Consider the following 144,179-nt stretch of genomic DNA (forward strand, 5'->3'; position numbering starts at 1 on the left):
AGTTCTTTTAATAAAGAGAGAGTTTAGTTTTAGAAACACGTTTTTACCCAGCATGCGGTACTTGAAACAGTAATTAACCCAAAGCCAAGCATTATAAACCTGGGGAAATTCAGAGTTAAGATTACACTTAGAAGACATTCCAAAATGTTAAGGTAAAAAATCCACAATTATGGCACAACCTTAATGTTGCCCAGTGGTGATGCCACAAGGAAAAAAATAGGAGAATATCTTTAATTTTTTTAAACTAATCTGGGTTCACAAATTAAAATGCCTTAAATGCTGTAGGCTATTGTATGCTGTCACTATACAGCAAAGTTAGGATTGTTTGGGTGTCTTGGTATATAGGACTATGATCTAGTGGTTAAGGACATGCTCTTGGGGGAGGAGGCAGTTTTATGAAGAAGCTCTAGAAATTCACAAAGGTTAAGTTCCATCATATTGAGACATACTTGAGCTGGATGGAAAACAGAAATCCCTTCCTGCAAAAAAAAATTACATTTTTGAAAAAAATAATTGTCCTGAAATTTTTCCCACAAGGAGATTTCCAGAAAAATTCCATGTCAGGAGAAGGGAAGCTAAATGTTTTAGCTTCCTAGATGCATGCTGTGATGATTTGGGGAATCTATCTGTACAATTTATGAATTTTGTGTAAATCAGTAACTATGTCTTTTACCAGGCTGCAAACTCCATTTTGAATGTGCAGGTTGTTTGTCTTCTCTGTGGTCTTGTTACTACCACGTTGGTCTGAAATTCCTATGGGGTAGTAGGAAAGGCCTGACGATAGAACGTTGTTACACTTTGACAAGCAGCCATCATTGAGAGGTCTTCTCCCCACTGCAAACCAGTTTTTCAAGTCTAAACTCACCTGACATAGGGGGCTGAACGTTATAAAAAGGGCAGGAGCTGCTTTCCTCGGGGGAAATCACGTGCCTGCCTCGTTACATAAACACAGATGGTCTCCCAAGGGTGAACTAGTAAGGGCCATATTGTAGTTAGCATGGTGGCAGTTTTCTAAATGTATGTCTCCACTTGGAGCTAGGGGTGTAATTACCAACTGGCATAGACATACTTGTGTTAGCTCTCACTGAAGTAGTGAGCTAAAAATAGTAGTGTAGCCAGGCTAGCACAGGTGGGAGCAAGGAGTGGCACTGGCTAGCTATGCTGAGTATGTATGCAAGGGGTTCAGGCAGCTCTGTATTTGGCACAGCTAGCCCATGCTGCTGCTTGCTGCTGCCCAGGCTATCCTGGCTACACTAGTATTTTTAGCGCACTAGCAACATTAGAGCTAGCATAAGTGTGTCCACACAAGCAGGGAATCACACCCCGAGCGCTATGTGTGGCTCTCTTGTGCCTTATTTGTTAAATAAAAGTTAGAATCCTGTGCAAAGTATGTGTGTGTGTGTGTGTTATATGCTACACTTACACTGTGCCTTGAGAGAGTTAAAGTGTAACCCCAAATGCTCAAACCTTTGGTGGGATTCTGGGAGAGGGTGTGTTTAAGCTGCAGGGGAATCTACAAAGTCAGCACTGGTTCTGGGGTCTGGGCAGAGGACCACAAGGTCACAGCTCTCAGAAAGGAGGGTGCAGGCTAATACTGACAGTGTGCCTGGGGACCCCCAGACTGCAACAGTGCTAGGCTCTGTTCAGACTCTGGAGGCTTAAAACACCCAGATCCCTTCACAGCAGTCCAGCGAGTGGGCATGAAGGGTCGCTCAACCAAATTTGTGACAAAGTTTTTGTCAGTTTCTCCAGGGAGAAAGTGATATTAACAAGAGCCTTCCAGGTGGGCATCTGGGGAGCCGTCATTTGGATGTTCCTGATGGATTTTTTTTTGGGGGGGGACGGGGACGGGTAAATTTGAAAAAAAACATTTTTGCAAAAAGGGCATTTCCCATCAGAAAATCATTCTCATGGAAAATTCCCAACCAGCTCTAATACTTACATACTGAGACTCTCACTTGGCTGGGGTAGGAAAGTCTTTCTTACAGTCACTAGTTGAGGCAATTTGGCCCAAACCAAAGAAGAAAAGTCTCCCACTACAACTGGGAAGTCTACCTCACATTCCTATCATACATTTAAAGGAACAACTGAATGGGGGAATCAATTTAAGCTATTCCAGACTGACTCCTGGGCCCAGATCCATAAAAAGAGTGCCATTTACATGCATGTAAGCCAATGCAGGCAGACTATGAACGATACATCTGGAGACAAATTTATTTATTGCAATAAATAAGACATGTACAGATGTTTACAAAACCTAGAAATACCCTGACAAGACAAACAGTTTATGCAACATAAAAAATAGAGTTAAACATCTACAAAGATTGTGATTTATAAGTAATGGAGAAAGAGGAAGAGTGGATGTGGAAGGTGGAACGCCCATGTGTAGGACAGTGGTCTGTACATTAATTCAGATATTTTTAAAGATCTATTTTAATCTAAATAATTACATGTCTGTATTTGTTTGTTTTGGCCTACATATCTCAATTATATTTGAAGGATTATTCCTGTCTCAGAGGGATCCATTCTCTTCTCACGGTGCATGTCCATCAGTATTAACAGTAGTTATGCACAGGTATCAAGAAGGACCACATGGAGCTTCCCTTCCTTATGCAACTGGTCACATAATTAAGGAGGGTAGACTTTTTCCCACAGAGCATAGAACCCTAAGATATCAATAAATCAACAAAGAAATTAATAACCAGATGGATAATTCCTTTTAAACTTAACCAGATTTTAGGATTTTCCTTTAAAAGTCCATGGGGTGGGGGGAGGGAGGAAAAAAATCTAAAACCAGACTGCTAAAACACAGGCACTAGAGTCAGTCACTCTCTTGTTGCACTTAAATGAAAATCAAATAGGTTGAACAAGCATTATTAGTATGTAAATATTTGTCTGAAAATTTTTCCATATCTTTTAAACTAATTAATAATATGTGTATAATGAGTCTGAGGTAGCTTGTGTTTTGGACAATTTTTTTAAAAACCCCATAAAGGCAATATAGTGCTTGCACTAAAATAGTATTTCTTACTGAAAGAGAGCTCAGTGCCCTGCTTTGGAATCTGACATTTTGCCCTTTTATGTTTTATTTTTGTAACTGGCATTTACAATCTTTCCTTCATGCTTTGTGTTTACAATATTTATTTGTATAATAAACACATATAATACAAAGAATACTTTTGTTCTCTATGAGATCTCTCATGATCTAATGTTCCTTATCCTCTTTTTCCACTTCTTTCAAGTATCAGCCAGCTCTGTTGAGATTCCCTGGCACTTGCTGACCAATGTGTAGGTGGGGCCATTGCCAGTTCTTAATGAGCCCACAAGGGGATTCTACAATAGCCATGTCACTGTCCCCAGAAATTTCTTATGTAAGTTCTCTTGGTTCAGTGCTCTGGTTTGAAATGCAACTCACAGGTTTGAGTCACAGTTTGAAGGGTTAGCATGAATGTCCTGCCTGTTCAATAGCCTCTTCTTTGAGCTAAACTCTTGGTATGGAGGGGCAAAACCATGGAGTTAATTCCCTGGAGTTGCAGGTTTGTAGCTTCCACTATTAGCTTTAATGTAAAATACATAATGTGAAGCTACAATAGGAAATTTTGACTACTGAGCCAGATTTCTGTTCTCATTTACGCTGGTTTAAATCCAGAGTAGCTGTTTATTTCAATGAAGTTACTCTGGACTTACACCACTGTAACAGAGAGCAGAATCAGGCCTGCTGACACCAAACACTAACCTGCTAGAATTCTGTGGTGTTTATCTCCTGCATCTCACAACACAGCCTCAAATTTACTGTTACAACCACCTTTTAGGTATCAGAAAATTTAGAGTATGAAACTCTGTTCTCAATTACCCTGATGAAAATCCAGAGTAACTCCAGTGATCCAGTTAGTTTGGCTTTACACTAGGGTGATTAGGGCTCTGATTCTGCAATAAGTTTTGTACAGACAGATTTCACTGCTGGGGGGGGGGGGGAAGAGAGAGACTAGGAACAAAATTTGGCCCACAATAGACACTATTTAAAAGCAATACTTACACTAATTTAATATTTATAATGCACCTATACTTCCTCAAAGTGAATGGGTAAAGCTCCCAGATATCACAATAATGGGGAACATATAAGAACATAAGTAGGCAGATTAGACTAGCTAGAAGGCTGACTGGAAGGAAACAAATATCTACAGCAGTGCAGTTAGTTACCCCTGAAGAATTCAGATTGATCAAAGCATTGTGAACTTTCTGACATTTTACTTAAAAGTTTAAGGGCAGTTTCTTTGAGAGGAAAAAAAAAAAGAGGGTTCTTTTAAGTAGCAAAAGAGTTATACTAGCTTAAACTGCAAGGCACTGTCATTCTAGGTCTATTTTCAGTGGTTTACAGCTTACCTAAATATTTTCCTAGACTGCCACTCCCCACATCAAGTTCAGGGGGGCATCTAAGATGTGGCTGGATTCCACTGATGCCAGTGGCAACTGAGAGTGTTTAGCACCTTGCAGGAGGCACTCAGCACCTTGTTAGATCAGGCACTTAATTGAGAAAAGGTTCTGGGAGGCGATGCTTCTCCCACTTACATCAGTTCTGCCCTTTATTTCAATGGAGGGAGAAGCAGGCCCCAATATAACCATGTGATTCACACTATAGAAACTGCAGTCAATTAAAAACTCAGGTTCAGCATTGCAGGATTCTGACAGAAAACCTGCAGATGTACATAACGATCCTGGGACCCAGTGTCATTTTAACAGAGAATACCAAAAACTACAGTGCACTTTGGAACTGAAGTCTCAGAAAAGAAGCTTGGTTTAAACGTTTTCACATTGACTGGGGTTTCTAAAGGTCAGCGAACAGAAAAATGAAAAGTTTGGGCCTTGATCACATGTTTCTTTGTCTTTCTGGAATGCAGGAACCCCATGGAAGTGTCTTTTTCCTTGGAGATGCTACAGTGTTTCAGGTGAAGAAGGGTGTGAATTCTGTGCAGCTTGGACTCCTGTAACACAGAGTGAACTATCCTAGTTCCAGTACCTTTGAGGCCTTCTGAAGGCTGCAACATTTGGCCCATTAAATGTTTCTAATGAGAAGGTAGTATGCTGTACCATACTGAACATTGTACAGTATATACCTACATCTTCATTGCCTAAACAGAAGATTTTTTTAACCTATATTAATCTCACTTCTTTTAATCACACTTCACTTATTAGACACGGATGAGGGTAAGTTCCCTCACAGTTTCCTCTGCATCTTCCCACCAAGCAGAGTGATTTGTTGCAGGTCAAACAAAATTTGTTGTTTGACCTGCAGGCCAAACCAGAGTCTGCAGGTTTGGCCTGCAGACTCTGCAGATCACAAGGCTCCACAGTGAGGGCCCAGTCTTGCAAACATGCATGTAAATCCCTGACTATTCATGCAACTAAAGTTTCTCATGTGTGTCCATATTTGCAAGATTGGGACCTCACTGGAAATTGCCTAAAAAGGGGTGAGGAAGATGTATGGACCCACCCAGCTTATATTACTGCCTGGGTGCGCCAGGTGAGCAAGCTGCAATCTCCTAAGGAATGGCATGGCAAGAGCACATACTCCTTGCAAGCTGGGAACAATCCTTCCCCCTTAGGTATGCAGTTCTGTATTGCTCCCAGCTTAGGGTTAAATGACACAAGTGTAAATATCAGAATACTTAATACCATACATTATCAACAATATTCTAATATTAAAACAAGCTTTTTTTAAAAAAAGACCATGAACTGCTGCTCTGTTTCAAACAATGTAAAGAAAGTGGATTTTAAATGAACTTCTCTTGCTCTAAATTTATTATTATTTTGTTTAGAAACATGTGAGCCTACAGTGATGTCAATGGAGTTTCACTGATGCAAAACTGGTGTAAAGTAGTTATTTTTTGGTAGTATGTGCAATGACTGTGTGTGAGAGAGACACAATAGGCACACTTACATGCTAAAAAGGTATGTGTATGAAGTCTGACACTAACACCAGACCTGACTCTATTATGGATTCCTTATTATATTCATTTTAAATGGAGCTTCTGTTTACATTTTTATTTTAAAATTTATACTAAGTTGTGCCTCTTTGACTAGGATTTAAGCATCAACACGTACAATTCAGGAAATAAATTATTAATTTTTATTAATTCATGTACAATTTTACAGTGTAGTGTATATTTCACTGAAAAACTGTTTAAGATTAATATTATTTAAATTATAACTTGAAGGGGCTTTCTATTTAATAGGTACTAAACATACCCCATCCTAAATGGGCTTCAAGGCTGAAATAGTAGTTAACAGAAAGCACCCTCAAATTATCATAAAACTTCAGTGTGCTCTTCATATTGATAAACTGTCCCTAGTTAGGGTGGACTGTCCTATGTAATATAGCAAAATATTGATTGTTTTCCCACTCTGCTCCACTTCTCCAAAATGCTCTGTCAATATATTTCATTGGAATTAAAAAATTGGTGTTTTTTTTCCTCCCAAATGTCCCTATTTCTGGTGGGACTAAATTTGGAATAAGGACTTTGATGTTATGTTCCCTGAGAGAGGTCCTATAACATCTTGTCTTTAACAATGACTATGTTGTTTTAATTTTACAGTAGTGTAGTGCTCACTCCGTGATATGTCTATGTATTCAAATTAATAAAGCATTCGTTTATAAAGGGTCTACCAGGAACATTTTATAGATTTATTTTTTAAATATTCAAGTCTTTGAGTTTTAGGTTCCCCCCTTTTTAATACACAGTATTAAGTAGTAGTAGTAAATAGTACACAAAGGTTTGTTATTTTTTTCCCAGCAGACCATTTGTTGCTACAACCAGGTGGCCTGTTTTTCAAAGCAATCCTTAAGGAAAGACGCATCAAAAATGTGATTTTCTGGAGTTTTGTATTTTCAGGAAGTCTTGATAAATATCTGGAAAAAAAAGGGGGGGGGAGGAATAAAATATGATAAATTTACAAAAATCGTATCAAACGTTAGAATAAGTTATTTATTTTCCCCTTTCAGATACAGTGATGGATTTCCTCCAAATTCTTTCAGTGAAATCGTTTGAGATTCCCCCCCCCCCCCCATGAGATGAGACTATTGAGTCTATAAACAGTCAGACACAAGCAGTTATAAAATTACACTATTGTCTGAAGATGTTTGCCTGCTCTTGCTACAAACAACACCTGAGATTGCTACTACTGAAAGAGAAGATAGAAAAGAATAAAAGTAAACAAATGAATCATGGAGAAAATTGTGTACATCATGGTGCAAATTCTACTAGCTTTACTTACTCCAAGTAGTATTTACTGATAGGCTTTTTCTCATTGAAGTAAAGAGGATTACTCAGGTAAGTGATACTCAACATAGGCAAGGTTGGAAAATCAGTCCTTGTCCATTTTCAGTACTTTTTGTGCAGTTTCATGTTTTCCCTGTATAGTTTTTCCCCCCCAGTCTGCATGGGGCTTTCACAATTCCCGCCCCCCCCCCCCCCCAAAGTTAGGAAAAAGGGATCGTAAAGCCATAAATATTGGCAGGTGGACTCAGGGGCGGGAATGGGAGCTGAAACTGCTTTTAACAATAGACGTATTAATATGCTTCCCATATGCTTACCTCACTCAGTAACGCCCACACAGGAGAATCAGAATGGATAGATAAACGAATAGCCTGTATTTTCCCTACTGATGGACTGATGATGCCTTCTGCTATTCCATTATCAAATGTACCTATGTATAAACAAAACCAATCAGCACTAGTATGAGCTATAATGAAATGCATTTTTCTAGTGGACTTAGCACAGACAGTTTTAATGTCAATAATAAATATTACCTAAGGCCCAGATTCACAAAAGTACTTAGGCACCTACGCCGGAGGTTTAGATGCCAAGTCCCATTTTTAGGGGCCACTGTGATCCTCAAAACCCCCATTTAGCTGCTGCCTAATCCTGTAGGTCCCCAAACTCACTCTGAACCTAAATTTTTGCAGTAAATGTTCCCTAGGGCCTAGGTGACTATGTTTCTGCCTCTGGGCAAGAACACTGCTACCTCTACATGCCTGCACACTAATCTCCTGCCTAAGCCCCAGAGAGATCCTCAGACCAGGGGAAAGTAGGTGGGTAGACACCTATCTTGCCTGCGGGGCCCAATCCGTATGTGTGCTCAAAGCCCACACACAATGTCCAGAGGAGGAAGACCTCCCTTATAACTTAGACCAGTGGTTAGGGTACTCACCTGAGAGGTGGCAGATCCTTGTTCACATCCTTTCTCCTCATCAGGCTGAGGAGGGACTTGAATCAGGGGATCTTGCACATCCCAGTACCCTAACCATTGGGATAAAGATTACAAGGGTCATCCTCCCTCATATAGCTGTTTTCTGTGAAGTTAGGCAGCCTCTGAACATTATTGAAAACATTCTTTTGGTATCCTAGGGGTTTGCGATGTTGACAGTACATCAGTGTATTACTAACAGAAAATACTGTTTAATATATTTTTATCATGTTAAGATGTACAAGCTCTTTTTAAAAATAGCATATTCTGATGAAACATTCACCTTTGTTGCTGGCTGAACCACAAGTTAATGATGTCAAAATCAATTAGCTCGAGCTGCAAAACTCAAGTCACAGTCAATTATCCTACTGAAGAGCTTGAAATGATTGGGTTTTTTCTTTAATTTAAAACCTTCACTATCCCCTTTACTAAAGTCTGTTTTCATTACTCTGCCCTATTGAATTCTAAGTAACCAAGCCACATACTGCAACATGCAGAAGTTCAAAATGTATTCTTTGATTACTAGTTGACTTTGAAATTCTGAGTTTCTTATAGAACTAATGGCGCTTTCAAGTGTATAGTTTGTTTGTTTTTTTAAATAGTGTTTATATACAAGCAAACTGTTTGTCTTTGAAATGATAAGTAGTTTACCTATCTTTAAATATCCATCTTTGGTTGTTTGGTAGTTAACTTTGCCTCCATGTCCTACTGCATCTTTTAATAATTCTGTTTCCTGTAACAAAACAAAAGAGTAGAAGTCCCAACCAGGTTTTATAAACTATATTTTTTCCAACCTTCATTCATAAAATGAGTAGTACTGGGTATTGCAGTGGGAAATGAGACACTTACAGCAGCAGGCCAAACTTCTACAGTAGTATTAAACAGTTTATCACCAGGGTGTTCCATGTTTCCACTTCTAAAGAGGTACCTGCCAATGAGAACTATATTATTTCTATATATTTTTGTACTGTAGAAAATTTTAGATGAATAGTTCTCAAGAATCATTTCTGAAGTAAAACTTTAAATATACGTTCTCTATTGCAAATAGCATGTCAGTGAAGCCAGAGACATACATTAACATTTACAGCCAGTTGGCCAAACGGTATTAAAACCTTTAAATTTCAAACAATATATCCCCAAAAGACAACCTGTTCTGGAAACAGTGAAAGGGGAAAGCAACAACCATGCCGAATTGTCACTAACCTTTCTCCCTTTCTGTGCTCAAATCCCAATCAATCTAACCCATTCCAAGCTTCACCAGCCCTTACACACAGACCCCAATGGTCCCATATCATTCCAAAGCCTAGCTGAGGCCTGCAGCACCCATGCAGGCAGCTGCATAAGGATCATCCCCAAGTCTTGCTATAAGAGTGTGGACCTCCTTGCGAATCAAGCATTTTTAGGTACAGAAAGTGGGCTGTCTCCTAATTCTTATGAAACTTCCTTGATGACAGGGTGTCCAACTAGCACCTCTTATTGTGGGACCCATATGCCAATGGCAGCCCTCAGTTATGCATGGAGGGCTATTGATCAAGTCAAGTGTTTCTAAGAAGCTCCAATATTGGCCAATGAGTGACAGTATTGCCAACTTCAAGCATTCAAAAATCACGAGTTAGGCCCCAAAAAACCTCATGAGATCTTAAATACTTTTTGGATTCTTTTCATTTGCCTTCTGGCATTGGAGCCTGCTTATAATCCTTTCTTTGCAACCATTCAGGCTCATAAAAGATTTTTTTTTAAATGAAACCTGAGATTCTCACTTTCACGTGAATCCTGCAGCTGAGGCATTAAGAAAAACTTCAAATATAAGGTTGACAATAAAAATCTCAACAGTTAGCAGTACTAGAGTAGTGGGGCATCAGCTAGAAAAGGCAATGTTGTGTAGAAGCCACCTTCTTCCTGTTTAGACCCCACATTGGGGAAAATGGAAGATATGGACTATTTAAGTTTATTAACATGTAAGCTATTGAATTATGAACATAGTGAGTCATAGCAGTTTCTATTTATGCTGCAATATTTGTTACAATATTGTTATGGTGGGGTCACCTGATGGGGATATTACACATGATCTTGTAAATTCTTTTTCTGAGTGTGTAAACAGTGTAAAAACTTTGAATAAATGTTTGGATTGTTATTAGTTTTGTGATGCTGCAAAGCAGTTTCCTCCCTGCCATATTCTCCCTAACTTGAGTCTGTTCTTGAGGCAGAGGTACTCCCTAGGAGTGTGGCATGGGGGTTTTGGTGAAGATCCCTGAAAGATGAGATGGGCAAACAATATTCAGGCTGCCTCTCTTCAAGTATGGTGTATATAGTGCAAAATACCCAAGCTGCACTAAGAAAATATCCAGCTCTGGCACCCAGGTTACCAATTTCTCATCCAGCGTGGAACTGACCCACAAGACACCAGAGGGGCAACAGTATTTTTTCATTACATTAATTTGTTGTAAAATACATTTTACAAATCTAGTGGTTTAAATGATTTCATGTACATTTTTTGTGATGGAGAATGCATTTCACAATGTATTTTTGCAGAGTGTCTTTTTCTGGGAAGCCAAGAGAGAAAACATTATTTGTCAAAGGAGACAGGATGGACATATGCAAAATAATTAACGATATAGAGAACGGAAGTTAGGAACTTCTGTTTACCCCTTCTCATAATACACAAACAAGAGTACATTTAACTAAATTGAAAGACAACATATTTAAGCATGATAAAACAAAATAATTTACATAACACAGTTAACCTGTGGAGCTCACTGTCTTTTTTTTATTTTTGGAGATATACCTATCTCATAGAACTGGAAGGGACCCTGAAAGGTCATTGAGTCCAGCCCCCTGCCTTCACTAGCAGGACCAAGTACTGATTTTGCCCCAGATCCCTAAGTGGCCCCCTCAAGGACTGAACTCACAACCCTGGGTTTAGCAGGCCAATGTTCAAACCACTGAGCTATCCCTCCCCCGTCAAAAGATATCAATGCCAAGAACTTACTAGGATTAGAAAAATTTTACATTTATATGGATAATGAGAACATCCACAATTACATTAAACCAATTAAAAAGTTTAGGTGTATAAATCCTCTTGTTTTAGGGCATAAGCCAACTACTAATTTAAGGGGCTAGGAAGAATCTCTCCCTGTAAATAGGTTATTCCATAGTTGTCTGCTATGGGCTTTCTTGCACCTTCCTCTAAAGATGCATCTGGAAATGGCCACACTCCGGAATAGCATATTGGATTAGAGGGACCGCTGGTCTGATCTGCTATGACAATTCCTGTTTCATCGTTGAAAGGGCAGGACTGCAGCTCAGCTAATTAAGCAATTCAACAAGGATCTAATTGTAAGTGGGAACCCACTCCTAGAGCATGTCTCCAGGATCTCCTGAATCTTTGGAAGATCATTTCCTAATATCTGCAAAAGAAGAACTTCCCACCTGCACATAGGAGACACACAGCACAGGAACACCTGTCCTGGCCCTCCTGCAGAGTTAGAAAAATCCCTTGCCCACTGCTCTGTTCTCCAACCAACACCTCCTCAGTCCAATTAAAAAATGGTGCAAGCTGCCACAAGGTGACTAGTAGAATGGTATAAGTTAAAGCAGACCTTGTCCAATTTTAATTTATATTCACATCGCTGTAGGCATTCCTGGCAACACAGGAAAGCCCCGCCAATGCACTCCAGTGTTGGGAGAAACTATGATCTTAGGCCAAACTGCATTTCACCACTAAAACTCTGTTTTAAAAGTTATAAAATTGGTACTTTAAGAAACTTAAATATGTGGTATGTATTGGAAATGCACAACCATATATTGTAAAATATGAGTATGTAGCATAAAATATATTAGAAATGTTTACAAGTCAGACAAAATACAAGAGGCTTGATTCTGATCTCACACTAGTGTTATGTTGTTGCAGCTACATTTAATTCAACGATTTACACCAATGTAAATTCAGAAGCAGACAAGGTCCTTGCCCAGGCTCTCACCCCCCTCCTCTAAGTGCTTCCCTAAAACATTTCTTCCTTAAGGCATATGAATTCTAGCCTTCCTCACAAAGAAGTATAAACTAAATAATAGGGGGAAGCGTTAAACAAAGCAACAAAAATTAATACAAAAACTTTAGAAATGCCAAGATGTGTTGTAGTAGTAGGATTTTGTGTTTGTATTCTATATAATTTAGAATAAAAGATAAAGAATAATAATGTAGCATGCATTAAATGTATTGATGTATGATTTGACCATATCCTGCCAGCCACCCTTTCTGAAAGCAGAAAGGAATGGCCTAATGGGCCATTGGTAAAGATGCATCAGCCAGAATCTTGTGTCTGAAGCTGATTTCAAGTCTGTAACAGACCTTTAGGGTCACCACTTTGTTGTAGGTTTAGCATTTTGAAATAAGTAAAAGAATGCAATGATTGTTTTCTCCTGTATTTCAATTTGATGTTCCTGTTCAAACTTTGGGTTTGTCCTGCCAAGACTTCCCCGTAGCATCATGGCATGACTGATAGAACCTGGCTCCTCTCTACCCGTGATCAACCTAGCTGGCCACTAGATTGATCCGGACTCTGGACTGGTAACTATAACATCGACTGGCAGGAGAGTGTGTGTAAATGCATATGCTAATTGTTGTATCGCCAATAAATGCGGCGTATTGCCTTTTCCCCTGAAAAAAAATCCTGTATGCTTCTATAAGCATAACAGTGTCACCACTCAATCAGTTGCTTTTCATTGTTTTCACCATAGGGTTTACACTGATTTTTTCTTTCTTTGTTAAGTATTTAATTTTCATGCCTGTGAGGAGAAGTCTAGAATTCAAAAGCTTTTAAGGAAGAAGTGTGTTTCAGGGAAAGCGTTAAAAAAAGAGGAAAGGGGATTAGCAGACTTATTACACTTATTTAAATTGGTAGTTTGTGGATATTCAAACAATAGAGAATTGGTAATCTTGACAGGATTCAAAACTGGGTATAAGTATCCTACCATATCATTTAGCACTCACCCTTCTACTTTCAATGGCTGTAAAAAAGTGAATAAGATATAATCTCCAGCCACTGGAGAAAAAGCCCAAAAACAGTCCATTCCTTCGTAAGCCTTTTCCAAAGTATAATGCTGGAATATTCTTAGGCTAGTAGTCACTTTTGCAGGGGGGTTAACATGTGCTTTATGTAGCATGTTTTTGCCAAAATCTTTATCCTGTTAGACACAAAGAGATACAATACCACATATAAAGACTCATAATTCAGTGTTCAAATATCTTGGATCACAGAGGGCTGTTACAGAAAATGAAGAGTCATTATCTGAACTATTTTCATATAAAATTATATATATAGATTTTAAATGTTGCATCCCATATTTATGGGAGCTCCTTCAGTGAAACCACTAAAACTCAACAATAAGTTGTGTAACTATGAACTTTATCGATCATTTCCTAAATGATGTAGAAGCTTTTCTGATGGGCAGGCTTGCCCATTACACCCTCTTCTGTAACATCTGGTATAGGCCACTGTCAGAGACAAGTGGACTACATGAACCATTAGTCTGATCCAATATGGTGATTTTTATGTAAGAATACAGCACTAACTGAACTCCTGAAGTCTTGTACTTAAGTGCTCTTATGTGGTGAGGACAACTGCTTTTTGGGAGGAGGTATGCCACAGGCAATACAGACCTGTGCTGCATTACTAATAGAGGGGAGTATAAGGAAAGGACCTTATCTAAGGAGGAAAGGCTACCAGAAGGAATCTCTCCATTTCCTCAAGAGAATCTTGTGAGTAGACTAGAAATCAAGCCCTATGCTAGTTCGTATTATTTACATTGTTTATGTAGCCCTCCCAGAGTCTCTTGAGACGGTATTCGCATCTGACTACTGTGGATCTGAGATGATCTAAACCTAATAAATGAGGCCTCCTTGGGAAGGTGTTTCCCCCACAGTTTAAGCAGAGGAGCCTCTGTTTACAGTAGGACACTGTAATTGAAAAACCCACTCTTGACCTCAGGTGCCTCTCCAAATCTCTCATCTCCCTTTCATCTCCAAGCTCATTAAATCATAAATGCAATGTATGCAATTACTGTCAGGAGTTCCTCTTCCCAAATTCCACCCTAGACCCTCTCTATTTCAGCTTCCACCCATTGCACTCTTCTGAAACAGGTCTCACTAAAGTCTCTTATGACCTCTTCCTAGCCGAAGCTCAGGACCAGTACTCCATCCTCACTTTCCTTGACCTTTCAGCTGCCTTCAGCACAAATGACCATGCTCTTCTTGAAATATTGTCCTCCCTTGGCTTTCATGACTCTGTCCTCTCCTTGTTCTCCTACCTCTCTAATCACTTCTTGTGTCCTTTGGAAGACCTGCTATGTTCCCCCTCCAACTTTCTGTGGGGGCTCCAGAGGGGGTCCTTGGTACCCTTCTCTTCTCCCTTTACACCTTATCTCTAGGTAGTCTCATCTGCAAACACAAATTCAACTGCCATCTCTACGCTGATGACTCTCAGGTCTACCTCTCTACTCCAGACCCATCTCCTCCTGTCCAAACTAAAATCTCAGCTTGTCTCACTGACATCTCCTCATGGATGTCTAGACATCAGCTCAAGTTCAACGTAGCTAAAACAGAAACTCTTCTCTCCCTTCCCCATCTCCTACCAAGCCTACCACTCTACCTCCTTTCTCGATCATTGTGGACAACACCACCATTCTGCCCGCCACTCAGTCCAGTAAGCTGGGAGTTATCTTTGACTTGGACTTCTCTCTAGGTCATCGTATCCAGGCTATGTCTAAATCTTGCAGATTCTTTCAGCATAACATCTCTAAGATACGTTTTTTTCTTATTCATCCACAGAGTGAAAATTCTCACTAGGCTCTCATCTCCCTTCCTGATTACTGCAACATTCTTCCCTTGGTAAATGCAACCTTACCCCACTCATATCCATTCAAAATGCTACTGTAATGATAATTTTCCTATCCTGCCACTTTGACCACATCACCCTTATCTTTGAACCCCGCCACTATATTTTATGTGATAAAAGGGGAGAGAAACTACATTGTTGGGGTATATAAGGGTTAAGTAAAGACCTGGGTAACCGCTAGCCTGGTAATAGGGAGTAGGCGCAGGTACGCACTGTCTCTTTGCTTGATAGATAAAGTTGCTACCCTTTCCCCTCTCCTTCTGCTTGTTAAGGATTGATAAGCATTGCAGCTGCTTATGGGGATGTGGGGATCTAAAGAATACTTTTTGTGTAAAGCAGTGTTATCTCCCCCTCCCTTCCATTCCCAGCTACAATAAACGAGCTTGGGGCCATGGCCCCTTCCTCCCTTCCCTGCAAACTGCTGATTAAGGGAATTCATGGCTGCAATTATTGCAAAGAAATGTCTCTTCAAAGTAAAAATGTCTGTAGAATATGCTTAATGCTGTAAACAGTAAATGGGCGAGGACAATTATATTCAGTATATAGCTATTAATATTCGTTGTATGGGCGTTCATATTACTCTATGAAGGTTTTGGGGGTGTTGTAGTAAATGTAGGTATTCACATACTAACTTTGATAAAAAGAGTGTGCTGTAACTAATTCAGTGCTTACTCGACAATTGGTCAAGGGGAACAAGTACGGCAATAAAGAAGCCCATCTACTCAATCTGCCTCTGGGTTCTCCTGCTCTCTCTCTAACATACATGTCTTCACTTTCAATGCCCTTCATGGTCAGTCTCCACCTATCTCATTCACTATTGAGATGTTGACTCCAGCCTCTGCTCAGCTCCTAAGGCCAATCTCCATCTCCCACTTGTAAAAGTTTCAAACAAAAACTTTTGTACTTTCTCCCATGCCACCTGTCACAGTTAGGAGGCACTCCTCAAACATCTGCAAAGCTACCTCATTATCCTCTTTCACATCCCTCCTCAAAACTTTCCTTTGCTGTGATGCCTACAAAAAAAATGGACAACAGTTAAGCTGCTGGTGTGCTGAAACCACTGCTGATCCTGCTGACCAATATTGTCTCACTGTTTCCTTATACTTCCCCATATGTCTGTATCCTTCTGTTGTCTCTTGTTTTATATTTAGATTGTAAGCACTTTGGGGCAGGAACTATCTTTTTGGTGTGTCTGTACATTGCTTAGTACAATGGGGCCCTAGTCCATGCTAGGGACCCTGGGCGCTATGATGGTACCACTACTACTAATTAATTGAAGGCCCAGACTCAGGGAAGATATCCTTATATGTCCTGTGAGTGTATTTCCCCCACTCAGTTCAGATTACAAATTAATATGTTCCTCTCATCTCTCTCTTCTGGTACATGAAATTTATCACCAAATACACAATGTTTTTCAGTTCAAAAAGCAAACAAGTCAGAATTCAAACAAATAATTTAGAAATATGGTGGCAAATTTTGTAAGAGTCTTACTTTTAAATTCTGTATTTTCCCAGCCAAAGATGAATGAATTCCCACATGCTGAAAGAGAGATGGCTTAGAACGGATACGCAAATAGGCCTTTTGCCCTTCACAATGTTTCTGGAAAGGAAATAAAAAAAGGTCATGTGTATGAATTTCCCCCCCTCAACAACAAAGGGATTTGTCCTACCATCAGTAATTCAATTTCATTACATAGCTATAGCTACAGCTTGTCCTGCAATCCATATTCACAAAAGTAATCCTTTGGGGAGTATCCCAATGACTTCAGTGAGACTCCGTAAGGACCATTCACATAAGGCAGAATTGGAACTCTTCACTTAAGCCTCTATTCTCTCGGAACGTTTGACTGTTATTAGGTTTTGTTTGGGGGTTTTTTGGTCAAAGAAATAACAATAAGAGAAATCAACTAAAGACCACTTTCCTATCTATATTTTCTGTCTAAAGTGTGGAGGAATGTAATCCTAGCACAAGTTTAGCTGTATCTTATTGCAGGTTCTCCCTGAAAAATTTCAGTTCAGTTTTTGAGCTCATCACATTACTTTTACCAAACTGCTCTGACCATAATCTGCATTGACCTCCTTGTTGTAGATCCTGGTCACTTCTCCACTCCTGGCTCTTTCTGTTGTTTGATACAGGAAATTGTCACAACATTATGCTGGATCATCCTGAGAATGATGTGGAGCTCTCAAGCACTGGATTTAAATCTTACTGTTCTAATTTAGGTACAACTTTGGACAATTGACAAACTGGGAAATGCAAGTAACTGCCTTTCAGTAAGAATTTCTGCGATGTCTTGTTCCATCCGTCCGTTTTCTCAGATATGAGAATATTCCCCTAAAAGTGATTTGTGCTCTGGATGTAAACAGCAGTGCAGTTTGAGACACTAAGTATAATAGGTCATAATGATAAATATAAGGAACATCATGACCTAAATAGAATAAAGCACAAGACTACAGGCAGAAGCCCTGGGTTCTACTCTCAGGTCATCACTGAAACACTGTGCAACCTTGGTAAATCACTTTATCTCCCTGTATCCCAGTTTCCACATCTTTAAAATGGGCATGATAATATTTAACCAACTGTGTAAAGTGTTTTGAGCGCTATAGATGAAAGGTTTTATATAAGTTCTATCAGTACTAGTTAAAGTGAGAAGGGATGGAAAAGCTGCATCTAATGAGCTCAAATGCAAAATCTCAAATGGGATTTATGGCTCTTATTGAAGTACTAATTAGATACTCAAAGATAGCTGAGGGCATATAAATAGAATAAAGTGTTTTTATATGTGCGTCTAAAGCAGATGTTCAGTAAAACAATGCCAGAAAAAGGGAGTGAATGCAAATCAGTGCACCGGCAGCTGTTTCTTTAGAAAAGGGTGGTACACTTTTGAAACAAAAAGATACAATTGTGACACGTTATTGTCCCAGCTGGTGGAATCAGTATTTTACCATAATCACAGTAACTACAAAATACTACACCAGAACCTTGGTCCCTAATAAGTCCCTTTTTATGCCACTGCAGCAATGCAAAAGGGACTTAGCCACCTTAAAACAACTTATGAGGATACTGCAATCATAGAGAAATCCTCAGTAGGCGTAGGGTCCCAGCCTAGGGGGTGTGGTGTGCAAAGTTCGAGCATGATACACTACAGCAGGGGTTCTCAACCTTTTCCTTTCAGACGCCCCACAACATGCTATAAAAATTCAGGGCCAGAGTGTGTGTGTTGGGGGAAGAGGACTTGGGGCTCTGGCCACTGGGTGGGGGTGGGGCCTTTGGGCATAGGCATAGTTTGACTTCTATTTGGGGATTGGGGGCGGGGGGACAGGGCCTGGCAGGACTCAGGCCAGCTCCACATGCTAGGGCCCAGGGAGGGAATACCACCTCCACCGCCTGAGACCTCAGCAGGCCACCCAGCCTGTCTGGGTTGTGGGGGCAGGGGTACAACCAAAATTATAACTCAAAGAGGAGGACTCAGCTTAAAAAGTTTGAAAACCACTCAGGGTGCAGGCAGGGGGTAGCTAGGAGCTATATGCAAGCAGAGGGTAATTCAGGATTCACATAGCGGGGGTAGCTAGAAGCCGTGTGTTTTAGCCCCACGGGGGACACCGGGGCTCCAGGCTTCAGCTCTGCAGCTCCTGACATCAGCCCTGCAGGGGGCACCAGGGCTTAGGGCTTCAGCCATGGGGCCTCCCCCCTCCCCCCCCCAAAAATGGCTCACAGACCTCCAGGAGATGACAGACTCCCAGTTGAGAACCACTGCATTATAGGAATGGTGAGTCTACTTTAACTTGTACCGAAGTCTAGTTAAGATCATTGCAACCCTCAGGATCCTTAATTTATATATGCCTCAGTGACATTTAAATATCAATTTGATTAGATATCCAATTTACCTGAGATTTTTTTCCGGAGGACTGCAGAGTGATTTGGGCTGTTTTTTGTTGTTGTTGTTCTTGTTTTTAAATGTCAGCTCCCATTAGTCTCCCTCCACTCCAGTGAGTTTACTTATTGCTATCCTTACACTGAGGGCATATCATCTGTGATGAGACAGGCTTTGTGTCTTCTCCTCAGTGCGACATGCATCCTTTATGTTGCTATGATGCTTTTGGCATCTACTTTATCAACAAATTTCATGTTGCTGCAGCCAGCTTCCTCTTTTCCATAATAACCTGAGTTATAATGGTAAGAGGAAAGTTCACAACATGATGCTCCATTCCCTGGCTCCATCTGTCTAGAAGATTCAGAAGTGTACACAAACACACACCTTTAGATAATTCTTCTACTTTTGGGTGGGAATTTGGAGAGCTGCTGACTCATCCTCAAAGGACCCGAACTTCCATAAAATTATATGAACCTATCCATTCACTTTTAAAGGCAGATCTGATGAAGTTCCTGAAGTGCCCATGGACCTGATGGCTGCACCCATTTGCCAACTATACTCCTCCAACATTTAGTGAAAAGATATGGTTGCTTCTACAAAGGCTTTAAAAACACTGCCAGGAATGGAAACATGTACTTAACCTATTGGCCAGATGATTAAACATACCAACCAGAGGTGGACAGGCTGGGGCAACACACTAGTGAGAATTCCAGTTGCTTGGAAAGGGAAGGTGTTAGAGTTACTTTCCATCTTTCATATCAGCTTATTAACTGCTGCTGGGGGAAAAGGCTGTCTGTCCTATTGTACGCCTCCTCCAGTTCCTGTTTTTGGCATTCTTGTAAATAGCTGCCTCTGCTGCTGCTCATTCCTCTTGCAACAGCAGCATGCAATTGACTTGACTTGACAGTTTCACTGCTACCCACAGAATTTTGAATAGCAGATGTGAAACTCACTAGAAACTTCTTGTCAGTCTACTTTTGCCAAGTTGAAGCAAACACAAAAGCAGAGACACGTGCTGTTTTATCTTCCTGGTTTATGTATGATTCACAACCTTAAGGGCTACCAACTTTTTTTTTTAAATGGAAAAAAAAAAAAAAAAAAAAAAGGGCTCAGTACTTAGGAGCTGAGCTCAGCACATCTGAGGAATATGGAGGGGGAAGAGGTGACATTATAACATCTTGCCATCACCCACTGTTTGTGCACCAGAGGCAGATGGGGGCCACTTCAGTCCCCGGATAAATTAGAGCTGCAGGGTTGCCAGCCCAGGATTACTGGAGTGAGATCCTCGTTCCTCCTATGCTTAAGTGCGGAGTGTGAAATGCCATGCTGGGGAAATCCTCAGCTGCCTCCTTAAGGCAGTTTTAAGTCCTCTTTGTACTGGTGGAGCTTAAAACAAGCCACCTTCTGCCATCCCCAAAGGTCATCTTCCCTACAGCAGGTCATCATAATGAGTCTTTTTAAGCCCACTTGCTCAACTCTTTTCACTCAGCTGTTTACACATCCCATATCTTTCTTGCATGAAGTCATTTTCCACCCATACCAACAAAAAATAATACACACGCAAAACACTTAAAAAGAACACAGAGTGAGAACTGTCACTATCCTATCCTCAAGTAAAGCCATCTGCACTCTAAAAACTAGGAGGGAGGGAAACCTCTTGTTGCCCCTGTAGTGTAGTCAGCAGTCCATTTCATGAGCGCTTAGCCCAGCCTAAGATCTAAGAAGGCCATGGTTGGTGACAAAAGGCACCACAGGCTGTGTAAGTGTGGGAGTTAGAGACACTCAAGTGAAAAAAGAGTGTAAACATAGAACTATTTTAAAGATAATCACATAGTTAAAATGCTATTGGAAACATTTGGAACTCCAGAAATGGCACCTTTCCCAATATAACCTGGAACTGTTTATTTCAGTTAAAACAGGTAGGTTAGGTTGGTTTTGCTCTAAACACCTTCCTGCATTATTTGCAAACAAATACTACAGCCTTTTCTAACTCATGAGACCAGACAGTGAAACAGACTAGAAACAAACCAGTCTTCCACTCCTAAACAGAGGGAAATATAAAAGGTAAATAGCATGAACAGTTTCAAACAAATTAGATTTTAAAACTGGTTGTTTTAATAAACTAAGGTGTTGATTAGTAATGTATAAATTTTACCTTAAGTATCCTAGCAGTCTGAAAATACCATGAAATCAAATGCTAAGTCTCAATATAATATGCTACATAAGGCTCTAATTCTGCAATTGACAACACAAGCAAACTCCTGAACCCATAAGAAGCCCCATTAAAATCAGTGGAGCTTCATGTAAATGCAGAAGTCTGCCCACACAAGCCATCTGTATGTACTAGAACCTAAATTCTCATTTTTCCTCATTAGGTTTCTTAGAAGGAGCTATTTCATATTTGATGTTTACTTTTAATCTTTGTTCTTGCCATTTTAATTCCTATGTCGCCATAGCATATATTAAGCAGCAAGCATTGCTTTTACTGGTTAATAATATAGTTGTGTATGCTTACTTCATTATGGAGTGAAATCAAACAATTAACACAAGATGTCCAAGCTAGTAGTTCAGTTAAATTATACTTTGAATCACATTACAGTACAATCTCCTACAACTGTTTAAAAATCCCTAAAACACATTTATGGAATGTGTACTTTTCTATTTTTGGAACTGAATCATGCATTAACTGTGATTTATAATATAATTTATTTTGTAGTAATAAAATACAGAAACACTTACTGGATCCTTTTCTGGACTGCATACTTTAACCCAGAGTAAGTGGTCTAGAAGCCAGTCTATGGGCTTATCTTTGTAGAACATTAAAAAGAATTCTACTATGAGTGGTAAATCTTTAGTTCTAAACAACTTTCCTGAAAACAAATAGAAGAAGAAATCACACATTTCAGTCATATTTAGTCCTGTATGCATATCACTGAAGCCCATGTTTTCTTCCTGCACCCAAACACATAGGGTAGAACCCAGACCCTACTGAATTTAACAGAAGTTTTTCCATTAGAATCACAGAATCAAAGGATTAGAAGGGACCGCAAAGGTCATGTAGTTTAACCCCCTGCCAAGATGCAGAATTTGTTGTGTCTAAACCATCCAAGACAGATGGCTATCCAGCCTCCCTTTGAAAATCTCCAGTGATCTCCCTCAAGATGTTCATTGGAACCTCTGATGGTGAGGGAACCTTCCATCAGTGGGATCAGGCTTTCAATTTTGTCTAAACAAGGAAAGAGCATGATTTAAACAAAAACAAACAAAAACCCCAAACCAATTCATCTCCTGTTTACTAATCCCATATGAAACATCTGTTAGCATCTACTGCAGGTGCAGTTAAGCACCTTTAAAACTGTTAAGTGTTGGGGTTTATGCTAGATGGGAATACAGCACTTGCAGGATTAGGCCTGGTCTACATGTTCCAGCCTTGTCATTGCTGGCAGCAGCATGTGGTGTATGTGTAGCTACAATCCACTGGGAAAAGCAGGCTGCATCCACACTGCCGTATGTAGCTGCATGCCACAGTAAAAGGCTCTGGGGCAGCAGGGAAAGACTCCGGCAGCTCCCCACTGCTGGAACCATTACCTGCTGCAGGTTGCTGCTGGAGCCTCTCCCTGCTGCCTACCCCATGCTGGGCATGGAAAGTCTCTGGCAATGGAAGGCACTGCTTGGGAGTGTATTGAACAGTGTTGAGTACGTACCCTGAGGTTCAGGCATGTCTTAACTCTCTTCACCTAAGCAGTGCCTCACTATCTATGCTGCCATCTATACCCGTGCTAGGGGAGTGTGCAGTGTATGTCGCTATAAGTATAGACATAGCCAAAGTTGAACCAGTTTAGCTAAAGATGTAATCTTAAATTGATTTAGTTAAAACTGGTGCAACTGTGTGTTTGAAGACTCATATCCATTTAACCTACACCACCTTCACTCCTAACCCCAGGCAATGTCTCATTTCCCTGCTTTGCAGGATAGCTGAAGGCAGCTAAATGGAACAGGGAAGCATCCTGCATAGACATTTCCCTCCTGTATGGCCGCACCATAGATTTGTCTACAAGTTTGCTTCCTCTGCACAACATTCAGGAGCAGGGTGCAGTTCAATATGTTTGTTGCAACAAAATCAGTTTTGAATTACCCATTGTTCGTATTTCTAGACTGTTAAACTTGAGAATGTTGTTTGCTCATAATATGTATATTTTGTGATTAGTCACCATGTTGTCAGATAGTTCAGTCATACTAACAGTCATTAAAGCAAAACAAACATCTCCTAGTTTATGATGACTTAGCTGACTTAATGCACAAACTTAAAGGGCACTAACAACGAATGGGCTAAGTTTTACCTTTGGATGAGTCTGCATAGCTCCCACTGACTGAGTCAAAGTCCACTGACTTGAAATCAATTAGAGCCAAAGGCAGAATATGACCCATTGACATTTTGGCAATCTAACCCACTTAAAATTACTTCTAGAGCATCATTCTTGTTGTGCCATAACAAGGATACACAGCTTCCAAAAATTTTATGAAAAATTTAAAATCGATTTGCAAAGGGGCTGCATTTTATTTTTAATCTAGAATTTTTAGGAATTGCTATGCGATCAACTGGCATATAGAAACCTTTTGCATGTTGAAGTATACATGTGTAAAAGGGGAACACTCACCACCAGTGCTGCATAGGGCTCAGGCAGGGGTGCAGCAGGTGGTCACCTCTTTTCAGTTATAGTCATGTCCTTCAGCTTCCCCAAAGGCTTTTGTCTTAATATGGGGAATTTGGGGATTTGAGCCCTTGAACAGTCAGGGTCTTCCCCAGATGGACTCTCTGTCAAGGTAAAGCCTTCTGTTGATCTCCTGGATTTTGGGAATGGGTTAGGTATCTAGGCCCACCTTCTCCACCAAGCTCCGATCTAGGGCCCGATGATGGGCAACTATGTTCTGCACCTTGGGGTGCTATGCAGCTGCACCCCCACAACCCCTAGGACCACTTCCTACCCACGTTTCCCAGCTCTCAACTGAGTAAGTTACATAATTGCAAATAAAGGCTCTAACCATCCCAATAAGCATCTTTGGAAGCCTGCCACACCTCAAATTATTGTGCAAATTGTCAGGCTTGGAGGGAGGGGCTAACTCCTGGGTCCAGTTAAGTGTGTAGACCGTTAAATAGGCGCTGGGAACATGGTAGGACCTCTTGTTCCCTGTGGGAATGAATACAATGTGACTGGATCTTGGGTTGATAGGATCCTGCACTATAAGGATAGTGCCATACAGCATGGACAGTGAGAGACTCTGAACATAGATTGGGAGTCTGACGTGGTTGTAGCATTTCCTAGAGAATCAGGGATTTTGGGGATTAGCCTTTCCAGGAGTTGAAACACAATTCCATGTAAAATGTACATTAGTAGTGCACCTCTGAGTTTGAGCTGACCACTAGTGATCCTGCTGGAGCTGCAACACTTACCAATAAATCCAAGCTGAGAGAATTCAAGAATCATCCACTCATCAGAGGGCTGTTCAAGAGCAAAGTTTTTTATTTTCTGAATGTACTGAGGTTTTGCCACAATATCATCTTCTAGCTGTAAAAAACAGTGAAACTGATGTTTTCATTGCTTACAGAGAGAAGGTTATCTTAATACGTATAAATTATATAATTTTGTCTTATTGCTGTCAAGTGTGTGACAGGGATGTGTCAGACTCTAGCACATGATAGTGATTTCTCTAGTCTTCTCAAAAGAGCCGCATCTCAGAATCACACAAATATTTGTTTTACAGTAGTACCCATAACATGCTAAGTACTTTCCAGATATTCAAGAAAGCATGAGTCCCTATCTTAAGAGATCTAAGGAAAATCTAAGGATAAATAGACAGACAGAGGTTAAGGTAAGGGAAACAATAACATTTTATATAAAAGTAATCTCCATTCATTGTAAGAAGCATGGTAGAAGTGACTCTTTAAGAGAGACTTCTAATGTGAATGGGGTAGAGCTTTGCAGATGAGCTCAGGGAGGTTGTACCATGTATGGGGCTGCATGGGAGAGGACATGGAGGCAATTGTGTGATAAGCTAACAAACAGCTGGACATGGCAGGGGAATACTAGTGGAGCAAGGGGATAGGTGTTGCAAAGCTCAATAAGGGGCAGAATCAGAGCTTTAAAATTAGTGCAAAGAAGCTTAAATTAGATGCAAGAGTGGATGGGTAGCCTCTTTACAGAAGCGAGTGGCATGATCAACTTGATGACAAGGAAAAGGACTTTAGCAGCTGCAATTTGTATGATTTGATGGGAACAAAGTGTGCATTTGGAAGGCCAGAGAGAGGCTATTGCAGTTGTTAAGGCAGAATATAATGAAGACCAGAATGAGAAATTTGGCTGTAGTGATGCAAATAAAACAATGGAATTTGAATTGTTGGGGAGGAAGAATTAGCAGGACTTATATAGGGACTGGATTTGTGGGACAAGGAAAGGGGAAGGGAAAATAACCCTGAGATGACAGAAATCAAGGTGTGTCAACAGTGAAAGAAGGTAGGTGGTTTGGAATGGAAGATTAGGAGTCTCCTTTGACCACGTCATCAGCTTCAACTGATTACGAGACATCCAAGAGGAGATGCCAGAGATAAAATGAGATGCAGGGGTCAATCTAAGGAGACAGTTATTCAGTGGAGAAATAGATTTTTAAGAGATCACACCTGAAACCGTATGAGCTAGTGAGATTATCTAGAGGCAGGACATTAAGTGAGAATGGCAAGGAGACAAGGACAGAGCATTGGGGAAACCTCAAGAGAGAGGAGAGGAGGAACCCACCAAGAGAGATATGGACAGAACTATCAAAAGGCGGGAAGAAGAGCAAGGGAGGACACTATCTCAAAAAACCAATCAGCATCAAATGTCAAGAAGAAGAAGAAGGCTGACAACATCAAAAAGCAGCAGAGCAGAGAAGATGAAGATGAGTAGAGGCCCTGAAATATGGCCAGAAAAAGATCATTAAAGACTTCAATGAGAGCAATTAAAGTAGCAGAGAAAGCAGAAGTCAGTTTGGAAGGGATCTAAGATGAAGTTTCATAGAATCTAAGGCCTGAAAGGACCGTTGGATCAGCTAGTCTGAACTCCTGTATATTCACAGGCAATTACATTTCACCCAGTTACTCTTGTATTGAGCCCTTAACTCGTATTTGTCTAAAACATAACTTCCAGACAGGCATCAAGTCTTCATCTGAAGATGTTGAGAGATAAAGAATCAACCACTTCCCTTGGTAGTTTGTTCCAGGGGGTTAATCACCCTCACTGTTAAAAATGTGTGTCTAACTTCTAATGAATGTGCCAGTTTCCAGCCATTGGTTCTTGTTACGCCTTTGTTATGATGTTGAGAGAAAGAAAGTCAATGCAATGGTTGTGCAGTGCTTGATCAGGAAGTTTAGCGATGAAGGGGAGGCGTGTGTGGAATTGTATAATCTAGTTGTCAGGACTGACATCTGAGAGCCTAGCAGAACACGAGATTATAGGCATATCTTCCTTTGTTCATCAGTACTTCATAGATTAAAAGAGGCACTTTCATATGAGTGAGGTTGGTATTAAAATTGGGTTTTCAACTAAGGAAACCAGAAAATGAGAAAATAAAAAAAAAGCAGCAAAATACAACGGAAAATGGCAGTTGTTCAGATTTCAGACATTTTAGTAAAGCATTATTTCCCTTTTTCAGACTATTTAAAAATATTTATTTGCATTTGTGACACATGGCCAGAAAGGGTTAAGCAGTTTGTGTTTTTGTGTGTTTACATATATATTGTTAGAGGTTAACAATGTAATCGAGCAGTCCCTGTCTATGCTGTATTTTGTTAATTCAGAGATCAAAAGGAAATATTAACATTTAAATGAACTGTAAACATAGTGATATCACTGTATTCATCTCTCTCTGAAATGTATAGCAAATAATCTGCGAATGGTGGAAGACAGGCAATTGCCTTATGTTAATCCCTGTAGCTAATTACCCATGATGCTTAGGAAATAGGTCTACTTCAAAGTCTCCATGATTGCCAATTGTTCGCCTAAAGACTCCGAGCTGTCAAAAGAAGGCCTGGAACTATATAAAGATGTCTTGGGTCCTGATCCTTTTTATCTCAGATCTGCTTGATGCTTCATGCAGGGGAAGCTTGAGTTGTAAAGCTGAGATCTCCAGTCCCCTCTGGATCACCCTGAATATGAACATTGAACTATAACCTATGGACTAATGCTGAAAGAACTCTTTGCAACTACAAAGCTCACCATCTCTACTATGAATCTGATCTCAGAACTGTACTCATGTCTGTATGTATACTGATCTTTTAACCAACATTCTCTCTTTTCTTTTTTAATAAATTTTAGTTTAGTTAATAAGAATTGGCTGTAGCGTGTATTTGGGTAAGATCTGGAATATTCATTAATCTGGGAAGTAATGTGTCCGATCCTTTGGGATTGGTAGAACTTTCTTATATGATGAATAAGATTTTCAGTAATCTTCATCATATTTGACTTGGGCGTCTGGGTAGAGGCCTAAGGCTGAGTTGCTTTAGGGAACTGTGTTGTTGGCTTCTGGGTAACCAGTGAGGTATTATAGAAACTGTTTTGTGCTGGCTTGGTAAATCTAAGTATTGGAATATCCACCAGCTTTGCAGATTGTTTGCCCCATTCTTTGCAGTTCACCCTAATTGGGTAACTCCAGTGTGGCTCTCTGGGACCCCGGCCACAGCATTTTAAACCACTATTCAGCAAATATGCAAACACTGTTTACTTGAAACTAGCATGCCCCAATGTGATCAGAACATTCAGTTATCTCATTCCAATAAGAGACTCCCTCCTTTTTTTAAAAAAAAAAGCATAAACAACAAGGAAAGCTGCAGGTTTAAAAAACACTTAAAGATAACACTAGTTAGGAGATCTTCCAAACAGAGGGCTTGACTCAAAGCCCACTGAAGGCAATGAAAAAAGTCCTATTGACTTCAATGGTCTTTGGGTCAGGATCCAAATAGCATTAAAAAAGCAACTTTAAAATCCCAGTCCACTCAAGTGCTTACTGACAATATAGTGAAAAATGTAACTCTTAAAATAATACAGAAAATACATTTTTTCCCTTAAGATCTGAACTGCCTTATTGTACACTTTTCTCCCAATTAATCTTAGTTTTATTATCTTTTGTAATTTGTCTACCCAAGATCTCTTTCAATTAACTGGGCTGAGATTAAGATCATCCCTACTGATTTCCACTAATATTAAGTCAAAATGGCACTATATGTGAAAGAAAGCATATAGTGTCAAATAAAGTAAAAATCTTAAATTAATCAAAACTGTACCATAGAATCTCTATGGATAGAAATTCCATGCTTGAATAATAAGAGTACAGCTGTAGGAATGTACTACCAATCACCTAACCAGGATGGTGATGGTGATTGTGAAATGCTCAGGGAGATTAGAGAGGTTACAAAACAGAAAACCCACTAATAAGGGAGGATTTATCACCTCAGAACATGTCACCTCAGGACAGGATGCACAATCAAATTTCTGGACACCATTTATGACCGCTTCTTGTAGCGGTTAGTCCTGGAACCCACAAGGGCAAAGGCAATTCTTGATTTAGTCCCAAATAGTGTACAGGATCTGGTCCAAGAGTTGAACTGCTTGATAATAGCAACCATAAAGTAATTAAATTTGACATGCAGTAGAAGGAAAATGCCAAAGAAACCCACCTCTAGTAGCATTTAATTTCAAAAAGGCAAGTTAGTTAAACAGAAATTAGAAGTAAGGGTCAAAAAAGTGAAATGGATGCAAGCAGCATGGAAACTTTTTAACAACACCAAAATAGAGGCTCAAACTAAATGCATATCTCAAATTATTTAAAAATAAATAAATAGTAAGACTACCAAGAAAATGCCACCATGGCTTAATAACAGAGTAAAAGGGGTGGTTAGAGGCAAAAGGACATAATTTAAAAATTGGAGGCCAAATCCTAGTGATGAAAATAGAAAAGAGCAGGAACTCTGACAAATCAAGTGTAAAAGTATAATTAGGGTGGCCAAAAAAGAATTTGAAGAACAACTCATAAAAGAGACAAAAATTAACAGCAAAATTTTTTAAAAGTAAATCAGAAGCACAAAGGCTGCCAAACAATCAGTCGGGCCACCAGACAATCAAGGTGCTAAAGTAGCACTTAAGGCTATTGCAGATAAGCTAAATTAATTCTTTGCATTGGTCTTCACTGCAAAGGATGTGAGGTAGATTTTTAGGTGACAGATGTGAGGAACCATCTCAGATTGAGGGGTCAATAGAGGAGGTTTTGGAACAAACTAATAATAAGTAATAGGTCACCAGGACCAGATCGTATTCACCCAAGAGTTGAAATCACATATCACAGTTTGTGGTTCTGCAACCTATCACTTAAATCAGCCGTTGTACCAGATTACTGGAGTGTAACAGTGCGAGACTCACCCCTGCGGTGCCTCCTGCTGGTTTCCTGGGAATTAGCTCTTTTTTCAGCTCCAGAACGCCCTCTGCAGGTCAGTGTCCCACTTGCCGCTGGGCCCGAGTCCCTCCTGGACCCAGGTGCCCCCTTTACCCAGGGGTTCTGCCCCTCTGCAGCAACCCCCAATCTGGGTTTCCCCACTCAGGGGAACCCCCAACCCCCTATCACCACCTCGCCTCAGTATCAGGCTACTGCCAGTCACCATCTAGCCCCCATTCACTGGGGCAGACTGCAGTGTACAAGCCACTCATCACAGGCAAGGGGGGTTTGGACCTGCTGCCTTGGCCTACCCCTGGGCTGCCCTCTGCAACCCCAGTACCCTTCTAGGCCTTTAACAAGGCCTGCAGCTTGGGGGGGTTTCTAGGTCGGAGCTCCCCAGCTCCTCTGGCCTTCCCCCAGCCCTGCTCCACTCTAGGTACTCTGTGAGCTCCTAAGCAGCCAGGCCCTTCCCTCTCTAGAGGCAGAGAGAGACTGTTTGCTCCTGGCCCACTGCCCTCTTATAAGGGCCAGCTGGGGCCTGATTGGGGCATGACCCCAGCTGAGGCTGCTTCCCCAATCAGCTGCTTGCCCCAGCCACAGCCCTCTCCCGGGCTGTTTTTAGCCACTCCGGGCAGGAGCAGGGTGACCACCCCACTACATGGAGGATAGCTAATATAACATCATTTTTTTAAAAAGCCTCCAGTGGCAATCCTGGCAATTATAGGCCAGTAGGCCTAACTTCAGTATCAGGCAAATTGGTAGAAATGATAGTAAAGAACAGAATTATCAGACACATAGATGAGCACAATATGTCGGGGAAGAGTCAACACAGCTTTTGTAAACAGAAATCTTGCCTCACCAATCTATTAGACTTCCTTGAGGGTATCAACAAACAAGTGGACAAGGCTGATCCAGTGGATGTAACGTATTTGGACTTTCAGAAAGCCCTTGACAAGATCCCCCATCAAAGTCCGTTAAGCAAAGTAAGCAGTCATCGGATAAGAGGAAAGGTCCTCTCACGGATTTCACAAAACTGGGTGACTGGGCAACAAAACAGCAGATGAAATTTATGTTGATAAATGCAAAGTAATGCACATTGGAAAACATAATCCCAAATATACATACAAAATGATGGGTTCTAAATTAGCTGTTAACACTCAAGAAAGATCTTGGAGTCGAGTAGATGGTTTCGGAGAACTATCCACAAAGTGCAGTGGCTGTCAAAAATATAACTGGGTTCATAGAAGAATTATACTAGTTCACAGAGGATAGAGCCCTCAATGACTATTAGGCAAGATGGTCAGGAACACAACCAGACACTCTGGGTGTCTCTAAGCCTCCACCTGCCAGAAGCTGGGAATGGATGACAGGGTATGGGCCACTCAATAAAATTGCCCTGTTATGTTCATTCTCTCTGAACCATCTGGCACTGGCCACTGTCAGAAGAGAGGATACTGGGTTAGATGGACTATTAGTTTGACCCAGTATGGCCATTCTTATTTCTTATTAAGTTAATTGCAGTCAATAAAAATATTGTGAGATGGCAGGGTTTGCTACAGATATTAGAGTGGAGAGGCACCTCAAAAAAGTAAGTCTGAGTATATAACAAATTCTGAATGAAGATGGTGAAAGCTGCTGTCATATTTAATGTTTTCATTTAAGTTCCCATGAGTATTGATAGAAAGCACTTCCCAACAACTGTAGTAATTGAGCTACTCAAAGATGCTTTCAGCTTTGGAAATATATAATTACCTCAGGATAAAACAACTCTAAATGGACACAAGAAAAAAACTACCTCTCCTCCTAGGTATGGAGAGATTTGATTGCCTGCTTTTATGGCTGACTTACAATCCTATTATCCTAGCTCTGGCATTAATACAAGTGTCTCAAGGGGCTCTAATGTACTGCAAAAAACTTGAGCAGTTACCGTGAAAATGACAATTGTTTCTAAACATCTCTCAATCTTTTACTGATTAAGAAAGACATTACCACGTATAAAGAGAGCAGAGCTGAAGATACAGTAGCTGATCACATACAAAAACTTAAAGAAGAGATGACTGAATAAGTGTTAGGTCTTATTATCTTTTTCCAAATATTTATTTGTGATCAGTGCACTTCACAAAGCAGCTCACCTAAACCCCAATTCAGCAAAGTACTTATATGCTTTGCTGAACTGGGGATTTAGTTGGCATGTGATAGTAAGTGTACTGTAGATACATAATTACATAACTTCATTATCTTTTCAACTTCAGACGTTCATATAAGTTATTTACCAAAATGATGCTATTTCTGAGAAATTAGTAAAATAAACTCTGTTTTAAGATTTCCCTAAAATACTAAACATACCCAACAAGTAAATCAAAAGCGTCAGAAAAAAATGTCACCAAACCTCAATTTTAATCTAAAATGTTTATATTACATTATGGTAAGTAATGGGCTGAGGAAAAGGATTTTTCAGCTTTTTTTTTATGTTGTTATGGAGCTTCCAAATAGTGGCCTAGAGCATTCCCATTAGATCCATGCATGTAGGGGGGCCTCAACTGCCACTGTAGCACCCATTTCATCCCCCTTGTCCCCTTGACTGAAGCCTCTCTGTACAGGTCAGGGTCTGTGCTGGGGAAAGGTACAGAGGCTGGGCAGACCAAGAGAAGGAGTGGCAGGCTGGGAAAGGGCCAAGAGGAAGGGCATTATTTCCCTTCTAGTCCTCCAGAAAAGTCTTAAAAGATAAGATTGCTATAGGTATCACCACAAGCAAGGGCTGGGTATATATGCCACAAGACAGCCCTTAAGATGTCTCGTATAATGTAAACAACGTGTAATTATTCTTAAAGGAAACTGGAAATTCATAATAATCATCCCTATGCAAGCACCAATATTTCTGATATTGTTACAATCTTCCCCAATCACACCAACAGAAATCATAGAATATTACAGTTGGAAGAGACCTCAGGAGGTCATCTAGTCCAACCCCCTGTGCAAAGCAGGACCAACCCCAACTAAATCATCCCAGCCAGGGCTTTGTCAAGATGGGCTTTAAAAACCTCTAAGGATGGAGATTCCACCACCTCCCTAGGTAACCCATTCCAGTGCTTCACCACTCTCCTAGTGAAATAGTTTTTCCTAATATCCAACCTAGACCTCCCCCATTGCAACTTGAGACCACTGCTCCTTGTTTTGTCATCTGCCACCACTGAGAACAGCCTAGCTCCATCCTCTTTGGAACCCCCCTTCAGGTAGTTGAATGCTGCTCTCAAATCCCCCCCTTCTCTTCTGCAGACTAAAGAAGCCCAGTTTCCTCAGCCTCTCCTTGTAAGTCATGTATCTCAGGCCCCTGATAATTTTCCCTCCACTGGACTCTCTCCAATTTGTCCACATCCTTTCTGTAGCAGAGGGCCCAAAACTGGACGCAATACTCCAGATGTGGCCTCACCAGTGCCGAATAGAGGGGAATAATTACTTCCTTTGATCTACTGGCAATGCTCCTACTAATGCAGCCCACACTGACTCATATCCAGCTTCTCGTCCACTGTAATCCCCAGGTCCTTTTCTGCAGAACTGCCGCTTAGCCAGTCGGTCCCCAGCCTGTAGCAGTGCATGGGTTCTTCCGTCCTAAGTGCAGGACTCTGCACTTGTCCTTGTTGAACCTCATCAGATTTCTTTTGGCCCAATCCTCCAATTTGTCTAGGTCACTCTGGACCCTGTCCCTACCCTCCAGCGTATCTATCTCTCCCCCCAGCTTAGTGTCATCCACTAAAAGTACAGAGCGTTTTGTTTGGAGGCATTTTTAACTTCTGGACAGCCATCCTCTCCCTGACTGTGTCTGAGGTGCATTAGAGACTTTGGTCTCTATGGGTAACATTTTCAGGAGTGTGCAAGTGACATAGGCGCCTCAGTCCCATTTTCAAACATGACTTAGTTGGTTAGGAGCCTATGTCTCATTAACTTTCACTGATACTTTAGCTCCTAAGCACATAGGTGCTGGAACTAGGGATGCTGTAGCACCCCCTGGCTTGAAATGGTTTCCATCATGTACAGGGTTTACAGTTTGGTTCGATGGCTCTCAGCACTCCCACTACATGAATGGTTCCAGCACCCCTGCCTAAGCAGGTCAATCATGTTGGAAGATTGGGCTTAGGCTCTTAAGTAGAACCGGTCAGAAATTTTCAGATGGAACGTTTTTCCACCAGAAAATGCTGCTTTATCAAAAATCAACATGTTCTCCAGGAATGTGTCTTTTTTGACAAAATTCTGATGGAAACCTGCCTACCAAGGATTACCAAAACGTGCCTGGTTTCCTGACAGCGCCCCTGTCTGGCTCCTCAGGAGCCCACCTGGTGTGCTAACATGGAGCCAGAAGCCTGGAACCTCTGGAAGCTCCTAACTCCTTAGCAGCCTGGGCTTCCTGGTTCCAGGGCAGCCTGCAAAGTGGGCTGCTGAAGAATCAGGGATTCCAGGCTCCCAAAGCTCCTCATTAGCTTGGGAGCTCTGGCTCTCAGGATCCCCAAGTTGTGCAGTTCCTCACCTGGCAGGTTGCTGGGGTTCTGGGCAGCCTTGGAAACATTTCTAAAAAGGTTGAAATGAAATGGCCAAGTTGGAATTCCCATTCTGTGGGCAATTTCTACATCTCATTTTTCATTCTGTTTCAGAACAATTTTTTTTTGAAGTTTCAGTATTTCCTGCAGAACAGGATTTTCCATCTCTGGCCAGTTCTACTCCTAAATCACTTTTAAAATTTTACCCTTATCCAGTAGCAGTTCCAGGAAAGACGAGAAGCAGCCCTTCTATGTGTCCTATCCTGCTGCTGACCACCTGGGAGAATCCTTCCATGCAGAATCCTAGGATCCATCATGGGATTGGGCAAGCCTCATTCCCATTCCAGTTCTCTTCCCACTTGAAGGAATAATTGCACATCATAGAATTTCTGGATGCTCTCCTCTCCAGTCAAACCCATGGTAAACATTAAATGAGGTAAAGATGCTTTCTACCTGGTATTCTTTCCTCGTTTCATATCTCTTCCCCCACACATCACCACCATTATTTTTAGCTAGTTAAGTTTATTGTTTCTCTCAGACAGCTGTTGTGAAATTTTCTAGATAGTTACAGTGCAGTGCATTCTTTTCATTGTAGACTGCTAATCAGCCATATGTCTTGATTTGTACTACAGTTAAGCCCAGATTTGGGGATCTTATGTGGATCCAACCTCCCACCCATTCTGGGGAAGTTGGGGATCTGGATTTTGCAGTTCAGTATACACACATCCCAGTTTGTTTTAATGAAATGAACTAGTTCATATTTTTCCCATTTGGAAAAATCCTTTGAGAGATTTTGGCTAGCTATGACCTGGGCTGTCACCTTGGTCTGTAACCACACTGTCTGTTTATACTACAAGCAAAAACTCATTAAAAACACAAAAAGAACAGGAGTACTTGTGGCACCTTGGAGACTAACAAATTTATTTGAGCATAAGCTTTCGTGGGCTAAAACCCACTTCATCTCCTGTTCTTTTTGCGGATACAGACTAACACGGCTGCTACTCTGAAACCTGTCATTAAAAACACAGATACCCCTAACCTGGCCAGAAAGTTGTTTGATGGTTCAGTTAGTTTGCAAGTCTATCATTCAGCCCTGCGAATGTCAGAAAGGTACAAATGAAACTACCATTTCAGATCAAATAATACATAGCTATAAGATGAATAACTATGAAAATATGGAGATTCATGCTTACAAATGATGTGAGCAAATATACCGAAAAACACAGGAGACTTGTCTTCACTGAGTAGTTTAACAGTTATTAAACTGCCAACACTAAAAATCAGCACATTTTATTTATTGATTTATAGCTGGTTATTGATAATGTGAACATACCTGTAAATAAAATGTTCCCTTAGGTTGTGCATATAGCATTAAAAAGCTATAATCCAAATTCTGTTTAGTTCTCCACCTAAATATAAGCAACACATTCTGTTAAACTTTTTCTGGATTTCTCAATGGAGTTATCAGCATAATACTGACATTAGAACTCTGTAGTTATGAAGTCTATACTTGAAACTACTCCCACTCACTGTTAACTGGATCAGAGGAAAGCTAGTAAAAAAAAAAAAGTGTCTGATTCAAAATAAACTCAGTTTTAGAATTTCCTCTATGCACAGCACATGAACCAATTTATACATGTCAAGAAGAGTGGTTTAGTTCACCTGTTTTGTTATAAACACAACAGTCAACACACAGTTATAATTTACTAAGATTTCACCATGCGGTAAAATAGAGTGCTTTTATGAGTCAACACAGAAGCAGGTCGACGAACTTATCTGTAATATTTAATAGTAAAATGTAAATTTTCCTCTACAAAGCAAATCATCTCATTTTACTATCAATAAAGTTGATATTTGTTAATCTGCAACAAGACTTTAAGGAAGCAGATTTATAAAAAGTTATATGCAAAAAGATGTCCAGAAATTAATTACTGTAGTACATTTGATAGGCTTATGACTTTAATTATCAAATTCCATGTACCTGATACATTTCTGAGCTAGGTATATTTTTACCTTTATTATCTGAGAGTATATATATTTTCATTTTTCAGTACCTCATAATTTTGTTCAGCAGTAGAGATCAAAAAGGTGATCATTTCATACTTGTCACCAAATCTTTTTCAGGCAGTCTTGCCCATATAGTTTCAGGGGGGGCAATAATGCTTATGTGAATAAAGAGGGTAGGATTTTGCCATTCATCTAGTACTTAAGACCTTGTAATTAATCTGTTCCTCATTCTAAACATTTTCTAAACATTCCTTCTGAGAAGTGAGAGTCCCTTAAAATCTATCATGCTCATCAGAAGATATTTGTAATTTTTTAAATTAACTAATCACCTGGGGCCAAAAATTAAAAGGAGCTCAAGGCCAAATTAGAAAGTGCTCAAGCACCCAACATGGGAAATTACAAAGTTCGTTTTCATCCCAAATTGGGACAAAAGTTAAAATATCAAAATCTGAGTGGAACACAATGCCTCAAAAGTGATTTAGAATGATCAAAAATGGGACTATTTAGACATTCCTGAATTGAAACATTTCAATTTGGTTTGTCAAACTGATTGCAATGTTTCATTCTGCATCAATTCGACACTGAAAAGTGTCGACCTGAGCTACCATGGTGCCTTATGAGAGTTGTAGTTTGAGCACGCCATGCCATCAGTCTCCTTTCTGGGACATGTCCCCCAGTTGAACTGCATCTCCCATGACTCACCACCACGGTTGAACCAGAGAAGAGACTAAACGTGGTTCATGGGAGATGCATCCAGCCAGAGAGGAGAACAGGAGCATGAGGCACCATGGCAGCTCAGGCAGACACAGATCAGAACTGAAATTAAACATTTTGATTTTTGACAAACCAAGGTATTTCGATTTGGGTCAATCCAACTTGAAATGAAATACTTAATTTGTTTCTGAATGAAAATTGAAAAAACTTTGGCAAAAAAATCAAAATCTCCCGTGAAAAATGTCAAATTTGTAGAAATTGCATTTTGATGAAAAATTCCCAACCAGCTCTATTGATATTAAATATTGTTTGTGCTTATTATTTTTGAAATTCCACAAAGCTTATTATAAAAAAAGAGTTCCTCCCTCGCCTTATCTATAAAGGTTTAAGGATAATTTCAAAATACAAATTATAGCTATGCAAGTCTAAGAATTTGGGCCTTGATGGGAGCAACTAGGAATATTCTACTCATATGTACCAAATATATTTGCTCTCTAGAAAGAATGGGATTTAATTTAAAAAAAAAAAAAGCAACCTGATTTGATTCATGTATGCAACATGCACTGCTGTTCTGCTGCTGTCATCTGTGTTGCTTCAGACTGGCAGCTCATTGCTCTTGAGCACATGAAAGTGAAACCATGAAAGTTGTTGGTGACAATCTAAACTTATTTTTGGTCTACAAAAAACTGATTGGCTTCTGTAAACCAACCAGTTTCAGGTTATAGTTTCCTGCTAATGAATTTGAAGCAAGTGGGCCAATGATACCACCAGGAGTTAGTAAAGATGATTAATTATATTATATAGAATAAAAAACAACAAAAGTTAGGCCATTTATCACCATACCATACTAATCTTTATAAATCATCATCTGGCACTATACATTCAGTTTTAAAAATAGTTGGATTTTTAGAAGCAGGACTACAGGGAGAATGTTTAGCTTTCACTCTGAAGTTGATGGACACAGACAACAGCATTGGTTTCCCCCATACTTACACTTGTATTAAATAAATTTTCATGACCTTCTGTTTAAACTTACAGTGCTTTATCTCTGAAATACACCAAAACTCATCAATTTAAATACAGTGGACTATTTAAAGAAGTTACTGTTGAACAAAATTATTGGAAAGTTTTTACATAGCCTATCTTACCTTACTCTTTCCTTTGAGTCTCCAAATGTTTCCTTGAGATTGGAGAGGTCTGGGTAATAGGAAGCAAGAGGGGAAATAACCTCAATAACACCCGACTGCACTTCGTTAGGGAAGCTGTAAAGAAAAGATTAATAACTACGGGCTAAATCAACAAAGGGACTTAGACATTGCAACTGCCAGCATTGCAATGCCTAACGTTTAGGCACCCTGATGCTCAGTGGAATCCTGAGCACCAAGTTATACAATGCATCGGGAAAGTCAGGCACCTAAGAATGGGATTCTCAGAAGCCAGAAAGGCCTAAGCTAGCCAGTAGGAAATACTGAGGAGAGGAGCAGGATACCCCATGCTTCAAATGTAGTTAGGTGCCTAAGTGCGGGTCACAGGGAGGTGATTATCTCCACTTGGAATTCATAGCCATGAATCCTTTCCTGAAGTCAGGTCAGCCCTGTCTCACAAAAATGACAGACAGACAGAGAGAAAGAGAGAGACCACTCCACCACAGCTAATAGCCCAGAGGTTACAGCACTCATCTACGATATGGGAAACCTGTTTTTCAAATACCTACTCAGCCCAGTTTTGAGCAGGGATTTGAACCTGGATCTCCCAAGTCAGTTCCCTAATCACTAGGCTGTTGGGTAACCTGGGATGGGTGTACAGACACACACATTCTCTCTCTCACTTGTTTCTTGATCTGCTTCCCCCGACTGTCTGGCATGCTCTGCGAATCCCTACGAGATCAGGCCCCACAGGTGAGACAGGCAGGGGAACAACTAGTTTGAGAATCCTGCTGGGTCTTAGACATCAGCTAGGATGCCGAGCAGCTCAGTGGAGTCAGGATCCAGATGGTTTTGTGCATGCCCACTGGCAAAAACTTAGGTGCCTAGGGAATTTAAGCACCTACAGGTTTAGGCGGTAACTGACTGGGCATTTTTAAGATCTCAGTGGTGCCTAAAGGGGCAGTTAGGTACTTAAGAGTTTGTCTACACAATAGGATAATGTACTCAAAGGGGATGTGATTTCTAAAGCACATTAATTGGTCCATGTAGACCCTGCTGGTGCGCGCTAAATGTTCCCTTATCTGCTTTGATATAGTGCTGTTTGAAACAGTACTATGTTAAAGCATACTAGGGAACCCTTAGACCTGCTGGTGCACACTACACAAGCCAATTAATACACACTTTAGTGTACTTTAGAAATCACTCTCCTGTACAGCTCATTATTCACCATGTAGACAAGCCCTAAAATTCCTTGTGGATCTAGCCCTCAGGTGTTAATCCTGGCATAGGGATCTGTGCAGGCAGTTCCTATCCCCATGTTCAATCCCAGACCATATCTACATGGGCAAAAAGATGTGTTTTTAAAAATCAAGCTAACTCAGTTGAATAAACTTAACTCAACTGAAAAGTATACTAAGGCTTGGTCTACACTTGGAAGTTTTACGGGAATAACCATTTTGGTTCAGACATTTTACTAAAATAGTTAAACTAGTAATAGCCCTAATGTGGATGCAATTATACTGGTATAAAAGTGACTTATACTGATATAGTTATTCCCCATCCTGTATGGGAATAGCTATGTGCTATAGAGTAGAGGTGTCACACTTCATGTACATTCTTCATGAAGCCTTTGGCTTTCCTATGACACACTTCCTGTTGTGGAGCAGAAACAAAGGAACGTAGAACAGGACAGTAGCAGGCTACAGTTGCAGAAAGTTCTACCACCCTATTTCTGTGCATAGTTTCCATTCTTAATAAAGGGTTATCTTCAAACTGGTCTGCTCGTTGGTAAAAAATGGTGATCTTCCTTTCTAAAACTGTTCTTTGAGATGTTTTTTACATGTTCAGTTCCACTGTAGGTGACTCAGAAGCAAAACACACATGTAGGTAGGTTCAGAATCTACCTGAACAGAGATTGTAAGACAACCCATTTGAAACTGGCATCATCTCTGGACTGATGCGCAATGGCATAATGAGAACCAAAACTGTGGACTAATGACCAAGTGGCTGCTTTACAAATATCTACAATTGGCACTGGCCCCAAGAAAGCTGCAGAAGCTGCCTGTCCGGTGATAGAATGCACAAACACTCCAGTCGGCAGAATAGTATTAGCCAGTTGGTAGCACAAACACGCATGAAGTGGGATCCAGTATGAGATTTTCTGAGTGGAAACCGGTTGGCCCTTAGCTCTGTCTGCAACCACTACAAACAACTGCATAGAGGATCTAAAAGATTTACTCCCATCCATGTAGAAAGCTAAAACCCTTCTCACATCCAATGAGTGAAGCTGTTCCTCATCCCTATGTGCATGGGGTTTTGGAAAGAACAATGGCACACAGATTGCTTGGTTAACATGAAAATCAGAGGCTGCTTTCATGAGAAATTTTGGGTGAGGACAGAGATAAACTTTATCTTTATGGAAAACTGTGTAGGGGGGTTCTGACAACTCGCCCACCCTTTTGGCTGAGGTAATTGCCACTAGAAATGATACCTTCATGGAAAGGTGAAGAAGAGAGCAAGTTACCAGGGGCTCAAAGGGAGGTCCCATCAATTTTGCTAGAACTAAGTTCAGATCCCCAGGAGGGATGGGGTTTCATACATATGGGCATAATCTGACCAAGCCCTTTAGGAATTGGGTGATGATAGGGTTTGAAAAAAGCACTTGTCCCTTTCAAGCAAAGACTCAGTTTTTCAAGTGTTACTAAACATCTACCAGAGAGTAGGATAAGAGCAAGCAATGTTACAGTGAAAACTCAGCCTCAACTGTATTTCTTCATAACAGTCACACTTGAATTCAGTCGTTCAAAGTCTTTTCAAAATTACTTCATATTGAATGGCAATACAGACAACTGAATTAGTGCATTTCACTGAAGCAGATTGCTGTCCAAAATCCATGGCCCTTAAAAAAAGAAGTAGAACTGCTACCCAGACTATCAAACAAAGACACTTAGAAAATGTCACAGATCTCAGCACAGATAACTATAGATTTTAGGGGACTGAGGTCAATGAGGACACACTGTATGAATACAAAGGTGCTTTTGATTGCACTATTAATTCCTTGGAAAGCAGTCTCACATTGAAGAAAATTAACGCAGGTCTCAAAGGTTAGAAATGCAACCTAAAATCACTGAATTACAAAATGTGAGTAATGGCACCATTTCATCAAGTTTTAATTTTGTAGTTCATTGTTGAAATGCTACAACTTTTCATGTAAAACTGAAAAGCAATTAGCCATACAATAGGTCCTGAGGGAGGACTTACCTGGTTCTAACACTTTCTGCAATACTGTTAACATACTCTGCATTCACCTAAAGAAGTAAAGAACAAAAAAGTATCTAACACACTCCTTTTTACCCAATTTAATATTTTCATTAACTTCCAGTCTAATTGATATACGTATATACACAAAACACTTCACTGCCTAATTTTTTTATTCTAGGCAAGAGTAATTATATCAGTGTTCCTATAACTAAATATTGTTGTGTTACCCAGGCATCTGAATGTATATTATAAATCATAGATGCTTCATTTGTGTGTAAATTATTTGTCTGTGGACTATATACAGGTTCTCATCACTTTAGTAAGAGAGAGAGAGCACAGATCTGTGGCAATCTGTCTACAGCCTCTAGTTGTGAGGACTAAATTAGTATGCCCTTCTGATCCTGTTCTCAGTAAAGAGGTCATTTAGATTAATCATCAAAAAATCACTAACCTTTATTAACCTGACCCGTTGTTGGTGAGAAAATTCACCTGTGCAAACTTTCCTTGCCTCGGGCTATCCATATCCAAAGTTTAAACAGGAGTTTGCTCCTCATTTAACTAACGGTGGCGTTTAGCCTGGAAATGTCAGATTTTGCTCATTGTTGCTGCCCCATACAACTAGCAGTTTTAGTATGGAAAATTCAGGTTTTATCTAAGGCCTTGGCTACACTGGCAATTCACAGCGCTGCAGTTGCTGAGCTCAGGGGTGTGAAAAAACACCCCCCCTGAGCGCAGCGAGTGCAGCGCTGTAAAGCGCCAGTGTAATCAGCGCCTGCAGCGCTGCAAGCTATTCCCCTCGGAGAGGTGGAGTACTTGCAGCGCTGCGAGAGCTGGCGGCTCGACTACACTCGCGCTTCACGGCGCTGCTGCGGCAGCGCTGTGAATCCGCGAGTGTAGCCAAGGCCTAAATGAAAATCTAACACTACTTAAAGATGTTGTCCCTTTGGAGATGTAGGGGTCATCCTGCCAGTTTAGGATTGGTTATTTTAAAAAGTTATAGCCAAGCTTCATCACAAGATATACATTAAAACAGCAATAAGTCAAGAATACATAACTGTTGAGGGTTGACAAGAGAAAGCTACTTCAACAATTGTGTTACCCACATACAGACAGGATACTACTTAGAGTTACCCAGGATGCAAGCATTTGTGAACCTGATCCCCAGAAGCTCCAAGAGCTAATAAAGCTACTGTGCCCTAAGCCACTTCACCCCTTTGAAATTGGGAAATTACACCAAGTTAGAAAGTGACCCTGAGGATTCCTGGGGAGGGATTCCACCCTTCCTACCCTACACTACTCTGGCCTGGCCCCCTATACACTGCTACAGTGGCATAAAGAGACAAGAAAAAAAATCTTTAGCTGGCTGGTGGGGAGCTCCTCTGGTGCAGGCACTACGCAAAGCTGCTGTAACAGCCTTACATAGGATCCCTCACAAGCTCCTACACTGGAAGTGTGCTGGGGGAGGGGCAGAGCTTAAAGCAACCTTAGCCTCCCACCCTCTGGGCTGTATCTGTGTGTGCTGCACCTCTTGGAGGTGCAGCACATAACTGCACACCTCTTAAATAACATGATGTTAAATGTAACTTATCACTCAGTGTAGGCAGGTATTGTTTTAATTAATACTGTGTCAATTGGTCATGGCTAACCCTAGCGTGAATCTAGTATTTCTGCCTCTGCCCTCATAGAGGTCCACCAAAGAGGCAACTTTAATTCCTACTGAGGAGCCATAGGAGCTCCACCAGCGGGAGTCACCATGGAGTAACTGAATTGGTATACTCCCCAGCTGTCCTGGCCACCTCTCCTTCACAGCAAGTATTACACTTTTACCTCAGGGATGGCCTATTACTGCCTACCCCTCATAAGTAGCTTCTTTATGCCACTGCAACAGAGACCCCTTGCAGAGCAAGGCCCTCTATCAGGACTTATCCCACTGTAAAAGAGTTTAATTTTTAAGATGAAATTGGTAAATTTAGCTAGACTAGAAACTAAGCCAGTAAATTGAAACTATCATCGTGATCTGGACCAGAAAGAGACATCAGGATCCTATTTAAGCTGATAAGGTGAAGTGTGATCTAGGTATTATTTATAGTTTGAACAGTTATAAATGTGATTAACTAAATGAGTAAACTTTCTTTTACATTTAATAATTACATTTAATAAATAAGTGGAAATTAGCAGTTAAAGAATGCATAAAGACAGATAGATTGTGAGAGCGGATGTGGGTCCCCAACCACCACCAGCTGTCTGCAAGGAGTTGTTGTTAAATAATGCACTTTTATTAGGTGTATTTCGTAGCTATAGTTCTTTTACCATAAGAACAAGAGATTCAGGGAGAGGAAAATTCCCACTTACCCGAAACAGCCTAATTTTTTCAAACAAGAGCTATTTATGTTTTGTAGATTTTATAACCACAGTATTTGCTTTTCTCCGAAAAGCAGTCACTTCACATGCAATCTGCTAGAGCGTCAGAGCACCTTGTAAAATACTCATAATCCTAAATAGCTGACAAATACCTCTATTTCTTTCAAATTAAGGTAATAAGCTCATATTTTGTCAGGTTCTATGGACTTTTGTGGATGACAGTTTTCTAATCCTTTCATTCTCAGAATAGAATACTTTGCGTTAAGAGACAAAAATGAATTCATATGATTTTATTTGAAGGAGATGTGACTGCAAGCAGAGCAAGAGTGCCTGTAAGTATAATGTGACAGTTGTTACCTGTACCATCTTTTTCCCCCACAGTTATTTTCTAGATAAGACGACCCAGGCACTGACCACTACACATGTCCTAATAGGCACAAAGTTTGGGAATTTTATGACTGCCAACATCATTCCAAAGGAATATAATATGTCAGCTTCTAGCATTTAATTAAATAGGATTCCATGCAAATTCCATCTCTTGACCGTGTTATTGGTCCTTTATTGAAAAATAGGGATATTTTCCCAAATTTGAATTGCATGGAGAAATCCTTCCAAAAGCAATGATGATCAGTAAATGGAAGTGATTCATACACTACTATACTCAGACATAGATTCCTATATTGTCTCTTTATTAACATAAATACACCTGTTCATACTAACTTACCTCTGCTACAAAGATAACCACTACACAATCATTCTTCTGCTCTGCAGACATCTCATAGAAGAGAGAGTTCAATGTGCCCAGCAGATAATTTTGTTTTCCCCTTTTCACAGTAGGAATACCCATCACCAGGGAGACTGCAAACAGAAATTAAAATAATTTAATCTCAAGTCAAATAGAAGCTATTTAGTGACTTTTTGCAATTTTGTATTATGAAAATAACACACAGAAAAGGGACCATCATAAATAGGAACTTCAATAGACTGATCAACTAGTTAATGTTTGTGTAGAGGTTTGACAGAGAATGAACTGCCATATGGCATGGGACATACTGTGTGTCCCGATCATAAATTAGGTTGGAGACATTTTCATTTGTACGCTATAGGCATTGGGTCTACATTACATAGCTGTAAGCAGTTTTGAGGACTCTGACCATGTTTACACAGGGATGTTACATTGATCTACTTTGTGCACTCTGAGTGCAACAATTTAAATATATCCAACCAAAGTGTGTCTACACCATTTTGTTTTCTTGGCTTAAGGTACTTTCCTTTATAATCATTGCATCCACACAGCTCCAAGCTTGTTTGAATGAATTGCTCAGCACTCTGATCTTTGATGGTTCTTTTGGTGCATTCTGGGATGACTACCAGAAACTACAGAAATTTTGGGTTTGGGGGGCTCAATCTAACAAATCTCCATTACTCCTCTCCTGACACCCTTTAATTTTGCCAGAGCCATTTTAGAACTGCTGTCAAGCAGCACGGAAGACAAACTGGTGAACATTGCAATCATAACAGTCATTACAACAATGTAGCAAACAGGATCAGGCACGTGCATTTGGAGTCTTGGGGGTGTCGATGCATTTGGCTCTGCTGTTTCATAGGGCTGTTGATGCTTGTCACGGTGCTCCTGGGGTGCAGCTTGGACTGTGGGACTGCTGAGCACTCTGTCCCACCAACCTGGGCTCTCTCTCACACTGTGATGCTGTTGGCAAGCTACAAACCTCTGGCAAGTACTGCACGTACAGAGACATCCATAGGCAGGGACACACCCAACTGAGTTACATGAATGCTTCTCCCAGCCACTCATGAACCAACAAGAGAGAGGCTTCAGCCAATTCCCCCCAGCTCCCCAGCCTTGCACCCCAGAGCTGTATGGTCTTGCCCTGTTAAAAGCTTGACCAGTGTAAGTTCATTACCCAGTCCATCCCTCCCTCGATGTGCAGAGGACACACGCTAGCCTTTGTAAACTGAGCTGAGATTTCCCAAGCACTTCAACCAAAACACACTGTTTTAGGTAAAATATTAACTACTGAAAGATTGATTTTAAGTGATTAAGGGCTTGTCTACACTACCGCTTAAATCGATGTAAATTACGTCACTCAGGGGTGTCCGCACCACACTATGTCGGCAGGAGAGCACTCTCCCATCTGCGTAGTACATCTTCATCAGACACGCTACAGCAAAGCAGCTGCATCGGTGCAACTGCGCCAATATAGCGTGGTAGTGTAGACTAGCCCTATAAGTAGTAAGTGTAGAGATCAAAGTTGGTTACCTAAGTAAATTTGCAATGTGAGTTCTATAAACTAAACAGGATTTGAATCAAGCAGGGCCGGCTCCAGGCACCAACGGAGGAAGCACGTGCCTGGGACGGCACATGCTAAGGGGCGGCATTCCGTCCATTCTTTAAAATGATACCTTACAAGGCATACTTTGTACAAAACATATCATAATTATATGACAGTGGTGAATATGGGGGTTTCAGGGTGTTGCTTTGAGGCACAGAGTGCCACAGTGCTGCAGCAATATAGCTAATAGTAATGAATGAGGAGGAAGCTGAGTAACTACTTCTGCAGAGCATTTCTCTTGAGCAGATTTACTCAGTGGAGCGCTGCTTCTGGACTTGGCCAACTAGCAGTTACTGGTGCAGAGGGCTACGATGCAGAACTGAGATGACCCACAGTGCCAGCAGAACATCAGAATGACAAAGGCAACTGTGAAGGAGCAGAGAAACTGCTGCCTTGCACAGCAGGAGTTCAAGAAAACCTGTGGGCTGAGCTAGCCCCGCCCCTCTATACCTGCAGCCAATGCCAGACCTGGAGGGGGAAGAAAAGAAGGGAGCCTGGCTCAGTTGGGGGCTGACTGGGGAGAAGGCAGGAGCTCTCTGTTTGGCTGCCTGAAGGGACAGATCAGTGACCTGCTAGCCAGTGCACCCACCAGAGGCAAGTAAGCCTTCCCCTACCAAGAGGAGACTGTAGCTAAGCGGGGAATTGAACTAGCGGGGCCACACCACAGACTAAAGAGACTTTAAAGGAAGTAGCCTAGGGAAATGCATCTTGAATTCTCTATCCTCACCCGGCCGGGAGGAAGACCCGTCTTCCCTGCTTAGGGGTTGGACTACACAGGGCCCTGGAGAGGGTCTGGTTCTCCCTCCAACCCCTCTGATCAACGATCTAGCCACTAGGCCGCCTAACCACTAAAGGTTCTATCACAGCATCTTTCCTAGGAATCTGCACAGAGCTCACTTTAGAACTGCAGTGGCAGAAGACCAACATGAGAGTCCCCTTGAGCATGAGGAATCATGTTGCCATCATCATCTGGAAGCTCATCACTCCTGATTGCTTCCAGTCAGCAGCTAGCCAGTTTGGTGTTGGTAGATCAGCCACTGGGGCTGTTGTCATAGAGATTTGTAATGCTACAAGGAGGGTGCTGCAGTGGCGTGTCATAAAACTTGGCATTGTACAGGAGGTTATTGATGACTTTGCACAGATGGGATTCTCAAACTGTCTGAAGGCTACTGATGGGTCACACGTGCCTATTCTCTACTCTACACACCAGGCCAAAGACTTCATCAACAGAAAGGGGTATTTTTCCATGGTGCTGCGAGGTCCAGTTGATCACTGTTGAAGATTCACCAATATTAATGCAAGGTGGCAAACTCAGGCCCGTTTAATGGATAAGCAATGGACTATTTGTTCTCCAGAACATTATGGACATTGATTTAAGATTTGTCTTGTCATTGTGGGAGATCCAGCTTACACTCTACTTCCCTGATTTCTGAAGCCTTTCACTGGATGCTTTGAAAAGAGAAAGGAGTGGTTTAACTTTACCCTGAGTAGTTGCAGAATGTCAGTGGAGTGTGCTTTTGGAAGACTGAAGTGTGAGTATCAATACATTATGAAAAGGCTGGATGTTTCTCATTATTATGTACCTTGTGTGATAAGTGCCTGCTGTATTTTGAACAAAAACTGTGAGAGCAAGGGAGAGATCTTGAAGGATAGATGGGAGCAGAATGTAGGGAGACTGTCTAAACATTAGGGACAGCCAGAGAGGATGCCTCTGCAAAATGCCCTAAGTGATCAAGGAAACAGAGTCAGGGATACATTGTGCTCCTACTTTGAAGCCATGGTATAACTGGGGGTAATAAACATGCTGTAACCAAGGCAATGTGTTTGTGTTTGATGTTAAGAATTGACAGTAGGGAGGAAGGGGATAATATGCCATTTATGGGTTGAGCTATACCTCAAAAAATGGTTACTTACTGTACAATAACTGCTGTTCTTTGAGATGTGTTGTCCACGTTATATTCTACTGTTGGTATACATGCACCCAATGCACTTGAGCCCAAGACTTTTTGTCAGCAGGACCCGTTGGAGTGGCACATGCGCCCGAGTATCCTCTTACCTCCAACTGAGGACATTGAGAGCAGGCCAGTCCAACTGCACCTTGGTTGCTTCACCGCTGGACTCCTGATGCTTCTGTAGTAGTGGGGATGGAGGACGGGTCATGGAATACATGTGTACAGTATCTTGAAAAAAATAGAGGTTCTGTTACTGGACGTTCTTTAAGATGAACGGTCCCTATCTGTATTCCAGACGTGGGTACATGTGTGTACTACCTGCCTCAGATCAGAGATTTCTAGCAAGTAATGTCTGTCAATCCACACCTGCGTAATCATTCTCTTCTTGCTCCAAACTGAGAGTATAAGGGGCAGTGTGGACTGATTCTGCTCCATTTCTTCTTCTTACCACAAATCCAGTCATAGTCTGAAGCACAGGGGAAGGAAGGCTGGCAGTGGAATACAGATAGGGATCACACATCTCCAAGAATTTCCAGTTACAGTAAGTAACCTCCATTCCATCTTCGAGTGCCGGTCCCTATGTGTATTCCACATATGAGTGATAGTCAAACAGGAGGAGGTGTGAGGATGTAGTTGGTATAGCAGTCTGTAATACTGCTGTCCCCACAATTGCTTGTGTAAGAAGAGGCCTGGACTAATGTATAATGTTTCATGAAATTATGGCTAGGGCTCCAGATACCTATACTGGACATCTGTAGGGTGGCTCTCTCTCAAAGAGATGCTGTAGAAGTTGCTTGTGCTTTAGCAGAATGGGTTCTCACCTCATCTACAGGAGAAATATGCACCAGTTGATAAAGAACAATGCAGACAGAGATCCACTTAGAGTGGGTCTGAGCAGATAATGCTTGCCCTTTAGATCACTTCACTAAAGAAGCAAATAGTCTAGGCATTTTCCTGATTCTTTTTGTCGTCTGCAGAAAGAATGCCAAAGACCCTCAAATGTAAAGAGAAGCATCGGAAGCATGAGGTTTTAGAAAGAATACTAGTAAGTGAATAGACTGATTCATATGAAACTCAGGAATTAACTTAGGGATGAATTTTGGATGGAGGCAAAGGGAAACCTTCTCCTTATGAAACGTGGTATGTGGCAGATCTGCCATAAGCACTCCCAGTTCACTCACTTTTCTGGCTGATGTGATGGCAATTAAGTGACTTTCATGGAGGTGCAGGACATGGAGCAAGTGGCTAGCGGTTCAAAGGGAGGTCTGGTAAGTACTGAAAGAACAAGATTAAGATCCCATTGTGGTGTTGGTTTCACCATCAGTGAGAAAGTTCTAATGAGGCCCTTCAGGAATCTGGTTGTTGTTGGATGAGTAAAAACAGCATTCTTAAGAATGGAAATTGATGACTGCTGCAAGGTGTACCCACAGTGCACTAATGGAAAGACCCAACATCTTGACAGTGAGTAGGTAATCTAAAATAAGAGTTCCCACAGATTGTGCAGATAATTGGTTCTGTTGTGACCATGTGGAGAAATGTCTCCATTTTGCCAGATAGCATTTTCTGGTGGATGCCCTTTTGCTTTGATTAAGAACAGATTGTTGTTCAGGCCTTTAAAAATGAATGCTCTAAATCTGATGCCCACCCAAATACCAGGCCATGAAAAAAGGGCCTGGGTTGCGATGTCTAGCCTTGCTGTTCTCTTGATTCAGATGATCTGGAAAGGATCAGATGCTTTTGGTTGAGATGGGTTGAGATCCCCTGAAGGTCTGAAAACCAAAATTGTCTGGGCCAGTTCTGCACAATGAGAGTGACCCAAGCTTTGTCATGGCAAATTTTTCTTAGAACTTCTGGTATCAGTGGAATGGGAGGAAAGGTATACCTGAGGTGATCTGTTCAAGGTTGCAGAAGGACCTTACCCTTGGAGTCCTGGCCCAGAGCTGGTGTGGATTTGACTTTTTTCTCTGTTTTTAATAGATCTTGTGTTTGTTTGAATTAAAACATTTGAATAATAGATTGTTTTGAGGTAAGATCACTGAGGTATATCTGGAAGGGAAGACAACCTCCTGACATCTGGTGAAGGAGAAAATGGTACTATGCAACCTCCTATGCATGCCACCCAGATACTATAGTCAGGAGGGATATGGGAAAAGTTGATGGAGGAGTGGCAGGAAATGGGAAGCAAAAGTACACTTTTAGTTAAGTTTTAAGAAAAGCAAGCTGTTGTCCTGCTTCCTCTAAGAAGGGTACTACAGAATAATGAGTCCCATAGGATTTTTATGATATAAGCATTAATATTCTAAGAGAATAACCTTCCTAGCCTAGTAAGAAAAATGTATGTTTGAAAATTTTTTGAGAGAACAATTTAAAAGTTTGTATAGTTACTTACGTAAATTAAGCCTTCATTACTTTTATCACCATGCTCACTCTGGACAATGTGATCATGCAACTTCAAATAATACACAACTAAAAACAATTTCTGCTGACAAATTGTAGATGTCAGGTATGAACTAAAATTACTGAAATTCCCTAAGAAAAGATAATGAACTATTTTCTTCATGTTTAGTTGTTGTTGTTGTTTTGGCGGGGGAGCGGATTTTCAACCACACCTCTAAGTTTCCCTTTACATTTTTTTGCAGGTGCAAAAAGAAGCAACTGTAAATTTGCACAGCTTAAATTTAAGGGCTCCTTAAATAAAAACACTGATTCTAAATTTAAATTAAAACCCTGAAAATAGTTAAGAACAATTTCCATGGTCACAGACAAATTATATTTAATAACTTGTATATTACTAGCAATACCTATAATAACCTCTGAGGTCTGAATACATATATTTCCCCAATGTTTTTTCTACCGAATACATGCACAGAGAAGTTTGCAACTGTACGGTTAGTTGCTAGGCTGTTAGAACTTATTTTCAGAAAAAACATATACTGAACTACTGTAAAGCATTAAGTGGTATTTTCAAACAGGTATAATAAAGATAAAAATTTATATATTAATAGGCCAAATTTTGAAACCACAAACCTTGTATGTCTCTTCAGAGCGAAAAGAAAAATGCCACCAAATATTAAATTTTAGCTCTTACCTCCAGTTCTCCCTTGTCCAATGACAACATTTGGGTAAAGGCTGTTTTCATGCTCCCGGAGGTGAGGTAGGTAGTAGTGTATGTTTGTAAGATGCAAAGGGAGTTTGCTGGTGAGATTTAACACTTTCCACTTCATAGCATCTTAAAAAACAAAAACAGAAGAGGACTGAGGTCATTATTCTGACAAATATTTTCCCTCAACTAAAAGTTTAGCATATTACAAATGCAAGCTTATTAAATCAGAGCCATTTTATCAGAGATTACTGTAGGTCAAATCAATTCTTCTTCATGGTGATGAATGATTAGATTCCCTGTTGATTGCAGAAGTTAAAGAGCAGATCCTTCAATCAAAAATAAGTTTCCCAAAGTCTCTGATGGACTGCAGGAACAGGCCCCAAATGAGATTATTATTATTATGATATGTTTGTATTACAGTTGGTCAGAAACATTTCCTCAGAACAATTTGCTGTCAGAAAATGCCATTTCAACAAAACCAAATTTTTTCATAAAATTATATGGATTTAAAAAAAAAAAATTAGTAAAAATTGCAAAAATTGTTTTGAAATTGTCAAAGTGTCCTGGTTTGATATTTTTGGAACAAAAAGTTTTGATTTCTCATTTTGACATTTAATTTTATATAAAAAATTAAATGTCAAAATTGAAACACTTCATGTGTATCAAAATGTTTTGTTTCAGCTGACCCAAAACATTTTTTTAAAATCATTTTTTTTTTTTTGCAGGATGGAAAATTAATTTTCTGACCAGCTCTAATTTGTATTACAGTAGCACCCAGAAGTCCCAATCAGATTGGGATCCTACTGTATTAGGATTTCTACCAAAAACATAGTAAGAGAGATTCCCTGACCAGAGATCTTACTGTTAAATGCCCCAGTCCTGCAGCTGCTTGCACATAGGCAGACTCCTGCATCCATACACAGGTCCACTGATTTCAGTGAGGCTCTGTAGGTGCCAGGGCCGGCTCTGACTTTTTTGCCGCCCCAGGCAAAAAAGCCTCCGCCGCCCCCCCCCCCCCCCCCCCGCGGGGGGGGGGGGGGAGCGGCGAGCCCCGGCGGGGGCTCCGCTCTCCCGCCGGGGGGAGCGGCGGCCGGAGCCCCGGGGCGAGGGTGGCGAGCCCCGGCGGGGGCTCCGCTCTCCCCCCGGCGGCCGGGGGGAGGGCGCCGGAGGGGAGGGCGGCCGGAGCCCTGGGAGGAGGGCGGTGAGCCCCGGCGGGGGCTCGGCTCTTCCCCCCCCCCGGCGGCCAGAGCGCCGGGGGCAGGGCGGCGAGCCCCGGCGGGGGCAGGGCGGCGAGCCCCGGCGGGGGCTCAGCTCTCCCCCCAGCGGCCAGAGCGCCGGGGGCAGGGCGGCGAGAGGGCGGCGAGCCCCGGCAGGGGCTCGCAGCTCTCCCCCCGGCAGCCGGGGGGAGGGCGCGGGGGGGGAGGGCGGCCAGAGCGCCGGGGGGAGGGCGGCGAGCCTGGCTGTGGCCCCGCTCTCCCCGGCGGCCCGAGCGCTGCGCCGCCCCCCTCCAGGTGCCGCCCCAAGCACCAGCTTGGTTGCCTGGTGCCTGGAGCCGGCCCTGGTAGGTGCTCTACTTATTCATAAGCAGTTGCAGGATTAGGCCTCATTTGAGAAAAGAGCCAACAAGTGGGTGTAACAAACAATTGGAGAGGATAATTTTTGTCAGTTGTAAATAAACAAGAAATATCATTAATATCAGTAATTCCTAATCCATAACTTTCAGTGTTTCCCAGCAGGCAAATGGTGAACCTTCTCTCTTAGAATGCAATACATGGAGTTTTTCACTGAGCGCATGAAGGGCCTGAATCGGATGTCCTTATACAGTTAAAACTCCCATTGTTTACAAGGACAATGGGACCATGACCTTTAAACAGATATTGAGCAAACAAAAGCTGCAGTAGTGAAGAGTAATATGTAGCACTTATTTACTCTTGAGTCATCAGAATTTAAAAAGGGGGGGGGGAGTGACATTTAATTAAAATACTTACCAATGTTGAAATAATCCAAATGTGAATTTATAAAAATAATCCAAAATTATCAAATACAATCAACTGAAGTCGATACTTGTCATCTGCTAACTTTAGCTGTCTAGATATAAATATTACATTTCTATGGGCTCCAGTTTTGTGAAACATTATTCAGAATAAATGCTAGGAAATTGCTAAAATATAGGATTAGAAAAGCTACTAAAAACCTATACAGCCTGTTCCTAAAATCATTCAGAGGTCAATTAAGGGGTGAAACAAAAATATTTTCCAGTTACCAGTAATTAATAGAAGGCACCCAATGTGCAAAAATGATGGATACCATTAGGTAAACTAATAAATATTTGATAGGACTAAATGAAAGACCTTACTCTTTGTTTTGTTTTAAGAAAGGAACATGAGCAGCAAAAGTTCTTTTTTACTCAAATGTGTACCTGCTAAGCAGCTAGCAAGAAATCATTATAAAACTTAACTTTACCAGGGCTTATTTCTGCTGTCTTGACACAGGTCGAACTCCTATGTACATTATATGAGAATTCTGCCTGTCATTCCCTCCCTGTCCCTGGGACTACCCATGCTCATGTAGGTATATATGAGAACAAGCACATATATAGGCCTGAAAGAGAGCAAAACTCCTCTGATTTGCCTGAGAAAGGACTGAGAAGACTTCAGGGGCCATATCCTCAGCTCTGCTTCTAGAGATTTTATACTTTTCAGTCTGTGCAAAACACCCAGAAAACTGGAGTTCTGATGGTACTGGGTAATCTCCAAGTTGCACAAACCCATCAGTGGCTACACACCCTCCCTGCATGCCCTCATATGGTGTGGTGTAGTGGAGCAGTGGCTCTGCCTCTGTTTCCATCCTGGCCTTGAGCAGAACAGCCCAGCTGCCAACAGCTTTCAGGTTAAGGTGACCTGGCCCTCCAGCTAGGTCAGATAAAAGTTCCATCCCTTCCAGAGTACCCAAAGTCCAAAATAAACACAACTCTTCCAAACCCTAAGGGGAGTGGGGGAGGGCTCTCATAGGTAACCATTCCTGAGTTCCTGGCCCCAGCCAACCTTCCCACCCACAGTGAGAGCCGAAAGTCTGCTCTCCCTCCCAGCCAGCCACTTTTTTAGCTCATGTTTCAAAGTCCAGCACCTGTTTCAGGTGTCACAGTGCTGGGCTGACTGAGCTCCCAGCAGTCCTTTAACTTGTTTAACCTTTAACAGGGTATATATACCCCGTCACACCATCATAGAGCCAGAATAGCCATATATATGCCATGTTGGAGAAGTGATAGATGGGGCTAGAGTTTGTTGTGTTTTGCAAAACCTTGCTGGTATGTCATAAATTAGTCACCTTTCTCTCCCCTACCTCCTGGAGCTCCACCAAGTCTGAGCTTGATGGAACTGAGCCCCAAGCCTTGGTCCAAGATTCTTTAGGTTTTTTGACAGGAGCATAAATGTTCCAAAACTTTTATTCTAATGTTTGAATATACCCTCCCTTTTGAAAGGTCTTTGGGTTAACTTTTAACCCATTTCAAATTTTCCTCTAAAAAAACCAAACAAATAAATTTGTTAGTCTCTAAGGTGCCACAAGTACTCCTGTTCTTTTTGCGGATACAGACTAACACGGCTGCTACTCTGAAACCTATCATTTGTTTTGATAGTCAAAGGGTTTCTGAGAAGGACATCTCCCTGCTACGAAGAAGCAGATTCAAAGTCAAACATATCAACAATGTGGCTTGATTAATCTTCAGAGGTTGTTTTACCTCTCTCTTTAGTGTTGACTTTCTAGGTAATTTAAGAAATAATAATAAAGAAAGGTAAGCTGTTAGAAAGGGAAGGAAAGAATGGCACAAAGTGAAAAGGGAAGCAAAACTATATGCCAGAAATAAAAATAGGAATGAGCAGACTCATGCCTAACACCTCTGGTCATAATGCAATAATATAAGCACTTGATGCCTGTAGTTCTTGAAAAGCAGTTATTACATGGTATGAATCCCATTGTGCTTCACAATGAGTTCCTTTCATTGCAGAATTTCATAAAATGGATACCTGAAACAAAAAATAATTGCTAGATACTTGTGAAAGCACATAGGCCATATTAAGATATTACAGTGGCTTACATGTACACATCACTTTTCATCCAAAAGGATTTCAAAATGCTTTCCAGCAATGGGTAAAGACAAATTCATACCCATAATTATCATGACTGACATACAAGTAAAATGTGCACTGGCCATTTCCCTCTGAAGTTAACCAATGTACACTCACAGTAATTACTACCACTGTGGGTATGTCTACACTACAAACTTAAGTCAACCTATATTAGGTCGATTTATAGCCACAGCAGTAATTACTGCGGTGGTGCATATCCACTCTACCCTCCTTGGATTGACAGTGTGTCCCCTCACCAGAACTGCTTTCACTGACCTAAGAGGGTCAGCATAGGGAGCTGACAGCCCGTCTCTCAGCTCTGCTGGCAGCTCTCTGACGGGAGCCTGGCTGCCCCACTGCCTCCTGGACTCCTGGCAGGCTGGCGCCCCCCCCACCTCCCGGGCTTTCTATTCCCCGCCAGGAGCCTGGGGAAGTCACCCACAGCTTCTCCCCTACCTGTTCCTTGCCAGAAACTGGGAGAAGCCACCCGGGGCTTCTCACCACTGGAAAGCAGGGTCCAGCTGCCCCTAGCTTCGCGGCCCCCTCTGCCTGCTCGTTCCTCACTGGGAGCCAGGCAGTCTTGTCAATTGCATGGCTCACTGGGCAGGGAGTGGGTGGGGGGCCACTCGGGCTTCTCACCCCAGTTTGCTATCCAGAGCAGGATACAGCTGCCCAGCTCTCCAGTGGAGCAGGGGTTTTCTTGTCAATTTCACAGCTCCTGCCGTGAAATTGACAAGACAGTCGATGTAAGGGATGCAGTGTCTACACAGACTCTGCATCACCCTAACTACACCAACATAAGCCTTAAGCCTCTTGTGGAGGTGGAGTTATTATGTCGGTGTAGTAGGGAACTGGCATTGGTGGGAGGAAGGCTGTAGTGTAGAGACTGACATAATTTAGGTTGACATAAGCTGCCTTATGTCGACCTAACTGTGTAGTGTAGACCAGCCCTGAAGTGCAGTCCACACTGAGGTAGGAAGACAGAAGGCATTCTACACCAGAGTTATACAGCAGTGAGTTCTATCCAACACAAACAATAATAGCCTTCCAAGCTGCATGAACCCTGAAAAGCCACAGCTCCACAGCTGTTAGCTCCATAACAGACTTATTGATTCAGAAATGGAAATGTTGTCCATCATCAGAAGGCAATCCCCGAAGCACCCTAAAACAAAGAAAAAATTATTACTAACCTTTCGTAACTGTTGTTCTTTGAGATGTGTTGCACATGTCCATTCCACTCCAGGTGTGTGCACACCCCGAGCACAGTTGCTGGAAATTTTTCCCTCAGTGGCACCTGTCGGGGCAGCTCAAGCGCCCTCTGGTGCTATGTGCTCATCGTGCTGGTATAAAGTGCCCAGCCGACCCCGTACTTCCTCCGTTCCTTCCAGGGCCGGCTCCAGGCACCAGCTTACCAAGCAGGTGCTTGGGGCGGCCACTTCGGAGAGGGGCGGCACGTCCAGCTGTTGGGCGGCAATTCGGCGGACGGACCCTCACTCCTGCTTGGAGCGAAGGACCTCCCGCCGAATTGCCGCCGCAGATCGCGATCGCGGCTTTTTTTGTTTGTTTGTTTGGCTGCTTGGGGCGGCCAAAACCCTGGAGCCGGCCCTGGTTCCTTCCTTCCAGAAGACTCCTATAGAGAGGGATAAGAGGACGGGCTGTGGAATGGACATGTCAAAGAACAACAGTTACAGAAAGTTAGTAACTGTTTTTTCTTCTTCAAGTGATTGTATATGCGCATTCCACTCCAGGTGACTCCCTAGCAGTTGAATAGGTGGAGGGATTGGAGTTCATGTACACAAGACTGCAGGAAGCTCGATCAAATTTGGCATCATCTCTGGACTGCTGTATGATGGTGTAATGGGAGGAGAGTGTATGCACCAATGACCAAGTCGCTGCTTTGCAAACATCCAGGACAGGGATCTGCCCGCCAAATGCTGCTGACAGTGCTTGTGACCTTGTGGAATGAGCCATTGGGATATTTGGAAGGTGGCACCCCTGCCCGATTGTAACTAGCGTGAATGCAAGGCTTAATCCAGGATGAGACTGTCTGCGAAGAGGTCAGGAGACCCTTCATCTTCTTTGCTACAAACAGTTGGGTGGACTTTCTGAATGGTTTAGTCCATTCTATGTAGAAAGTTTGGATGTTAGGCGAGCCCTATGAGTGAAGGTGCTGCTTCTCCCTCTTTGCATGCGACTTAGGGTAAAAGACCGGAACGTAGATTGCCTGATTGTTATAAAATTGCGATACCACCTTTGGTAGGAAACTGGGGTCAGGTAAGGAAAAAGTGGGTAACTGAACTTTGTCTTTAAAGAAGACTGTGTATAAAGGCTCTGATGTGAGGGCCCTGAGCTCCAAAACCTTACTGGCCAAAGTGATGGCCACTAAGAAAACCACTTTCCAGGAGAGGTACAATAAGGAGCACATTGCCAACGGTTCAAATGGAGGTCCCATAAGCTTTAATAAGACCAAGTTCAGGTCCCAGGGAGGAAATGGCTCTCTTATTTGAGGATATATCATCTCTAGTCCCTTCAAAAATTAGATGGACATGGCATGTGAAAACATGGACTGGTTATCCACCCGGGGGTGGAAAGCCACTATTGCTGCAAGGTGTACCTTGATAGAGGAGATAGCTAAATCATGCTTCTTCAGGTGTAATAGATACTCAAGTATTTCTTGTAAGGATGACTACGTGGGTGAGATCCCGCTTTGGAACACGCAGACCAAAAACTGCTTCCACTTGTAAAGGTAAGTAGCCCTAGTTGACGGCTTCCTACTCCCTAGTAGAACCTGACAAACTTCCACTGAGCAAGCCTGCTCTTTGAGGTTTAGCCATCAAGCTTCCAGGCTGTTAGGTGAAGGGAGCTTGGGTTCAGGTGGAGCAGTCAACCATGGTCCTGAGAGATCAGGTCCAGGTGTAACGGAAGTGGGATTGGAGTTACCACTGAGAGGCCTAGCAAAGTGGCAGAACCAGTGTTGGCAGGGCCATGCTGGGGCTATCAAAATGATCTGGTCCTGGTCCCGCTTGATCTTTAGAAGTACTCTGTGTACAAGCGGGACGGAGGGAAAAAGTGTAGTAAAGGTGTTCCATCCACAGTATCAGAAAGGCATGTGTGATAGACCCTGGACTGCGGCTTCACAGGGAGCAGAATTGGTGACACTTTGTTGTACTGGATTGCAAATAGGTCTATCTGGGGAGTCCCCCACTGCTGGAAAACATCCCTCACCACATTTGGGTGAAGGGACCATTCATGGTGACTCGAGAAAGTCCTGCTTAGGAGATCTGCCAGCTCGTTTTGGGCTCCTGGAAGGTAAGAGGCCTCTAGGTTGATTGAGTGGGCTATACAGAATTCCCATAGTTGAATCACTTCCTGACATAGGCTGGAAGAGTGAGCTCCTCTTTGCATGTTGATACAGAACATGGCAGCAGCATTGTCCATAAGAACAAACAAATCTCCGCCCATAATATGCAGCAAGAAAGCCTTGCAGGCCAGGTGAATTGCTCTGAGTTCTTGGACATTGATGTGGAGAGAAAGTTCTTCTGGAGACCAAAGACCTTGAGTTCTGAGGGACCCCAAATGAGCTCCCCATCCTAGTGCTGATGCATCTGAGATTGGGGTCACTGACGGTTGGGGCCATATAAAGGGAACCCATGCACAAATATTGAGCAGGTCCACCCACCAATTGAGGGAGACAAGAACATGAGGGGGCACCGTGAGTACAAAGTCCAGATGGTGGCAGTTTGGTGAGTACACTGAGGCTAGCCAAGTGTGGAGGGGCTTGAGGCGCAGCCTTGCATGCTGCACCACATATGTGCATGAAGCCATGTGGCCTAAAAGCCTCAGACAAGTTCTGGATGTTGCGATGGGATGGCCTTTGAGGTGTGCTATTAGGGATGTGGTTGTCTTAAAATGATCCTCTGGAATGTAGGCTCCGGCTTGAGAGCAGTTGAACACCGCTCCGATAAACTGTATCCTCTATACTGGAGTGAGGGTAGATTTCTACACATTTATCAAAAGGCCTAGGGCCTTGAAAATCGACTAGATGAGCCCAAATCTGGATACTACATGAGCCCTGGACCATCCCTTGATTAGCCAGTCGTCCGGATAAGGGTAAACCTGCACCCCTGCTCTCTTCGGAAGGCTGCCACTATCACCATACATTTTGTAAACACCCTCGGAGCTGCACACAGGCAGAACGGGAGTACCATGAAGTGGTAGTGTCTGTGGTTCACTACGAATCTGAGGAACCTTCTGTGACCATGGTATATCAATATATGAAAATAGGTGTCTCTTAAATCAAGGGCAGCGTACCAGTCCCAGGGATCCAGGGAGGGGATAATGGATGCCAAGGTGACCATGCAGAACTTTAATTTCTTGAGGTAGCTGTTGAGGTGGCGCAGGTCTAAAATGAGTTTGAGACTTTCCTTGGCTTTTGGGATTAGGCAATAATGGTAGTAGAACCCTTTCCCTCTTAAATGCTCCGGAACCTCTTTCACGGGTCCCATCCAAAGGAGGGATTGAACCTCCTGGGCCAGAAGTTCTTCATGAGAGAAGTTCCTGAAGTGAGATAGGGAGGGAGGACGGGACGAAGGTGTGGAAGTAAACTTGAGGGTGTATCACTTCCACCATTTTCAACACCGAACGGTCCATGGTGATACAGGACCATGCACTGAGAAAGTGGGAGATGAGGTTGTAAACAAAGGAGAAACAGGGTCTGGCATCATGGGAACTGGTATGGCACCCTCAAGTGTCCTGTCAAAAGGCCTGCTTAGAGCCCCCTGAATGTCTAGGTGGGCAAGCATGGACGTTGAGATAGCAAGGGGTGATGGCCTATGCCTAAAACCCTTGCTTCTTTTTCTCTGCAGATCCTGACAGATAGGCGGTGCAGAGTACAGAATGGGCTGTTGGGACATGTAGTACTTCCTTGAAGTCATTGGTATATACAAACCAAAGGGACTTAAGGCTTGCCCTAGAGTCCTTTAACCAATGAAGCTTCACATCAGTCTGTTCTGAAAAGATCGAAGCTCCTTCGAGGATAGATCCAGAAGGGTTTGCTGGACCTTCTGCAGGAGACTCAAAGACTGTAGCCATGAACTCCTATGCATGGCTACTGCTGTAGCCATGAACCTGGCCGCCGAATCAGCTGCATCCAAAACAGCTTGCAACGATGTCCTTCCTACTGATTTTCTCTTGTCCACCAACACGGAGAACTCTTGCCTGGCATCCTGAGGGAGCAAGTCCTTGAACTTCTGCATGAGTCCCACGTGTTGAAACCATATCTGCCTAACAACACCTGCTGGTTTGCAATCCTGAAGAATAAAATATTCTACCAAATAAATCCAGTTTCTTGGATTCCTTTGCTTTTGGGTTTTCACTAAAAACTGACTAAACTATTTACAACTATGGTCAGATATGCAAAAAGGAAAAAACTACATAGAGCTTGCCAAAGCAAGGATAGCAGTTCCAGTGACCATCATGGGCAGTAAGAAGGAACTAAGGGGCACCGGGTTGGCTGGGCACTTTATACTGGTGCTATGAGCGCACGGCACCTGAGGGTGCTCGAGCTGCCCTCACGGGTACCACTGAGGGAAAAATTTCTGGTGACTGTGCTTGGGGCCCACACATGTGGAGTGGAATGCACATGTGCAATCACTCGAAAAAGAAACCCCCAAAACCTACTCACTGGGTGCAAGTTAGCAGAAACAGGACTCTGATTTCCTGTTCTCCACAACTCCCTGTTACCGGCCTTTTCCATTCTTTACCCGGGACAGCATGGACAGTGGAATTTACAACATGGACAGTAGAGTTGGTCAAAATTTTTCAACTAGAAAATATTTCTGCTTAAAAATAGGATTTACGGGGAAAATGTGACTGACAAAAAAAATGCTACAAGAAATTTTGAAGGGAAAATTTCCATTTTGTTGTGAATTGAACCGCACATTTTAAATAGTTTTTTCTTTTTTCCCCACTGAATACAAAAGAATGAATGATGTCTACGGCTTTTTCTCCACATTCCCCTCTACACCTTTTTCCATTCCTCAACTTTTCAAAACTCCCTCAACTAGGGAAAAATGGGGAAAAGAGAGGAAAAAAGGAAGAAGTGAAAAAAATTGTGGATATTGTTAATTTTATTGCACCCAGTGACACAAAAGAGAAAAGGGGCAGAAATTGGGAAAATGAAAATTCAGTTTTTTCAAAAAAAAATTTAACAAAAAGCTTTTTTTAATGTTTGGTTTGAGCCCTGTGAAATGGAAACTTCAAAATTTTTCACAAAATTGTTTTTCAACCAGCTTTAATGGGCAGAATGCTATAGACACTCTGAACCATTGTGTTGTTTAGGTGGGAATTCTCCACTCAGCCATCACTGTTATTGAGGGGTGAAAAGCTGCTTCTTCAAAGATTGCCTTTCACCACACACAAAATCAGGTTCTGATCCTGCAAGGAGCTCCTTGCAGCCTCGGTGCCTAAAAATGTTGTGTATAAGGTGTGTTTTTGTTTTGTACGGGTAGAAAAAGTTGTTACTGCATATCTCCTTCTCTCCTCTCCCTACCTGGTTTCCTGTGTGGTACCACCAACCAGGTAGAGTTTCCTAAATTCTTCCCCAGCTGACCTTGATTTCTAAATATGGAAAGAGGACTGCCCCAAATTATTATTTAGATCTCAGTCACAATCAGGCCCTCACTGAGGTAGCCATGGGGCAAAAATCGTACAACGTGGCCTCTACTCCAGAGTTTATAATCCAAGGCCAGATCCTGTAAACACCTAAGCATTTGCTTAACTTTAAGCTTGTGAATAATCCCATTGAATCAATGTTGGACTGGGAACTAAAAAACAAAACACAAAACAAGTGAGGAAACAGGATAACACATACAGGCAAAGTGGTCAGGAAGACAATGATGCACATCTTAATTCCTCCTCCCTTTCAATTTTTAATAAAATACTTTAATTATAAAAACCCAAAGCTTTTTTCTATGTATATTTAACTCCATGTATTCTATTTGGAACTATCAGAAATAATTATTAAATATTTTGTGTTGAGGCCAGTGTCCCACATTTCAACTACAACATAAGATCCCTTAATCCATCTCCCCACAAGAAGGCAGCTCCTCTCATTCTCTCCATTCCCTCTTGACAACGGGATTAGCAGCAATGAGAACTGCTTTTGGAGAAAGCTGTGCTTACATCAACAGGGATGTGTGATGGCCAGCTCCTGCTCTGCTTTACTGCTCCTCCAGGGGACAGGGCTAACTACCTAATCCATCAGACTGCAACCACTAGAGTGGGGGGTAGATCATCCTGAGTATGTGCAGTAGCTGCTGAAGCAGTAGGGCCTAATGTGTTTTTGAAAGAGAAGTGAATAAAAGTTCTAATTAAATTACAGGGGAAAGTCAGGCCAACCGAATATGATTAACTGAATTGGAATTACTTCTAGTATTTGTTGTCCAACTCTAAAAATGTACCAAAGGTGCGTGAGAGTGCAAAGATGCCAGAGAAAGAGAGACTTTCGGTAATAAATGCATTCTAGTCTGCTTCTCATAAGCAAAGTAGGATGAGAAAGGGGGAAACATTTCATAGTTGTTTTTTTTTAAATGTCCCCTCTTTTGAAATTTGGGGGGAAAAGGTAAAGCATGAAGGACTCTTCACAAGACAAATAAAAGGAGAAAAGAATGATAAAAAAATGTTCTTAGAGTTCTCTCAGGTTCCAAGCAACCAATCCCATAAATTGTCATGCATTAGGTAAGTATTATTAGGACCTAATTAAAGAATGGTAAAAGTCTTCTCTCACCCTCTTTTTGAACATATAAGGGCCTGATCTGCCGTCATCAAAGTCAATAGATTTGTTCCCATTAACATTAGTGGAAGCAGAATTGGGCCCTGAGTATATAATAATTTAATCTCTTTAGGAAGAAAATTTTTTATGAGCACAAACCTGTATGATTTGCTGTAGAGTTCAGTCTCTCTGCTACTACCCGTTTAATTGCATCCAGGACAATGCTCAACTCACGGGATCTTTTTTTATTTTCTTTTTCGGCATATAACAATCTTTGATGAAGTTCCAAAAACTGGCTTTGGTACATGTCTAAGCCACTTCCTGAAATGAAAACGTAAATGGTTTCTTCAGGGAGGGATTAACCATATACTAGAATAAGGAGGGAGTTCAGGAATAGGGGACAGCATGGAAAGAGAATGAAGAGGAGAGTGAAAACAGAAAATAAAAGAGCTGATTCAAGGTTTATTGGTGGAGTGAAGAAGGGGACAGAATGCTAAGAAATAAAGACAGGATTTAGGAGAGCACAGTTATACAGAACCTTGAAAGTGGGGACAAGAAGTCTGAACACAATACTAAGGATGAGGAAGGCAGCAAAAGAAATTGAAGTGGGGGATGGCATAGTCCCAGTGACAGGCAAGGAGGATGATTTCTGGACAGATTAGAGGAACATGATAAGTAGGAGAGAAAGGTAAGGACATGCACATTAGCAATAGGGATAAAAAGTCACTTGGGTCAGAGTGTAGGTTTGATAGCTGCAAGCTAGGACAAGCATAACAGATCTACAATAGACTAATGCACGCTCTTCCTCCAGAAGTGAATTATAATGAAGAACTTCACAGTAATTGGATTAGTTTTTTTTCCATGAAACCCTTCCTTCCAGATTCTTAAAATATATTATACACCCTCCATTGACCACAATCTATGAGAGGAGTCAGTTCACTAACACCCCATCTCCCCTCCCCACAACTCCCCCACACACTGTTTTTCACTTGTGGTGTACCGCTGCACTTTCTGGTTTAATCCAAGGCCAGAAGTGAAAGTCCTGAAAGTGGAATTGAAAATCTTTCAAGGGAACCTGTTCCCATGAGACTCACAGCTTAGTTTTACAAATCCAAGGAGTCTGGAAAAGCATCCCTATTTTTGGGTGCTTATCTAAACTGGATCAAAAACCCTCCAGGTTTTTAAAGGCTCATCTATCACTAATAATCATCCAAATACAGAATTTCTTTGAGGCTATCCATGCTGATGGGTCAGATTTATGAAATAATTCAAGAATGGGTAAGAATGCTTTGCCTTCAGCTCCTGAATGTGGACCTCTTGAAGCAATATATTCATGCATGTCACACTCTCTAAACTAAACAGACCAATCACGAAACAAAAAAGGGAGCATTTATATTAACTTCTTAGAGATGCCTTACAAGTGCACTTCAGGCAGAGTATTAAGTCATTGATTGCTTTCAATCAGCAGTGAGTGATGATTATTTAAAACAACTTAAAAATTGTCCATTTAAACTAAAAATAGGAACCATGAAAGAGAAACAAAGCTATACAGACAATAAAGTACAGTGTAAGCAAATAAATCCATAAGTGGCTCAAAGGGAGATTCCTCAAAAACAAACAAAAAACCTTTAGAACTTTTTGTAACTGAAAAGCTAACCTTTAAAAGGAGCTAACAGTTGATAAAGTACAATGATAGACACTGCCCTCATTAAAAACAAACAAACAAAAAAATGTTCCACAAAGCAGTTCAGCTATAAAGATTATACTCCTCACTCCCATTTACATTTGTTCAATTTTTGATTGTTCTGCAATGTCTAATAAGCTTTCCTATACTACCAAAATTGAACTCTTCCTAATTGAACCATTGGTATTGCACTGGATTAAGCACAAATGATGCAGCCACACTAGCCATGTTGATTTGTGCTTGGAATGTCGTAGTAGCTTTGCATGTCCAATACTAGTGCTCTTCAATGCCCTCTGAATACTGGTCCCACAGTTCCTGACACAGCTCCCAGAAGCACTGGGTTCTAGGAGGCTTTGAAAAGACACCAGAGCACTATGGGACAGTAATTAAATTAATGCAGTCCAAAATGACACTAGCACAGAGTGGGCTGATATGGTTCAGACTAAACCATTATTTAATTCTACTGAAACAAATCTAAGCCAGACACAAGTAAACCATCTGAAGCACTTCATGCTGGCAATTCATGACGGCGGAAATGGGGGGGGGGGCACACTTTTCCTAGCATAGGCCTTGAACCAGTAAAGCATTTCAATACATGCATAATAGTCTCTGATTACTCACATGGTTAAAATAACACACAAAAATAAGCTCTTTATTGGATCAAGCTCATGGTAAATTTCTCTAGTGTACACAAGACTCAATAGACTTTAGACTGAAAACTTTTTTGAAAGAGGATCTCAGGTAAATTTGTCATTTATCATTAGTGTAAATAAAACTACAACAGTGTTTTTCACTTTCTAAATACATTATAGTTAATCCAGATTTTATCATTTACTTTCCCAACAGAAAAAAAATAAAAATGATGCAATACCAACCACAAGCTTCCTCATTGTCACATGGTGACAGAAAAAACTGATGATTGATGGCATTGGCATTGGCATCCATTATGTTTCTCTAAGGCGCATGATTATTGCCTTATGGAGAGCCAGTTAAACACTAAGCTTTTCAAGTGCAGCAAAGCATACCTGACCATTGTAGGCATGAATCTTGAAACCCAAGAATAGGAATCCATCCTTAAAGACTTATCTTTGATTGGGGTGGAGGGGGGAGTGTCATTATTTAACAATCTTAGAAGGATTCCAAGTTTGTGTATTTAATATCTGACAGAACACTGTGTGCCTGAACAACATGCCAATTTTCTGATGGGACTACCTCATAGATTTCAGTGGAGCGATTTTGCATTTATACCAATATAACAGAGCTGAATCTGGTCCAGTGATACTACATAACATATTCTGAGCCAGATTTTCAGTGGGACCAAGGAAGAGCTGGGACAGCATGGGGAGTGTGTGCAAAGGAGCCTTTTGCATCTCCTACGTTGGTTCTGTGACAGCCTGGCCTTCCAGCATAGTTTAGAATAGCTTCAGACCTGTTCTACCAGCTGCCATAAGTCTTCAGGTGCTCTTAAGGGAATGGAGGATTGCCACTGCATACCTATCTTTAGGGCCCTACCAAATTGACAGTCCATTTTGGTCAAATTCACTGTCATAGGATCTTTTAAATTGTAAATTTCATGATTTCAGCTATTTAAATCTGAAGTTTCACAGTGTTGTAGTTGTAGGGCTCAAGGAGTTGTGGGGTGGTCATAGGCAGTGAGTTATATGGGCCCGTAGTGCCCGTGCTCCACCAATATTCAGGAATGTGAACATAAGAACATAAGAACGGCTGTACCAGGTCAGACCAAAGGTCCATCTAGCCCAGTATCCTGTCTACTGACAGTGGCCAATGCCAGGTGCTCCAGAGGGAGTGGACCTAACAGGCAATGATCAAGTGATCTCTCTCCTTCCATCCATCTCCATCCTCTGACAAACAAAGGCTAGGGACACCAATCCTTACCCATCCTGGCTAATAGCCATTAATGGACTTAACCTCCATGAATTTATCCAGTTCTCTTTTAAACGCTGTTATAGTCCTAGCCTTCACAACCTCCTCAGGTAAGGAGTTCCACAAGTTGACTGTGCGCTGCGTGAAGAAGAACTTCCTTGTATTTGTTTTAAACCTGCTGCCTATTAATTTCATTGGTGACCCCTAGTTCTTGTATTATGGGAATAAGTAAATAACTTTTCCTTATCCAGTTTCTCCACATCACTCATGATTTTATATACCTCTATCATATCCTCCTCTTTTCCAAGCTGAAGAGTCCTAGCCTCTTTAATCTCTCCTCATATGGGACCCGTTCCAAACCCCTAATCAGTCTAGTTGCCCTTTTCTGAACCTTTTCTAGTGCCAGTATATGTGGGTCCAAAATTGTCCACTGAGCATCAACTTGAAGGGCACACAACCTTATTTTCATAGGGCATGAACTAGGGGGTGCAGGGGGTGCTGCAGCACCCTCACTTTTTACGCGGGATCCCGGCTGCCAGCCCCGTGCCTGGGGTCCCAGCCGGGATCTCGGCTGCCAGCTCCGTGCCAGGGGTCCCAGCTGCCGGCCAGGGCTCCAGTCCTGGCACTGCATCGAGTCCCGGCTGCTGCCCAAGCTCCCGCGCCCACCACCAGCTGTGGCCCCAGCCTCAGTCCCCTTACCCCTCTCTGGGTCCCCCCTCCTGGAGACATGGCCCTGCTCCCGGCCCCAGCTGAGCGGGGGTGGGGGAGACACGGGAAAGGATATATATCAGCTTACAAGGGAGGTGTGGGGAGTGGGACTTGGACCCGTCCTGGGAACCACCAAAAATTATACAAACCTGGTGCCCTGGGGTGATCACAAGGTTATTGTGGGGGGCGGGCTGTGGTACTGCTACCCTTACTTCTGTGCTGTTGGCAGCAGCCCTGCCTTCAGAACTGGTCAGCTGGAGTTGGCTGCTAGCCCAGCTCTGAAGGCAGAGCCTCCACCAGCAGCAGTGCAGAAGTAAGGATGGCATGGTATGGTATTGCCACTCTTACTTCTGTGCTGCTACTGGTGGGGCACTGCCTAAAATAACCTTGCGACCCCCCCTCCTCCCCTCACAACTCCCTTTTGGGTCAGGACACACAATTTGAGAAACACTGGTCTCCCCCAGGAAATCTGTATAGTATAGGGTAAAAGCACACAAAATACCAGATTTCACAGGGGGAGACCAGATTTCACAGTCCGTGACACGTTTTTCATGGCCGTGAATTTGATAGGGCCCTACCTATCTATAGTCTTCTTTCCCCTAAACATTGTCCTTATGCTAGGAGGATGGAGACACTGGACGATTCCTTTACATAGGACAATCCTCCATTTACCAGATCTGCAGGCTTAAAGATCAGTTTTGAGTTAGGCGACCATAGCAAAGCTGCCCTAACTGACTGAGAATCAGCCCATGTGTATCCTCAGTGCTTGAGAGTCTACTTTTTGTCTAATGTTCTAAGAAAAGTAGTTAAACTGTTGGTTTTGAATATGGTACAGGCCTAACAAAAACAAATACAAGACTCGTGCTTCGAAAAGTCAATAATAATATATATTATTCTTAAGAAAAAAATAGAAGATAGCGATTTAGATTGCCATGATTTCTTTGGGAGTATATGAGGCTGTGTTTTAAACGTCATCCGTTGGGAATAAAACTAATCTTGTCATTCCTGCAATTGCCTATAAATTTCCACTAATAGTAAAGCATATCCCTCAAAGATTAAATCTGAAGTGAACCAAAATATGAAAAGTTCCACTGTGCTATTCTGGGAACAAAGATTTAAATTGAAATTTATTTCAGTCCAAATTCTAAATGAAAATTCCATGATTACATTCCCATTAAATGTCAAATCGATATTGCTATTTAGTTAGCACTTTTCTATTCTTTTCTCCTAATTTTTCTCCCCTTTATGTTTTTTATTAAAAAAATTAAATTTCAAAAATATTTTTAAAGTAGTAGACCCTGTTACAGGGCCAAATCCTGCTCACCTCATTCATTAGAACTATTCATTCAACACTCCATGATTTAGCACAAAAGGCCAAAACCCACAAACACAAACACATTCTTACCTACCTGAGTAGTCCCACTGACTTCAATGAAACTATTCACATAAGATAAAACGTGATTTTTTTTAATTAAACAATTAATGCTAAAATAATTTTAGGCACACTCCTGTACACCTTTTCATACCCACCATGAATGTTTGGGTGTGCTAGGAGTGAAGGAACAGGCCCAAAGTTATGGGAATTTTGGGTGCAGAATGCAACAACATTATTAACTACTGTTATTGCAGCTCTGAACATAGTGTTTGTTACTTAAATTGCTGTGGCAGAGTCATTGAGAAAAAACAAAAAAAACCTTGCAATTTCTATGCTCTATAAAACAAAAATATTGTTTAAAAATAATTCACTGTGAAAGGAGTGCTACTTTTAAAGAAAAGAAAATAACCAGTTATATTTCAAATCCTGAATTCTTTCCCAACCAGATGACAACCTTTTAGCAAGAAATATAATACATTTACTATAGCTAATTAAACAACCAAAACTGACATTAATATCCAGTACCAGATGGACTGAGACATACAATGATTAACTGTGTGTATTGTTATCAGGTGCAGTTTAACATTTTTAGTTTTATAGTATATCAAGTAATATGGATGCACATCATTTTCAGTAGCAATTCCCAAGTACATACTGGAGAGTTGAGTATGAAAAGTCCTTTATGGTGCTAGAAGCAGAAAATGAAGTTGATGATTACTGTAGAATGATGGCATGAGGAGGATTTACATATTGATTTGATTTCAGATTGCAAGTGGATCATAATCAGAATATACAATCCACTGCCCATAAAATTTGGTTGTTTGCTTCCCTAACGTATGTCAGGTTTCGAAGCAGAAGGCAATTTACCAGTTAATTTTTCAGTTTTCAGAGAATGTGCAATAGAGATTCAAAGGCTAAGTAAGTATAAGCTTTTTAGAAATCAAGGAAACAGTGTTGATTACCCATATACTTTATGTATATAGTGTCAACATTACCAAAACAAAACAATAGGCAAAATGATGGTGTAAATTGCTGCTGAGTTCCCATCGCTATATAATAGACTTATCTTTGAAACCAGAAATTATTAGTAACTGGGCAGCCCCACAGGCAAGACAAAATATAGATTTTAGGAAAGCATTTTGGACTGAGACGATTATGGTCAGATTTTGTTAGTTATAATAGGTGAACAGCAAATGGCATAGTGAATACATAGTGAATATGCATATTTACATACTGTACTTGTTACAAACTGAAACTGTTCATTCCCGAGCACTGTACATCAGTGAACCAAATAGAATTTGGAGGTGAATTGTTTCATATTGTTGGCAAGTCTTAAATTTTGCTCTAAGACCTCTTGTTTCAGAGGACGGGACGGAACTGGAAATAACACTGAAAGTAAAATCCTTGAGTTGGTGATAGACAAGGAAAGTAAAATGTATGTTTTAACTAATAAAATAAGAGAACTATGTACCTTGAAAGCAATCTGAGATATTTATGAGACCTTTGGATTTCCAGTCACTGTAATATATCTAGTCTCAACAATGGATAGTAATTTATTAACTCAGAAATATGATGAACTTTTCCCATACATTTTAAAATTTTAAATTAGGTTTATGTCAGTGGTTAATTAATGGCTGGGTTTGATCTAGCAATGTGGGGCTGTGGGCAGAAAGGGAATAGTTCTGATGTTTAGCATTTAGGTAGCATGTGTAACTTGTACTGTCAGTAGGTCCTGGATAGAATGTAGTAATGTTACCATTCTACTATTGTTTGACGTGAGATTGCATAAGTGCATAATTTCCAATTTGGAAAGGCTTAGAAATTAAAAATTATCAAAGGAAAAAGTCTAACAGACTTATTATTTTATATCGTGGTCGAATGTAAAGGTCCTGTACAAATATATCACAACAAGACAGCTCCAGTCCCAAAAGCTTACAGTTAGTCAAAATAGAATATAGGTTTTTCATTCTTCCACAGAAATTGTTTTAAGGTTTTATCTAAGCAATTCCATCTGGCAAAGTTTAATTGTACTTTATGAGGTAAAGGTAAGAGGCTTCTGAAGTATAACATTGATGGACTAGTAGCAATCTCCACATTTACATATATAAATCCATACAATGACCATTTTAAATGAAAGTCTTTTGGTAGAAATTTTTTTGAAATTTGGCCCAGAAAGGTTGCTTCTGATTTTAATATACGAGTCCAGATAGATCACCCTACTGTTTGAGCAGATAATGAATTTGTAGAGGATGTTCTAGGTGATTTTATATCTATTAATAAGCCATTGGAAAATGTGTTATGTTCATGAGAACTAGGTTTAATTCCTGAAATATTAGGGTCTGTGCATATTGCTACTGTCAAAGACACAGTGGCCAATGCACACATGACAGGGGAAACCAAGCATACCTATTTAAGTCTTTTCTAGAGATTACACAATGCTGACTGTATACTATTGGCAGGAACACAAACAGAATAGCTGAATTCAGAAAATAAGTTGTGGACCAAAATTGAGAGCATTTAATATATAAAAAAGCATCCAGAGGGCTTGTCAAATGCTCTCTCTCAGTTTAAACTGAGGACTAGTAGGCTTTCGTAAATTATAACTTTCAGGCAGGTCAAAGCATGGGCCTGAAACTGTTAAATTAATAAGCCTCTCAACAAGAGAAGACCAAAAAATACGTATAGGCCACTAAGTTGAAGTACTATGACAGAATAAATGTTGATTCTTGGTAGATCATTATCAGGCTAATTCATAACTATACTCAAAATGAAATTGCTCTGTGATTGCCTCAATGCTGTGGTACTCATTACTGTGGCTTTTCCAAGAACTGTATTCTCATATGTGACTCACTAGAGAATACAAATGCACATCAATAAAAGCAGCAACTGTTATTATCTCTTGGTTTTTACTGAGAGCAAACCTTTATACCACCTATGTATAACATTGAAATGCAAAGATCTAAAACTCATCAGGTACTTGTAGTACTCAAAAAACTGGTGTTTGACCATTTAGAACAGATTATACAGTTAAACATGTTAAGATTTTTTTAGATATTATTATTATAGTAGGTGCTGCTAGTGCCCACTCTAATTTAACTTAATTTGATATACACCTCTACCCCGATATAACGCTGTCCTCGGGAGCCAAAAAATCTTACCGCGTTATAGGTGAAACCGCGTTATATCGGATTTGCTTTGATCCACCGGAGTGCGCAGCCCCCCCAACCCCCAGAGCACTGCTTTATCGCGTTATATCCGAATTCGTGTTATATCGGGTCGTGTTATATCGGGGTAGAGGTGTATTTATTTTAATTCTTCGACTATGGCTATTCCATTCTCCTGGTTCCCTAATATGATATAAAATACATACAAAAAGTTTCAAATTTAACTCCTATACAAGATATTCTTCACAATTTACTCCTCCCAGCAACGGAAAAAGAATCTTCCCTTTCAATCCACTCACACGCATCTTAACTACTCCTCCACAACAGCCTGGGAAAGTCGATACATTTGTTCATTTTCAGGACACACTGCAAAGCTTGGGATCAGTCAGAAATATAGGGGAAGTGAGTTCCAATAACTTCCTTGAGAACACCATGTCCATTAAAGCTTTGTCTAAACAGCAAAATGGTACATCAGGTATAACAAGTGTGTAAGCACTAAAGTAGGGGGCTCAGGACAGGTTTTATTGACATGGAGCTAAAAGCATATGAACCCTGTCTATACAAGTGCTTATATTATTACTGGAGAGCAGCTACAAATTTTAAAGTGTTGATGTAGACTTTAGTTAAAATTGCAACACAATTTCCATTTTACCCCCATTCTCCAGTGTTCATAATTATCTTTAACATTTGCTTTTGGGCCTAACACCAACTCTTTTCCATGGTTGTTTTCTGCCAGAATTTACCTCATCGATGATTTTTTAGTATTAAAAATATGAAAGGGAAAAATCTCTGTTATTACAGAATTCTTACGTCGACCTAATAATGTATGTGTCTACACTACCAAATCCCTTCCTTCGACCTAACTCGCCTGTAATATTGACTTAATTATTCCACCTTGGTGAGAGGCATAATGCTTAACTAAATGTTGATGAGTTGACAGAGAGGCAGTGTAGACGCAGTGTTGTGTAAGTCGACTGAATTGGCCTCCAGGAAGTGTCCCACAATGCTCTGCTGTGACTGCTCCAGAGATTGTTTTCAACTCTGCTGCACAGCAGCCAGGTATACAGGAAACAGCCCCTCCCCTGTTAAAGCCCCAGGAACTTTTGAATTCCCATTTCCTGTTTGGTCAGCATGGAGAGCTCTCCAGCACAGCTGATCTTGGTGACTCAATGTCCCAAATGCGCTCCAGCCTGGTGTACACAGGAGGTGGTGGATCTTATTGGTCTGTGGGGAGAAGAGTCTGTGCAGGCACAGCTGCGATCCAGCTGTAGAAATGTAGACATCTATGAGAAGATCATGCGGGGCGTGGGGGAGAAGGACTACAGCAGTGCTGCGTGAAAATTAAAGAACTGCAGCAGGCATACCAGAAAACAAGGGCTCCACACCACAGACATGCCGCTTTTACAATGAGCTGCCTGCGATTCTCAGCAGTGACCAAACACAGTGTGGACACCTCTCAGGAGTCTGAGTCCTGGGCCACCTCAGGCAACAATGAGGAGGACATTCTGGAGGAGGAGGAGGAGGAGAATGGGAGACAGGCGAGCAGTGGATTTTTAACCCCAGAGCCCAGCCAGTCGCAGGACAGCATGGTGGCCGAGTGAGATGCTCGGAAAGGCACCTCTGGTGAGTACCCAATTCCAATAAAACTGTAAGGGTTACATGCTATTATATTTTATGTTTAATCTTAACAAAAAAAGAAGTGCCTTGGGTAACTATTTCCCAGTGGCCGCTCCAGCTACACACAGGGTGCTCTCCAGAAAAAGACTCTTTATGTGCACAAAAGTGGCTCGGGAATCCTCCATGGAGATCTCTAGGAAACGTTCATGGAGGTAATCTGCAATCCTTTGCAGAAGGTTTTTGGGGGCTGTCTTATTTCTTCCACTATGGTAGGACACTTTCCCATGCCACTCCAGTATTAACTCTTCTGGCATCACTGCGGTGCCCAGCATAGCAGCATAAGGACCAGGTCTGTACCCAGATGCTTGCAGCATCTGCTCCCTTGCCACCCGTTACCCCTATGAGACTGATATCACAAAGGGTCACCTGGGGGAAAAACGGGAAGTTTTCATTACAAGTGCTAGGACTGCAAACAATGGCACATGTGATCCATCACCCATGGTGACTTCAGGGTCCCTCAACTGTGTTTTCCCTTACATGCCTGTGATTTGGTTGGCAGGGATCCGTGTGGACCTCGGATTCTGCAAGTCAAGGGCGACTACTACCAACAGCATTAAGAGAAGGGGGAGGAGAGAGCTTCCTGTGTTCTCTCATTGCTGCAAACCCCCCAACCCCGAAACCGCCACTAAGGGTATGTCTACACTACGAAATTAGGTCGATTTTATAGAAATTGATTTTTAGAAATCGACTTTATACAGTCGATTGTGTATGTCCACACTAAAGCACATTAAGTCGGCGGAGTGGCGTCCTCACTACCGTGGCTAGCATCAACTTACGGAGCTGTGCACTGTGGGTAGCTATCCCACATTTCCCACAGTCTCCGCCGCCCATTGGAATTCTGGGTTAAGCTCCCAATGCCTGATGGGGCAAAAACATTGCCCCGGGTGGTTTTGGGTACATGTCGTCAGTCGCCCCTCCCTCCGTGAAAGCAACGGCAGACAATCGTTTTCCCCCCCCCCCCTTTTCCTGGGTTACCCGTGCAGACGCCATATCATGGCAAGCATGGAGCCCGCTCAGCTCACCGTCACCGCTGCTGTTGTGGGCAAGTCTACTGTGGGGGCTGCTGTGATCCAAGTAGCCAATGCAATCATTGACATTCTGTTATCAAGGGTAGTGACTCTGGGAAATGTGCGGGCCTTTTTAGATTTTAGGTGCATCATATTCCTGTCCTTTGTCACTGGTGAAGAAGTCTTGCAGCTGTACATTCCAGTCTGGTCAGCGCTGTAACACCCCATAGCACTTCTGTGGTTGACACATGTAACAGCTCCAGGGCTTTTGCTCTTTTGCCTTGGCCCAGGTACCTTGCCCTACCTCCAAGCATTCGACACAGAAGCACCTGCAGCAGCTGGCATTGCTACACAGCAGCAGCTCTTTGCCTTCGCAGCAGACGGTGCAGTAGGACTGGTACCTGTCCTCGTCGGACATGTAGCTTGGCCGGGGCTTCTGGGAACGTCTTCCCTGCCTGGCTCCTAGCAACCTCCAGGGCATGGTGTACGGCTCCACTGCTTCTGCTGCAACTCTGCTCTCCTGCTCCCCAGCGACGAGCTCGGGGGAGTGGTTCTCGTCCTCCTGGGTGCTGCTGGCAGCAGACGGTGCAGTAGGACTGCTAACTGTCCTTGTCCACCACTTCTGTTGCAACTCTGCTCTCCTGCTCGGGGGATCCGTTCATGAAGCCTGGACAGTAGTAAGGAGCAGTTCAACTATAGGCTAAGCAAGTGCAGAATGGTGGTAGAATGTGCGTTGGACATTTAAAAGCACGCTGGTGCTGTTGGTCAGACCTCAGCGCAACCAACATTCCCATTGTTATTGCTGCTTGCTGTGTGCTCCATAATATCTGAGAGAGTAAGGGGGAGACATTTATGGCGGGGTGGGAGGTTGAGGCAAATCGCCTGGTGTCCGATTTTGAGCAGCCAGACACCAGGGCGATTAGAAGAGCACAGCAAGATCCGCTGCACATCAGAGAGGCTTTGAAAACCAGTTTCATGACTGGCCAGGCTTCGATGTGACAGTTGTGTGTGTTTCTCCTTGATGCAAACCCACCCCCTTTGTTGATTTTAATTCCCTGTAAGCCAACCACCTTCCCCCCTTCGAAATAAAGTAACTATTGTTTTGAAACCATGCATTCTTTCTTTATTAATTAAAAAAAAATGAGATAACGGACAAGGTAGCCTGGGTGGGGTGGGGGAGGAGGGAAGGACAAGGCCACATTGCTTATTGTAACCACACTAAAAATCAAACTGTTTGAACGACAGCCTTCTGTTGCTTGGGCCATCCTCTGCAGTGGAGTGGCTCGGTGCCTGGAGCCTCCCCACCCCGCGTTCTTGGGCATCTGGGTGAGGAGGCTATGGAACATGAGGAGGAGAGTAGGTGGTTATACAGTGGATGCAGTGGGGGTCTGTGCTCTTGTTGGCTTTCCTGCAGCTCCAACAGATGCTTCATCATGTCCGTTTGCTCCCCCATTAGCCTCAGCATCGCGTCCTGCCTCCGCTCTTCGCGCTCACTTAATTCTTTCCTGGCCTCTGCCACTGAATGCCTTCATGCATTAAGCTGTGCCCTATCAGTGCGGGAGGACGGAATGAGCTCAGAAAACATGTCATCGCGAGTGCATTTTTTCCGCCTTCTAATCTGCGATAACCTCAGGGACGGAGATGATAGGGGGAGCGTAGAAACATTCTACGCTCTACGATTCTGGGGGGACTGCATGGTCACCTGTGTTGCTGAGTTTGCCACACTGACCAAACAGGAAATGAAATTCAAAAGTTCCTGGGGCTTTTCCTGTGTACCTGGCTAGTGCATCGGAGTTCAAAGTGCTGTCCAGAGCGGTAACAGTGGAGCACTCTGGGACAGCTCCTGGAGGCCAATACCATCGATTTGCGTCCGCACTACGCCAAATTCAACCCAGCAAGGTCGATTTTAGCACTACTCCCCTCGTCGGGGAGGAGTACAGAAGTCGATTTTAAGAGCCCTTTAGGTCGACGGAACGGGGTTGGTTGTGTGGACGCAGTCATTTTTAAATCGACCTAACGCGGCTAAATTCGACCTAACCCCGTAGTGTAGACCAGGGCTAAGACATCAATTTTGAAGGTTTAACACAGGTCCCTGGTCTCAAAGCAATGTCCATGTTTCTAGGGGGAGGGAGCATTGTCTACCTGCCCACCTGTGCTCCCGACACAGGTTTGCCCCAAGTTGCAGGACAAGGCCTGTCTCTCATGCCGTGGGGCCATACTCACCATGGCTGGAACAGCAAATTGGTTCACTGAATAGCTAGGGATTCTGATTATGTTCTGGCTTGCACTTGGGTGTAATAAAGGGAATGTTTTTGAAATAGCAACCTTGCACTAGGCCCAGGGTATGCACTAACAATGGTTGCCTTTTGCTTTGCATGCCTTACAGTGGAAAGCTTGGCCTTCAGCAGTGAAGAGGCTTTTGCAGATTAGAAGGCAGAAAAAGAGGACACGTAATGACATGTTGAGTGAGAGAACGACCACCTCCAGGACAGCTGACACGGAGCTAGGAGCCTGGAGGATTTAATTGTCTGAAAAACTGGACCTGGAGAACATCCCAGGAGCATGAGCATGCCATGCAGGATGAGATACTGCAAATTATGAAGGACCAATCAGACATGTTGTGGCGTCTGGTTGAGTTTCAATAAAAACCAGCTTGAGGCTAGACTCCCTCTGCAGCCCCTGCAGAACAGCCAGCATGCTTCGCCCTGTTCCCAATCCCCCTCCGCAAAACATTCCGGGGGAGGAGGGGAATTCAGTTTTCCTTCAACTCAACACCGGGGGAGGGTAGTAGGAACAAGAGGCATAGATTCAAAGACCTTTGATGGTCAAGACTATTGTGCTTTCACAGACAATCGGACTTGGTTTCTCCCCTCCCAAATTCATCACACTATTTGTCCAAAGTTAAATTATTTTCCTGTTCTTTCACTGTCTGTGTGTGTACGCAATATAAATAAATATTTTGAGAAATAAATGCTCTTTATTTATTGCAATAGTGGTTGGGGGTGAGTGAGGTTTCAGGGAAACTGATGCAGTGGAGGGGATGGTATGGGCAGGCACAACACAGATAAGCAGCACACATTACTGTGGCTCATTACTGAAACTGGTTTTCAAAGCCTCCCGGAGACGCAGAGCTCCTCACTCAGCTATTCTTATTGCCCTGGTATTTGGCTGCTCAAAATTAGCTGCCAGCCTATCTGCCTCTAAGTCCCCTCAGCAGAAACTTTTCTCCTTTTGTCTCACAGTTATTATGGAACACACAGCATGCAGCGATAACAATGGGGATATTGCTTTCATTGAGGTCTAACCTTCTAAACAAACTGCACCAGTGACCCCTTATACAGCCAAAGACATTCAACCACCATTCTGCACTTGCTCGGCCTATTGTCGAACCACTCCTTACTGCTGTCCAGGTGGCTGGTGTACACCTTCATGAACCGTGGCAGCAAGGGGTAGACTGGGTTTCCCTGGATCACTATTGGCATTTCAACATCATCAATGGTTATTTTGTCACCTGGTTGCAGCTTTCTGAACAGACCTGTGTTCCTAAAGATGTGTTCATCATGTACCTTTCCTGACAATCCCATGTTGATGTTGGTGTAGAGTGACCTTATTTCCCAAAGGGCCCCAGCTGCTCACTCGAACCCTGCCAGCCCCCCTGTGCAAGGCTGTCACTGATCGCTCGAACCTGCCGGCCCCCATGCGCTGGAATCCTGCCTCCCTCCCCCAGCCCAACCTCGCCCTCTGCATGAGGCTGGCCTCTCCGCTCACCCCCTGCACATTCCTTTGACCTCACCGCACCCCACTTTTTTGGCAAAAGTAGGCATTTTCCCATTTCTCTTGCCAACTGATCAAGCTGGCAAGAGCAAATGGGACAATGGCCACTTTTGCCAAAAAAAGTCAGGATGGCTGGGACAGGGCTTAAAAAAGGGACTGTCCCTGTTTCCAAAGACCAGAACATCACCATATTCAGCTGATGCATCACTGTCAGCAGCAACTGGGAATTGTTTTGTTCTATGGCTTGCAGCAGTGCTGCTTGCATGACATCGCAATGTTCCACGTGGCGACTCCTGTCTCGGCTCTGGAAATACTGCAGGATAAGGCGCAAGGTGTTTGTAATGCTGACAAGAGTGCACAGCTGAGTGGGGTCCATGCTTCTTGGGCTATGACATACACACGGCTAAGCCAGGCTTTCAAAAACAGGTGTGAGAAAGTATGGGTTGTTTGCCATCGATATCAGGGGAAGGAGGGAGGAAACTGCATCATGGAAGGCCGAAGCCAGGTTCCCATTCCCTCCGCGACAATGTTTTGGTCCCATGAGGCATTACAAGCCCTTCCCAAAACCTCCTGCAGCTAGGTTCACTGTGGTATAGCTACCCATGGTGCACTGCTCTGTGCATTAATGCAAGCGCTGCTAGTGATGATGCACTCCACCGACAAAATGAGCGTAGTGTGGACACGCACGACCAACTTAATTACTTCGGCAGCTGGATGTCAACTTACATTAAGTCAACTTAACTTTGTAGTGTAGACACGCCCTAAGCAAAGATTAAAATAGTCAGTTAATGAGTAGGGAAGAAAGTGTGTATGTGTATATACGTATTAGGACTGGGTGAATCACTCTGAAGATCAAAAAAATAATTTTGGGTCAGTTCTTATTCCAAAGAACAATATTTTACACTGATAGTATCTTTCATTTTGAAGGATCCACAAGTACTTCACTAATGAAGACATATTACAACACTGAAATGCAGCCATTCCTGTGGTGGAAAACAGCAACAAGCACACTACATGCTACTTAACAGAGGAGGAAAGGAAAGTCTTAGCCAGGGACACTGGTGAAAAACCCCTCTTCTTATGAAAACTACCATAGGATCTAATGTCAATGCAAAGCAGACAGTCTTCAGTCCATACAGAAAGTGATAAAAAAAATGCAGTACAATTTTCGCATCCCACATACGAATGTCCAAATCACAGTGTTATCTGTAAGATGGGGATCATCTCTCTGCCTCACAGAGATGTTATGAGGATAGAACCAATGTTTGAGACATTTAATAGATTCATTTAAAGCCAGAAGGGACCATTAGATCATCTAGTCTGACCTCCTATATAACATAGGTGATAGAATTTCACCCAATTACCGCTGCATTGCACCCAATGACTTGTTCAACACTGTAGCAATGTATGCCAAAGAAAAACCTATAAACAAGAAAAAATAATTTCTTCAGATAAAAACACAACTCAGAATAATCATTTGCTACTCTGTAAAGCCTGAATGGGACTACTCGTGTGCGTTTGCAGGACTAGGGAGCAAATTAGCCATCTGGGAAATGTGCAAGGGTTTATTTTTCAGTAATTACATTATATTGGTCAGATCCCCATTAAAATCAATAGTGTAAATTACTTTAGCAGCAACTCAGGATCTGGTCCTTTGTAGCTGAAATATAGTATGGCCTTTTCTCTTTTGAAAAAACACTTACTGAGATTAAGAAATAATGGTATTTATTAATAAGGCTGCAATTTAGTCACAGAGGTCACGGAAGTCACAGAATCTGTGACTTCCAAAGACCTCCATGACTTCAGCCAGCACCAGCTAAGAGCTGCAGGGTCCCCTGTCGCCGGCAGAGACAGGGAGCTGTGGGGTCCCCCTGCCGCCTGCAGCTCCTGGCCACCACAGGTGGCGGGGCGACCCCCAGAGCTCCTGGCCACCCTGGGCAGCGGGGGGACCCTCACCGCTCGGAGCTACCAGTGGAGGGAGCCCCTGGAGCTCCCAGCCCACTCACAGGTGCCCAGGCTTCCCATTTTGTCATGGATATTTTAGTAAAAGTCAGGGACAGGTCACGGGCTTCCATGAATTTTTAATTATTGCCTATGACCTGTCCATGACTTTTACTAAAAATATCTGTGACAAATTCTTAGCCTTATTTATTAAATTATGCAGCTCTCATCTATACTTGGATATTAGCTCAAAAAAAAGAAAAAAAAAAGAAAAAAAAGACATGAAAGTTAGAAAATCTTTAAAAAAGTTAACAGATGTTAATGTAGATTGTAATTTAAGATTTAAACTCAATGTATTTAATCCTCTCAATAGCAACTGGATTTATGCTGTGTCTTGGAATTTTTTTGATTAAATATCCTGTAACCAAAGCCAGATTATAAACATATCACCCTGGCTAATGGTTCCTGAACATCTGACTTCTGTTTTACTCACCAATCACCTTTACCAGTTTCACAATCTCTCACAAAACATTAGTTCAAGATTATATTTGCAGCAGATCTATCTTCATAAGAAGCAAAGAAATAATAAAACAAGTATTGTATTTTGTTAATGTCCCATATATAGAACTTCTCAATTATCACAGATTATTTGTGAGGCTCATGGATTTGTCAGTTCCTTCACTGGCTCATTGCCAAACAGACAGGGATCATTAAACCTCTTGCTGAAAGTGATATCAGCACTTCCCTTCTGCCAATCATGTTTGCAGTAAGAAGACAGGAGGGGAAGAGAATGAGTGTGTGTGTGGGGGGGGGGGGGGAATGTTTGGCACCCTAAAGTTTTTGAACAGGAAGCAGGGAATTATTGTTTTTGGATACAGGAGATTAAAAGAAAACTGATATTGCTGAACCACAAAGTCTGCTGCAGGAAGTGCTAGACAGGGAGGATCATATCTTCACCTGTTATATATAAGCGCAGCTCCACTGAAGTCAATATAGCTATGCCAATTTACACTGCTGAGGATCTGACCAGGAAATTGGAGGCAGAGCAGAATGAGAAAAGAAGAGTTTAAGAAACCAGGAGGAAAGTCAGGATCAAGAAAATAAAGTATACAAATCAAAAACATCACCAGGGAATCAGAATTCAGAGTAATTAGCAGCATGTCATTCTACTCCATATTTTACAACATGACTGAGATGTCTACTGAAAATAATATGCAATTTTGTAGGAAGAGGTTATTACTCATTCTCATAAACCTCCTTCCCTCAAGAGACAGGCCAGTTCCAGTGGGTGTGAAAAGGATACAACTAGGGTGACCAGATCAGAGGAAGAAAATATCGGGACACCGGGGGGGGGGGGGGGGGGAGGGCCAACTGCTGCCGGCGGAGCGAAATATCAAGACAAATTGCGTCCCGACCAATTTTATCGGGACGTCTGGTCACCCTAGATACAACGGTTCATAGGAACCAGAAATTTGCTGCCTCAGTTCTGTCCACACCTGGCTGCAGTAGTGGAACCCATACGACAGCTTTCAAGGCAGGATGTTGAATGGGACTGGGCAAGTTCCCAACATCAAGCATGACACGCTGATCAATAATATAAGATGCACCTGTCCTGAAGTACTACCAGCCAGGAGAATCACTGACACTCCAGTGTGATGCACTGGAGAAAGGATTGGGTGTAGCTCTTCTGCAGGAGAGCCGATCGCTTGTGCCAGCAAAAGCCTGTTAGATACTGAACAGGGGTAACAGCCAGATAGAAAAAGAGCTTCTGGCTGTGGTATTTGAAGTGGAGCAATGTCATCAGTTTACCTATCGCCACCCAGTAATAGTGCAATCAGACCACAAACCCAGAAAACCTATCATGGCAAAGCCCCTTCTTAGTGTTACAAAGAGATTGCCACATATATTGATGCACCTCCACCTCTACCAGGTAAAGATCAGGTATTGTCCAGGACTACTGGTGGTAGCTGAGACCCTGAGCATGTAATATATATCCAGCATCAGCAAGTTTGGGGAAGGGATCAGGATACTGAATTCATTAACACGCTGCATTACGTCCCACTTTCAACAGGAAAGCTGATGGAAATCAGAGGCTACAGAAAAGGACATCCAATTCCAGGCAGTCAAGAGAACAAGAAGCCAGAAAATAAAATCCAAGTGCCAGTAAAAGCCAACCTATATTTTCAATTTAAAGATGATCTGAGAATGAAACATGGAATCATATTTCAAGGACAGAGTTGTTGTCCCTGCATCATTATGTAAGAACGTCATGTAGAAAATACATGCCTCACACATCGGCACTAATAGCTGTCTTAGACAAACTCAAGAGTGTGTTTACTGGCCAGGAATGACTACACACCTTCACTCTGTGACTGAAGGGTATGACACCTTCTGGTTGTGTAATAACAGTCTTCAGAAAGACTGTCACCACATGATCTGCCCACCTGACCAAGGGAAAAGCTGGGAGTGGACTTATTTACCTTTAATTTAAAGCAGTACTTGATTACAGTAGATTACTAACCAAATTTTTGGGAGGTCAAGTCCCTGCCGGATACAAGAAGAAAGTCAGTGATTGGTGAATTGAAGGCCCATTTTGTGAGCTATGGTATTCTGGACACTGTATTCATCCACAACATACCCCAATTTACCTCAGAAAAATTCAAGGAATTTGCTTGCCAGGGCCGGCTCCAGGCACCAGCGGAGCAAGCTCATGCTTGGGGCGGCATATTCCAAGGGGCGGCATTCCATCTAATCCTTTTCTTTTCTTTTTTTTCCCGCTTCACCGCTTTGGCCGCCCCTGCAGGTTTTTTCTTTTTGGTTTGCTGCTCCCGCTGCCCTGTAGGGGGCGGCGGTGTGGAGGACGGGAGCGCCCTGCAGCAAGCCCGGCAGGGCAGCCCACGTCCTTCCCTGCCTGCCGACCAGAGCACGGGGAGCCCTCCCGGCAGGCGGCGCCCGCGGAGGGGCCGCGTGGCGGTGCCCACGGAGGGGCCGCGTGGCGGCGCCCCGCTTAAGGAATCCCTGGGGGCCCCCCTTCTCTCTCTCCCCCGCTAGCTGGGGTGCACACTCCGCTGCCCGGGGTCTGCAGGTCCGGGAGTCCCCCTGCACCCACGGTCCCGCTGGTATTTGTTTTTTTCTTTCCTTCGCTGCTCCGGCCGGGGGCAGGTTTGTTCTCCCCCCCGCCCCCCTTCGCCGCTCCGGCCGGGGGCAGGTTTGTTCTTCCCCCCCGCCCCCTTTCGCCGCTCCGGCCGGGGGCAGGTTTGTTTTCCTCCTCCCCTCTCTCTCCCCCCCCCCCCCTTTGCTGCTCCGGCTGGCCCGGCGTTTTTTGCTTGGGGCGGCAAAAAAGCCAGAGCCGGCCCTGTTGCTTGCAAACAGAAATTTGACCACCACAACTCAACTCCTCCCTAGCATACCTACAGAGTAATGGTAAGATGAAATCATCTGTGCAAACAGCAAAGAGACTGTTACACAAGGCTGTTTCTTATGGTTCAGACCCCTTCTTAGCATTTTTGGCACACAGGAGTACCCCATCACACAGGTGCCAAAACAATCCAGTGCAGACACTGAAGGGGCAAACCCTGCTCTCAACAGAGGGAGATCTGTGGCAGCCAGAAGGATGGAGACACCGCTGAGACGAGATAGTCAACAATAAGAGGAAACAGGTACTAGAGTTCAACAGGTCAGTCAAGGAGCTACTGGCCCTGGAGGCAGGCACTCCTGTAGGGCTCCAGCCATTAGAGACATACCAGAAGGAGTGGACTAAAGGAGTCATGAGATGCAATTGCACCCACGTCATACGAGGGGACTACACATGAGGGACAAGTGATCTAGAGGAACAGGAGACACTTATGAGCCTGCACACACAAGACCCTGAGAGAGCCTACAGAGATCATTGCATAATGGTGAGACAGAGAACCATCCAGAGGTCAACCCCACAGGCAGGGAGGGGACTTCACAGAGAGATAGTTTGCTAGACTCAGAAACAGGTGACGGGGAGACAGAGATAGATCAATCCTGATGTAGTTGCCTGTTGAGGAGACTAAACTATCTCAAAAACCATGGAATCAGCTGAGTTTCTGGTAAAGACAAAACTCCAATTTGGCTATGTTCTAGCAACTTCTCACTGAAGGGATGGGGGTTGGAGTCTGGGCATCAGTTATGGATGGAGCAGTGCACAAAGTTTAATAAAGTTACACTTGTTTAAGTTAACCTGCATTCAGCTTCCTTCTTTGCTAATGAAAGAGGGTAGGAGAAAACAGACAGCCAATCAGCACAATGCAAAGAAAGTCCAGTCAAAACTCTATAAAGTTCTCTGAATATCCAGAGATCCCTGCTTTGGCTGCTTCTACTTTTACCTGCTGGAATCTTTGGTGGTTCCTCTGCAGTTTCCCCTCAAGGCCACATAGCAGGGGGAAGGGAGGCACCACCAGGGTCTTGACCCCAGATTTTGGGAGGTTTCCCATGCACAGTTTTGGGTCCTGAGGGGTGCTGGGACAGGGGATGGATCATCCTGGTTGGGCCCATTTTTCCCTTCTCCTCCCAGTGCAGAAGTCCCTACTTTGGCTGCTTCTGCTCCAATCATCTTGTAATGGAGAGGTTTTTTCCTAATTACATGTTTTGTAATGTGTTTCTGGGTACTGCTGTTTAACTTCTATTTTCCATGCTCTTATCACCAAACAAGATTTTTCTAAATTTAATACAAGTTTCCATCGTAAGATTGTATTTGATCATGGCCAGTGCAGTACATCAGGACTACATTAAAAAGTTAGTAAGGCAAGGAGGAATCAGTAATGAGATTGAAGGGAGGGGAACAGAAGACAAACAACAGAACACATGGTCTCTGTCTCTTGCTCTCTCACTCACTGTCTCCCTCCTTACATTTTTTTGAATGCTCCAATGTCAGATTGACCAAAAATGTCAACCATAAACTGGCATTTGGCAATCACATCAGAGTAAAGTAATTGTATATTTTATTTATTTGTTCTTTAAACTTAGAAAATAACACAAAGTGCCTGTGCCTGAACACCCTAGGTGCTTCTGACAAACACTTAAAAATACAATCAATCATAGAAAGAAACAACAACCCTATAACATACTACTAAGTAACCAGGCAGCACTAAAATAAAAATAATACCCCCTTTTTCCTCTAATCAACCCACACTGTATCTACTACTTCAACAGCCCCCTAAGACTATACAATTTGCAGTGCACCATGAAAATCAGCTGACATAAGCTATTTCAAACTTAGGTGGAAATGCATTCTAAAGGAAAGGCATCCTCACGGAGAACACCCTGCTGGAAGTCCCCTCTCTTTTATACCAAGGAGAGCCATTTCAAGAGCCTCTGATAAGCTCCAATATGGCAGTTAGTCACAAGAAGAAGGCAGTCACTTAGGCCTGGTCTACACTACGACTTTAATTCGGATTTAGCTGCCTTAATTCGAATTAACGCTTGACCCGTCCACACAACGAAGCCATTTAATTCGAATTAAAGGGCCCTTTAATTCGATTTCTGTACTCCACCCCGACGAGCGGAGTAGCGCCAAAATCGAATTTGTCAATTCGAATTAGCGTTAGTGTGGCCGCAATTCGATGTTATTGGCCTCCAGGAGCTATCCCACAGTGCACCATTGTGACCGCTCTGGCCAGCAATCTGAACTCGCATGCACTGGCCAGGTGGACAGGAAAAGCCCCGGGAACATTTGAATTTCATTTCCTGTTTGCACAGCGTGGAGAGCACAGGTGACCACAGAGAGCTCATCAGCACAGGTAACCATGCAGGCTGATAATCGAAAAAGAGCACCAGCATGGACCGTACAGGAGGTACTGGATTTGATCTCTATATGGGGAGAGGATTCAGTGCTAGCTGAACTGCGTTCGAAAAGACGAAATGCCAAAACTTATGAAAAAATTTCCAAGGGCATGATGGAGAGAGGCCACAATAGGGACACAGATCAGTGCCGCGTGAAAGTCAAGGAGCTGAGACAAGCCTATCAAAAAGCAAAGGAGGCAAACGGTCGCTCTGGGTCAGAGCCGCGGACATGCCGCTTCTACGCTGAGCTAAATGCATTTCTAGGGGGGGCCGCCACCACTACCCCACCTCTGACTGTGGATTCCGAGCTGGGGATAATCTCATCAGGTACACCTGATGATTCCGTGGAAGGGGAAGAGGAGGAGGAGGAGGACGAGCTGGCAGAGAGCACCCAGCTCTCCGTTCTCCCCAACAGCCAGGAACTGTTTCTCACCCTGACTGAAGTACCCTCCCAAGCCTCCCAAGCCAGCACCCAAGACCATGACCCCATGGAAGGGACCTCAGGTGAGTTTACCTTTTAAAATATAAAACATGGTTTAAAAGCAAGCATTTTTAATGATTAATTTGCCCTGAGCACTTGGGATGCATTCGCAGCCAGTACAGCTACTGGAAAAGTCTGTTAACATGTCTGGGGATGGAGCGGAAATCCTCCAGGGACATCTCCATGAAGCTCTCCTGGAGGTACTCCAAAAGCCTTGCCACAAGGTTTCTGGGCAGTGCAGCCTTATTCCGTCCTCCATGGTAGGACACTTGACCACGCCATGCTAGTAGCAAGTAATCTGGTATCATTGCCTGACAGAGCCTGGCAGCGTATGGTCCCGGTGTTTGCTGGCATTCAAGCAACATCCGTTCTTTATCTTGCTGTGTAATCCTCAGGAGAGTGATATCGCTTAGGGTAACCTGGTTGAAATAAGGGAATTTAATTAAGGGGACTGAGGTGGCCGTTCCTACTGGGCTGTTTGCCTGTGGCTGAAAAGAAATCCTTCCCTGCATTTAGCCAAGTGCAAAGGGGGGGGGAGGATTGGCCCAGAGCTTTTCGCGTTTTGCTAGCAGGGATCTTCCCTGATACCAGCCAGGCGGTGGGGGGAGGGAGAAAGCACTCATCCCAGAGAATTCATGGCGGGTGGGGGGTGGTGGTGTTAGTTTGGTTCCTGCAGGGATCTTCCCTGATACCAGCCAGGCGGTGGGGGGAGGGAGAAAGCACTCATCCCAGAGAATTCATGGCGGGTGGGGGGTGGTGGTGTTAGTTTGGTTCCTGCAGGGATCTTCCCTGATACCAGCCACGCGGTGGGGGGAGGGAGAAAGCACTCATCCCAGAGAATTGGATGGGGGGGGGGTGTTAACCTTCAGCAGCAGAAAACAAGCTAACAGGAAAACTGCAGCACAACGGGCTTTGCTTGGTATGTGGGAAAGCAGGGCGCAGAAGCCTAAAGACAGTGGCTTACCATGGCAGCATGCAAGGTGAATTCTGTTGCCCCGACCTGCGTCTGTGATCTCTAGCAGCAAAGCCACAGGCACTCAATATTAAGAGGCAAAATGCGACCTTGCACAGAAATCACATGTGCTATGTAATGTGAATAGTATACACCGTGAAAGAGTATAAGCATTGTTCTGAAAAATGTATCTTTTAAAAAAATTCTCTCCTTTTTTCACTCCCTCCAGCAGGTGCAAATGTTTCAAGCCTCCCTCCTCCTTCCCGAAGGCTATCCCAGATAAGGCGTCGTAAAAAAAAGACGAGAGAAGAGATGTTTTCCGAAATCATGCAATCCACCAGGAATGAAAGAGCTCATCTGAATGAGTGGAAGGAGACGGTTTGCAAGTATAGGAAAGAAGCCAGTGACCGTGAGGACAGGAGGGACCAACGTGAGGACATGAGGGACCAACGTGAGGACAGAAGGGACCAACGTGAGGACAGAAGGGACGCTCGAGATGAGAGGTGGCGGCAGGAAGATCAGAGGAGTCGGGAAGCAACGCTGGGGCTGCTGCGTGAGCAAACAGACATGCTCCGGCGTCTGGTGGAGCTTCAGGAACAGCTGCTGGAGAACAGAGTGCCGCTACAGCCCCTGTATAACCCCCCTACCTCCTCACCATGTTCCATAGCCTCCACACCCAGACGTGTAAGAACACGGGGGGGGAGGCTCCGTACACCCTCCCATTCCACCCCAGTGGACAGCCCAAGCAAAAGGCTGCCATTTTTTTAACCTTTTTTTACTGGGCTTTTCCTTCCCGCAGATCCTCCTCCCAAACCCCACTCAGGTTCTGTGCCGCTACAGCCCCTGTATAACCCCCCTACCTCCTCACCATGTTCCATAGCCTCCACACCCAGATGTGTAAGAACATGGGGGGGGAGGCTCCGTACACCCTCCCATTCCACCCCAGTGGACAGCCCAAGCAAAAGGCTGCCATTTTCTTAACCTTTTTTTACTGGGCTTTTCCTTCCCGCTGATCCTCCTCCCAAACCCCACTCAGGTTCTCTCCCTCTTTTTATAATCAATTAATAAAGAATAAATGATTTTTAAACAATGGTGACTTTATTTCCTTTGAAAGCAAGCTGGGGGAAGGGGGAGGGTGGGTTCCTTACAGAGAATGAGTCAATAAAGGGGGCGGGTTTTCAGGAAGGATAAACAAACATAAATTTCACACTGTAGCCTGGCCAGTCATGAAACTGGTTTTCAAAGCTTCCCTAATGCGCAGCGCTTCATCGTGTGCTCTTCTAATCGCCCTGGTGTCTGGCTGCGAGTAATCAGCAGCCAGGCGATTTGCCTCAGCCTCCCACCCTGCCATAAAGGTCTCCCCCTTGCTCTCACAGAGATTGTGAAGCACACAGCAAGCAGTAATAACAATGGGGATATTGGTTTGGCTGAGGTCTGAGCGAGTCAATAAGGATCGCCAGCGACCTTTTAAACGGCCAAATGCACATTCTACCACCATTCTGCACTTGCTCAGCCTGTAGTTGAACAACTCCTGACTCCTGTCCAGGCTGCCTGTGTATGGCTTCATGAGCCATGGCATTAAGGGGTAGGCTGGGTCCCCAAGAATAACAATTGGCATTTCAACATCCCCCACGGTTATTTTCTGGTCCGGAAAGTAAGTCCCTTGCTGCAGCCGTTTAAACAGATTGGTGTTCCTGAAGACGCGAGCGTCATGAACCCTTCCCGGCCAGCCCACATGGATGTTGGTGAAACGTCCCTTGTGATCCACAAGTGCTTGCAGCACCATTGAGAAGTACCCCTTGCGGTTTATGTACTGGGTACCCTGGTGCTCCGGTGCCAAGATAGGAATATGGGTTCCATCTATTGCCCCACCACAGTTAGGGAATCCCATTGCAGCAAAGCCATCCACTATGACCTGCACATTTCCCAGAGTCACTACCTTTCGTAGCAGCACCTCCGTGATTGCTTTGGCTACTTGCATCACAGCAGCCCCCACAGTAGATTTGCCCACTCCAAATTGATTCCCGACTGACCGGTAGCTGTCTGGCGTTGCAAGCTTCCACAGGGCTATCGCCACTCGCTTCTCAACTGTGAGGGCTGCTCTCATCTTGGTATTCTGGCGCTTCAGGGCAGGGGAAAGCAAGTCACAAAGTTCCATGAAAGTGCCCTTACGCATGCGAAAGTTTCTCAGCCACTGGGAATCGTCCCACACCTGCAACACTATGCGGTCCCACCAGTCTGTGCTTGTTTCCCGGGCCCAGAATCGGCGTTCCAAGCCTATAACCTGGCCCATTAACATCATAATCTCCAAAGCACCGGGGCCCGCGGTCTCAGAGAATTCTGTGTCCGTGTCCATGTCCTCATCACGCTGGTCGCTGCGCTGCAATCACCGCCTCCTCCTCCTCGCCTCTTTTTTCTGGTCCTGTGTAAGCATAAACTCCACGAGAAAGCGCGAGGTGTTTATAATGTTCAAGACTGCGTTCTGGAGCACAACGGGATCCATGCTTGATGCAGAATGGAGTCTGCAGAGTTCACTCAGGAAAAAAGGCGCGAAATGGTTGTCTGCCGTTGCTTTCAGGGAGGGAGGGGGAGGCTGTACCCAGAACTACCTGCGACAATGTTTTTTGCCCCATCATGCACTGGGGTCTCAACCCAGAATTCCAAGGGGGGTGGAGACTGCGGGAACTATGGGATAGCTATGTAAAAGCTACCCACAATGCCACGCTCTGGAAATCGATGCTACTATGGTAGCTTGGACGCAAACCACCGAATTAATGGTGCCTAGTGTGGCCGAATACATTCGAATTTATAAAATCGGTTTCCTAAATTCGAATTATATAAATTCGAATTAATCCTGTAGTGTAGACATACCCTTAGGATCTTCTCTCTCATACATTTATAGCTTTAAGTCAATACCAACACGCTAAAAAAAATCAACCTAGAAACCCACAGGTAGACATTGCAAGTCATGGAGCACTAACTGAATACGCTCACAGTCAGACACTCCACTAATCTGCACTAAAGTGTAGTCTGCACTACTCTTAATTTCCCAATGGGTTTTAAGGTGCAGCACCCAGTAGAGCACATTACAGAGCTCTAGCCTTGAGGCACAAAAGACATGAATTAGGGCTTGTCTGCACATACTTTGTGTAGGATTTTAACTATATTGGTTTAAAATCCAATATAGTTAGATAAGTACAATCCCTACTGTGGACTCAGTTATACCAATACACCTTTACTTACATAATGGTGTTTATATTGGTGTAACTGTTCACAGAAGAGGTTGCACTGATCTAACTATATCAATTTCTAAACCAATATAGATGAAGTGGTGTAAAAACTGTGTGTAAACCAGACCTTAGAGTGATGAAGTTCATGTTGGAAAGAAAAGATCATAACCTCCTAACCAGAGACAAATGATAAAAAGCAACTTTGGCGGCTACTGCTGAAGATGATCATCCAGTGACAGCTGGGAATCCAACCAAACTTCCAGCCTGCAAACAAGAGATAATCATCCTTTAACACACCTTCAGTTTGTGATAGCTAATTTTGGTCATATCTTAAGGCTGCTTTCCCAGACCAACCAACTCTGTCTCATCTGGACTGGGCCTCAGTAACTCATTATCTTGCATGCCCCAGTCTCCACAAGACAGTGTGACAGGCATTCATTTGCTTGGTCTGAGTCAGAAGAGATAAAAATGGGTGTCATGAGCATATTGAAGACACCCACAGCCAATGCTTCTACATTAACTGTCTTAATGGCCTCATATGCACATTGAGCAGGAGGACAAGATGGAACCAATCCTGCAGAACTCTCCATAAGAGACCCTTCAGGGCAGAAGAGTAATCGTCCAACACCACCATCTAGGATCTCCCCAAGAAGTAAGAATGGAGCCACTCAAGAGCAGTATCACCAGCTCCTGCTGAGATCCCAAATGAGTGAACACCACCTATAGAAAGCAACTGATACATCTAATACTATCAGCCTGGATACTTGATTTTCATCCCTCACTAGGAAGGGAGCATCCACCAATACTGCAAAAACAGTTTCTGTGCCATACATATGTTGGTTCTCAGATTAACAATGGTGAAGGAAATCTTGCTACTGTGAGAGTAATCTCATCACAACCTTCTGAATAATCTTTACTATAAGGATGACAATAGTCCAGATTGTCAGTATGAAGCCGTTTATTGAGCCTGGGATGCACCAGTGCCTTGAGCAAAGTTCTTAAAGGAGATGTTGACAATCTCCACCACTGGCCTTTCCTAGCCAAGATGGACATGGATCAAGAACATAGTGAATAAAATGAGGAATAAGCAGTGTTAAAAAAGGCTTGAAAATTATTAACATAGGAGCCTAAAAAAAGGATGGCTTGTGGGTAAGGCACCAGAATAGGACTAAGGAAATCTGGGTTCAATTTCCAGCTCTGCCCCAGATTTCCTGTGTGACCGTGAGCAAGTCCCTCTATCTGTAGAACTGGAAAAATAATACTTCCCCACTTTACAGAATGGGAGGATAAAGTAATTAATGTTTGTAAGGTACACAGATTCGAAGGGGTGTGGGTTACAACAAAATGTCTAGTTAGACAGGTACAGTGGGTTGAATCCTCCTCTGCACCCAGTAAGTGCTAGTTGCAGCTGAGGGGATGGACATTTGTATGTCCCTGACCCTGGAACCTATTTTCTGATGTCCCTGTCTTCAGAACTGTTAGAATATTATTCAAGGAACTAGAAAGATATAACATGCTTGAAGGTTATATAATTAAACTTCAAAAAAGTTTAAGGGACCTTACAATGGTATGAATAAATCAAATAGAAAATTCAAAAGTAAGGCTAAAAATCTATGCTGACACTATGGCCTTACTCTTAATTCACCCCATTGAGCTAGATTCGTATCAAGGTTATGGTTGGCTTGATGCTAAATTTCTGCTACTAGGTGAGGCCAAATTTAGATTAGAGAGACTGCTCACATGAAAAAGCCTTGTAGGCTCAGACCCAGGGTTTAAGATTTTGACACATTAACTAAAGGAGCTATAAAACTGGTTTCCTCTACCAACAAAATCAGTGAGAGTGTTGCAGTTGATTTCAATGACAGCATGAGTAGACTCATTGCCCCCATGGCGGAGTGGAGATTTTTTTGGTCAGTACAGAAACTGTGTGATTTCAGAATAATTCTAGAATATCAGTTTTTACATCTTTCCCAAAATTGGTACTAAATTTGCTTCTTTGTTTATTCATTCAACAGGATAATGAAAAACATTTAAAACTACATTTAAAACCATTTAAATATATCTAGTACATATCGATCTTCACAAGCCTCATATCACAAGTACTATTTCTTCTTGGTGAGGCAGACAGACAGGACATCTTTCAGAACATGTCAGCATCACCACCACCACATAAATTCAAAAGTTTGCTTATGAGCAATACAAGACCTATTGTTCCACAGCACTCAGTCTCATTGTTAAAGGCCGAGTAAGACTTTAAAGAAAAGGGAAAGAGTTATTTTTAGCATCATTCACCCAGCCTTAATGACAAAACAGTTTTATACTTTGTTATCACAATATAAATTAGTAATGGTGTACTTGTGACACTGTTTGCAAAATAGCAGAAACAACTGATGATCTTACTTGTACTCCAGTAATGCATTATTTCCACTGGCTTATTATATAATCAGTAGTTTGAAACTAAACAAGAAAAAGGGTGTGCTGCTATTGCAAATAGATCATGTATAATGAGTAGGTTTAACTATTAATAAGCATTTGCCTAACAAATCTGTTTTTTTTTTTTTTGTTTGTTTTTTTTTTTAAAGAGTGCAGCACTGAGTTTACTATTTATTAGTGATATTACTGTAATAAACAGTAATTTAATCAGCAAGTTAGGAAAAGTCAGAAGAAACTAACAGTTCTTTGGGAATTTATAAAATATAGAATCATAGAATATCAGGATTGCACGGGACCTCAGGAGGTCCTCTAGTCCAACCCTCTGCTCAAAGTAGGACCAATCCCCAACTAAATCATCCCAGCCAGAGCTTTGTCAAGCCTGACCTTAAAAACCTCTAAGGAAGGAGATTCCACCACCTCGCTAGGTAACCCATTCCAGTGCTTCACCACCCTCCTAGTGAAAAAGTTTTTCCTAATATCCAACATAGACCTCCCCCATTGCAACTTGAGACCATTACTCTTTGTTCTGTCATCTGGTACCGCTGAGAACGGTCTAGATCCATCCTCTTTCGAACCCCCTTTCAGGTAGTTGAAGGCAGCCACCAAATCCCCCCTCATTCTTCTCTTCTGCAGACTAATTCCAGTTCCCTCAGCCTCTCCTCATAAGTCATGTGCTCCAGCCCCCTAATCATTTTTGTTGCCCTCCGCTGGACTCTTTCCAATTTTTCCACATCCTTCTTGTAGCGTGGAGCCCAAAACTGGACACAGTACTCCAGATGAGGCCTTACCAATACCAAATAGAGGGGAACGATCACGTCCCTCGATCTGCTGTCAATGTTCCTACTTATACAGCCCAAAACGCTGTTAGCCTTCTTGGCAACAAGGACACACTGTTGACTCATATCCAGCTTCTCATCCATTGTAACCCCTAGTTCCTTTTCTGCAGAACTGCTACCTAGCCACTTGGTCCCTAGTCTTTAGCAGTGCATGGGATTCTTCCGTCCTAAGTGCAGGACTCTGCACTAGTCCTTGTTGAACCTCATCAGATTTCTAATTTGTCTAGGTCCCTCTGTATCCTATCCCTACCCTCCAGCGTATCGACTACTCCTCCCAGTTTAGTGTTATCTGCAAACTTGCTGAGGGTGCAATCCACACCATCCTCCAGATCATTAATTAAGATATTGAACAAAACCGGCCCCAGGACCGACCCTTGGGGCACTCCGCTTGATACCGGCTGCCAACTAGACATGGAGCCATTGATCACTACCCGTTGAGCCCGACTATCTAGCCAGCTTTCTATCCACCTTATAGTCCATTCAACCAGCCCATACTTCTTTAACTTGCTGGCAAGAATACTGTGGGAGACCGTATCAAAAGCTTTGCTAAAGTCAAGGAATAACACGTCCACTGCTTTCCCCTCATCCACATATATTTCAATGTCAGGGGCTTTTTTTTTTTTTTTTTTTTTTTTTTTTTTTTTTAAGGCTCTACATAGAATTACACTGGTTGTTTCTAAATGTTAACAGAATTTCTTGGAAAGAGCAGTGAGAGGGTCTTCTGTGCCCACATCTCACCCTGTTCATGCAGGGGCTGTGACTGTGCCTTGCCCAGGAAGAACAAGGGGACAGGAAGCTCCTCATACATTCTTCCTTCCATGAATCACTAGAAAAGCCAGCTTCAATCTGGCCATGCATATTTAGGGCACAATCCTGCTCCTTCTGAAGACAATAGCAAAAACCTGACACTGGAATCAGGCCCTTACACAGTACGGTAAATCACATTCATAACACTGCACAACTGCAGCCTTGGGTGCAAACTTAGGCATTTAACTTTTAATTTTGAGCACCAACTCCACTTTGGAGTCCTCAAAACCCTGTGGGTCAGTTCAGGTAACTAAATGTGGAATAGTGCCTCTATTTAGGGTTTAGTCCTGCATGTGCCAAAAGTGTCCCATGCTGACTGCTCTCAGCTTCCATTGAAGCCTATCTGGAGAGTATTCAACACTCTGTAGGAGTGGCCTTTTACAGGCCTAGATATGAATATTGGGCTTCACTTGTAGTTCCATAAATCAGAATTAATGCTATTTATCAAAATGAGAATGAGAAGATGCAAGACACACTGAAAGCCTGACAATTAATTTTGCCACTGTTTAATTGAAACATTGGGCCAGATATTACAACTGCATCTGCAGAGATGTCGACACTCATATAGAGCTCCATGAAAATGGGCAGAAATATCAGTGGGGTTCTGCATGGGTGCAATTGCAGGATCAAGGCTTTGTCTGCTAAAATAATATATGAGAGAGCTCACATAAGTTTCTAGACTTTCTCGGTAAGGAGCTGTTTGTGTTACTGTGTACACCACATTATTTCAATTTTAAACATCAAGAATTCATCCAAAAAATCAGATTTTTCTTATTTCAGCAAGATATACCTAGGAGAAGATACTTTCTTTACAAGCTCTTTATCCCTTTCCTCATCCTTTTCAAATTACACCCACTGAACACTTTACTGTACTATCAAGTATATTTTTCAGGAACAAAATATAAATATTTCCAGTGAAGTAAACATAATATGAACTCATTTGCCAAGTGCTTTTGTCTCCTTCCTGACTTACGATTGAGCTTTTTTTGAAATGAGGAAACAAATGAGATTTTCTATTTCCTCATCCTCATCTCTCAAGCCCATGTACCTGTGTGATTTATCATGGACTGAGAGGCAACACTGAAGACAAATACTAAATCTGACTCCATACCTAACTGTGAAAGAATCTGGTTGAAATATTAGGAGCAGATCTCTATATAAATGTTAGTTATTACATTGTTTCCCTGACTTTGAACCGGTATCAGATAAAATAACTGCCCTATGTAATTACATCTGGGAGTGGAGTTACATAATCAGGTTGGACTCTGTTACAATGAATCATCTCCACTTTGTCCCTGATAACACACTTTTCTACCCTTAACATGCACACGTGTCTGCTTCACAGACACAACATGCCTTGGGTTGGGTAGGGACCAAAAAGACTCAGAGCAAAAAGAGTCCAGCATGTGGAATAGGCACTGCTATACCGTGAAACTTGCTTACTCACTGATACCCGGTAGCAGCGTGTGTGTACAGTGCTCTAGGGGATACTTAAAGAGTACTCATGTCACCATACAGGATTGAGCCCATAATGTTTGATTCACTGGAGACAGGGAGTTTACTCACTCCATAAGTAACTACTTCAAAGCTTCGTTGGCACAATGAACTGAGTGTACAAAAGTAATCACATTTGCTTACAGAAGTTATTTATAAAAGCAGGTGAAAAACTTAATCTGGCTTTGTAATGAAATTATCACATTAAACCATAGACACTATAGGCCTGTGCCTAGGGACCCAGCTCCTGGTGACTACATCACAGAGTCTTCTTTATTAAAAAAGTAAGTTTCTAACCTCATGATTGTAAAGCAAAGTTTGAAAACATGAACAGGGCATAAATGATGTAGTGACACCTGCCTGAAGACTTGTCTTCACTGCACTGTTATCCACATTTGAGTTAACTTCTCTCAAATTAGCCTAGCTCAAAGAAGAGCAGTCACATTGCAATACAAGACTCAAGCTGCACAGAGTGACTCTATTAACAGCACAGAGTAGTTGAGTCCCCCCATATTACTAGCTCAAGCATCAGCAGCACTTCACTCCGTACCCTCTGATGGGCCACAAAACACCTCTGAGCTAGAGATTGTATGTGTGTGCATAGGAGTCAGGTTAGGTACAACACTAACACTGGAGACCACCAGTGGAACAATAGCTCTGAGGGATGTAGAATACACACAGTGTCTGTATGGGGGAATAATTGCAAGACCAACTACTGAGCTGATGTAGGGAGAAGGAGACTTGTAAAACTATCCCCCAAAAGGCATTTAAACCTAGCAGGCAGAAAAGCAGTGCAGCCACATACAGCCTACCAACTCAAGCAGATACATGCTAACTGCAGGGGTAAGTACTTTGGGGGGGGAAGGGGAAGGAGGGGGAAGAGAAGCTGCTGCTGCTCCCTCTGCACCAGACAGGGGACTCTTATACTGTTGTTCCTGTCTCTGAAAAAGTGGGGGGCCCTAACACTGAAGTAAGGGGATGGAATGGGACCCCTGTGGGAGTGTTCCTAGGGATCATGATTACCTGGGGCTGGGCCTGCTTCTTTAGTGATCTAAAGCAGTGGTGGGTAGGGAACGGCGAACCGGCCACTGGGAGCTGTGGGCAGCCGTGCAAATGTAAACAAATGGTCCGGCAGTCCACCAGCGGATTACCCTGACGGGCTGCATGAGGCCTGTGGGCCACAGGTTGCCCACCACTGATCTAAAGCCTCATCTCTTAGTAAAGTACTACATTCACACCACAGTTATCATTTGACCCAGTTTCTAACCTGTGACTCCATCTGTATATTTACTAAAATAGTCACAGCATCTAGTAAAACCAAAGACACAAACTTTGAACAATTAAAGAAAAATGGCATCAGAACAAGAAGTTTGTTAATAAAACAGATAGTAGCAGGGGAAAGCCAAAGCAGGTTGAGAAGAATTAGATGTTATGTTTGTTTATTTATTGATTTGGGGAGGGGGAAGAGTGCAAATTTTTTGCGTGGGGAGGGAGAGAAAAGTAGTAGTCAAAATATACATATATAGAAGAGGACACTCTTAGGGACAAAGCCTCAAACGATAAGCGTGAATGAAAGTGAAACAAGGAGTAACAAAATATGAATTACACAAGCCTGTTGATTGTTAGACTACAAAAGGAACAGACTGAAGTTTTGCTTGCATCATCTTTTGGATCTTAGTTTCTTAGATTTTGTCTTACCTTACTTGTATTTATACACAACCTTCTTTTTCAGCAAAATTGTTGCTTTTGAAAGTGTATGATATGATAAACAGCATCATGATTGGAGACAAAATAAGTGCAAGTCCCAAGAGCTATGTCTCTGTTATACTCATCTGTACAGTGCCTAGCACAAAGGGGCCTGGATCCCTATTGACAGTAGGCAATATTGCAATATAAATAATTAATAAAAACAAACAGCGGTATTTAGAGAGAGTGAATGCTACTATAAGCAAGAAGTCCCAAAGTCTCCCTTATCCCTACAAGAAATTACTAATTCCTGGGGCTCATAGTAATACACCTATATCTTACAAAACTGGGCCCTCTGTGAAGATGTATTCAGGAAACATCTGTGAATCCAGAAATGCTGTTTGCCCCTTTCTCACACAAAACATCCTCATGACAGAGATCTTTAGACTTCTAGTGCTTTAACAGACAACTGCTCTATGTTATATTTGGAAAATAATTTCAGTGTTAGCATCTTTGTCCACGTGCTATTTCATCTTTCCTTAGCCTCCTCAGGGGAGGTTTCAGACATGGCTACCTGTGGAGTTGACAGCCTATTCAACATAGAAGTCACTTATCTTACACAACCTAAAATGAATAGAAATGTTCTTTTAAAAACAGTTAACTTAAAGGTTTGTCTTTTGTTGGTGTAAATTAATGTTTCAATCAAAAGTTCCTACTGCCCAAGAATCAGCAAATAAAACAGATCAGTTTCAGTGTCCCAGATGAATAAAATATAAAGATCAATTTTGAAAAATCATCATAATAGTTAGATGTGTAAAAGCCTTACCATATCACCAACTCCGTTCCTGTTCTTTCCATTTTAATATCAGGGTGTTGTTAATAATATTGACAAGAATTTTCTTAAATATAATTTTTACCTAAAAGTATAATCCAGGACCCTAACCTGCAAAACACTTATGTAGATGTTTAACTTTACTCACTTGGGTCCTGATTCTGCAAAGAGAGTTACAATCATGCTTAAACTTTATGTACTGTAGTCCCACTGACTTAAATGTTGTGTTTCAATTGAAACATTCTCTTGCAGTGTTTATTTCAATGGACTGCACATAGTGCACAAATTTAAGCACATTTTAGTCTTCACAGAATTAGGACTTTGAGTAGTCCCATCTATAAGACTGGTCATGTAAGTAAAATTGCATACCAGCTTAAGTATTTGCAGGACTGGGTTTTAAAACACAGTAGGCTGTATCCTGAAGCATTCAAGTCAACAGAAGTTTTGCAATTGATTAGTGGGAGCAGGACTGGGCTATGACCTCACTATAAAATGGGGGATATCTCCACTGATTTCCATTTATACTGGTTTAAGTGAGGTCGGGATAATCAGTTCCAGATAATTCAATGCAAACTGTGCAATACAAACATTTTCACCTAAACAGCTACTGGTTAGGAGCTACCTTCCTATGTGGCCTCTTAAATAGTTTTTTTCCTAGCCTTAATTTTAACGAGGACAATAATTAACCAGTATACATGCGCTTATTCTGGGAAATGTGAATAGTTCTTGACAGGGTGAGAGTATTATAAATTGTAACACCTCAGAAATCCTGTGTGTAACCCTTACCATCCCAACTATGTAGGGATGTGATAACTATAAAGGTGGGAGGTAGTAAGACATAGAGGCTTGATTTTTCAAAGTGCTGAACCTTCCCCGCCCCTGCCAGGGCCGGCTCCAGGGTTTTGGCCACCCCAAGCAGCCAAAAAAAAAAGCCGCAATCGCGATCTGCGGCGGCAATTCGGCGGGAGGTCCTTCGCTCCGAGCCGGAGTTAGGGACCTTCCCCCAAATTGCCACCGAATAGCTGGACGTGCCGCCCCGCTCCGGAGTGGCCACCCCAAGCACCTGCTTGACAAGCTGGTGCCTGGAGACGGCCCTGGCCCCTGCAAATGAAGTCAATCGGAGCAGAAGGTGCTCAGCACCTTTGAATACCAGGCCGGAGGTAGCCCCTGCCCCGGACAGCAGCAGATCACAGCCAAAGGATTAAAACAGGATTTTAATCTGAAATGCTACTTTGTGCCCCAAGACATTTTTGAAGCATCAGCATCCTGCTACCAAAGCTTTGCGAGTGCGTGCGTGGAGAAGTCCCCAGGATCGCTACTCTTCACCCAGCTCCCGGCCCGGAGCAGGGGAGCTGGAGCTGGAGCAGGGGTCGGGCGCTGCACCTATGGCAGTGTCGGCAGCAGCCTGGGGAAGACAGAGCGACACCTGCGGCTCCCTCCTGCCCCAGTGCGGCGAGGGGCCGAGCTGGAGGCCACCCCCCCGCCAGGGAAAGGGTGGGCAGCCGGGGTTGTGGGGGCAGCCCCCAGCGGGGAGGGGAACTGGGCAGGTGCAGAAGGCGGCGGCCGTTGGGAGGTGACCTGACGGGGACCCCAGGGGCGGTCGGTGCCCGGCGCGAGGGGGGCGGTTGGCAGCCCCGGCGGCTCTCACCTCCGCTCCTGCTCCAGGCGGTGAAGCAGACAAAGGAGAAGGCGGCGCTGAGGCACAGAAATGTCACGATGCTACCGGGCTTGAGCCTCATCTCCCCGCATGCCCCAGTAGCAGCCTCTCCTCCGGCGGCGCCGCCAGCAACCCTGCGCCCGCGCTAGCCCCGCGACTCCCAGCGCTCACACCGACCGCCCTCAGCGGCAGCGGCTCTGCCTCCGGCAGCCGCCCGCGGCCACGCCCGCCCCGTCGGCGGCGCCCACCTGCCAAGACACGGCCCCCTCCGCCCTCTAGCGCGCTCCTGCTGGCGGCGTTGCTGCGGCAGCCGCCCCTCTCCAAGCTTCCTCCAGCCCCTCGCCTCTCCCGGGAGCGCCCCCAGCCGCGCCCTGTTCTGCTCCGAGGAACTCAGGGGCCGGTGTGGGACGGGGCTCTTCCCCCGCCCCCCGCAGCTAGCAAGGCTGCAATACCGCCTCCGCCCTGCCCCATGGCCATGCACACACTAGCGTCCCGTGCCGCAGCCGTCCCTCCTCGTTCTCCCTAGCTTCACAGGGCCGTGCCGGCTCATCAGGCTTACTGCCGCCCTGCCCGCTGTATTCCCCCAACCCTGGAGCGCAAGAGGACACGGAGCCCTTCAGCGCTGTCCTGAACGAGGTGCACAGTCAGCCCACGAGAGCAGAGTGGGCTCCCCTGCCCCTGGTTTCCTATTTACTGCAGTGGAGAGCTGTAGTCTTCCCTGTGAACCATTTAATCTGCACGGAGACCAATGGAACAATGTGAACCACCTGTTTCTGTTAAGTGAAAGTGGCCCTCCCCAGGCTCCAGTCCACTTGCCAAGCACCTCTGACTTCCTTCCCAACTTAAGAAACTTTCTAGCGCCCCACTCCAGTCACAAGCACCTGCCCCAATATCTATCTCACGAACTGCCTCCAAACCCAGCGCTCACTCAAGTGACTAAGCCCTAATCAAACTTGGCCCAACTGTTAAGCCCTTTTAGTAACCCCAAAAGAGACAACCCATATTGAATTCTAGGAAAGGGGTGGGCGCTAGCCTGCCCTTGTCATAAAGCCCTCCCCCCAGCCAAAGTGGAGGAGCTACTAAAACTAGGGTTCAACTGATCACTTGGGACAACCAATGATTAAACAGGATGGGAGTGAGGGTCATAGGTACAAAATCAGGGATCCAGAGGGGGTCACTGAGCAGAGAACCCCAGACAGCACCCACTGCTCCTCAAAGGTGTCTAGGGAGCCAGTGGACACCACCCAAAGGAATTCTGCCTGGATGCATGAAACATGGGAGGAACAGAAATAGGCCCCACAATTGCAGAGCAGCTCCCCGACCAGCATTCTCCTCCTTGTATCATAGATGGCCACTTTAGCCAGCACAAGGAAGAGGTTGATGAGGTGGTCTCGTAACGTTGTGGGGCCACGCATACCAGGTACACGACCGTGCTCATGGCTCCCAAAGGAGACAAGATAATATCTTTTATTGGACCAACTTCTGTTCGTGAGAGCGACAAGCTTTCGAGCCACACAGAGCTCTTCTTCAGGTAGCTGGAAAGTTTGTCTCTCTCACCAACAGAAGTTGGTCCAATAAAAGATATTACCTCGCCCACCTTCTCTCTCTAATATCCTGGAGTCAACAGTGCTACAACACCACTGCATATAAACTCCCAAAGAGTCAAGTATTGGACAAGTACTAACCTGACTATTCACTCAACTGCAGAAGCCTTCTAATCTTCCCCAAGCTCTGCTGACAAATTCCTGGGACTTGAACCCCATCCTAGCTGCAGAAGCTCTCTCCACAATCTCCCACTGACACAAGTGCCTGGTCCAATCCTGTTTCCCACTACAGAAACCTTCATGACCTGGTATGTTTATTTAAATGCGTGCTGTTTGCCACACAAGTCAAAATACCATAATTGTGTCTATAGCAACGTGTACCCAGCCCTCTAAAAACACATAGAAAATATCAATACAGCTATTGTATTTGGATTTGAATGAACAATCCTTGTCTCACGTTAAAAATATGCTTACCACAGTTGGATAAGTGCACCAGAACTCTAAAGTTCTCTCTCTCTTTTTTAAAAAAAGGGAAAATTAGGTACACAAAACTGGGTTAATGTAATTAGAATTTAAAGGTCTAAACACATCAGTGACATTTCCCCCCCATCTAACTCAGTTCTCTTATATTTATATGCATAAATATTAAGATACACATTTACCTCTATCCATTTGAGCACACCCTTCTGTTGTTGTACAGTGCCTAGCACACAAACATAAGAGAACTGCCCCAAATCTTTATCTATATGTACTTATAATATGGCCAAGTTACAGGGGCAATGGGAACCTTAAATTTGGAGCTTCCCAGTTTTCACTGAGACCTTAAATTTTAATGGAACCATGTTAGTTTAAAGTATAAATTTATATAGTGAGAAAGCCCCCTCCTAATCTTCCTTTACACCTTAACAATGGGTGATCTTACCCTTCACATGGCTTTGACAACTAGGGTGCCCAGATAACAAGTGTGAAAAATCTGGATGGGGGTGGGGGGTATTAAGAGCCTATATAAGAAAAAGCCCCAAATATTGGGACTGTCCCTATAAAATCAGGACATCTGGTCACCCTATTGACAACTCTATTTTCACCAGTTACTCACAAATCTACCTCTCCACTCTGGATCAGTCTTCCTCAGTCCAATCCTCTATCTTGGCCTGTCTTTCTTACATTTCTATTTGAATGACAGACAACAAACTCAGCATGGTCAAAAGTGAGCTCCTGATTACACTGCTCTACAGCCAAAATGCTTCTGAAATAAATGTAGTCAAACTTTACTAATTCTGGGTCACTGAGAACGAAAATGATGCTTAAAATTGTTGATTGGCTCTAGTTTTCAAGATATGCTATTGGGTCAGTATATACGACCCTTGACTTGGGAATGGCGGAGGATAAGTGAGTTATAAAGGGAAGGGATCTCAATTTAAACCAGAAATGACTAAAATACATCTTTGACTGGATCTATGAATAAATCTATGACTGGGTTTGGACAGTACTTGCTTTTTAGGCAAAACAATGAATGATGCAATCTGAAGCTGGTATTGCGTCATACATGATATGAATTGCATCATGTTATTCCTAGAAGTCATGGATGATGCAATCATCATGAAGCTTACATCACTCTGCTGAACAAATTGCCCTATATCAGCTCTAGAAATCATACAGTATCATGCTCTCTTCTTTGTCAGTGTTTGATTTTGCAAAGGGACACATTTCTGTTTAGCCAAAGTGAGCAGAGATGCCTCGTACTTGTGTGAACAGTGCAGATAACTTCTGCTATGTTTGTGGTGAAGTGACTTTTGCATCACAAAAGCGCAGTATAACCACTATGGTTAAGAGAGCCTATCACCTTTATTTTGGCTGCAAAATTGGAGATCAGGACAAGAGGTGGGCCCCACACATATGCTGCAACACTTGTGCAACAAATCTTTGCCAGTGGTTGAACAAGAAAAGGAAATCTATGCCTTTTGCAGTGCCAATGATTTGGAGAGAGCCAACAGATCATACCAGCAATTGTTACTTCTGCATGGTGCCTCCAGTTGGGAAAGGTGTGTCAAAGAAGAAAAAGTGGACTGTGCATTATCCAAACATTCCATCAGCTATATGCCCAGTACCCCACGGAGGAGGACTGCCGGTTTCTGATGCACCAGAATCATTCTCACTTGAGTCAGACGAGGAAGAGGATGAAACTTCTGGTCCTGAACCATCAATGTCACAGGACCCACATTTTCTCCCATCCTCCTCCTCTGAACCACACCTCATAACACAAGGTGAACTGAATGACCTTGTCAGGGATTTGGAACTACCCAAGAGTAAGGCAGAGCTGTTGGAAACCCTAACATCACCTGCCAGGAGATTCCACTGCTGTAGTCTGGAGCCCATGTTCTGTGACCGTCAAAAGGATCTTGTCCCATTCTTCTTCATGGAAGGTGATCTTGTAGCCTGCAACAACATCGATGGTGTGATGGCAGCCCTCAACATCGTTCACGATCCAGATGAGTGGAGACTGTTCATTGATTCATCCAAGACGAGTCTTAAAGCTGTTTTACTGCATAATGGCAATGTTTTGCCATCAATTCCAGTTGGTCATGCAGTCCATATGAAGGAAACCTATGACAACATGAAACAACTTTTGAAGTGCATAAACTATGACGAACATCAGTGGCAGCTTTGTGGCGATTTGAAGGTTGTTGCTCTCTTGCTTGGTCTGCAGACTGGATACACAAAGTACTGCTGTTTTCTCTGGGAATGGGATAGTCGTGCAAGAGATTCCCACTACATCAAGAAAGATTGGCCACTCTGACAGTCATTGGAGCCTGGGAGGAAAAGTGTTCAGCATCAACCACTTGTTGAATCAAGGAAGATTTTGTTACCACCCTCACACATCAAGCTGGGTCTGATGAAGAACTTTGTCAAGGCCATTGACAAAACACAAGCAGCTTTCAAGTATCTCCGTGGAAAATTTCCAAGGTTAAGTGAAGCTAAGATAAAGGAAGGTGTCTTTGTTGGTCCTCAGATTCGTGAACTTCTTTGAGATGATGCATTTGACCATGCACTGCATGGCAAGGAAAAGACGGCATGGAAAGCCTTCCAGTTAGTGGCAATAAATTTTCTCGGAAACAACAAGGCAGACAACTACAGGTTGTTGGTGGAAAACCTCCTCAAGGCATACAAAAGCCTTGGTTGCAACATGTCACTAAAGATACATTTTTTGCACTCTCATCTAGATTTTTTTTCCACCGAACTGCGGAGCAGTGAGCGACGAGCACGGCGAGCGATTTCACCAGGACATTGCAACAATGGAGAAACACTATCAGGGCAAATGGAGCCCATCAATGCTTGCAGATTATTGCTGGACAGTGACAAGAGATGCTCCATTTAATGAATACAAGCGACAAGCCAAGAAGCGCCGAGTAGACACTGAATAGGATTAAACTATGTACAGAATAGTTTTTTGCCTTTTGTTTCATAATACGTTTTATTTATATAAACCCTTTTGCTGATTTTTAAAGTGTTACATAAACAGGACAGGTGAAATATTATCATGTAAAGCAACCGTAAACACATGAAAAGACCTAGGTTTACAATTTATGATTAAAACTCTACTATCTACACAATATACATAGACATAAAATGTAAAAACTTAAATATCTTAGAAACAGTAGCCAATCAGTTGTTTTAATTGTCATTTGAATTCAGCACATCAAAATACATAATAAATAGCACATTTTATCTCTGAAGCAGACGACTTCTCAAAAATTGTAGACCAGTGTTACCTGCCCCCTGCCAAGATTTTCCCCTTTCACTCTTTTACTTTGTCATATAGCTCAGTGGTTTGAGCATTGGCCTGCTAAACCCAGGGTTGTGAGTTAAATCCTTGAGGGGGCCACTTAGGGATCTGGGGCAAAAATCCATACTTGGTCCTGCTAGTGAAGGCAGGGGGCTGGACTCAATGACCTTTCGGGGTCCCGTCCAGTTCTATGAGATAGGTATAGGTATTGTGGGCCACGCCAACATCCTCCTAGTTAATCAGGCCTATAACCTGTGTCTTATTGACTCTGCCCTCTCAGGCTGTGTCTATATCTTCCTACACAAGATTTCAAAGAAGCCTTATTGCCTCTAACTACAACACTAAACTTTCCTCCAGGCCATTTCACACCTTGACTACTAGTACAATTTTGTCCTGTTCAGGTCTATTTGGTTGGTAAGATCATCTATGTGCCCCATTCTTACAACATCCTCCTCCTCAACCCTGCTTTGAGTCCCTTCCCTCTTATTTCACCATATCAAATACAAACTTCTTGAGCGCGAGCCACAAAGGTACTACTGCAATCCACAAAACACCCACTTGGCTGCCACCTAACCCTGTAGGCACCTAAATTCACTCAGTGCCTACATTTCTGCAGTAAAAGTTCCCTAGGTACCTATATTTCTGCCTCTGACCATGTGCACTACTGCCTCCCTCTAGGCACCTGGACACTTATCTCCCACCCCAAGCCCCAGAGCAATTTACAAACTAAAGAAGACAGGAATTCAGCTGCTTAACTCACATGCAAGGGACTGATCCAGTAGGTGTGCTCAGAGGCCATCTACCAGGTCAGGCCTCTCAAGTAAGCTCACCCAAACCACCTGGGGAAGGGTGGGAGAAGGATCAGGATCTCCCTTATAAAACTAGCCTAGGAGCTAGGGTACTTCACCTAGGATGTGGTAGACATCCCCCACCCCAATTCAAGGCCCTCCTCCTGAGGGAGAGAAGGGATTTGTACAGGGATTGGCCACCTCTTGGGCAACTGCTCTACCCATTATGCTACAGAGTGATTCTAACACTTTCAGTTGCCCAGCTAATATTTATTAAACAATTTAATTGAAACATATGAAACACAAGTGGAACAATTTCAATATGACAGACTAAGGGAGACTCACATCAGAATATTCTGTAGCCTAGTGGTTACAGCACTTACCTGAGAAGTGGCTGATCTCTGTGCTTATCTGTTCTTCCCTCAGTTGGAGAGATGACTTGAACTGGGGGTCTCCTACATCCTGGGTGAGTACCCTAGCCACTAGGACAAAGATTATAAGGGAGGGCTGCCTCTTCCTACCAGCCTCTTTTGATTTTGGCCCCACAGACCACTTAGGCAACCCAATGCCTATCTTCTCCTGGTTTACAGATCACAAACCAAATGAGGTGCCTCCCTGCAACTTGGATTTAGCTGCCTATTTCTGAGAGGGGCAGGGCTTAGCACACATCCCTTTCCTCAGCATCTCCCATTGGGTAGCTTAGATGGCTTCCCACCTAGCGTGCTAGGTTTGTGGATCACAGTCTAAGGTGCCTATCTTTCCCCATTCATTGTATGGGAGCTTTGGAACCTAACTCAGGCTTTGAAGATCACAAAGGTGTTCCTGCAATTTTCTAGGCACTGAAAAGTTAGGTATTGTGATGCTTGGCATTGCAATGCTGAGGTCCCTTTGTGGATTCCAGTCCTGGTCCTCACCTTTAAGGCTTTCACAGTTTACTTCCCACTCTATCTGCTCCACTATCTTATTCTTATTTTGTCAATTGTCCCTTTGCACCACCAACAAAGCCAGCATCCATTACCTATTTGTCAGCTTTCCCTCAAACATCTTTTTGCTCTCTCCCATGTTCCTCGTGTGTAGGATGCTACCCTAAAAAAATAAAATAAAATAAAAAGTGATAAAATCCATAAAGCCATTTCAACCATGATACTTAGGGAACACTACTAGCTGGTAATGGCTAGGAAATCATTAAGCCAATCTCCTTATTTATCTCAATTAAGCAAACAACACAACCCTCTATATCTATAAATAGAGCATTCAGCTAATTTATGCAAAACATACTTGCATCACTATTAACCCGTATTTCCCTTAGCTCCTCCATTTGGTTGGTTACCCACTGATTTCATTCATATTAAATTAAGATTAGATTCCCTTGGGGACAGGAATTCTATTTTACTATATGTCTGTACAGAATGTGGCATACTATGGCCCTGATTTGGTTGAAGCCTCTGTGAGCTGCTGCTGCTGCTGCTGCTGCTACTACGAATAAAAAATTTTGACTTCTAAAAATAAGCTAGTTTATCTGAGGCACTCACAGGTTACATGCTGCTTCTCATCTTCTATTGGTACAACCTTCCTTTGAGCTTTTAGAAGTGTAATAATAAAATGATTATTAAGAGAAGTAAATTATATACATTGATTATTATTGAATAATACCCATGGGTGTGCTAAACATCTTACAGCAACATATGAATGCAGTCTCTTTGATGCAGAGTTTGCACCCTAGTTTCCAACATGAAATGTTATAGGACGACAAATGAAGCTAAGGAAATAGGAGAAATACCCAGTTACAATGACAGTATTACATGAGGACTTGGAATTGAAATGTACACAAAGTTTAGTCACTCCCATTTAATTTAACATTTAAATAGCATTTTTCATATTCCATGCCGTGAGCAGACACCTTTCTTAGCTTGCTCTCAAACAGTCCACATACAACAGAGAGTCCCCAGACACCCTATTCCTGGGATCTGGTTTTATATTATTTTACTATTAATAAAAGTTTAGTTCAAAACTTCTCCCTAAGTTTATCTATTCCTGAATTACTCCTACCTGACTACTCAGTTCAAACCAGGGCTTAAATTCTCATAGCATATTTCCTGAAGCTCCCCACACCCTCCCCATTCAGGGCTCCGGGCTTCAGGTGTGAGGCAGGATTCTTGGGGTTCCAGCCCTGCAAGGTAGGGTGTGTGTGTGTGTGTGTGTGTGTGTGTGTGTCCACCCACACACTAGGACTCAAGCCCCACGGGATGTGCCAGGGGTGACTGTGGACCCCCTGAAATTGGCTCTCTGAACCCCCCCGCCCTGAGGTTTGAAAAATAATTTACCAGAGCTCTGCTCTGGACAGCTCCGGCTGAATTTAAGGGTTGATTCAAATCCTTTTGTTCTAGAGATCCCCTCTCCTCTCACCTTCCTTATAATGACTCCCCCCCCACACCTCAGCAGAATGCAAAAATAGGCCTGCAAAAGAGGTGGGGTAAAAACACTGATAGCATGTTACACAAGAACTTTACAAAGCTTAGCCAAATCTTTGCACCTCCTCTGTGAAGTGAGTAAATAATATTAATCCAAATTCATCCCTAATATAACTCCATTGAAGCCACTGGAGTTACACCAGAGGTATTTCTTTCCAAAGGCCACACAGTGGGTCATATTCATTGGTAGTGAAAATAATTATTACAGTGTAAATTAATTCTTTTTGGGGATAGAAAGACAGAATTAATTCTTTTGGGAAGGATCTGAGGTTGAGAGGAGAGAGCAAGCAAGAAGAAATTAATTTATAGTCCAGTGGTTAGAGTACTGACCTAGGAGATAGGAGAGCTGGGATAGTCCTGCTCCAAGGACTATTTTTACTATTTATCCAAAGTAGAACAATTTTAAAAGGAGACATTATTCTGCCCCCATCAGAATATCCCATGGCTCAGTGATTAGAGCACACTCTTGAGAGATGTGGAAGACTCTTCTTCAAGCAAAGGGGGGGAACTGAACCTGGATCTCCCAAGTGCATGTTCTAACAGAAGCACTAGACTAGAAGTTATAAGGTGAGCACTCCTGGATTTTGAATGGAGTTTCATCCAGTGGATGGGCTCTGAACACACCTACCAGCTCAAGCCCCACAGGCAAGATAGACACTCCTCAACCTATCTTTTCCTGGTTTGGGAATCATGCTGGGGCTTAGACAGGAGATAGGCATCCAGTGCATATGCTCACAGACAGAAGCTTAGGGCTTTTCTACATGGCGTCAGGAAAATGCTCCTGCCTCCTGCAAACTACCTTTTAGAACGGGGTTGCTCAAACAGGGGTCACCTTCCAGCAGCTCCCATTGGCCCAGAGCAGCGATCCGCGGCCAATGGGAGCCACGATCGGCCGGACCTGCGGACGGGGCAGGTAAACAAACCGGCTCAGCCTGCCAGGGGCTTTCCCTACACAAGCGGCGACCCCAGTTTGAGAAACCCTGTTTTAGAATGTGCCAGCAGGGCAGTTAGAACATTCTACAAATCACACCCCTCCAGAGCCCTTTGCTGGCACCATGTAGACAAGACCTTAGGCACCTACAGAACTTTTACCCTAAAAATGTAGGTGCCAAGTGAATTTAGGCACCCACAGCAATTGACAGCAGCCAAGCAGGGGTTTTATGGATCACAGTGGAGCCTAAAACTGGGATTTAGGTACCTGAATGTGGGGTTTGATGCCTAATTACCTTTGTGGATCTGGGCCTATTTTCCCAGGACAAAGCAAAGCAGAGTGCTTCAGTTCTGTTTACTGCTTTAAAATGCTGGTGTGGCCTGTGGCAGTCATTTCTTCAACCTATTTGCCTTTTCAATATACTCAGAGCAATAAAATATATTACTTGTGATCAGGATAGTTGTATTAATACTGAGTACATAAACTTCTTCTGGGCATTTGAGATAATAGTTGTTTTGAACAGCAGTCACATTGCCCATGGAAAGGTTAGGAAAACACCATCAAATCACTAAAGGAAGCAGCTGGCTAACTAAATTTAAAACAACAATCTGACATTAGTAAAACACCACAATTTATTTTCCAAGTTCATGAAGGCGTTCAGTGCCAGAAACATACAAAGAAGCCCAAAGGAACACCAGCCTCTGACACTTCATGCCACACTCCCAGTGGGCATGATACATTATTTTTCAGAGAGATGTCACAAATATAACATACACTATTGGAATAAATACTCAAAATAGCAGGATTAGTTTGTATTAATTGCAGATCACATTCATGTTTACTCTCAGGTATCCTTGGTTACTTAATTTGAAATTATCAAAGGCACCTAAGGGAGTTAGGCAGCTAACTTCCACTGAACATCAATGGAAGTTTGATTATCCCAACCTTCCTTTTCCATGCTGTCAGTATACTGACAATTAGTCTCTACATAAGGCAATGATGAATGGATATAGTTTGCAAATTTAGCACCACCAATCCTGATATTCACATCAGGTCTGCATTTAATCATGTGTACACTCCTGATAAAAACAAATGCTTTACACAAGTCACATAATCTTGTGTAGTCTAGTTATAGTTTAGGAGGTCAGAAATTAATATGGCCGAGGGAGCCACTAGAAAGGCTGGGATTAGAACTCAGCTATTCCTGCCTCCTAACCTATTCTGTCACTAAACTAAGCTGCTGGTTGCTGGGTTTGTTTTGCTTTTAGCAATAAAAATACCAGTCTTCTTTAATCTGTATACAAGCATTTTACATTATTAATCAATTTGCTTGTCTCTGTTATGAAGCCATAAAAGTGAACGTCTAGGATGTGGTTGGGCAGATTAAGCTGATCACGTTGAAGTGGAGGATGCTATAATTTAAAACACATTAAATTTTAGTTTATTTTCAGAGCCAGCTAGTAAAATTTATTATCATTGGTCCCCAGAAACTAATAAAACACTGAGACAACATATAGGAGAAAGTCTGGTGTAGGCTGTCAAAAATGCATTAGGAGGTTAGTTATTAAGCTTTACTCTGAAGCAAATAGTTACTCAGAGCATGTTGAATTATGATGATCACTTACTTAATAATGAATGCAGGGAGTGGAGAAATATGTTAAACTGTGGAGAATTAGGGTGTGGGGTTTGGAGGCTGGGCACATTTCAACTCTATTGCATCAATTGTTCCTCAACATGTAAATATACCAAAAGTAGTTAAGGTTTCACTTCCTGGCATAAAGTCAGAATTTTCTGGAAAATATGCCCTCTTTATTTGCTCCATTCCTTTCATAGATTCATAGATTCTAGGACTGGAAGGGACCTCGAGAGGTCATCGAGTCCAGTCCCCTGCCCGCATGGCAGGACCAAATACTGTCTAGACCATCCCTGATAGACATTTATCTAACCTACTCTTAAATATCTCCAGAGATGGAGATTCCACAACCTCCCTAGGCAATTTATTCCAGTGTTTAACCACCCTGACAGTTAGGAACTTTTTCCTAATGTCCAACCTAGACCTCCCTTGCTGCAGTTTAAACCCATTGCTTCTTGTTCTATCCTTAGAGGCTAAGGTGAACAAGTTTTCTCCCTCCTCCTTATGACACCCTTTTAAATACCTGAAAACTGCTATCATGTCCCCTCTCAGTCTTCTCTTTTCCAAACTAAACAAACCCAATTCTTTCAGCCTTCCTTCATAGGTCATGTTCTCAAGACCTTTAATCATTCTTCTTGCTCTTCTCTGGAGCCTTTCCAATTTCTCCACATCTTTCTTGAAATGCGGTGCCCAGAACTGGACACAATACTCCAGCTGAGGCCTAACCAGAGCAGAGTAGAGCGGAAGAATGACTTCTCGTGTCTTGCTCACAACACACCTGTTAATACATCCCAGAATCATGTTTGCTTTTTTTGCAACAGCATCACACTGTTGACTCATATTTAGCTTGTGGTCCACTATAACCCCTAGATCCCTTTCTGCCGTACTCCTTCCTAGACAGTCTCTTCCCATTCTGTATGTGTGAAACTGATTTTTTCTTCCTAAGTGGAGCACTTTGCATTTGTCTTTGTTAAACTTCATCCTGTTTAACTCAGACCATTTCTCCAATTTGTCCAGATCATTTTGAATTATGACCCTGTCCTCCAAAGCAGTTGCAATCCCTCCCAGTTTGGTATCATCCGCAAACTTAATAAGCGTACTTTCTATGCCAATATCTAAGTCGTTAATGAAGATATTGAACAGAGCCGGTCCCAAAACAGACCCCTGCTGTACCCCACTCGTTATGCCTTTCCAGCAGGATTGGGAACCATTAATAACAACTCTCTGAGTACGGTTATCCAGCCAGTTATGCACCCACCTTATAGTAGCCCCATCTAAATTGTATTTGCCTAATTTATCGATACGAATATCATGCGAGACCGTATCAAATGCCTTACTAAAGTCTAGGTATACCACATCCACAGCTTCACCCTTATCCACAAGGCTCGTTATCCTATCAAAGAAAGCTATCAGATTGGTTTGACATGATTTGTTCTTTACAAATCCATGCTGGCTGTTCCCTATCACCTTACCACCTTCCAAGTGTTTGCAGATGATTTCCTTAATTACTTGCTCCATTATCTTCCCTGGCACAGAAGTTAAACTAACTTGTCTGTAGTTTCCTGGGTTGTTTTTATTTCCCTTCTTATAGATGGGCACTATATTTGCCCTTTTCCAGTCTTCTGGAATCTCTCCCATCTCCCATGATTTTCCAAAGATAATAGCTAGAGGCTCAGATACCTCCTCTATTAGCTCCTTGAGTATTCTAGGATGCATTTCATCAGGCCCTGGTGACTTGCACGCATCTAACTTTTCTAAGTGATTTTTAACTTGTTCTTTTTTTATTTTATCTGCTAAACCTACCCCCTTCCCATTAGTATTCACTATGTTAGGCATTCCTTCAGACTTCTTGGTGAAGACCGAAACAAAGAAGTCATTAAGCATCTCTGCCATTTCCAAGTTTCCTGTTACTGTTTCTCCCTCTTCACTAAGCAGTGGGCCAACCCTGTCTTTGGTCTTCCTCTTGCTTCTAATGTATTGATAAAAAGTCTTCTTGTTTCCCTTTATTCCCGTAGCTAGTTTGAGCTCATTTTGTGCCTTTGCCTTTCTAATCTTGCCCCTGCATTCCTGTGTTGTTTGCCTATATTCATCCTTTGTAATCTGTCCTAGTTTCCATTTTTTATATGACTCCTTTTTATTTTTTAGATCATGCAAGATCTCGTGGTTAAGCCAAGGTGGTCTTTTGCCACATTTTCTATCTTTCCTAACTATCTTTCAAGACTCTCTCCTTACCTTTCTGCGAATGGTGTCTTTAAACTTACTTCCTTTTGTCTATGTGAGAAAGCTGCACTGCTATAACTTGATTATGTCAAGCACGCTATCAATAAATAATACATATTAATGTATCTAGCCATGTGAACTCCAATTCCTCATGTTTCCAATCATTATTAACCTATTGCTGATGCAGCGGACAACAGGATCATGTTTCCAGCGGCACGTCAAATACATGGACAAAATCTTGACTTGATCTGTAGCAGTTTATTAGCTAATCTCAAAATAAGATATTGGACCATAAAGTAGAGTCACTTGTAACACACAGACACATATAACCAAAAAGTCAGTGATGGAATTATTTAAGGAAGGGAAGAGAAAGGTATTGTGAAGAGGGGATTCTTATACACCTCTACATAATGCTGTCCTTGGAAGCCAAAAAATCTCACCACATTATAAGTGAAACCGTGTTATATTGAACTTGCTTTGATCCACCAGAGTGTGCAGCCCTGCCCCCCCGGAGCACTGCTTTACCGTTATATCCGAATTCATGTTATATTGAGGTAGTGGTGTATTTGATATCCCTCAAAATTCATTTTACACAGAAAAGTATACCACATTTCCTGAAATCTCTCTGGGAAAGAATATGTCAGGGTAATTATTTTTCAAATAGCAGCCAGGAAGTCTAAGATACTTCTATTTTAAAAATATTAACAAACAATAAATATTTTCAAAATAATAAAGAAAGCATTTATAGCCTTTTCCCTGTTATTTTATCTTACCCATCCAGTGGGAACTACTTTTCATAGTGTAAGGTTATGTTGTATCATTACCAGCCTCAGGCATTTTTTAAAATGTAATTTAAAGTGGATTACCAAAATTGAAGGCATTCAAGCACATCTGGGGCATGAACTACTAACCTACTGATTTGCAGCATTTGTGTTTTATTACTACGTTGGGTATTTAGATGATTAAGAACAATTAAATTTGTGTCTCTAGATTTTAAATTTTGGGGGAGAGTGCTTATTACCGTAGTTATGATTTTAATAGCCAATTCCCATATATATAGGATTGACAGATGTTTTGGGAAAGCCAGCCCACCATAATTTCTTTGACTTTGATCTATAATGCTGGACACACTTAACATACATGTATACTTTACAAAACAAACATCCAAAGCCTCCTCCCTGCACCCTTTCACATCTCATTGAATAACCATGCAGCAGACCAATAAAATTTAAAATCACCAGACAAAAATCCCATCATAAACTGCTTCAACCCTCCACAATGCCTTCTTAAACAAGTAAGCTTGGGAGCATGCCTGAAGCTCTTCAGGCCTGGTCTACACTACGAGTTTAGGTCGACTTTAGCCGCGTTAAATCAAATTAAGCCTGGACACGTTCACACGACGAAGCCCTTTCTTTCGACTTAAAGGGCCCTTTAAATCGGTTTCTTTACTCCACCTCCGACGAGGGGATTAGCGATAAAATCGGCCTTAGCGGGTCGGAATTGGGGTAATGTGGACGGAATTCGACGTTATTGGCCTCCGGGAGCTATCCCACAGTGCTTCATTGTGACCGCTCTGGACAGCACTCTCAACTCAGATGCACTGACCAGGTAGACAGGAAAAGGCCCGCGAACGTTTGAATTTCATTTCCTGTTTGCTCAGCGTGGACAGCACAGGTGACCACGCAGAGCTCATCAGCACAGGTAACCGTGATGGAGTCCCAGGATCGCAAAAGAGCTCCAGCATGGACAGAACGGGAGGTACGGGATCTGCTCGCCATATGGGGAGATGAATCAGTGCTAGCTGAACTCCGAAGTAGTAAACGAAATGGCAAAATATTAGAAAAGGTCTCCAAGGCCATGAAGGACAGAGGCCATAACAGGGATGCACAGCAGTGCCGCGTGAAAATTAAGGAGCTACGGCAAGCCTACCACAAAGCCAGAGAAGCAAACGGAAGGTCCGGGGCAGAGCCGCAAACATGCCGCTTCTACGCGGAGCTGCATGCCATTCTAGGGGGTGCAGCCACCACTACCCCAACCGTGTGCTATGACTCCCTCACTGGAGAAACACACAGGGAAGCGGGTTCGGGGTCTGAGGAAGATGAGGATGGAGATAATGTAGATAGCTCACAGCAGCAAGGAAGCGGAGAAACCGGTTTCCCCAACAGCCAGGATATGTTTATCACCCTGGACCTGGAACCAGTAACCCCCGAACTCACCCAAGGCGTGCTCCCAGACCCTGAGGACACACAGGGGACCTCTGGTGAGTGTACCTTTGTAAATATTACACATGGTTTAAAAGCAAGCGTGTTTAATGATTAATTTGCCCTGGCAATCGCGGCCAGTACAGCTACTGGAAAAGTCTGTTAACGTGTATGGGGATGGAGCGGAAATCCTCCAGGGACATCTCCAGAAAACTCTCCTTCATGTACTCCCAAAGCCTTTGCAAAAGGTTTCTGGGGAGGGCTGCCTTATCCCGTCCGCCATGGTAGGACACTTTACCACGCCAGGCCAATAGCACGTAGTCTGGAATCATTGCATAACAAAGCATGGCAGCGTATGGTCCCGGTGTTTGCTGGCATGCAGACAACATCCATTCCTTATCACTCTTTGTTATCCTCAGGAGAGTGATATCATTCACGGTCACCTGGTTGAAATGGGGCGATTTTATTAAGGGGACATTCAGAGGTGCCCCTTCCTGCTCTGCTGAACAGAAATATTCCCCGCTGTTAGCCACGTGGTGGGGGGGAGGGGTGAAGTGATCATCCCAGAGAATTGGGTGTGGGGGGGGAGGGGAGTTAGTTGGGTTTGTGCTGCATGTTAACCCGGAAACCGCAGCCCCTCCTTTTACATTGCAAACCCATTTTAAATGGCCAACCCAACGGGTGCTTGGTATGGGAAATGAGAGCGCTACATGTTAAGAAGGTTAAAAAAGCCAAAAGACTGTGTCTTACCATGGCTGCCTGCAAGCCGAAATCTGTTGCCTGGCACTGCGTGAGTGATCTCTCACACCAAACCGGCAGGCCCTCAATATAAGAGGAAAAATGCGACCTTGTAACGAAAGCACATGTGCTGTGTAATGTGAACAGCAAAATTTAACGTGAAAGAGTGTACCCATTGTTCTCTAAAATGTGTCTTTTTTAACCACCTCTCCCTTCTCCTCCACCAGCTGCAAATGTTTCTCCTTCACAGAGGCTAGTGAAGATTAGAAGGAGAAAACGGAGGACGCGGGACGATATGTTCACAGAGCTCCAGATGTCCTCCCACGCTGACAGAGCACAGCAGAATGCGTGGAGGCAGTCAATGTCAGACTACAGAAAAGCACAATATGAACGAGAGGAGAGGTGGCGGGCTGAATCGCGGGATGAACAGAGCAAGTGGCGGGCTGAAGATGATAGGTGGCGTCAGCTTGCAGACAGAAGGCAAGAGTCGATGCTCCGGCTGCTGGAGCATCAAACTGATATGCTCCAGCGTATGGTTGAGCTGCAGGAAAGGCAGCAGGAGCAGAGACCGCCGCTACAGCCCCTGTGTAACCAACAGCCCTCCTCCCCAAGTTCCATAGCCTCCTCACCCAGACGCCCAAGAACACGGTGGGGGGGGCCTACGGCCACCCAGTCACTCCACCCCAGATGATTGCCCGAGCATCAGAAGGCTGGCCTTCAATAAGAGTTAAAGTTTTAAACTGCAGTGTGTCCTTTTCCTTCCCTCCTCCCCCACCCATCCCGGGCTACCTTGGCAATTATCCCCCTAGTTGTGTGATGAATTAATAAAGAATGCATGAATGTGAAGTAACAATGACTTTATTGCCTCTGCAAGCGGTGCTCGAAGGGGGGAGGGGAGGGTGGGGTGGTTGGTTTACAGGGAAGTAGACTGAACCGGGTGGGGGGAGGGCGGAGGGTTCATCAAGGAGAAACAAACAGAAAGTTTCACACCGTAGCCTGGCCAGTCACAAAACTCGTTTTCAAAGCTTCTCTGATGCGCACCGCGCCCTGCTGTGCTCCTCTTACGCGCAGCCAGACACCAGGGCGGTTATCAGCGGCCAGGCGATTTGCCTCAACCTCCCACCCCGCCATAAATGTCTCCCCCTTACTCTCACAGATATTGTGGAGCGCACAGCAAGCAGCAATAACAATGGGGATATTCTTTTCACTGAGGTCTGAGCGAGTCAGTAAGCTGCGCCAGCGCGCTTTTAAACGTCCAAATGCACATTCCACCACCATTCGGCACTTGCTCAGCCTGTAGTTGAACAGGTCCTGACTCCTGTCCAGGCTGCCTGTGTACGGCTTCATGAGCCATGGCATTAAGGGGTAGGCTGGGTCCCCAAGGATCACGATAGGCATTTCAACATCCCCAACGGTTACTTTCTGGTCCGGGAAGAAAGTCCCTTCCTCCAGCTTTCGAAACAGAGCAGAGTGCCTGAAGACGCGAGCATCATGTACCTTTCCCGGCCATCCCACGTTGATGTTGGTGAAAAGTCCCTTGTGATCCACCAGGGCTTGCAGCAGCATTGAAAAGTACCCCTTGCGGTTTATGTACTCGGTGGCTTGGTGCTCCGGTGCCAAGATAGGGATATGGGTTCCGTCTATGGCCCCACCACAGTTTGGGAATCCCATTGCAGCAAAGCCATCCACTATGGCCTGCACGTTTCCCAGAGTCACTACCCTTGATATCACCAGGTCTTTCATTGCCCTGGCAACTTGGATCACAGCAGCCCCCACAGTAGATTTGCCCACTCCAAATTGATTCCCGACTGACCGGTAGCTGTCTGGCATTGCAAGCTTCCACAGGGCTATCGCCACTCGCTTCTCAACTGTGAGGGCTGCTCTCATCCTGGTATTCTGGCGCTTCAGGGCAGGGGAAAGCAAGTCACAAAGTTCCATGAAAGTGCCCTTACGCATGCGAAAGTTTCGCAGCCACTGGGAATCGTCCCACACCTGCAGCACGATGCGGTCCCACCAGTCTGTGCTTGTTTCCCGGGCCCAGAATCGGCGTTCCACGGCATGAACCTGCCCCAGTAACACCATGATTTCCACATTGCTGGGGCCTGTGCCTTGTGAGAGGTCTATGTCCATGTCAATTTCCTCATTACTCTCGTCGCCGCGCTGCAATCGCCTCCTCGGCTGGTCCTGGTTTTGCTTTGGCATGTCCTGGCTCTGCATATACTCCAGGACAATGCGCGTGGTGTTCATAGTGCTCATAATTGCCGCGGTGATCTGAGCGGGCTCCATGATCCCAGTGCTAGCTATGGCGTCCGGTCTGAAAAAAGGCGTGAAACTAGTATCTGACGGGCCAGGGGAAGGAGGGAGGGAGGGGCGAGTGACGACATGGCGTACAGGTACAGGGAATTAAAATCAACAACGGTGGCTGTGCATCAGGGAGAAACACAAACAACTGTCACGCAGAATGCCCCCCCCCCAAAGATTGAACTCAAAAGCCTGGGTTTAGCAGGCCGTTGATTTCATGGAGGGAGGGGGAAGCAAATGAATACAGAACAAATCTATTTTTTACATCTTAAGCTGGCAGACGACGGTGCAGCATGACTGATAGCCCTCGGCATCTTCTGGGTGCTTGGCAGAAAATACTGGGCGCTTGGCAGAAAATAGCATACTACGACTGATAGCCATCATCATCAAGACAGTTCGCTAGGACTGAGCATGTCTGCCCAGGTGCCCATGATTGACAGCCACTGCAGTACGATGACGACGGATACCAGTCATAATATACCATCTTCTACCAAAAGGCAAGGGGCTGGTGCAATGCAGCCCTACGGCTGCCAGCCCCACGGCTGCCAGCACCCAGATCGCCGATGAAGGCTACCAGTCATGCTGCACCGTCTACCGCCAAAAGGCAGTTAGCTGCTGCTGCTGTGTAGCAATGCAGTACCATGTCTGCCGGCACCCAGATGACATATGGTGACGGTGAGCTGAGCTGAGCGGGCTCCATGCTTGCCGTGGTATGTTGTCTGCACAGGTAACCCAGGTAAAAAGGCACGAATCTATTGTCTGCCGTTGCTCTGACGGAGGGGGAGGGGCCTGACGACATGTACCCAGAACCCCCCGCTACACTGTTTTGCATCATTCAGGCATTGGGATCTCAACCCAGAATTCCAATGGGCGGCGGAGACTGCGGGAACTGTGGGATAGCTACCCATAGTACAATGCTCCGGAAGTCGACGCTAGCCTCGGTACTGTGGACGCGGTCCGCCGACTAGAGCACTTAGAGCATTTTATGTGGGGACACACACAATTGGCTGTATACAACCGATTTCTATAAAACCGGCTTCTATAAATTCGACCTAATTTCGTGGTGTAGACATACCCTACAGACTCAGTCCATTTTGGAATGGACGGAGGGGAGGAATTCAGAGCACTCCAAAGGAAAAGATCCCTCCCAACCTCAGAAAAGTGCTCTGCTAGCAGCCATCTCCTCTATACCAAAGGGGGATCCAACTTAGGAACCTCTGAAGATTCCAATGGTGAAAGTGGAGAAATTTCAGTATATCACTTTGTAATGTATGACATTTTACTAGGACTAGCACCGGCAAAACTTAGAAAAGACAATAAATGTGAGGAAGAAGCTTCCATCTTAACAATATTTAATCTTGGAGAAACATAGTAAACTAGGGCTAGATACGGCAAACTCTTATTCATGTGAATAGTTCTTACTCACTGAAGTAGTCCTGTTGGCTACTTCCTGGAATAAGGAATACTAGTGAGTTGGGTTTGTAGGATCTAGCCCTTATATTGTCTAAATTTATCTTCTCGTGAGTGACTAAAGTGGTTGTCTCACATTTTCAATGGCAGTTTCACATATTTAGGTGCAAGCAGTCTTACAGCTAAGAAAGATCAAGATGAATATTTGCTAAAATTTAGGATAATCAGAATGACTAAGATTATTCTCTGTGTGTAGCAGGTGTCTTTCAGATACCCTTACTCTGAATGCCTGCCACTAACACTAGGCAACAGTCACTGGAAGGGAAAAAAAATTGATTTACTACAGATTAGATTCATGCTGGGGATTAGAGGTTTTTTTCCCTGAAGGTGAAGAAATGTCTTAGGGTGCATTAGTTGCAAAGGGCCATAAGAGGTCATGGAGGAGGGTATCATTTCTCTTTGCATTGAAATTATGGTAAGAGGTCAGGTTGGTAGATTGATCAGTGTAAATTAAGAAAGGAAGCTAAAATTTTCAGAGAGCTGAGACTGACACCACAGTATTGATTCCATTTGAGTAATTAGTAGTTTATAAAATTGCATCCCTGTGAAAGTAGGTAATCAATCAATCTTACTGGACCACACATTTGTTGCATTTCTGTAATGGATACAATAAAACTCCAACAAAAGGAAGTTTCATAATGAATGTTGTATTGCATTAAGTGTAACCCTCTTACCGAGATCATCAACACTGAGAAATTACATAGATTTATAGATTATAGGGCCAGAAGAGACGACTGTGATCATCTAGTCTGACCTCCTATCTAACGTAGGACTTTACTGATTTAATTATTGTTTGAACTAGTGCATATATTTAGGAAAAGCATCCAACTTTGATTTAAAAATTGCCAGTGATGAAAATCCAGCACAATCATTGGTAAACTGTTCTAATAGTTAATTATCCTCACTTAAAAATTTGCACCTTATCTCCAATTTTGTCTCACTTCAGCTTCCACCCATTGGATCTTGTTCTACCTTTTTCTGCTAGAATGAAGATGCTATTATAAAATTATCATCATCTATGTAGCTACTTATAAACTGGGATAAATCACAACTTGAACTAAATAGATTGAACTTCTTGAGTCTACCACTATAAAATAGGTTTTCCTTTAATCATTCAGATGCCTCTTCTCTGAACCCTCTCCAAATTATTCACTCCAGCCCAGATCTGCAAAGGTATTTAGCAGGGTGTATTTGATTTAAATCACTAGTCAGGAAGACTCGATTTAATCATGATTTTCTACATAAAAGTGCATTCTTGTTGGTGGTTATAACCTTAATACATATTCTTCACAACTCACAGATAGATATAGGTTTCATTTTTAGAAGGTACACACTATACATTTTTAAAGTGATTTATTTTGAAAACTTTTCAGATTAGGTTTACAGCTATATCAGAAAATGAATGATTGTTTGGTTATTTCATTTACCAAAGGTAATTGAAGCAGATATTTATGACGTCATTGGGAGGTGAATTATCTCCAATTCAACAGGTTAATCATTAATATTTGGAGGATTTTCTTGCCATGCTGTATTAGGAGAAGAACATCACCAGACAGACATTTAAATTGTTTTATTTAACTGAAACAACAACGTTAAGTATTCTGGATTTTTTTCCTCAACAGCAAACATATAATATTTTAACAAAACAAGCATATGTCCCTCCCGTCTCACATTTATCTCCAGACTTCTTCTCCTTGTCCAGATCTATTCCGCCCCCAACAATCTTCTATTAATTGAACTTTTTGAAACTTTGCAGTTTTAGCGAGAGGTAAGGGATTGACTCTGTGTACACAAATTTGCAGAGGGACAATAGAGTTGAAGTCTGTTATTTATCACCTCTATATATTATTTATTTATTTAAAAACATTTTTGCTGTTAACAAGCATGTTACCTCTGGAGACACAAATCCAGTTTGAGAACTGCAAAACTAAGCATCCCTGATGGTATCTTCTAGACTGAGCACTGAGTCCCATTGGGTAGATAGAAAGATTAACCCAAATAATCTATACAGAAGCCTGTGGAACCCCATAAAATTGGGTCCCTAATCCATGAACTATTAGAACTCATATACAAAACTTTTCTTAAACATTACGTGAATATGTTGTCTCAAACTATAGAATTAGAATTTATAATCCCTATTCCATGATGAGATATCTTTGAGCTATAATGTATCTTAATTAAAACTATCTTTAGATAGGTTTTTTCCTCAAAAACCATTTCATCAAAAAAATCCAATTTAAATAAAAAAAAAAAAATCAGGTTTTTTTTTTAAATCGTTCATTTTTATCCACCCTGGTATTTAGGCATCATGACACGGAGCATCATGATGCTGAGAAATTCACAGGAACAACACTGCAATTCACAAAGCCCGAGTTAGGTGCCTAAGCTCCCATACAACGAATAGGGATGGAAAGCACCTTAGATGTTGATCCACAAAGCCAGCATGGTAAGTGATGAGCTGTTTAAGCCAGCCAAAGGGAGTGACCGACAAGAGAGAGAGAGGTGGGGTGTGTGTGCATGTGTGTGTGTGGGGGGGGGTAAGCTCCACCTCATCTCAGAGACAGAAGCCTAAATCCAAGCAGCAGGGAAGCATCTATCTCTATTTACAATCCACAAACCATGGGAAGATAGGTAATTGCCTGGCCAAGTTGTGTGCAGGGTCCAAAACAAAACGGCAGGGGGAGATGAAGGAGGCACTCCTTTGTAATCTTTAGCCTAGTGGTTAGGATACTTGCCTGGGATGTGGAAGGCCTCTCATTCAAGTACCCCCCTCTTACTGAGTGGGAGAAGGAATTTGAACAGGGATCAGCCACCTCTTTGGTGAGTGCCCTAACCACTAGCTACAGAGCCATTTTAACTCTTTCATTGGCCCAATTAATAATTATTTAAGTGGAACATAAGAACGGCCATACTGGATCAGACCAACTGTCCATCTAGTCCAGTATCCTGTCTTCCAACAGTGGCCAACGCCAGGTGCCCCAGACGGAATGAACAGCACAGGTAATCAAGTGATCCATCCCCTGTCACCCACTCCCAGCTTCTGGCAAACTAGAGACACTATCCTTGCTCATCCTGGCTAATAGCCATTGATGAACCTATCCTCCATGAATTTATCTAGTTCTTTTTTGAACCCTGTTATAGTCTTGGCCTTCACAACATCCACTGGCAATGAGTTCCACAGGTTGACTGTGCAAAGAGATACTTCCTTTTGTTTAAGAACAGCATTAATGCAAGAGATTGAGTGAGACCCACCTCAGACTATTCCATAGCCTAGTGGATAGGGCACTCACATGACAGGTGGCCAATCCCTGTTCATAACTTCCCTTCTTCCCACCCCCAGAGGAATGGGCACTAGAACCAGCCTACAGGAGTACCCTCTCCACTAGGCTAAATGGTATAAGGGAGATCCTTCTCACCGCACCTACAACTGTTTTGTGTGAACTTTCCTGAGACATCCAATCTAGTAGGCAGCCTCTGAAATTGCCTACAGGATTAGGTCCCCAGATGTGCCTTATGCAGTCAAACACCTATCTTTCCCTGTTGGCAAATCAGTCTGGGGCTTACATGGGAGGTCGGAGTCTGGATGCCTATCATGAGGCTGCAATGCACATGCCCAGCAGCAAAAATTTAGGCACTGAGTGAGTTTAGGCACCTACAGGGTTAGGCGGCAACCAGGCAGGAGTTTTGTGGATTGCAGTAATGTGTGAAAATGGGTCTTAGGTGTCAGAGTACCTTTGTGGATCTCACCCATCCTTCTTGAATTGTGGACACCAGACTTAGACACCGTATTCCAGTACCATCACACCGCTGCCAAATACAGAGGAAATATAACCTTCCTACCTGATATTACCATTTATACATCCAACTGCACAGAAATTAATGCCCATGTAACGGTGTGGCACCCACCTCTCACAAACATCCCCTTTTGATCAGATGTGTCTGCAGTTTTTCAGTTTATGATGAACCCTGTCGGTGGTTTCTCAGGTGGTTTTTCAGTGACTCGGCCCTCTGCCCTAGTCACATACACTGTATGGGAAACAGAACAAAGCCCTTCCAGGGAATACAGTCTTTAACTTGTCCCAGCCCTGGTATAGGGCCATATCCCCAGGGCTTCCTCTCTGGAGACATAAATAACAGGAGTACTTGTGGCACCTTAGAGACTAACAAACAGTATCTTCCTGCATCCCTCCCTGGGCTCATTCCTTACTCAGTCCCAGCAGCCAGCCAAAAGCTTCTTCTTTGCTCCCCTCCCACACTGAGATGCCTGTGTTCCTGCTGCTTTTTCAGTCAGGCAGAATACAGTCCTCTCCTCCAGTTCCAGGCAGCAGCTGACTCTCAAAAAAGGAGCTGCAGTCAGTCTGCTGGCCCTGATTAACTGCTTCCTGCAACCACTCTAGGCCACTTGGAGGACTTCTCTACTGATCATATCTGGGATAGGGTGTGGCAGGACCCTGATGCCTCCAGACCTAGTCCACCCCATCAGACCCTGAATTACAGCAATTCAAGCATGAAAGATGAATGAGGGAGCGAAAAGACATTGATTAAATTGCAGAATAATGTGCATGTATAGTATTGATTAAAGGAAACTAGAAAGGACCTACTGCCTTACAATTAGAGATAAACCTTTCTGACTGACTGAAAAAAATATTAAAAAAGAAAAAAAAACCCAGCCTTTTTCACAAACGAATTTTTCATGGAAAATTCAGAAGTAATATATAGGTGAGCATCAAGAAATTAGAAACTACCAAAGAGTGACAAGAACATAGAGGATTCTATATATTTTTACTGTTAAAATAATTTTTAAATCCACAGCAAAGCAAACAAGGGAAGGGAGCATATCTAAAATCTATACCACAGGAAGACAGTTTCGATACCTCTCAACAAGCCTGGCTGAACTAAATTTCCCCAGCTAAACATGCATATTTTAGAAGACAAAATTACATCTTTAATAAGTAGAAAATACTTCATGTTTTTTAAAAAAATCTAATAGAATAAAATAAAACAACAACAACTCTGAACTATAAAACAGTGCATTCAAATAACCCATATGTTGTTCACACATTACCAAACTATTGGGGGATGATTTTATTTTTGCACAGATCTAGAAGGCTCTGATGAAAGACGGTTCTCCTTTAAGGGTTGTCTGCTATCACACTTTAGGTGCAATTCAGATCAGTGAGGTTTTGTCATCACTATATTGTGGACACAGGTCCTTGCGAAGTCCTGTAATCCATTTAAAATTCATACAGTTCCACATCACTAATAAAAGCAGATTTTTTCAGAACATTATCAGAAGGAATTTGCCAATATCCTTTAAATAAAAAAAGCTGATATAGTTAGCTTTTCTTAAGATATGCAGCGTATCATCAATTCTAGGCATAGGATAAGCATCTGGCACCATGACAGCATTGAGTTTCCTATACTCAACCCAAAACTGTACAGTGTTATCTGTCTTAGTAACAAAGACCACAGGTGATGCCCAAGAGCAGTCAGACTCTGTAATCACTCCCAGGGCCAGCATGCTCTGCATCTCTGTGCAAGTTTGCTCTTGTACCTTGCCAGTGGTACAGTTGGCCCTGCTGGGAAGTGGCTGTGATCCTACAGTAACAATCTTATGAGTTACTAAGTGAGTCTTCCCGGGCTTGTTAGAAAACACTTGTCTGTGTGCTTGCAGTACAGAAAACACCTTTGCTTTTTCAACTTATATTAACTCACTGTAGATATTGAGGCTTTCCAGAGATGAGCCAGTTTGGCTTTCAGCCATCAAATCAATGAGATGTGCCTCAGTTTCCCTTTCTACACAACAGATTATGTTTACCATGGCTTCTCTCGTGATCAACTTTAAATCTGTTTACATGCACCAGCTGCATGGCAGCATTACTGTCAGGTCTTTTGCCATGTATGTACATTCAGTTACCTCTTCTATCATTTCAAAAGCTCCCTTCCGAGTTTTGCACAGGGATAAGTAGCAACACTAAGTCTCCAACTTCAAAGGGCATTTACAAATCTATTGGTCACACCTTTTGTTTGGCCTGGCTGTCCCTGTGGTGACTCTGAATAATTTCCAGCATGTCCTTTAACTCTTGCCTGAACCTTTGTACATATTCAGTTATCGGCTACCCTTCTGTCTCAGTATCTCCTTCCCAGCAGTCTCTGGTAAGATCTAAGAATCCCCTCACTTTCCCTCTGTATAGAAGATCAAATGGGCCAAACTGTAGATTCTTGGGGCACTTCCTTATAAGCAAACAGTGTAACATTTCATCCTAATCTTAGTCCTGCCTGTGGGCATACATCCTCAGTATTGATTTCAGTGTCCCACCGAACCTCTCCACCACACCATTGGTCTCTAGGTGATATGGGGCAGCTTTTAGTGGTTTTATCCCACACAACTTCCATAAATCACTGAATAGCTGAGACATGAAATCTGACTCATGATCTGATAAAATATTTTTTAGGAAAACCCACTCCACTAAAAATAATAAAAAGGGCTTTTTGCTACAGAAACAGGCTTTATGTCAATAGAGCAACTACTTTGGGATATTGATGGTAAAATCCACTACAACCAGGATATATTTCTTCCCCCTTTGGGTGGGGTGTGGCATAGGACCCACAATGTCCATTACTACCCTATAAAATGCCTCTTGTATTACAGGCAAGGGGCAAAGAGGAACTTTCTGCAGTCCTGCAGGTCTTTTTTTGACATAATTCACAAGACTTGCAATAATCTCCCCCCTCATTCTGTACCCTGGCCAGTTTTTTTTTTTTTAAATGTTCATAGATTTTCATGGCCCTAAGTGACCAGTAAAAGGAAAATCATGTGTCAGCAAGATCAATTCCCCACAGTGCTGGGCAGGCACAATCAGCCACTTGTAAGGTTTCCGAGGGATTTTACTTCCCCCCCGCCATGAGTTTACCTGTATATTCTCCATTTCCCCTCACTGGGGTTCCCTTCAGGACATATCTCCATATGCACTCTAGAGTGCAGTCTACTCTTAGTTCATCTGCAAAATGCTAGCAGCTGACAACTGGGACAGATTCTTCAATAGCAGAGGTTAATTCCCCCTCCCCCAGTCTCAGAGGATTCTACTTTCCTTTGCTATGCAGGAGCTGGCTTCAATCCCTCCCACATCTGAAAGCACTTTGCTTCCTCTTGCTCAGCTGGGGTTTCCCCTTCTCCCACACCTGCTTCTTTGTCTGCACAATTCTCTTCTATGGGTTACAATATTAACAGCTGTGAACATACTAAAAATATCACTTCCCACCAGCATTGCTGTGGAAGTGCTGTTTAATATCTCAACTTTCAAGGTACCTTTCAAACCTTCTCATTCAAAATGCACCTTAGCCAGAGGTACAGCTAGTTTATATTTTTCCAATGCCAGGAGCTCTACTTCCTGGTCAGGTAACATGCGTATCCAGTTTTTCTGAATATGCTTTCCTTGACCTGAGAAATTTGTACTCCAATGTCCCTTGAGGCTACCCATTCCTTGCAATTTACATTGGCAACCTTGATAAGCTCCAGGTCCACTTCCTCAGGATCAGGCATCACAGAATTAATTGGTGGTTCCACGTGTTCCTCTATGTTAATGACAGTTGCATTAACCTGCGTTGGATGGGGTGTGAACTTAGTTTATCTTAGGGCACTTATTTCTCACGTGCTCAGTGGAGTTACATTGGTGGTACCTCCTTGGACCATTCTCCTGTACAGGTTGTGTATGATGGGGATTTCCAGCAGGGGAATGATTCTGGGGAGGTGAGCACCTGGGCTCCCAACCACTCTCCTTCTTCCCAGTGGTAAAACAGGGTCATCCGCTTTACACCAGGCTTCTGCCCCTACTTCGGTGTCTTGTGCTCATTAGACATTTGGGCTTGTACAAAGGAATCAGGAGGCAGGATGGCAACTTCCTGCAGAGAACTTAAAGATTTATTCTATATTACATGTCAGAACATATGCTTAGAAAATGCTCTTGAGCAAAGAGATCAAACAAACAATTGGTCATAGTTCTCAGCCACTTTTCCCTTTTTCTTGTTGGGCCACACATTTTCTAGACATATTGACTCATGCCAGCACTTTTTCTGAGATTTGTGAATTTCAGACTGTACAACTCAGGGGTAATTTGAAAGCTTTACAAGACAGATTTTTAAAACTCAGAATATTTCAAAGCTTTTTCAACTAGCATTTCATTAAATATGTTTAATGTTTTACCACACAACTTTGCAATCAAGGGACTTTCTTATCTTCTGGAACTTTATGAACCTCACATAACCTTTCAAAAGTGGTAAAATATTCTTCAATACAATCTGCTTCTTTTTTGTATGCAGGGCACAACCTGTCCCTGCTGGGTGTTCCTTGGATGGAGAGAGTACCTGGGGACTATGGGATTTGCCCATTTGCCCATTTTGCTCTGGGCATTCAGCCTTTCCTTCTCATTTTCTTGGGTTTCCTTCTTTTCCAGCTCCATGGCTTGTTGTTGTGCAGCTGCTTCTGCTTCCATGGCTGGGCAGCATGCTGCTTCTTGCTGCTGCCTTTCGGTCTCCCTTTCCTTGGCTCTCATGTTTGTTTCCCACTTTTGGTGTCCATGTTCTTTGTCTTTCTACCCAGACAACCATTTTTATGGTTCACGCTCATCTCTTAATTTGTCATTCCCCAACCTGGCCAGCAACAACTTTATAGTTGCTTCACTGATGCTCATGTTTATGCTTTACTTTTGTTTTATTTCCCTTATCTGAAATAAACAAAATGAAAATAATAAAACAGTAATCTTTCTTTTGACTGTTCCTAGCCTTCACAATTGAGAATCACTTCAACTGTTACACGAGTGCTTAAAGTGTAAATCTCAGTTAACATAGCAAGATGTTTAAATCCTGCATAATTATGCCACTGTCACATTTAGGGGTGCAATTCAGACCAGCAAGATGTGTCACCACTTGTATTAAAATGCTTCTGCTACTCATAGCTTCCATCCTGCATGCACTCCGTATTCTGTAAATTGTACTACTCCAATTCAACCACTTTGAATCCAACAGCCTGACAGAAGTTATCCTAGACACACTCTTGTCTTTATCAGACTTGGTGAATGTTAGCAGGTGACCCCAACTCACCCCCAGTCCTGAGCTTTCTCAAACTCACGTGCTCTGCAATGTCCATCCCTCTCCTGCAACATTCAGAGGCAAACCCAACAACTTGCCACATTAACTGGAGTGAACATGCACTTTAAAGCAAACACAGAACTTGATTGGGTTAGATTAAAAGTAAAACTAGTTTACTAACAAAAGAAGACAGGATTTTAAGTGAGTTCAAGTATAAGAGATAAAGTTAGAAATGGTTACAAGCAAATAAAGGTGAACACACACATCTAAAAGTCTAAAACTTAATCTAGCAAGGTACAGGTTTTGTTCAAGATGGCTTTCCCAATTAACAGTCTTCCAGCAAAATGGTGTCTGACTCCCTCTTCCCTCCCCTCAGGATCTCCTCCAACAGCCCGAAGTGCAGGTTCTTTTGTTTTCTTAGATGCAAGACATACCTTGAGGTATTCTGCCCTTTCCTTTCTAGAACAGTATGGATTCTTCTGGTTACCCCTCAAAGTAAAGTTTATTCAAGGAACGTGGAAGATGACATGGACTCTGGTAGTGAAGGAAGCTCCATGCTCTTTCTTCCTGCACTAGTGTTTGCTAAAATGTAAATTGTTTTGTTTCTTTCCATCTCCCCTCTTCCCTCTCCATTAGTTGATTGCACTGTTTACTGTTTATGTGTAAACTGAGGTAAACCCACACTCCTTTGTTTAGGATAAAGCTGTTTAACACTTTTACCTGTCTGTTTTTGAACAAGTACTAGTAACATCATTCCAGGTAATTCATAATTGTACATATACTGTTGATATTGTTAGCCATGATATTATTAACTAGTAAGTTATTAGTTTTCAAATGATACCTCACAAGGCATATTTTGTACAAAGATTATTACAATAGTGTGTAAGGAGTGAATACAGGGGTGCATAAGGTTACAGAGTCCCACACTCTTGGAACACTCCTGCTGCAACCTCCGAGAAAGCTCCGGTCAGAAACAGGGGTGCTTGGGCTACAAACATGTTGTCTCGCAGAAATCTGTGCTTGGGCTAGAGGACATAAGGACCCAGAGACCTGACCCACTTCTTAATTCCTTCCAAGCACTTGTGCATCTTGTCTGAACCTCCCCTCCCAAGCTTCCTAACATCAAAATATAAAGGATGAAATTCTGGCCCTACTGAAGTCAAGGGCAAAAATCCCACTGATTTCACCCCATGTACGAGTCTGGTATTTCAGTTACTATATCAAACACAATTTAAAGAAAATATCTATTTTACAAGTTTGCACCAACTAAGAACTCTTCTATTTAATTATCTGTGATAGAGCTATCATCCCACAACACAACTAGGCAAGCAAACATTTTGAACAGCAGACAGCATCATGGGAAATACAAGCCCCAGCACACTCTCTGATCTATTTTCATGCTGTAGCACTTCGAAGTAACAAGGGACATTGTGAAAGAGAGTAAATTCATTTAAGAGGTTACACTGTAAAACGGGTTAAAAGGGTCTAGCATAAAACCCAGCTGCTACCTCTTAACATGGCCCTCTTATCCATTAACTTTCAAAAAATATTAAAACAGTGGGGTGAATGCATGATCATTTGACTGCATATTCAACTCAAATGTCACATTCTTTTGGAGTGGATGCCGACAGACTGCATTGTGCCTTTAAGAAAATATGAAACTTTAATTAGAGAGAATGCCAAACTTGCTGGGTCACCTCTGATACAATCTGGAAAAGAGGAACCAACAGTCCTGCTTGGCAACTTTTGATATTATATGAAAGATATAGGAACAAATTCGTTTTCCTGCATTTCAAGAGGTATTAGAATGTGGCCAAGCAAGTCAGTTTGCCCTCTTAGAAGTCAATGTTTGTGTGCAATTCAAAGCAAGTGAAATTCCCTTTGCTCTTCTTGTAGGAACAGCACAACCTTTGAAAGTGTGCATTTCTACTATGGTTTCCAATACAAAGTGTGCAGAACTCAGGCTGAGCCCTATCTCAGGTGGTAGCAGGTTCCTATAGCTAGTCCAAGTGAGTTTAGACCTCTTTGCTGTCAATTACAGCTGTTATGATGCAAATGTATTGACAGGTGGTTCTTCAGGTATGTAGCTTAAAACATTTTTAGATATTTAAAAATAAGTACCATGATCTTGAAATGGATCTGGTAATAGCAGTGTAATGACAAACGTAACAGTACTGGAGCCCTGCAGAAATGCACCCACTGCACATGTATGCTTTCTCCCTCTCCATTTTCTTCACCTACACTTACTGTACATGTATCCTGTAGGGGGAAACTGAGGTCACTCATTCTATCTCCACCCTTCTGGAGCATGATGCATCACAATGCTCTGTCCTTACAATTGGAAGCACCACTCCAAGGAAGGGTGTGGGACCAGGTTGCCATATTGTTGTTACTGGAAGTAGCTATTGCAAATTCCTCCCTGAGCTGTGGGGAATGGCATGGCTTTCCCATCACCTCTGGATTCTAGAGCCTGGCCAGTTCCATCTCCTCAACTAACCCTGACTCCACTACACTACTGGTCTGGTGCTGCTCCTCAGCAGGGCCCAGAGCTACCATGCAGAGATGAAAGTGTGGTCTGAGGCTTTTTGCAGTAAGGAGCAGCAGCCATTAGCTTTTTGCAGTAAAGAGCAGCAGCTGCCATTAGCTAAAAGTGCAGAGTCATGTCCCATCTAAACTGTACAAAACAATAGAATATCTGGTTGTTAAGGAAGTATAACATCTACAGATAAACATTAAGATGTTTAAAGAAAATCTTTCCAAGATAACACTCTGTTTGGCAGAACTGCTTATCAGCAGTTTCAATTGGGGGGAAAAAATCCCTTTTTAAACCTTCAGTTGTTTCTGTCTGTTGCATAACTAGTTTCACAACATTTGAACTGATTCTTGTATGTAGGGAGTAATGTGCTAGGACTAGTTAAAGAATTGTTTCGTAATACTTTAGTAAAAATAATTGGTTACGGTACAGATAAGCAGGACCTAAGTCAGGGATCGGCAACTTTTGGCACGTGACCCACCAGGGAAAGCCCCTGGCGGGCCGGGCCAGTTTGTTTACCTGCCACGTCCACAGGTTTGGCGATTGCAGCTCCCACTGGCTGTGGTTCGCCGCTCCAGGCCAATGGGGGCTGTGGGAAGCTGTGTGGGCAGAGGGATGTGCTGGCCGCCCTTCAAGGGGCAGGTGTGTCACAGGGCTCTGCTTGTTTGGGGGGTGGGGGAACAGGGACAAGGGTGTCCCCACTTACCCAGTGCAGGGTTGATACACCCCATCACACAGACGTTGAGACTCTCAGCTGGGGCAGACAAACACAAACAGGGACTCCAGCCCTCTGGGTGAGTCAGAACCGAGGAACAGTCTGTAGCCCCCCGACCTTTTGGCTAAGGCAAACAATAACAAAGAGGCTTCAGCCCCCTAGATGGGGCAGAGCACACACAGTCTATAGCTAGAATCTCCAGCAGTAATGCCCACCTGCCAACACAGGATAGAAGACCCAGGCCCATGCTACTCCACCAGGTTCCGATCCAGGACCATGTGCAGCTAGCAACCTCCTGTTCAGGATTCAAGTACTGACTCCTAATATATTCCCTGGGTCAATTCCTAGCCTTAAGTCCATTTCAGACCTCTCCTCTGTGAGCACCAGCTTGGTGTCCCCATCAATCTCTACAGCTGGAGGGTTCTCCATAACATAGTGTGATGGGGCAAGGCCAGATGGCTACAGTAAAGTAGTGAGGAACAGGTATGTTAGCCCCAGGCTAAACAAATCCCTGGTACCATGGTAACCAAATGGCAGTTGCTCCAGGTTAATCAAGACATCTGGGGCCAATTAAGATCCTTCTAGAAGGCAGTGGAGATAGCTAGATTGATTGGGACACCTGAAACCAATCAAGGACTGGCTGGAACTAGTTAAAAGCCTCCCAGTTAGTCAGTGAGGTGTGAGTGTCAGGAGCTATAGAAGGGAGTTGTGCTGTTGGAGGAATGAAACAGTACAAATCTATATCAGGTGCAAGGAAGGAGGTCCTGAGGTAATTGTGAAGAAGATATTGAGTGGGGGCTGCTGTGGGGAAGTGGCCCAGTGAATTGTACGTGTCCTATTTCCAGAAAGTCAGCTTCCACAGCTGCTAATTTTAGGGTCCCTGGGCTGGAGCCCAGAGTAGAGGGTGGGCCCGGGCTCCCCCCTCCCCTCCCTGATTAATCACTGATACTGGGAGACAACAGAGACTGTGTGTGGGAGGGTTGCTTCTCCTCACCTCCCTTGCTGGCTTATGATGAAAATGGCTCAGTAGACTGTGACCCTTGCCTCTAGAGAGAGAAGGGCTATGTGGAGGGTCACAGTGAGCCTCTGAGGCTAGCAAAATCTATCAGGAAACGCAGGAGTCAAGGACAGAACTTTGTCACAATAGACAGGGATCTCTGCTTCAGCAGGCTGACCATTCTTCAATAGCATACATTCATCCTCCTCAGTCAGCCCAGGTTGAGCTGACAAGCCTCCTTTTATCTGCTCCCTCCACCAGGAGCATGTGCAGCAGAGGTTAGGGGATATGGCCTCTTGGACCCAATGTGGTTAACCCCCACTTGTTCAGTGTGGGGTCACCCATCACAGGGTGTACCATGGATTTATATTTTCTGCTTTATTATCTATCCCTTTCGTAATGGTTCCTAACATTGTTAGCTTTTTTACTGCCACTGCATACGGATTAGATGTTTTCAAAGAACTATACACGATGATGCCAAGATCTTTCTTGAATAGTAACAGCTAATTTTGACCTCATCATTTCGTACATATAGTTGGGATTAATTTTTCCAATGTGCATTACTTTGCACTTATCAATAAGGCTACGATTTACTCATGGACAGGTCACAGGCAATAAACAAAAATTCATGGTCTGGTGGGGGGGCTTAGCTTAACTGGAGGGGGTGGGGCACCGCTGCTATTGGGGAGGAGGGGAAGGAGGGAGGTTGTCCGGGGCACCACTGCTCTTGCAGCGGGGGCACCCACCCAGAGCACCGCTGCTGCTCGGGCCAGTAGCACCAGCCGTTGCCCAGATGGTCCCCAGGGCCAGCTGCCAGGGGCCGCCAAGCAGCGGCTGCTTTGGCCGCCCCCAGGACCACCAACCAGCTGTTGCTCTGGCTGCCTGGGTCTGCCTGAGCAGTAGCTGGTGTGGCTGGCCCTGGAGCCACTTCAGCAGTGGCCGGTGTGACTGACTGTAGGGCAACCTGACCAGCTGGCTATGGGGCCGCTCCAGCAGCAGCCGGTGTGGCTATCACTGGGGCTGCCTGAGCAGCAGGCCCTAGGGCCAGCTGCTTGGACGGCCCTGGGGTCAGCCACACGGGCTGCTGCAGAAGTCCATGGAAAGTCACGGAATCCATGACTTCCACAATCTCCATGACAGACATGCAGCCTTACCTATCAACACTGAATTTCATCTGTCGTTTTGTCACTGGGTTGTGAGATCCCTTTGTAACTCTTCACACAAAGCTTTGGACTTACTATATTGAGTAATTTTGTATTGTCTGCAAATTTTACCCTCACTCTTCACCTTCTTCTCCACATCATTTATGAATATGCTGAACAGCACAGGTCCCAGTACTGATCCTTGGGGGACCCTTATATTTACCTCTCTTCAGTGTAAAAATGACCATTTAATCCTTCCCTTTGTTTCCTATCTTTTAACCAATTACTGATCCATGAGAGGACCATCCCTTTTATTTCATGGGAGGTGTGACATACTGAGGGTGGGGTTGATGGAGCATGGTTGGGGGAAGAGCTGAGAGTCATAGAGGCATGGAGGGGACAGTGCAGCAGCATCATTATCATCATCATAGGCATACCCTGAGGTTCAGAAAATGACATGGCCAAGCTGCCCGAGCATAGTTTTTCAAGGTGATGGAGGGTAACGTCATCATAGATTTCACATGCTTAAGTGATGCTATGGACTGCTCTGGCAGCACTACAGACCTGGGTAATAGATAAGCAACCAATGAGGGATGCTGAGTCTTGGGATAATGCATGTACAACAATTTGCCCTACCTACTAGGCACCTTCTTTTTGATAGATCAGTTGCTATATTTACTGGGTAGTCTTCAGGCTCAGCCCTGCATATAGCACACTGCTAGCTTTGATGTGGCCAAGCACAGATCACTGAGTGTGTTTGTGTCCTACAATGAGAGATGTAAACCACAGGATAGCATGTGTTATATATCTGCCTCTGTGCCTGACTCAAAGGATGCAAGTCTATTACAGTCCCCACCTATGCACAGAACACATACAGATCAGCAGGTTACAGGGACACAATCTTCAAGTCAGCCTAAGCTGAAAAAAAGAATTTCTGGTTAATCTTGCTACCTTGGCTTCTATCTATTTTAAATTCATCAAATGCACCTTGAGCTCTTGATCTGCACTTTCTTTTAGAGCTACTGTTAAAGGGGGAAAAAAAAGGGGGAAAGAAAGACAAACCTTTTCCCTCTGCCTACCAACATCTGGTCTACCCTGAAGAGTTGTATCAGCTTGTGATATAGAGGAAAAAAAGAAACAAACCCCAAACCCTTGGCTGACACAGCTATGCTGACAACTCGCCTGTACAGACACAGATGGAAAAGTGCTTAGGGAGATGGCATTTCTACACCCTTCTGTCAGTGTAGGCTGTGTCTACAGAGCAGGGTTTTGTTGAGATGTTTGTCAGCTATTCTTCTTTTCTCACACAGATTCTTCATTTTTTCAGACATAGGACAGGAGGGAGACCCTTATAATGAATCTCAATCAAACACAGCAGAGCCAGCTTGACCCTAGGAACAGCAATGATGGTGGTAACTTAGGCAGAGAGAAGGTTACCTAGGGAGGTGGTGGAATCACCTTCCTTAGAGGTTTTTAAGGTCAGGCTTGACAAAGCCCTGGCTGGGATGATTTAGTTGGGGATTGGTCCTGCTTTCAGCAGGGGGTTGCACTAGATGACCTCCTGAGGTCTCTTCCAACCCCGATATTCTATGATCCTATAAGAGGTTTCTGGTCCTTTCAGACTGTCTGCTGCTGATTACCTGGCCTGCTAGACACAGTCACGTGCTTGTTAACGTCATAATGTCTGGCTCTGCCTATCTCCACGTGTTACATGAACGCCAAGGCGACGGCATAGAGGCCTCTAGCTAGGACATACCAGGCGGAGTCTGCGGGGGGAGCAGGACCAGGTGCCCATCGCAAGTCGCTATTACCTACCCTACCTCCCAATGAGCCAGGGCTGCGCCGGGGAGCCTGGCTATTGCAGCGCGGCCCAAGCGCTCTGCTCCATAGCGCTGAGCAGGCGAGTTCCGCAGGCAGAAGAGGCGGGTGCCCAGTGCCCGCTGAGCACGAGTCCCCTTCACGCCTTGGGAACCCGCTCCGACAACTAACTGCTGCCCGACACCACCTGGGGCTCCGCTGGCCACCCCTCGCCCCTAGGGGGGCAGCGGAACCGGGGCCCGGCCGGAACTAGCGCAGGTGGAGTGGAGCGGGCTGCGCGCACCTCGTCCCTGCCCCGGCTCGCTGAATGGCTCGTGCCGGCCAGGGTCTGGAGAGCGCCCTGGCACCGCTACTCTACCTGGACGGTGAGGAGTGGGGGAGCCGAGTCCTGTCTCCCTCCCCGCTTAGGTCGTCCCCCTGGTTACGCACGCTGGCCGAGGGGCGGGGCACTTCAGCGATTAACCGCAGAACTGCGCGGAACAGCGGTTTAACTGGCCCTTACCTCGCCCCCATCAATCACTTCCGGGTCAGCCGGTGGCCGGTTTCCTTCCGGGGGACGCTAGAGTCGGGGCTAGACCGGAGCCAGCCCCAGTCACTGGTTGGGACGACGTGAGCAGTGCCTGTCCCGCTGGCGGTACCCGGGCGGGGGGCGCGCCCTCATTGGTAGGGCGCGGGCAGAGCTATTGCCCCGCCTGGGAGGGGGCAGGCGGCTAGTCCAGCGGGGTGTCCCGTGCTAGGACGCGTCATCCACCTGCTCCCCGCTGACTGGCTGGGGGCAGCAGCTGCCGCTGGGCCAACCCCCTCCCCTCCTTTCAACGGACATGGGCCGTTGTGTGCCCCCCCCCCCCCCCCCGACACCTGGCCGGATGAGCGATAGGGCAACAGCCTCGCTTTCGATCGGCCTCGCTACCCCTCCCCCGGCCCCTGCGCATTTTTTTCGGTGGGCATAGCTGCCACCCCCCCCCCCCCCCGGGCTGTAGGGCAGCGGGGAGGTGTTTGGGCAGAGCAGGAAGAGGAGGCTGGGGCGGTGCCTGGCAGCGCTTCCAGGCCTCCCCCCTTAAGGCTTGGCATTGACCCTCCCCAACCGCCAGCTCTAGTACAAAGCGTCTCTCCTTCTTTACCCTTTGCAGCTAAGGGGGGATTCAGCCTTTCATTTCTGGCAGATGAAGTGTGTTCGCCACGTGAGAGGGAGTAGATGTTACCATCATTAGCAGCTTAGCAAGAGCTAGCAGCCCAGACAGATTGTACAATTGTTTCTGTAGTGTCAGACAATGAATGCCCTGTGATCAGTTGTCACTCTCTTTGCACAGAAAATGTTTGTGTACTTATGGGGATACCTGTATAGTAACTTCTTCCGGTTTTGGCTGAAATGGATCTTGAGGCAGCTCACTGGAAAATGTGAATTACAGCGTATCTTTGGTAGCTCAAAGGAAGGTTCACAACGGACGCTAAAGATAGGTAATGAAGGATGTAATCTTTTAAAAAGTACGTTAGAGCTTGCAACTGGACAGCCAGTTCCTCTTGCACTTAGGTTTGGTAACAGTTAATCTGTGTGACAGCAGTTTGAAGGCATACCTGAAAAAATGGTTGGTTTCACATCCGGTCCAAGTGGGGAAAACGTCTAAATCATTATTGATACTGTACTCCTATTGGCAGACTCAAGGGAGCAAGAGTTACATGGGCCCTAGATACGTCTATTCTGTTCATTGCTGGAATTGGCAGCTAGAGGTCTTCTAGAAGCATTTTGGCAAAGCGTTGTGAGAAAGCTGACATATCCTTCCTGTATTGTATCTGTTTTGTAACTTGCTTCCTGTATTGCCTGCCAGGCCAATGCCTTTCTCATGGACTCTAAATTTACTTTAAAAGCAAAGTGCATCATACTGTATATAAACTACAAATGCTTTTACTTAAGCTTTAATTACTACAAAAATAAAGGTCCAAAAGATATACTTTACTTTCCCTGCTAACCAAGGGAAATGTAGTCAGCTTCAAAAAATGAGCTAAAAGGTGTTACACCTTCTGCTGAGTCTCTAGCCAATTTTTTTTGTTTTACCATCACAATTTCCTATTTAAAACAAAAAAAAGCTGTTTTATTTGAAAGACCCACGCAAACATGGAAATTAATTATAAAGGGGAAACACTGAAAATAACTACACACAAAGTGATGTCAAATGCAACATGTAAATCTAAAATAAGTAATTTCTCTTGTTTGTAAGCCAGTCTTGGTTGCCATTGTAACAATAGTAGGAAAATGTACAAAGTATGATGTTCTTTTGTAAACTCCCGTTAGTATAAATGAATGTTTTTAATGAGCTTGGAAAGAAAGATATTCCTAAATACACAACAGCTATGTTATCTCTTTCAAACTGGCTCCTCATCTTTCCAGGCTGTTAAACTGACATTGTAATGGAGTAAATTTAAAAACTACAAAAGTATTCAGGTTGCTATATTCATAAAGATGGTGATAGATTTACATCATGCAAAAGATTTTCAATTCAGTATTGTCACTTAAGGATAATTTTAAATTAACAGGTGACTAATTGCTGATGCAACCCTAATAAAACACTGGTTAGACATACTATTTACAAATGTGTTGTCAGGTGACTAATTGCTGATGCAACCCTAATAAAACACTGGTTAGACATACTATTTACAAATGTGTTGTCAATGATGTAACTCGTCAAAAGTTTGAATTCAATATATAAAACAGTTGTAGTGATATAATTATTTGTCTTGTATTACAGAGTACTCATTGGGATTATCAAAGAGTAAGGTAGGAGTCGATGGAGATAACACACTATACCAGAAAACCAATTTTTAGAGACAAATATGCCCTTAAAGTAATACTTACTCAAAAGACACTGAAAGCTATCAACTTCTAAAAGTATGTATTCATGACAGAATATGTGCTGGAGTAAAATTTTCTCTCACTGTTTTTCTGTTAAAGTTTTATACAGAATAATGCTCAATATGCTCAGTTTTATCCATATTTCTACTCTAATTCAGAAATATATGTAAAATTGAATAGATTATTTGAATAGAACAAAAGTAGTCTAATTCCTAATGTAATTTTTGTCATGTTATCAAGGCTTCAGTGATCTGCACAGCAAAACTGAAGCTACTAGGTAGGAATGCGATTTGCAGACTAAAAATCTTTTGTAGAAAATGGAAATGTGATACGTAATCCTTTCAATGCTAGGTCTATTATGCATGGTGTCATGTAGTAGTGCTGTATAATTGAAGCAAATGGAATATGAATACATACTTGGCTGTTGAGCAGTATGTTGCAAGTTCATTTTACTTTTTATATGTTCAGCATCAGTTAAAGGAATACTGTCAAAGTATTAGACCCTCAAATTTGCTTATCTTATCTTAAACTAAATGTTTTTCTATGAAGATGACTTACTGTTCTCTTCTGTCTAATCACTGCCAAGTGGTACTGAAAGAGAATTTTTGTGACTGCCACATAAACAAATTTTTGTTATGATAGAGCACATTGAGTAAGTTCTACCAGATGTCTTAATTATGATTTTAATATCTTAAATTTCTAGAGTATCTTACCCCAGAATGGTTTACCCTTTGTGTACACACACACACACACACACACACACACACACGCTCATGAATCCCATCTCACGTTATTGAAATGTAGCTGTTTGGGAATGGAATGAAAACTATTTTATGAATGCATAGTGCCACAATGTCATTGTTAAGTACTACAGACAGCCATACTATACCAATGACATTGTGGCATCTTGTGTGTTCTGTTGTGGCTGTATACTCCAATCTGTGAGGCACAAGGTTGCGAACAGATGTCACATAGGGATGTGTAGGCTCCCACTGAAAACTTGGTATGATGCATGGCCCTTTTTTCCCCAACCATAGACTCGTGGGACTGGAGGAGACCACAAGGGGTTCTCTAGTCCAGTCCCCTGCATTCATGGCAGGGCTAAGTACTATCTAGACCATTTCTTAAAAGTGCTTGTCTAGTCTGCTCTTAAAAATCTCCAATGATGCAGATTCCACAACCTCCCTTGGTAATTTATTCCAGTGCTTAACCACCTTAACAAGTTTTTCTTGATGTCCAACCTAAACCACCCTTGCCACAATTTAAGCCCATTACTTCTTGTCCTATCCTTAGAGGTTAAAGGAGAACAGTTTTTCTCCCTCCTCCTTGTAAGAACCGTTTATGTACTTAAACTGTGATTGTCCTCCCCCCCCAAACTTCTCTTTTCCAGACTAAACAAACCCAATTTTTTTCAATATTCCCTCATAGGTCATGTTTTCTAGAGTTTTCATCATTTTTGTTGCTCTTCTCTGGACTCTCTCCAATTCGTCCACATCTTTCCCAAAATGTGGGGCCTAGAACTAGACACAATATTCCAGTTGAGGCCTAATCAGTGTGGAGTAAAGCGGAAGAATGACCGCTTGTGTTTTGTTTACAACACTCCTGCTAATACATCCCTGTATGTTGTTTTCTTTCTTTCTTTCTTTTTTTTTTTTTTTTTGCAGCAGTGTTACACTGTTGACTCATATTTAGTTTGTGATCCACTATGACCCCCAGATCCCTTTCTGCAGTACTCCTTCCTAGGCAGTCATTTCCCATTTTGTATGTGTGCAACTGATTGCCCCTTCCTAAGGGGAGCACTTTGCATTTATTCCTATTTACTTCAGACCATTTTTCCAGTTTGTCCAGATCATTTTGAATTTTAATCCTATCCTCCAAAGCACTGGCAACCCCTCTTAGCTTTGTATTCTCCGCAAACTTTATAAGTGTACTCTCTATGCCATTATCTAAATCATTGATGAAGATATTGAACAGAACTGGATGCATAACTGATTCCTACGGGTCCCCGCTCAATATGCCCTTCCAGTTTGACTGTGAACCACTGATAACTACTGTCTGGGAATGGTTTTCCAACAAGTTAAGCACCCACCTTATAGTAGGTCCAGGTAGGTAGTATTTCCCTAGTTCGTTTATGAGAAGGTCATGCAAGACAGTATCAAAAGCCTTACTAAAGTCAAGATATACCACATCTACTGCTTCCCCCCATTGTTAGCCTGTCAAAGAAAGATATTAGGTTGATTTGACATGATTTGTTCTTGACAAATCTATACTGACTGTTACTTATCACCTTCTAAATGTTTGCAAATTGATTGCTTAATTATTTCCTCCATTATCTTTCTGGGTACAGAAGTTAAGTTGACTGGTCTGTAATTCCCCAGGTTGTCCTTATTTCCCTTTTTATAGATTGGCACTGTATTTGCCCTTTTCTAGTCTTCTGGAATCTCTCCCATCTTCCATGACTTTTCAAAGATAATCGCTAATGGCTCAGATACCTCCTCAATCAGCTCATTGAGTATTTTAGGATGCATTTCATCAGGCCCTGGTGACTTGTCTAAGTAATTTTTAACTTGTTCTTTCCCTATTTTAGCTTCTGATTCTAGCTCATTTTCACTAGCATTCACTATGTTAGATGTCCAGTCGCTACTAACCTTTTGTGTCTTTCTCAAACTGATTCATAGATTCCAAAGCCAGAAGGGACTATTGTGATCTTCTAGACTAACCTCTTGTATAATAGAACTTCCCCAAAATAGAGTATATTTTTTAGAAAAACATCCAGTCTTGATTTCAAAATTGCCAGTCATGGAGAATCCACTATGATCTTGGGTAAATTGTTCCAATGTTAATACCCTAATTGTTAAAAAATTATGCCTTATTTCCAGGTTGAATTTGTCTAGCTTAAATTTCTAGCCATTGGATGTCTCTACTAGATTGAAGAGACCATTATTAAATATTTGTTCCCCATGTAGGTACTTAGACTGTAATCAAGTCACCCCCCAAACCTTCTTTTTGTTAAGCTTTAGAGAGCTCTTTGAGTCTACCACTATGAGGCATGCTTTCTAATCTTTTAATCACTCTCATGGCTTTTCTCCAAACCCTTTCCAGTTTATCAAGGACTAATGCAGTGGTTCCCAAACTTGTTCCGCCGCTTGTGCAGGGAAAGCCCCTGGCGGGCCGGGCTGTTTACCTGCCGCGTCCGCAGGTTCGGTCGATCGCTGCTCCCGGTAGCCGCGGCAGGTAAACAGCCCGGCCCGGCAGGGGCTTTCCCTGCACAAGCGGCGGAACAAGTTTGGGAACCACTGGACTAATGCATCCAAAGCCCTTTTTGCCACAGCATTTCACTGGGAGCTCATGTTCAGCTGATTATCCACTACAACCCTCAAATCTTTTTCAGAGTCACTGCTTCTTAGGATAGAGTTCTCCCATCTTGTAAGTGTGACCTTCAAGTATTTACAGCATTTATTGATATGTGATCTCCATTCAGGTCTGTCTTTGAAGTTATCAACATTTATGCTGCACAAGTTAAGATTCTGCTTAGGGGTGACTTTGAAGTATTTACATTCACTGTCGTTCCTGTACTTTCCAAGTTTCAGCTAACCATAAATGACTTTTTTGGAGACTCTATCATCATCCTTTCTGATAACATGACCTGTCCATTTAAGTTGAACTTTGATAACCATTGCCTTGATGCAGGTTATTTTTGCTCTTTCAAGGATGTTATATGTATATTAAGGCCTCTGTCTCAACCTATTTGTTGTTACTAACAGCAAACGTGCCACACTTTTCCAGAATGAAGATATTAACCTAGGTCCTGGAATTTGTCTGGGACTTTGGTTAATATCTTCACTCCGGAAAAGTATGGCATGCTGTTAGTAACAACATAGTCAAGGCCTCTGTCTCATCCTAACACTGGCATCTCACTTCCAAATAGTGCACTTGCTCCTTCTGATGAGGTATTAGTTCATTATTGAATTGGAGGAAGAATGTCACTGAGAATTCTTACTCCTCAATAATCCCATTGACTTCAGTAGGACTAAGTAAATGGAGTAAGGTACTATTTAGCACGTTTAAGGGTATCCAAATCTAGGTTATAGTGAATTGCCAATACAACTTCTCTCAGGATCTAAGTTTGCCTTTGAGGATTCTCCTCCAAAAATTATCAGGCCTGATACTAGTTATCTTGAGATCACGGTCCAGGATGCATGTTTTTTAATTTAATGTATTTTACCAGCTGGCTGAAAAAGAAGGAATGAAACTATCCTCATTCTTTCACAGGCAAAGCAAGCACACTTAAGGCTTTATCACAAAATGTATTTACCTTGACAACTGTCGCATATTTTTATATTTTTAAAAGATGCAAATGCAATGGGCATGAACAGACTGGTAAATAATAGGAACAAAATAGATGTTACATTTTGTATTCATTGTTTGACTTACGTTCATTTCTTAGGTGTTAAGAAATGCTGTACATATTGGTGAAGCTGAAGTGGAAAAATGTGTCCTGGGTATAATGAAAGAAAAGATGATTAATATACAGAAGGATACAGGGTATGTTGTTTGCTACTGTTATATAGGTACTTCTAACTGGACCACATCATTTTACCTTTTATAACATTGTATAGGTATGTGATGAGAGAGATTATTAAAGGAATCACCTAATCTGATACTGTTATTTGGGGAATACAGCACATACATCATACTTTGCAATTCAGTTTTAAGGATTTAAGATGTATAGATG

The 144,179-nt window shown here is 43.1% G+C and overlaps 2 protein-coding genes across 5 annotated transcripts in view; one reads left to right on the top strand and one right to left on the bottom strand.

The window, feature by feature from the left end:
* Positions 1-6,369: 6,369 nt before the first annotated feature.
* Positions 6,370-100,381, bottom strand: MGAT4D (MGAT4 family member D). Of its 3 annotated transcripts, XM_065405810.1 has the most exons (15): positions 100,215-100,381; positions 62,953-63,114; positions 50,881-51,021; positions 44,214-44,347; positions 41,129-41,175; positions 37,871-37,984; positions 35,335-35,410; positions 24,464-24,578; positions 21,751-21,881; positions 16,629-16,736; positions 13,235-13,428; positions 9,094-9,172; positions 8,896-8,977; positions 7,592-7,704; positions 6,370-6,907 (listed from the first exon to the last, which is right to left on the bottom strand). In XM_065405810.1, exons 1-15 carry the CDS (start codon positions 100,303-100,305, stop codon positions 6,887-6,889), a joined length of 1,608 nt encoding a protein of 535 aa, XP_065261882.1. In that variant the 5' UTR covers positions 100,306-100,381; the 3' UTR covers positions 6,370-6,886. The 3 variants fall into 3 exon arrangements, with proteins under 3 accessions (XP_065261882.1, XP_065261883.1, XP_065261880.1); XM_065405811.1 differs by lacking the exon at positions 62,953-63,114; XM_065405808.1 differs by lacking the exon at positions 6,370-6,907 and having other exon boundaries at positions 7,568-7,704.
* A 36,761-nt stretch (positions 100,382-137,142) lies between these two features.
* ELMOD2 (ELMO domain containing 2) overlaps positions 137,143-144,179 on the top strand; it is a 13,646-nt gene continuing 6,609 nt past the window's right edge. The window contains exons 1-4 of one of the 2 annotated variants that reach the window (XM_065405814.1): positions 137,143-137,205; positions 137,907-138,054; positions 139,341-139,369; positions 143,892-143,989. In XM_065405814.1, the coding sequence (XP_065261886.1) occupies positions 137,910-138,054; positions 139,341-139,369; positions 143,892-143,989 (272 nt within the window). In that variant the 5' untranslated portion in view covers positions 137,143-137,205; positions 137,907-137,909. Of the gene's footprint in view, positions 137,206-137,236; positions 137,260-137,906; positions 138,055-139,340; positions 139,370-143,891; positions 143,990-144,179 lie in introns of those variants that run through there. The other variant, XM_065405813.1, reaches the window with a different exon arrangement.

This window comes from Emys orbicularis, chromosome 5 (assembly GCF_028017835.1).
Source record: "Emys orbicularis isolate rEmyOrb1 chromosome 5, rEmyOrb1.hap1, whole genome shotgun sequence".
In the NCBI taxonomy this organism is placed as follows: Eukaryota; Metazoa; Chordata; order Testudines; family Emydidae; genus Emys; species Emys orbicularis.

Coding starts and splice junctions, on each gene's coding strand:
- MGAT4D (XM_065405808.1), bottom strand. CDS start 100,305: ATGAGGCTCAAGCCCGGTAGCATCGTGACATTTCTGTGCCTCAGCGCC. Junction 63,115..100,214: donor CGCCTGGAGCAGGAGCGGAG/GTGAGAGCCGCC, acceptor TTTTCATTTCAG/GAAGTGGCTTAGACATGTAC. Junction 13,429..16,628: donor GGAAAATACAGAATTTAAAA/GTAAGACTCTTA, acceptor TGTGTCTAACAG/GATAAAGATTTTGGCAAAAA.